The sequence below is a fragment of the Vigna unguiculata genome, chromosome 1 (genome assembly GCF_037176805.1).
Source record: "Vigna unguiculata cultivar grain cowpea cultivar isolate G323 ecotype 2 chromosome 1, ASM3717680v1, whole genome shotgun sequence".
In the NCBI taxonomy this organism is placed as follows: domain Eukaryota; kingdom Viridiplantae; phylum Streptophyta; class Magnoliopsida; order Fabales; family Fabaceae; genus Vigna; species Vigna unguiculata.
The window spans coordinates 35,146,371-35,288,178 of record NC_140792.1 but is presented as its reverse complement, the minus strand read 5'-3'; the positions used below and the strand labels follow the sequence as shown (position 1 = coordinate 35,288,178).

At 32.9% G+C, this 141,808-nt stretch overlaps 15 protein-coding genes, 1 long non-coding RNA gene, 1 other non-coding gene and 2 pseudogenes across 22 annotated transcripts; 11 read left to right on the top strand and 8 right to left on the bottom strand.

Moving 5' to 3' along the window:
- Window positions 1-802: 802 nt before the first annotated feature.
- LOC146888904 (RNA demethylase ALKBH10B-like) lies at window positions 803-8,732 on the top strand. Its single transcript, XM_085672181.1, has 5 exons — window positions 803-1,425; window positions 4,647-4,777; window positions 4,920-5,037; window positions 5,454-5,555; window positions 5,717-8,732. Exons 1-4 carry the CDS (start codon window positions 975-977, stop codon window positions 5,510-5,512), a joined length of 759 nt encoding a protein of 252 aa, XP_085528307.1. The 5' UTR covers window positions 803-974; the 3' UTR covers window positions 5,513-5,555; window positions 5,717-8,732.
- Window positions 8,733-12,898: 4,166 nt separating this feature from the next.
- Window positions 12,899-18,165, top strand: LOC146888903 (uncharacterized). Its single transcript, XM_085672183.1, has 6 exons — window positions 12,899-13,053; window positions 13,174-13,374; window positions 13,892-14,072; window positions 14,779-15,193; window positions 16,676-16,753; window positions 17,342-18,165. Exons 2-6 carry the CDS (start codon window positions 13,282-13,284, stop codon window positions 17,832-17,834), a joined length of 1,260 nt encoding a protein of 419 aa, XP_085528309.1. The 5' UTR covers window positions 12,899-13,053; window positions 13,174-13,281; the 3' UTR covers window positions 17,835-18,165.
- A 1,714-nt stretch (window positions 18,166-19,879) lies between these two features.
- On the bottom strand, window positions 19,880-20,896 carry LOC146888902 (elongation factor Tu, mitochondrial pseudogene; annotated as a pseudogene). The gene is made up of 3 exons (XR_014984614.1): window positions 20,834-20,896; window positions 20,424-20,664; window positions 19,880-20,289 (listed from the first exon to the last, which is right to left on the bottom strand). The product of XR_014984614.1 is annotated as an elongation factor Tu, mitochondrial pseudogene (transcript).
- Window positions 20,897-22,071: 1,175 nt separating this feature from the next.
- On the bottom strand, window positions 22,072-23,877 carry LOC146888901 (elongation factor Tu, mitochondrial-like). Its single transcript, XM_085666675.1, has 7 exons — window positions 23,696-23,877; window positions 23,507-23,582; window positions 23,338-23,430; window positions 23,178-23,252; window positions 22,625-22,729; window positions 22,431-22,521; window positions 22,072-22,310 (listed from the first exon to the last, which is right to left on the bottom strand). The coding sequence occupies exons 1-7, from the start codon at window positions 23,875-23,877 to the stop codon at window positions 22,072-22,074; spliced, it is 861 nt and encodes a 286-aa protein (XP_085522801.1).
- Window positions 23,878-28,615: 4,738 nt separating this feature from the next.
- On the top strand, window positions 28,616-29,062 carry LOC146888900 (uncharacterized). The gene is made up of 3 exons (XR_014993271.1): window positions 28,616-28,691; window positions 28,768-28,860; window positions 28,946-29,062. It is a non-coding gene; the product is annotated as an uncharacterized LOC146888900 (long non-coding RNA).
- Window positions 29,063-29,408: 346 nt separating this feature from the next.
- On the top strand, window positions 29,409-30,185 carry LOC146888899 (uncharacterized). The gene has a single exon (XM_085666670.1). The coding sequence runs from the start codon at window positions 29,409-29,411 to the stop codon at window positions 30,183-30,185; it is 777 nt and encodes a 258-aa protein (XP_085522796.1).
- Window positions 30,186-50,541: 20,356 nt separating this feature from the next.
- On the top strand, window positions 50,542-51,707 carry LOC146888898 (uncharacterized). Its single transcript, XM_085675415.1, has one exon. It carries the CDS (start codon window positions 50,964-50,966, stop codon window positions 51,498-51,500), a length of 537 nt encoding a protein of 178 aa, XP_085531541.1. The 5' UTR covers window positions 50,542-50,963; the 3' UTR covers window positions 51,501-51,707.
- Window positions 51,708-63,178: 11,471 nt separating this feature from the next.
- Window positions 63,179-70,415, top strand: LOC114164621 (RNA demethylase ALKBH10B-like). 2 transcript variants are annotated; one of them, XM_085672171.1, is made up of 8 exons: window positions 63,179-63,800; window positions 67,018-67,148; window positions 67,291-67,408; window positions 67,821-67,922; window positions 68,078-68,193; window positions 68,296-68,450; window positions 69,130-69,591; window positions 70,219-70,415. In XM_085672171.1, exons 1-8 carry the CDS (start codon window positions 63,350-63,352, stop codon window positions 70,250-70,252), a joined length of 1,569 nt encoding a protein of 522 aa, XP_085528297.1. In that variant the 5' UTR covers window positions 63,179-63,349; the 3' UTR covers window positions 70,253-70,415. The 2 variants fall into 2 exon arrangements, with proteins under 2 accessions (XP_085528297.1, XP_027905158.2); XM_028049357.2 differs by lacking the exon at window positions 70,219-70,415 and having other exon boundaries at window positions 69,130-69,874.
- Window positions 70,416-70,566: 151 nt separating this feature from the next.
- On the bottom strand, window positions 70,567-72,096 carry LOC114173270 (uncharacterized). Its single transcript, XM_028057549.2, has one exon. It carries the CDS (start codon window positions 72,094-72,096, stop codon window positions 70,810-70,812), a length of 1,287 nt encoding a protein of 428 aa, XP_027913350.2. The 3' UTR covers window positions 70,567-70,809.
- A 6,341-nt stretch (window positions 72,097-78,437) lies between these two features.
- On the top strand, window positions 78,438-80,525 carry RRP4 (ribosomal RNA processing 4). Its single transcript, XM_028058114.2, has 6 exons — window positions 78,438-78,770; window positions 78,846-78,891; window positions 78,978-79,067; window positions 79,277-79,342; window positions 79,437-79,502; window positions 79,845-80,525. Exons 1-6 carry the CDS (start codon window positions 78,514-78,516, stop codon window positions 80,295-80,297), a joined length of 978 nt encoding a protein of 325 aa, XP_027913915.1. The 5' UTR covers window positions 78,438-78,513; the 3' UTR covers window positions 80,298-80,525.
- Window positions 80,526-81,267: 742 nt separating this feature from the next.
- RPH1 (resistance to phytophthora 1) lies at window positions 81,268-82,765 on the bottom strand. Its single transcript, XM_028066873.2, has 4 exons — window positions 82,333-82,765; window positions 81,956-82,166; window positions 81,687-81,856; window positions 81,268-81,591 (listed from the first exon to the last, which is right to left on the bottom strand). Exons 1-4 carry the CDS (start codon window positions 82,633-82,635, stop codon window positions 81,565-81,567), a joined length of 711 nt encoding a protein of 236 aa, XP_027922674.2. The 5' UTR covers window positions 82,636-82,765; the 3' UTR covers window positions 81,268-81,564.
- A 726-nt stretch (window positions 82,766-83,491) lies between these two features.
- Window positions 83,492-83,573, top strand: TRNAS-UGA (transfer RNA serine (anticodon UGA)). The gene has a single exon. It is a non-coding gene; the product is annotated as a tRNA-Ser (tRNA).
- Window positions 83,574-84,721: 1,148 nt separating this feature from the next.
- LOC146888897 (uncharacterized) lies at window positions 84,722-85,477 on the top strand. Its single transcript, XM_085666666.1, has one exon. The coding sequence runs from the start codon at window positions 84,722-84,724 to the stop codon at window positions 85,475-85,477; it is 756 nt and encodes a 251-aa protein (XP_085522792.1).
- A 5,955-nt stretch (window positions 85,478-91,432) lies between these two features.
- Window positions 91,433-94,082, top strand: LOC114178411 (uncharacterized). Its single transcript, XM_028064289.2, has 4 exons — window positions 91,433-92,282; window positions 93,134-93,341; window positions 93,432-93,561; window positions 93,661-94,082. The coding sequence occupies exons 1-4, from the start codon at window positions 91,624-91,626 to the stop codon at window positions 93,930-93,932; spliced, it is 1,269 nt and encodes a 422-aa protein (XP_027920090.2). The 5' UTR covers window positions 91,433-91,623; the 3' UTR covers window positions 93,933-94,082.
- Window positions 94,083-99,493: 5,411 nt separating this feature from the next.
- Window positions 99,494-102,320, top strand: LOC114195687 (putative indole-3-acetic acid-amido synthetase GH3.6). 2 transcript variants are annotated; one of them, XM_028086235.2, is made up of 3 exons: window positions 99,495-99,915; window positions 100,672-100,785; window positions 100,870-102,320. In XM_028086235.2, exons 1-3 carry the CDS (start codon window positions 99,635-99,637, stop codon window positions 102,200-102,202), a joined length of 1,728 nt encoding a protein of 575 aa, XP_027942036.2. In that variant the 5' UTR covers window positions 99,495-99,634; the 3' UTR covers window positions 102,203-102,320. The 2 variants fall into 2 exon arrangements, with proteins under 2 accessions (XP_027942043.2, XP_027942036.2); XM_028086242.2 differs by lacking the exon at window positions 100,672-100,785 and having other exon boundaries at window positions 99,494-99,915.
- An 84-nt stretch (window positions 102,321-102,404) lies between these two features.
- LOC114195701 (sugar transporter ERD6-like 7) lies at window positions 102,405-106,529 on the bottom strand. The gene is made up of 18 exons (XM_028086246.2): window positions 106,250-106,529; window positions 105,971-106,033; window positions 105,666-105,755; window positions 105,525-105,584; window positions 105,373-105,438; window positions 105,195-105,260; window positions 104,936-105,011; window positions 104,741-104,805; window positions 104,554-104,646; window positions 104,380-104,460; window positions 104,131-104,215; window positions 103,873-103,916; window positions 103,691-103,753; window positions 103,528-103,587; window positions 103,394-103,447; window positions 103,247-103,306; window positions 102,864-102,978; window positions 102,405-102,704 (listed from the first exon to the last, which is right to left on the bottom strand). The coding sequence occupies exons 1-18, from the start codon at window positions 106,412-106,414 to the stop codon at window positions 102,589-102,591; spliced, it is 1,422 nt and encodes a 473-aa protein (XP_027942047.2). The 5' UTR covers window positions 106,415-106,529; the 3' UTR covers window positions 102,405-102,588.
- Window positions 106,530-116,663: 10,134 nt separating this feature from the next.
- LOC146888896 (sugar transporter ERD6-like 7) lies at window positions 116,664-127,422 on the bottom strand. Of its 3 annotated transcripts, none has more exons than XM_085672163.1 (18): window positions 127,215-127,422; window positions 126,940-127,002; window positions 126,634-126,723; window positions 126,493-126,552; window positions 126,343-126,408; window positions 126,158-126,223; window positions 125,908-125,983; window positions 125,716-125,732; window positions 125,524-125,616; window positions 125,338-125,418; window positions 125,112-125,196; window positions 120,966-121,009; window positions 120,786-120,848; window positions 117,850-117,909; window positions 117,722-117,775; window positions 117,575-117,634; window positions 117,194-117,308; window positions 116,664-117,035 (listed from the first exon to the last, which is right to left on the bottom strand). In XM_085672163.1, the coding sequence occupies exons 1-18, from the start codon at window positions 127,362-127,364 to the stop codon at window positions 116,920-116,922; spliced, it is 1,359 nt and encodes a 452-aa protein (XP_085528289.1). In that variant the 5' UTR covers window positions 127,365-127,422; the 3' UTR covers window positions 116,664-116,919. The 3 variants fall into 3 exon arrangements, 2 of the variants coding, with proteins under 2 accessions (XP_085528289.1, XP_027942050.2); XM_028086249.2 differs by having other exon boundaries at window positions 125,716-125,780; window positions 127,215-127,420; XR_014994287.1 differs by having other exon boundaries at window positions 116,915-117,035; window positions 120,836-120,848; window positions 125,716-125,780.
- Window positions 127,423-129,769: 2,347 nt separating this feature from the next.
- On the bottom strand, window positions 129,770-133,683 carry LOC114178891 (sugar transporter ERD6-like 7). Its single transcript, XM_028065037.2, has 18 exons — window positions 133,447-133,683; window positions 133,230-133,292; window positions 132,743-132,832; window positions 132,583-132,642; window positions 132,419-132,484; window positions 132,252-132,317; window positions 132,025-132,100; window positions 131,736-131,800; window positions 131,562-131,654; window positions 131,375-131,455; window positions 131,123-131,207; window positions 130,970-131,013; window positions 130,825-130,887; window positions 130,662-130,721; window positions 130,543-130,596; window positions 130,390-130,449; window positions 130,173-130,287; window positions 129,770-130,057 (listed from the first exon to the last, which is right to left on the bottom strand). Exons 1-18 carry the CDS (start codon window positions 133,585-133,587, stop codon window positions 129,942-129,944), a joined length of 1,398 nt encoding a protein of 465 aa, XP_027920838.1. The 5' UTR covers window positions 133,588-133,683; the 3' UTR covers window positions 129,770-129,941.
- A 2,649-nt stretch (window positions 133,684-136,332) lies between these two features.
- LOC114194863 (putative LRR receptor-like serine/threonine-protein kinase RKF3 pseudogene) lies at window positions 136,333-138,440 on the bottom strand (annotated as a pseudogene).
- Between the last annotated feature and the right edge of the window lie 3,368 nt (window positions 138,441-141,808).

Sequence of the window (141,808 nt, the reverse complement as noted above, 5' to 3'; positions counted from 1 at the left end):
GGAGTGAAAGTTATGTATTGAAATCACATTCTCTTTATTTAAAACTAACACATGCATAACACTAGGCTGATTATTTTAACATTTTTTTCACAGATAAAATTTTAATCCAATATTTTCCTGTAAGAGAACCTAGTCAGTTTAGTATTATTCAAAGCAATAATGCATGTTAATCTATTTATATATTATTTTTCAATACATGTAATTAAATAAAAATATATTAAGAACAGTACCTATTAAATATTATTATATGTACTAATGATATATGTTGATAATTAATATTACATTAAGTAAAAACAGTTAATGACAATAATTTAACACGCTATGTATTTAATTTTCATTAAAAAATTCCTATTTTTATCCTACGTTGACCTATTTCCTCTCTCTTTATATATATATAATTAATATTTAATTAATTCATAATCGTGAAAATCAGTCTCAAAATACATTAAAAAGGTATAACATTGAAATAAAATGTAGGAAGTAGGAAAATAAGATTAAATAAAGTGAAAGTAAAGATAAGTAAATAATGAATTAATTTTGGAGGCATTAAAAATTGTATGGTATTTTAAGGAAGGAGAATGAGGGAAAATATAGAATTAAAAGTAAAGAGGGTTAAGTATAGGATAAAATGAATGTTGTGATAGATTTGAGGTTTACGTAAGATTTTTTTGGACATACATGAAGAGTGGTGATGGTGCCACGTTACATGGAAGGGGGGTGTAGATTGTACGGAGCAAGCACACTTAGAAAAAAAGAATGAGAGGGACAATAAATCAGACTCCTCTTTATAGCTAAACCCCTTCTCCTCCCCTACACTGCATCACATTTCATGTGACTCACTCCATTCGCTCTAACTAAAACCCTTTTCCATTATTCTCTCTTCTCTCTCTTTCTCTCTCTCTCTCTCCCTCTCTCTCTTTCTCTTATTTGTCTCTGGTTTGTTTCATTTCACATTGAACCATACCCCTCTGCCTATGGCGGCTGTCCCAGTATCGCGGACCGATCCACCGGCAATGGTGCCGCCGCCGCTCCTCGTTTCCGATGCCTTCGCCAAGGATGCCATTCTCGCCTGGTTTCGCGGCGAGTTTGCGGCAGCCAACGCGATCATCGACGCACTCTGCGGCCATCTTGCGAGCATCGCTGCTGCCTCCTCCGACTACGAAGCCACCTTCGCAGCCATCCACCACCGCCGAATCAACTGGATCCCTATCATCCAGATGCAGAAGTACCACTCCATCGCTGACGTCGCTCTCGAGCTGCGGAAAGTCGCGGACAGGAAAACGGAGGCGGAAGGCGCCAGGAAGAGCGAGAGTAACTCCGGTGGGGAACAGAAATTGGAGAAGGAAATCGTGGAGACGGGTGGAAATGAAGGTGACGAAGCAGCGCCAGAGTATGATTCGCCGGACAGTGAGATAACTGATTCAGGTAATAGTAATCAATTCCACAGTGTTCTTATAATTTCTTTTTTAACTTTTCTTTTGCAATATTTGAATGATTCACTATTCATTCACCTTCAATCTTGATAATCTTGATTTTTTACGACTCACCTTCCTCTTTCTGTCGGAGAATTGAATCGTCATTTTTTTCTGATTATTCAGTGATTACTTTAATTAATTTTATTTTTACCGGTGTTTTTATATATTAGAGATATTTTTTTGTGATTGACAAGGGTGAAAATTTGTAGTGTCTCTTCATGCCAGCAAACCTTTGTGTTTCTGCTTTAATATTTTTTTCCATTACTTTTATAAAACAATTAATTATATATATAGGAAAGAGTTATTTTCATTCCCTTCTGTGTGGCGAAGAAATAGAAGCACAGGAAAGTTAGTTTTCCACATCTTTAGTGCGTTGAAGTCAATTTTCGGTTGCGCAACGGTAGGGTAGACCGCAGACGTCGTTCAACATTTTGATCACTAATTTACAATTAAATTTTTTTTAGGGGAAGCATAATTGTGGCCAACAGGGTTGTTTTTTTTTTTTTTTTGATAAAAGTTGTTTTGTAAATTTTGATTTTGTATAAAAGCGTGCTATTAAACTAATGACATGCATGGAATATGTTTGATAATTTATTTTCATTAAATTGTATTTTTATTTGGAATTCTTATGATTTCATAAAGTCTTTATTAAGTTTTTTTATCATTTAATTAAAATAGCTTGAGAATATAATTTTTTTTTTGTCTTTTGAAACTGCTAGTCTTTATTAAGTTTTTTTCATTTAATTAAAATAGTTTGGCAATATAATTTTTTTTTCTTTTGAAACTGTTAGTCTTTATTAAGTTTTTTTTTTATTTAATTAAAATAGTTTGGCAATATAATTTTTTTTTTTCTTTTGAAACTGTAACTTATAGATAAATACGATACTCTTTAATATTAAAGAATTATAATACGTTTATATCTTAATTTACAATTAACATACAAAGCGCTTTTAAATACTTTTCATCAAATAATTTTCCAATAACTCCATCTATGAAAAGAGTGATATATATGATTTTCCAGCAAAAATAATGAATAGTTTTACGGGTGAACAAATATATTAAATGATCTTTATTTTATATTTTATGTCTCATCTCAAGTTTGAGTCTGCTACTTTATTTCTTTATCTTGGAAAAACTGAAATAAATTATTTAATACATTGTTGGAATATAAATCTTCATCCAATATAAAAATTAATAATTAAATTAACATTATTTTTTTATTGTTAGATTTTTGCTATTATCTTTCTCTTATTTTGTTTGACATGCTGACAAAAGAAATTCTCATTTTGATTGCTATTTAACAATATTAATAGTTAAATAATAAATATTTTTCTTATTATATTCTTCATCATTTATTTTAATTTTATTATAATGAGTGAAAATGAAAAAAATAAAAATAAATTTAAATCTCTATAATTTGTTTTATCCGATTTCAAAGCTTAATTACATTTTTTTCCTATATGAAAACCTTATAATCTTTTAATTTTCTTAAATAAAAACATTATCCTTATTTCTGAATCTTGAATAAGGTTTGTACGTAGCTTTGGTGTTACGGTACCTCGGGGGCAGTGGCGAACACCACAATGTTAGTTGGGGAGAATTCTAAAGATGTGTGCAATGATGCTAATTACAGTCGGCTGAAAAATCAGCCGGTTGCATTATGGTTATGCTTGTTGACGTCACGTGCGTGGTTCCATCTTGTGGTACCGTACCACGTGCAGGTTCGGGTTTGAATAGTTGGGTAGTTGAGCTTTGACATATGGGGCGTTATTTTCTATGAAACAACCTGCTCAGTGTTGAGTTTTCTTAATGGGTCCAAGTAGCGGGTCAACTCCATTCTTCGGAATGAAGGATCCCATAAATGAACTTTAATTACGGGTAGAAAAATACAGAGTATAGATAATTTATAAATGTTAGAACTAGAAAAAGGAAAAAGAAACACATTCTGTCTAGTACTACCTCTGTAATAGTTCCAAGTGCATCATTGTTTATGGACCTGGATCCCTGCAGTCAAAGTTTCCTTTTAATATTTAGCTCTAAGGTTAATCATAATACAATAATTTTTAATGGTCCTATTTTTGTTGTTCAGAAAGATTGATTGAAGAGACTAACGAGGGGGTCCATATAGTTTGGTAGCATGTGCACTAAAAACACATTTTCAGGTTCAAATATAAACAAATGCATTATACTATAAGTTTATTTTATTGCTTCTGCTGAAACCATACAAGTAAGAACGCACATTGGTGTGCAAATAGTTGGATGAAAAAAGAGGAAGAGAATTAAGAAAAAAATGTACTAATTATGTGTTTTAAGAAAAGAAAAGAAAAAGATGAAAAAACGTCTCAAGTACTGTGAAATGGGAGAGAATTGATTAACACCTTTTTTAATAAATAAATAAATAATTTAATAAGAAATAAATTCATGCGAAGAAATAAATAGTTCTTTTCAATGTTATTTCCATTTCTTGTATTTTGTTTTTTTTGTTCTTTTCACAGTCTCATTCTTCATTCAAAGAAAGTAGAGGAGTAAAAAAAAAGTGAAATCAAAAGAGTGAAGTGATAGATAGATAGATAGATGACAAAAAATATATATAAAAAAAGTGTAAGAATTTGTTTTTAATGTGTATTGTTATTAATTAATGTTTTGGTTCTAAAAAAACATGTCTGAGCAGCCGGTTGCGTTCCTACCGTTACCCGGACATGTGCTATCATGATACTTTTGTTTGTTTCAAAGGCCCGCCCATTTTGTCACCGTTAACTGTACTCTGTACTTGGAACACTGGCATTCATTGTGCCGGAGGAGGACTAACACAGAGCACTAACTTGCAAGGCGGCAATGTTTCTCAACAATTACTCAGCAAAAGCAATTGTTAAATGTCGAAATTTCAGTCTAACAATCTTAATCCTCTAATGGTTACTACTTAAAATATCTCGTATTCGATTTCCTTTATTGCTAATCATTCTTGGAATCTCTATGCTTATCTCCGTCAACTATCACTAAATGGGTTAAGATTGCAAATGCGTGTAATAAATCATGGGTATCAACTATACAAGTGAATGCAATGTTTTGGAAAAAAATTTGTTGCACGACGTTAATGCGATAAGTCAATCCGTTCCTCCTCTTTTGTTGTGTGCTAAATGTTGTTTGGGTTTTCTCTGGTCTGGTGTGCAGGATCTCAGGAAATGCAACCCAGTGCACTGAACAATAATATATGTTCCAATCATGAAGAATGTGAAGGACGTTCTTCAAAGATAAAGCTGACAAAAGGTTTCTCAGCAAAGGAGTCGGTGAAGGGGCATATGGCAAGTTCTTTTGTTTACAACCTCAATTGCCAATATATTCTTTTCAATAATGAAACACAGATTCATAGAACTGGTATAACTAGTTTTAGTATTAAGAAGCAACTTGATATTGCTGAATGACAAATAATGTTGCAATCTGCAGGTGAATGTTGTGAAAGGATTGAAGTTGTACGAGGACGTGTTTTCTGAATCAGAAATTTGCAAACTGACTGATTTTGTGAATGATATTCATGCTGCTGGTCAGAACGGGGAACTCTCAGGTAAATCACCATTAACCTGTTATTTCCTAATTTTGTAAAAGGATTATTAAAGATGTACTTCATATAGCCAATTTTTAAAGTTTTTAATCGTATTGGTCATCTTCAATCACCAATAGCATCTGTTCGTAGATTTAATTTTGGGACTAGGGACTTTTACAATGTACAACATTTTCTTCCTTCAAATCACTTAATAAATCAATATAGTACATGCAATATAATCAATATCAGGATCTATGTAATAATAGGCCAAGTGTTTTTGCACTTTCAGTCAGAGATTGTATGCCTTCATTGTATTTTTTTTTCAATTTTTTCACCAATCACGAGACAGGTTTAGGCACAGGTAAATGATTTAAGGCAAGTTGTCCTGTTGTCTATAGTATTGTACGTTCTAACCTAATATTCTTGAATAAATGTAGGCGAAACGTTTATACTATTCAACAAACAGATGAAGGGAAACAAGAGAGAGCTGATTTAGTTGGGTGTTCCGATATTTGGACAGATAAAGGATGATACCAAAAGTAAGAAGGAAATCATAAAAGGAAATCTGATGATTTGATCTTTGTCCACTTTAACAAAATTGTAATTTGGTTGTTCTAATCCGATTCCATATAAAATATCTATATTATAAGGATAGGATGAATTATGAAGTTCAACTTGTTTTTTCCTATTTTGTTTACAGGCAATATAGAGCCGATTCCAGCTCTTATCCATGATGTCATCGATCACCTTATTCAATGGAAATTAATTCCAGAGTACAAAAGGCCAAATGGCTGTACCACAGCTGCTCTTTGCAGAAAAGGTATCACCTACAAGGCTACCAAAAACAGTGAGTGCAAGCTATATGAACCAAGAACAAATGAGTAGTCAACCACGTTTGAGAGTAAAAGCAGAAAACAATAAAAGTTCAAATTTGAGATAAGGACAACATCAAGTGATGGATATAATAGACAAACTCAAGGATAGCCAATAAAGACAAGCAAGAAAACAAGCTAACCAATAAAAAAGGTACACAAAAGGAACCTAAAGAATGTATCTAGAACAAGATGAACAAAACGAAAATCAAACAAATACTCAAAACAAGTTGAATCAAGAACATATGCACTTGAAATTGAAGAGGAAAGTAGCAAATAGGTGATGGAATTGTACGCTGTTCACTCAAATCAGTGGATCAAAATTGCACATTGCAGATCAGAATTGCTTTGTATGTACTTTTTTTTTTTTTATATATATATCAGATTTCATTGTCATTGGACTGCTTTCTTCCTTTTAACTCTCAAAGATATTAACAACAGCTCACAACAGATTGAATATGCTACTTCCAATTCAGTGATCAAACGCATATAACAATTCAAAGTTGATTCAACTTTAAAAGACATACACGAAATGAATCAATCGGCCAATGAAAAATAGCCCAGCAGTATGGAGCAGTATTGACACAGATTGAATCAGACAAGATACATCACCACTAGACAACACACTAGACAGGAAGAAACTCTCGGACAATGCAGAATAATGATCAGTATGCAGCAGATGTAAAGCAAGGAACTAGAAATTGTCCAACAACTAGACTATGCAGCAGACTACAGCAGAAAAGTGAGTCAAACAAAAGCAATGAGCTGCACTAAAACTGGGTCATAGCAGCAATTTTCAAGCAAAACAGAATGCACAATTTTATCGCTGCATAAAAGTATATAACCACAAGAACAGGCAAGACAGAAGGCATCATCTGCAACAACTTTTAATGGCCATAATCTGTGGAAACACAAACTGCACATCTATGGAGCAAAACAACACAAGAAGAAACCCAGTTTATTGACTGTAATCTGATAAAACAGAGACTGCTATGCCAAGTCAGGCTAGACAAATGACTGCACTCAAGATACACAATGAATCTCAAAACACCAGACACTAGGCTAATCACAGATACAAAAATAGTGATAGAGCAAATACACAAGTAAAGCAATTGCAATTTCCATTCAGATTCCAACGACCAAGCAATATGTCCAAAATATGGATATGATTCAATCATATAAAAGCAATCAGATTAGGAACACAACCAGATTACTTTCAACCAGAGCATCAAACTCAAACAGATAGACTAGTCCAGCAGCAACAATTTAAGACAAAACCAAAATTGAATCATCTATGAAGGAGTACAGATGTAGCCAAAAGCAACTGCAGTGAACAATGGCTGGAAATGATACATTAAAACCAGAATGTGCTGGATTCATTGTTGCACAACATGATACAACCAAAGTAGTACACAACAGCAGTATACAACTCAATAAGCTCCAACAAGCACAAGAATTGGAACAAAGAAATGTAAGCGTTGGAAATCAGTTGTTGTATACTAGCTGAGAGAATGATACTACAAGAGTTCAAGACAATCAACACAGCACACATGAATCAATGCTGGAAAGGACGTGAAAACCAGTAATGATGCAATTACACAAGCTGAACCAGAACACAAATATGGACATAAACGTTTGAACAAAACAGGATACACCAAATCAACAAGCATACAGCCTATGCATGGACCAACACCAATTAGACTTCCACTTAAACAATCTGAACAGAGTTAGATGTATCAGCAAAGTAGTGGAAACATTATAGTGTGGTCAGCACAATCATTGGCGAGCACTTAGTTCAATATCAGACAAACATCAAATTGAATCAAGAGACAGCTTAGAAACAAATAAATTGGCAGCAGAAAACACATAGAAACAGGATTTGCAGATTGTTTGTTCATGATCTAAGAACAAATCAGAATTCAACAAAACATACACTAACAGAAACTAATGATTTAAACACAAAAAAGGAACTGAAAGAGATACGAATCAGTGAACAAAAACACATTGTAGGGACAACAACTATGGAATCAGTGACATAAAAGAACTAAACAATTCCTAAGACAAAACACAGATTCTAAAATTGTAAAGCTAGGTAATCAAAATTGAAATTAAAACCTAACAAACATGCATTAAACGACAGATTGAGAGAGCTAAGCATGAAATCATCACAGTATTGATTCAGAAAAATGAGAACAAATATTTTGAATCAATTTCAACGAGAAAAACACAACAGTAGCACGAAATCATCAAAGAGAAAAAAACGCAATCAATGAGAAACAGTACGGAAGCAAACATTGAAGAAGAAAATAGTAGAAATTAGGAGCGAATACTTATCTTGCAACACTCCGAGAACCGATTGGCTCTGATACCACTTGATGAAGCTCCTCCGTCGCGGTAGTCGCCGGAAACCTCTCCCAATCGGTGTTCTACCGATTGAATCTCGCAGAAAGCGAGGGAAAACGCAGCGGAATGGTTCGTGTATGGAATTTAGGCTTGAATCTCACTGGTTTCGGAAACCCTAAGAGGTAAAAACCTAATCTAGGGTTTGGGTGAGCTGATGAACGGTGGGAGTGATCTCTACCGGAATTCTCATTCATCAAAGCTGGCTTTTACATCAGAGGGCTTGCCATTTTATAGAACGAATGGCAACCAAAAAGAAAACGGAAGAGAAGTAAAATAGATGCCGTCTAACACATATCCTAACGGCCATGGAAAGGGAAAACAAGAACCTACATGAAGCAAGTGAACCCTAGCCCTAACGCGTGAAGGGAAAGTTCGCGTGACCCTAACCCTAACAGCGGCGTGATCAAGGCTTCAAGAAAGATTGGGCTGCAGTTCTGAAAAGAGAGGCCGCGTGAAGAACGCTTGTAGATCAAGGATGGGTAACGCGTGATGAAACCCTAGCTGCACTGCCTCACACCATGGATTTCGTTTTGAACCGCAATGGCCTCACATACAAGCCCAAATGATGTTGTTACTGTTGGAGAAAGAAAAATTGTGGAAAACGCGTGTTGGCTGCAGCAAGACTTAGGGGGGGGGGTGCTGGAAGCATGGGTAGACAGCGTGATTCAGAGATAAATGGGCTGCACAAAGTGATGTTTCCCTTCTGTTTGGGCACGCGGAGGTCATGAAGAATTGGGCTCGGGCCCAATGAAGTCAAGATGTTTCCTGCGGCAGAAATGAGGTTACGCGTGAAGAATCCCATATTCAATTCACGTCTCCATGCCACATGGGCTCACGATGGGTTGGTTGGAAGGGAATTGGGCCGCAGGCCCAATATTAATTGGTAGCTTGAAAAGTGGGCTGCATTTAGTAAACAAACCTAATTAGAACACATTTATTTAATTAAAATAAAAGAAATTAAAAGAAATTAAAATGAATAGGCCTAGGCGTTGGCCCAATGCTATAAGCCTTATTGGGATCACATCATTGTGGAAGGGCTACCTTCTGTGCTTCTAACTTTTTCAACACTGGGTTTGGATTGGGGTTGGTTTGTCTTTCTGGGGCAGTAAATAAGCTCAGGGTCACAATTTTGAGCATCAGCAAGAACACTGGAAAGTTGGGTTTGAAAGAAGAGAAAATGATGCAGAAGCTGGATGAGAGCATTAGAGATATTTACTATACTGCTGCAGCATTGCTAGCAGTGGTGATGCTGAGATTTGCTTGAGTGGCATCTCCCAAGACTAGTTTGATGAAGTGAATAAATGGCTAATTGGATGTCTACAGTGATGGCATTGGTGAAGCAAACCAGACTGTTAAAGAACAAATGTTGCAGTTACTTTTACAATGAGATCTTCAAGGTACAATGCTGATCAACAATCTGTTGTTATTTTCCTACTTGCAATTAACCCAAGAAGTATTCCTTAGTATTTTGCAGCTTGTAATATAGAATTTTGCAATGGAATTAAATAAAATGACTGCTCTATTTTCACCGTTAAAATTAGCATGATGTTGAACTGAATACTTTGGTTAAAAATAAAATTTAATAATTGTTCTTATTTTATTTATCATGTGAATAGAAAAGGAGCAGATAAAAGTTAAAAAGAAAAATAGAACGGAAAGAATTTGTTCTCTGGGGGCATAATATTCAGTTTGTTGTCACCATCCAACACATTTTACAAGTTTTAGCATGCAAAGGATTAAGGGTGGCCATGCATCGGATTTTTAACGATCCAATCCACATCCATTTTAAATTCAAATAATTAGATTAGATTTTCAACTCAAATTCATTTTTTTAACAAAAACTAGTTTGGATTTTTTTTTAAATCCAGATCCAAATTTTTGGATCAAGATTTAAATCCATTCCAAATATTTGGATAAAATCTAGAATCTATTTTTCATAAATGAAATTTAAATTGAATTTTCTAAAACTTGTGTCCTTAAGACTAACACGACTCAGCCTATCCAGTTCGTCGAGCTCGCTCGGTACATCAGGGTCTTGGGCCTATTCAGTCCGTACAGTTCGTTGGGTAAGATTCGTCCGAATTGTCGGGCCGACCTGATCTAACCGGGTCTTTGAACCCTCTTGGCCTATTTGGACATCGGACATGCTCGGTTCGTACAGATTGTGTGGTATGGTCCATCTGAGTCGCCGGGTCAATTCAGCCTGTTCGGGTCGTGCATGGATATAAGGTTAAAGAGCTTTAAGGGGACAAAAAAACTTACTAAATCTCTCTTTAATTACCATAATTTGTTCATTTTTTACAAATAGTTTCAATAGTTATTTTATTTACTTTACAAAGTAACTTTTTTTTAAAATAGATATATATTAGGAAAACAGTTGAATTATGTTTACATCTTTACGTATACTCAAACTATCCAAACAATTTTTTATCCGCAAAAGTTTTTTATAAAACAAATATAAATTTTCTAATTGCATTTTTGTGAATAAAATTAGTGACATTTTTTTTTCATTTTCAATTAAAAACTCGTGAAATACATCAAGACACTCCTATAAGTAGAAATAGCTTTAGTTTAGCTATGCTTTGCCTAAAATTTTAAATAGACCAACAGATTTTTCTATAACGAGGATCACAAGCTTTCGCGTTAATAGATCTTTTCACAGAAAAGACTAAAATTTGATTTAAACAAGACCCCCACTGAGCTTGAAAGGATTAAAACCATATATATATATATATATATATATATATATATATATATATATATATTACGTTTTAACACATTAAAAAAGTAAAAAAATAGAAGTTTACTGTCTGACCCTAGAGAAAAAGCATTTTAAAAAGCTTATTATAAAGTATGAGTATTTGATCAACTTTAAAAAGAGAAAGGAGAATACGCCAAGCGAAGGTGGTTCTAACTTCTTTTCTCAATAGTTTAGTGAACACATCAGCAAGTTAAGGTACATATTTTGTTTCAACTGAAACATTTGAATCTTATCATGAATGAAGTGACAATTTGTCTCTATGTGTCTAGTTCTTTCATGAAATAATGGGTTAGTTGTAATGTGTAAGACAACTTTATCGACACAATACAACAATGCCGGTTTAGGATGCAATATCCGTTGTTCGCCAAGAGATGAGGGAGGATTCCAATCTGAATCACAGAAAACGCACAAAGATAAATAGTTTTGTGAAGAAAAAATAGACCTTGACCTGGATTATTCTTCAAATATCGTAGCTCGCGCATTGCAGGTTTCATACGAGGCTTGCATGTACCATGCATGACTCTGCTTAGTATGTGTAAGTGATATCAGGACGAGTAATTGTCAAATAAATTAAGCGACAAACAACTTGCCTATATACTGACGGGTCCTTTAATAATTCCCCTTCATCGAAAAGCTTTGTATTTTGTTCCATGGAAAAATCCACGGGCTTAACTCCAATATACCCATCATCTTTGATAATTTCCAAAGTGTATTTCCTTTGTGATATGAAAGTACCTTTTTTAAAACGAGAGACCTCAATACCTAGGTAAAACTTAAGAGCACTCAACTCTTTAATCCGAAAATGATTGTGTAGGAATTATTTAAGACTAGATATTGCAATAGGGTCATTACCAGTTATGAGAATATCATCGACATAAATCAACAAAGTTGTAAATGAATTGTCTTTGAACAACCTAAATATTTGTAGAGAATTTGGAAAACTATTTACGAGAAACTTGTTTTAATCCATATAATAAGGACTTGTTGAGGCGACACACAAGATTCTCTCCCGGACACTGAAAACCTGGAAGAAGGGACACAGATTTTTTCAGAAAGATCACCATGAAAAAAAGCGTTATGGACATCAAACTGATGAAGAGACCAATATTGAGCAGCAGCCAAAGCTAATAAAAAGCATCCCATTTTAGCCGTAAGTAAAAGAAGTGTCATGATAATCAATACCTTCTAGTTGTATATATACCATATAAAGAAAACAAATAAAAGAAATTTTGTATTATATTTTATTTATAATTAATATATACGATATGTACTTTTATAATAATATAAAATTATTTATATAATAAAATAATTTTAATAATTAAAATATTTTATCATGATTTAATTTTTAACAAATTTCAATATAAAAAAATTACGTCGCTTTAGGACTATTTATGAGCTGAAAAACTTAAATGTTAGCCTTCATTCGTAGTACACTATAAAAATTAAAAAATGTCATTGTCATACACGAAGGGCTTTTTTCAATCGAAACATTTTGATATTGAATTCATTATTAATGTATTAAAATATTTTACACTATTAATTAAAAAGTAAAAATATTTTACACACAACTTTACAAGTAACATTATAAAAAAAAAAAATCTGACTTTTGAATCGGTCATAATTAGATTCAAAATGCTAAAACAGCTATTGTTAGCACATTATAATTAAGCTATATACTATTTTCTTATACTCTTAAACTCTAATGTATTTATTATAACTTTTAACCACAGATTCTGTCAAAAGCTTATGTATTTATTATGTTTTGACAATGATATTGATATCTTCTTAGCCAAATATGTCGCGTCCACTTCAACACATAAAATGTGAGTATTTTATTTTATAAAATAAAGTATTTATTTAATATATTTTCTTGGTCCCAACACATGCTATGCATTAATAAAGTAATAAACTTAGTATTAATGTACTTATACAGTATGAAGCCGACCACAAACTAATTTCTTTCTGTCTTTAATGGAAATTCGAACGTTGACTATCAAGCCGGTGAGTACCATTAGTTTTTCCATTTTGGAAGTTTCTGGATCCAGCAATTTTTTTTTTTGTTGAGCTGATGGATCGCAATAAAAACCTAATTATTTTTTGAGGTTTGTGGAAAATACTCAGGATTTGAGGTGCGGGAAGAGATAAGAGCATGAGTGCATGAGTGAGGGCACGAAAGGAGGGAGCTTTTGGCTACAGAAAATCGTTTATTAAGCCGGGTTTCTTTCAAAAATGGTGCAGAGTCTCTGTTTGATGGCATCTCATGGTTACCCAACTGGCCTTGTCTTACACCCACAACTGGGTTTGCCGGGCACCAACATGAAGGTAACATTAACAAGTTGTGGTTTTTATGTTTTTTCGCAGTGTTAATGAATGGAATGGTGTTTTACTGTAAAATGGGTATGTTGATTAAAGTTTTCAGTGAGGGATTGTGCGTATGTGACATTGGCAATGGGGATTAGTTTTTCGTTTTAGGTAATTTATAAAGGGTATAGATTATTCTGCAATTTATATATACCTTATGATGAAAGGAATAGAATAAGAGATCATCCTACCTTTTAATCATTCGTATTCGTAACTCATTAGGGCTATCTGTGGAGGAGGGAGGGTTCATTTTTCATTTCTAAATTTAAGTATAAGCTATTTTAGTAAATGAATTATGATGATTTGAAGGTTACACGATAATCTCGCATTTCATCTGTCTGATTTTGTAGATTTCTTAACTGTGAATTGTTCCCCTATGATAACAAAGTTTCCCCACAACCAAAACTGATATTATTTTGACAGTGTTGTGCATGCTTAATTTAGTTTCTTATATTTTTTAGTTTGTTTTTCAAGACAGGGCTACCAAATATCCTTTCCTTCTCCAGTAGCAAAAGTAGACCTGGTTAGATATGAGTCTCCTTTTCTCAAGCAAAGCCCATGTGAGGAGTCAAGGAAATTCCAAAATGAATGGGTTGATTACAATGAGGTTATTAATGTTGACTTCTCAGTTCAAAGTCCCGTGCTTATTGATGAAAAAGGTCCATTTTGTGGTTAACTTTACCTATGACGTTAGATTACTGTTTGATAGTTCCCATCATGCATGTTGGTAGTAGTGTTGAATATTTGAAAACTTCAAGTAACAGATACACCCCTACTGACTTTGTACTGCATGTTCATTAGTGATTCTATCTCCTCTGAAACTAATTATGTGTAAATGTCACATTTAGCTAGTTACTCTACTTAAATTCTATTTTATGTAAATACCTTTTGAATTTCAATGTTCTCTGATTGCTTTGTGTCTTCATGCAAAATTCCATCGAAAGTCTCATTGTAGAAATGAGGATGGCTCCTTTTTTGTCTTTGTTTATTGATTATGCATCTTTCTTTGCCATGTTAATTTAGTGGTGATAAGAACCTTGGAAGAACCACACCAAAAGAAGCTAGCTATGGTTGTTGTAGAACAGAAAGCCCTATAAATCCCCCATTGGAATCCCATACTTCTAATGTGGGACTCAAGTCCCTTATTGGATCCTTAAAGGTGGCAAGATATTAAATCCTATGACCAATGATTTAGAGTAACCATTGAAGGTTGGCCTGCTCTAAGATGTTATTTATTACGAACTTGCCTAAGATATTTGGTTGCATCTTTTCTTATTTTTGAGATGAATGGCTGAGATGATTTATGGTAGTAAATTTTTGTGCTTATTCTGACTTCTGAATATCGTTATTTGTCTTTGGTTGCAGCAAACTGCTCAAACGCAGTCCTTTTTGGCTTTGGAATTGTTGAACAATGCACTAAGCGTGATAAAATTATAAATTTGCTAATGTCTGAGACTGCTGAAGCAGGGATAGATGGAGCAAATCTATCTTTGTTATCGAAGTTGATGAAATTGCAGTTGCCAGGCACTAGTGAATCTCAGCAACCATTGTCATCCCTTATCTATCCAACTAATAAATTCATCATTCAGAAGCCTTTACTGCATTTTGTTCAAGCTTCAGCCCTTTCTTCTAAGATCACGGTTCATCCAGATGGTCAAATCACATTTATGGGTACTGCAATTGAGTTGAAAGATCTTGTCTCTGTAGTTGCTGAGTCATACTTATCAAAAAACACACAAAAGGGTGAAAAGCAATTTATGCTTGTTCCACACTTCAATTGGTATAAATATTTTGACCATATTGACTTGTTTAAACAGATTCTGATTGTCCAGTCATCTGAAGGACTATTTTATATGCTTACGAATTCACTTATCTTTTATAAAAGTGATAATATAAATTTCTTTATAAATTATGTTGATCTTTGGATGAGCATCAACCACTCTGCATTAGTCAGAATTCAACATCTAAATAACAGTTTTACCAAAGCATGTTTGCAAATGATCTGTCTCTTTTCTATCCTTTTAGGTTTTATGTACCCACCAGACCAGAGTCTTTGCAAATCTCATCCATGTGGCTCAATTGTATTATTATTATATTTATCACAAGAAGTTAAAAATTGAGTTCATGATTGAGCAAATTTTACATGTAAAATTGCCCATAATCACTACTATTTAGATTAAACTTAAGTGTACACTTGTCTCGTCATACATGTATTTTTCTTTTTAATTTGATCCCTCTATGTGAGTTTTCTATTTAGTTCCTATGTGTACAATTTTATTTTTTTTAATTTGTTCTTTGCAGGCTATTGCTATTATAGTGCTGTTAGTTTAAGTAATAACATTTTGAAGTATAGGTATCAAATTATAAGTGTCGTATGTAGGAACCAAAAAATATTCTATCACTGGTTATGTGACAATTATTTCTAATCTGATTCTTGCAGTCTATTGCTATTATAATACTGTTGATCAAAGTTTCATTATGTACCGGATTATGGTCGTCAAATTAAAAATATGTCAAAAGGGACTGGGAATATTATATCTTTGACCCTCATGTGACAACCATTTTGAATTTGGTCTCTCTATACAGTGTTGCTCATGTCAATCTCACACTATTACAAATAACAGACAACAGGCACGATATTGAAAATAATTGTCCGTATAGATATTAAATTGAAAACCTTTTTGCATGGTGACCAAGTTGACAAGAAGTATTATGTAACCAACATATACCTTTACCCTTTTTCTTTGTGATATCTAGAAAGTTGATTATTGTGTCAATAAACCTCCATTTATCACTCCAAATATGGTGACTTTATTTCTTTATATGTGTTATACATTGCAATAAATTTATGAAGTGTCATATAAATGTAATTGGGAGGGTCAAAGTTCTAATCTTGAAGAAAGCATTTGTTTGTAGGCCATCTTAGATTTGTTGGGGAGGAACTCTATGAACATATCGTAGCACTTTAAAATAAAATAAACTAGCGTGTACTTGAATTTGCTGTGAGTTGTGGACACTGACAATTCCTCGCACTTCAATCTCAGCAATGGATGGAGGGGATTCCCTGTCTTTGGCCATGGAAAATATGAATACTTGAATGGGAGTTAACCTAATTTAGTTTAAATCAACTGTTTAACATGTATTTCCTTGCTTCAATTGATTTTTCAATTATGGTGTTATCAGTTCTTCTGTAATAGAAAGGACGTATATATTTCAAGACACAAAATTTAACGGTCTATTTGATGATATTCCATATGGACAGGGTGAATATCAATGAATTAGAGAGAAGTCATCCCTCCACATTGAAGAATCAATCCACTTTGACTGCTCCATTAAAGAGGTATGCAGCATATACTTTTCTTGATCTTGTTGACCTGTTTTCTGGCCGGGATATGCTCCAACGTTGAATTGTAAAAATAGCCTGTATTCATCTTCCAGCACCCTTGTTTATCTTTTAAATCGCTGAGCATTAGACTGTTTCTATATTGTGAATTATGTACCCTAATTTGATTAATCAAACTTGTATGTGCCTAAGTAGGATTGAGAGAAAAAAATCAAGAAGAACGTGGTTGCAGTAGTAAATCTTAGGTGGTACTTGAAACCATTGAGACATTACTATCCTGCTCTGTTGTCAACATTTAAGACTGCTTTTTGTAATGGCTCTAAACATATGCATCACTGCTTTCTCTATTTATTTTTCAACTTCTAAGAACATCAGAACAATCCATCTGATCATTTTTTTTTAAAAATTGCCTGATGAGAAAAGGTTATCATCTTCTATAGTTTCTTTTAATATTGACTTTATACATGGTTGTGGATAAATTTGATCATGTTCAATTGTTGGGCTGCATACTAAATAATACAATACCTCTATTGTAGTTTCTTGCTGAAGAAGTATTTAACATTAATGCTTCTCTCTTGTCTGCAGCCCTGAGAAAGTGAAAGTGAAGCCATCTCCAATAAAGAAGAAGAAAGTAGGCAGGGACAGGGATCAGTACAAAAACTATTCATATGCATGTGAGACCCTTCTGTCCCTGATGGTGGACAAGAAGCAGCGTGGCAGGACAGCAATTCTCTCCCTGAAGAAATCTAGCTCTGAGCTTTTTGATCTTCTGACACAGTTTGCTGCCGGTATTGCTGGAACTGGCCTTGCTTTTCTGCTATCTGTAATGGGTAACATAGCTTGTGGAAGGGCTACCTTCTGTGCTTCTAACTTTTTCAACACTGGGTTTGGATTGGGGTTGGTTTGTCTTTCTGGGGCAGTAAATAAGCTCAGGGTCACAATTTTGAGCATCAGCAAGAACACTGGAAAGTTGGGTTTGAAAGAAGAGAAAATGATGCAGAAGCTGGATGAGAGCATTAGAGATATTTACTATACTGCTGCAGCATTGCTAGCAGTGGTGATGCTGAGATTTGCTTGAGTGGCATCTCCCAAGACTAGTTTGATGAAGTGAATAAATGGCTAATTGGATGTCTACAGTGATGGCATTGGTGAAGCAAACCAGACTGTTAAAGAACAAATGTTGCAGTTACTTTTACAATGAGATCTTCAAGGTACTATGCTGATCAACAATCTGTTGTTATTTTCCTACTTGCAATTAACCCAAGAAGTATTCCTTAGTATTTTGCAGCTTGTAATATAGAATTTTGCAATGGAATTAAATAAAATGACTGCTCTATTTTCACCGTTAAAATTAGCATGATGTTGAACTGAATACTTTGGTTAAAAATAAAATTTAATAATTGTTCTTATTTTATTTATCATGTGAATAGAAAAGGAGCAGATAAAAGTTAAAAAGAAAAATAGAACGGAAAGAATTTGTTCTCTGGGGGCATAATATTCAGTTTGTTGTCACCATCCAACACATTTTACAAGTTTTAGCATGCAAAGGATTAAGGGTGGGCATGGATCGGATTTTTAACGATCCAATCCACATCTATTTTAAATTCAAATAATTATTTTAAATTTAAATAATTGGATTAGATTTTCAACTCAAATTCATTTCTTCAACAAAACTAGTTTGGATTTTTTTTTTAAATTCAGATCTAAATTTTTGGATCAAGATTTAAATCCATTTCAAATATTTAGATCAAAATCTAGAATCTATTTTTCATAAATGAAATTTAAATTGAATTTTCTAAAACTTGTGTCTTTAAGACTAACACGACTCAGTCTGTCCAGTTCGTCGAGTTGGTTCGGCACATCAGGATCTCGGGCCTGTTCAGTCCGTACAGTTCGTTGGGTAAGATTCGTCCGAATTGTTGGGCCGACCTGATCTAACTGGGTCTTTGAACCCTCCTGGTCTGTTTGGACATTGGACCTGCTCGATTCGTACGGATTGTGTGGTACGGTCCATCTGAGTCACCAGGTCAATTCAGCCTGTCCGGGTCGTGCATGGATATAAGGTTGAAGAGCTTTGTCTGGGTCGTGCATGGATATAAGGTTGAAGAGCTTTAAGGGGACAAAAAACTTACTAAATCTCTCTTTAACTACCATAATTTGTTCATTTTTTACAAATAGTTTCAATAGTTATTTTATTTACTTTACAAAGTAACTTTTTTTTTAAATAGATATATATTAGGAAAACAGTTGAATTATGTTTACATCTTTGCGTATAGTCAAACTATCCAAACAGTTTTTTATCCGCAAAAGTTTTTTATAAAACAAATATAAATTTTCTAATTGCATTTTTGTGAATAAAATTAGTGACATTTTTTTTTCATTTTCAATTAAAAACTCGTGTGAAATACATCAAGACACTCCTATAAGTAGAAATAGCTTTAGTTTAGCTATGCTTTGCCTAAGTCCGAGTTAACTTGTCTTATTAATAGTATGTCATAGTTTCTTTATTAGACATAATATGTTAATTTGTTTAAAGACCTTTTTATATTAAAATTTTAAATAGACCAACAAATTTTTCTATAACGAGGGTCACAAGCTTTCGCATTAATAGATCTTTTCACAGAAAAGACTAAAATTTGATTTAAACAAGACCCCCACCGAGCATATCAGGCTTGAAAGGATTAAAACCATATATATATATATTACGTTTTAACACATTAAAAAAGTAAAAAAATAGAAGTTTACTGTCTGACCCTAGAGAAAAAGCATTTTAAAAAGCTTATTATAAAGTATGAGTAGACTATTTGATCAACTTTAAAAAGAGAAAGGAGAATACGCCAAGCGAAGGTGGTTCTAAATAGAATAATTTGACCTTAATCATTAAAAATTAATTTGTTATATATGAGTACCATTGTTTAAACTGGTGGTGTTTATTATTCAATTATTACGTTTCAGCCACTCAGTTACTTTTACAACAAAAGCAAATAGAAGATTAATAGTATGATAGATAAACATATTCCTAATTCCCAATTAGAGATATACAAGCCATCATTACAGCTAACAAATGATATTTCAACCTATTCATTCATCTCAAATCAATATATATGCCATCAACAATAGAGGTTCAAAACCAATATGAGCATCGTTGATAAAAACAAAAGATTTGTAAAAACCAAAATCAATGGCTCGGACTGTTGGTACACAAGATACACATTATTTTTCATAAAGCAGAAAAAGTCTGCAGTGATCAAGGCATATTGAAAATTATGCACTACAAAAATGAACATTGAAGATTAACTTCTCTAAATTTTACTCAATTTACTGAATTTCATCCAACACAACCGCTAAATAATAATTGTTTGGCACATGGTTTGTATTTTTCAGGATAGATAGTCAGGTCTCAGGGCTTGCAACCCCTTTTTGCAGATGTGTAGACTAAAACTTGAGTCACAGAGAACGGTACTAGCTCAGTACTTTTGACACCACACCTGCACCAACTGTTCTGCCGCCTTCTCTCAAGGCAAATCTTTGTCCTGTAAAATCAATTGCAAGCAGTAAAGCAAAGTTTCCACTTTCCAGCATGAAGTGTACAAGAATATTCAACATACGGATAAATACAAATCGGTTATGATGGTTCAATTTAGTTCACTAACGAAGTAGTACTTACCTGCTTCAAGTGGAACTGCTGAAATCAATTCAAACACAGCAGTAACGTTGTCTCCGGGCATAACCATCTTAACATTTTCAGGCAACTCTACTTTTCCAGTGATATCAGCTGTCCTCAAGTAAAACTGGGGTCTGTAGTTAGAGAAGAAAGCGGTGTGTCGGCCACCCTCATCCTTTGTGAGTACATATATCTCTGCCTCAAATTTCTTGTATGTTTTTACAGAACCTGGCTTTGCAATCACCTTCCAATAGAAGGCAGCAGCACAAGGAAAGTGGCAGCTCAAATTTAGTAATTTGAATTCAAAACTCAACAATTTTACTAGAACAGACACAGATTATATATGTCGTTCTCTTGCATGCGACGGCTACAATGTCTAACAAAAAAGGAAAAACTTGATCTCTGCAACCCACCTGACCACGTTGAATATCTTCACGCTTCAGACCACGGAGAAGAAGACCAACATTGTCACCAGCCTAACAATACGTGTACAATCCATATTAGTTTAACATATGCTCTATGAAAATATAGCTATAGCCCTTTTGCATGAAGATAACAGTCACTTACTTGTCCTTGATCCAAAATCTTCTTGAACATCTCAACTCCAGTTACTGTTGTTTTCAGAGGACCACCCTACCAAGGAAAACTCGGTTTTAGGACCACCATTATAAAGGAATTTACCAAAAGCTCTGATAGAGAAATCAACTAATGCTCATCAAGAACAAACCCCTAATCATCAGTCAGTGGCAAATGAAAATTATATAGAAGCAAAAGAAAACAACAACTGCAGATTAACAGAAAGGATCAGAGGGCAGCTATATATAGGAAATGACTCAATGAACATACATACCTGCATTAGACCCAACACCTCTACTTCTTCACCGACTTTAATGACGCCTTGTTCAACACGGCCAGTGGCAACTGTTCCACGTCCCTTCATCACAAATGAAAAATATAAAGCAGCTGAAATGATGGAAACCATTGCCCCCATATTTATTTATGTCCATACAATCCAATATATGTAATGAAACAAATGCAGATTTTGAGAGAACTAAGTGTTGAAAATAGAAATTTTGATATTCTCTTTAAGGGAAAAAAAAACAATTATATGAGACAACAGTTTTTAAAGCACTATGTTAAGATTTAAATTACCACTGCGTCATATCATTACAAAGAGCAAGGCCGTAACAAATGCTACCTCCTTTCCTTTTTTATTCTTCAAAAACCCTAGACCGAATTAAGAATTTGAAATTTAAGATTTTGAAATTTTATCCTTCACCTAACTAGATTTAGAAGAACAAGAAAGAATTTGTTAAAGTGACCACAGTTACAAAGATGACCAGTATTATAAACATCTATTCCACATATGCTCCAGTGTTCATAATCCCATCTGCTTATGATGTTAAGCACATCAATAATTGCTGTAGTTTGAGTGAACTGAAGGAGCATATAAGGAATTTAAAGCAATTTTAACATAAACAGAATAGTAATAAATATTACTTCTTAAACAGTGCCGTTACCTAAACGGTGTTTATACTGGAGCAGATGGAAAGTGATAGAACATGATAAAAACACAAGACTTACATTACAAATTGTAACAATTTTATAACTGAGACCATCTTTACTTCAATGAATCTGCTTTCTTCAAAAATTAACCCAAAAAATAAAGTTCAGGTCCTTTTACCTGAATTGAGAACACATCTTCAATTGGCATTAGGAAGGGCTTGTCAAGTTGGCGAACAGGGTCAGGAATGTATGCATCTACAGCATCCATTAATTTTAGAATGGCCTGTCTTTCAATCTCGTCATTTGTACCCTGTAAAGCAGACAACGCTGAACCTCTAATGATCGGGATTTCATCCCCAGGGAACTTGTAGAAGCTCAGTAGCTCTGCAAAAAAATTATCATAAAAACACATTTTAGCAAACACAAAGACTACAGAAACTTAAGCAGGTTTATTCATTTTCTGAGCATGGACAGGAGAAGAGAAGCCTTAGAGAAACACCCTACCACGTAACTCCATTTCTACAAGCTCTAACAACTCTGGATCATCAACAGCATCAACTTTATTTAGAAAGCAAACAAGAGATGGCACACCAACCTGCATAATACATTTAAAGATAAAATATGTCAATCTAGAAGTAAGGAGAAAGGTGTAGACGTTCTAGGTATATATATACAAACCACATCAGTAGAATACCTACTTGGCGAGCAAGAAGAATGTGCTCCTTGGTTTGAGGCATTGGTCCATCAGGTGCAGATACAACAAGTATACCACCATCCATCTGGGCAGCTCCCGTAATCATATTCTGAAAAAAAAAAGACAATTATAAAGCATACAGTGAACAAGAATTAATTTATTATTTAAACTAAATAAAACCATTAGATAAACCATCTAGTAAGTACATCAAGGCAAGCTGGAATGCTAAACCCACCAGCATTCATGGAAAATAGGAATCTGACAAATGCAGTTGTTGCCAATATACAGTGTAATCAATACCTATAAAATATATTTTGTTACAAACTAACCTACTTCCAAATTCCTAGTATAAATTTTCCATCTCATTTTGAAAAGAAGGTCAGGCTACACAAGCACCAAAATATGCTAAATTCCACAATTAACTATTATACAAGGTAAAATTGCTTAAATTTGTTCGCCACAACTTAGCCACCCAGCTTTCGTTAGGCAATTGATAACTCCAATAAAATAAAAAAAAAAACATTCTTAGAGAAACTAAACCAAATTCGAAAGCTTACTTTAACATAATCCGCGTGTCCAGGGCAGTCCACATGCGCATAATGTCGTTTTGCAGTCTCATACTCCACATGAGCCTGAAAACCGAAATATAGAGCAAGCATACATATCAACAGAAAACAACACAATCGATTGCAAGACCAAAAGAGTGCGATTCCATACCGTTGCAATGGTGATTCCTCTCTTCTTCTCTTCAGGAGCCTTGTCAATTTCATCAAAGGCCACAGCCTTAGCCTTCCCTTCATCCGCAAGCACCTGATCAAACCTAATTGAGTAATAAACACCAAAACATCCACCTCAACACACATTTAAACAAAGAGTGAATCAAGACCTTGGTGATTGCCGCAGTTAGCGTGGTCTTCCCATGATCCACGTGTCCAATAGTTCCGACATTAACGTGAGGCTTCCTGCAAAGTCAAACAATAAGATGAACAAAACAAGTAAAAGACATACTAATAACGATTACTGTTACTTGTATATTTTAAATTTTGCGACGAAAAAGAGAAAGCGAGAGTGTTACGTTCTGGTGAAAGTTGCCATGGATCTCCACCATGGATTGGAATTGAAAGAATAGAAGGAGGTGGAGGTGGAGTCACTGGGAGTAGAGAGAGAAGAACGAGATACGGAAGAGTGGATTTGAGAGGCTAAGGGGAAGAGGCGGCGAGAAGTGGAAGAGGAGTGTCTGAGAAGAAGAGTGGCCATTGAAGAAGTGATGAGGAGAATGAAAAGCCCTAACTATGGAGTGCAGAGGCGAGGGTTTTAGGAGAAGGAAGACAAAAGTGAAGAGCAGTGAGTACGAAGAGCGAGGGTTTTAGAATGGGCGCCCGACACCGACCCGTCATATTCGTGCGGCCCAATTCGAGCACTCTCATAATGTTTCGGAGCACATACATACTTCTTTTTTTCTGTTACAAATGTTTTTTTCTTCTTGCTCCGACAGAAAATATTTGAAGTGATTTTTATCTTATTGACTTAATTTAAAGTTTTAGATAAATGAATTAATTCGTGTCTGGTTTAACTTATTTAGTTAAATGGTATCTTTTGGTAAATTTTAGGTATATTTTATGAGAAATAATTCTGTTCGAGGTAGAAAAAATTATATATTAGGACAGGGTTATTCTGGTTCAAAAACTGACCATTTTTCTCTTTATTTTATTTTTTTTATGAAAATGCATTAACTTGTGATAAGTATAAATAAAATGAATAAATAAATTAAAAGATAATTTATGTAATATAGGTTTTACTTGTTTGTTTAGTATAGATGCTTTATATTCAACTTTTTTCATTTTGAGTCAACTCTAATTTTCTTTTCTTATTTTTTAAACGAATGTATAGATAGGAGTTTTATACTTTTAGTCGGTATTTCCTCTTTTGAATTTTTAAACGAATGTATATAATTGTTTCTTTGCTTAAAATCATTTGCTTTTGTCGATGAAATCATATAAAATAGTTACGTATTGTTGCTCTTTTGTAAGCAATAAAATATTTTCGATTTTAATGTTGTGATACTTTTCAATTAAATTTGTTTTTTAAGAAACTTTTAAAGGACAATGTTCTCTTTGCATCTTTTACTCCTTATCAATCTTTATTAGTATACTTTGACTTCAATTGAAGGGAGCCTAATGGTTGATTGGATGATTCAATTTCTATTTTAAACTCTCCATTGGTTGATGGAAATATCATGGTGAAAGAAAAAAGAAAAATTTAATGATGGGAAGTTGCTTGATGATGGACAATCTCTATCTTGTACTTCTAAGATTTAGTTTTAGACATGTTCCTACAAAACTTAAGTGCTCATATTTTTGCACTATTATTTTGGTAGACTTCAAGATTTAATAATTTATAATATTTTTGTTGATGTTAATTTTTATTGTATATTTTCTTATCATACATATTAATATGTATGATACAAAAAATATGTAATAAATATCAATATCAACAAAAATATTATAATTTATTAAATTACAAATTAAAACTTGATATAATGTATCAACTTATATTGAACTATGGATTATTTATAATATTATATATTAGAAAAAATGGTTAAAATTGAATTCGGATATATATATATATATATATATATATATATTAATAGATAAATAAAGGTTAAAGCTTCTAACTAGAACCTTGATCATGCAAAAAATTGTGTTAGGTGTACAAACATATTTAATATTTATTTTATATAACTTAAATCTATATTTACCTGTATTTTTCTATTATATTTTCTTTTTTCCTTTTAATTTACAAAATTATTATCTCGTTTTAATATGATTTTTATTTTATATGATGGTGAAAATAACTATTCTTGTTTTTGTTTTTTGTGTATAGCTTTTTGTTCTCGATTCATTTGAACATATACTTTGCTGGTTGGATTTGTTATTTTGAGCCAATTCCTTCGAGAAATTGACTTTCATACGAATCTTTGAAAACATGAAACAAATTAAAAGTAGAAAACAATTTATAAAATGTAATAGTTTTGCTTCGTATTGTTAATCACTTTGACTATACAATTAAATTTAGCACGACAGTGAATTGAAATTAATATTATCATTTTTAAAAACACTTTATGAACAATATTGATATAGTACAATTCGGTTAAAATAGTATAGTCCAAATTAAAATTAATATAGTTTGATTCAAAAGTGTAATTAGAAAAAATGTTTGGTTCATAACAGTTGGTTCATATCGTTGTTCGGTTCACTAAATTCAGTTTAGTTTGTTAGAATAAAAGACAATTCAATTCAATTTGTTTGAATAAAATTAACGAAAATTTGTATGAATTAAATATAAATGTGACAATAATACTGACTTTGTATGTGGTAATGACACTTGCTTGACATATGACACTGTCATGTGTCATAATGTTGACTTGGATGTGAACAATTTTTTAAAATTTTTTAAAAAATTAAAAAAATAAAAAAATAACGAAATGACATATGATTGTCGTTGTTCACTTTTGATTAACAATTTAAATGTCGTCACAAAAAATAATCAAATTGATCATAATTTATACAAATTAATATTTTTTTAACTTAAAAAAATAAAATGATATTTTAACACATAAAAAAAGTCACATCAGATTATAAGAGAAAATTGTCAAAATATCATTGTCCTTCATAAAAATATGACCAAATCGAAGAAAGAGAAACGAAACTTGGGACAAATGATGTCTTTAAGAATAAAAAAAATAATATTCTCTTCCCCCGACCTCTTCACCTTTTATCTACAACTTCCATCTTTTCTTCAGAATTTGCTCATTCCTCGTGCTCATTGGAAGGTGTTGCGCTTTCCTATCACACAAAGGTGTTGTCTTCTTCCGGTGAAGTGTGGGTTGGCTTACGTTTGTGTGATGTCCGAAATTACCCATATCCTCGATTAATCCGGTTGGGCTGAATCCAGCCAAACCCGAATGTTGCTTAACTCTAGGTGCAGGGCTGAACTTAGGGTTTTGTTGTTTCTTCCTTGGTCTTCTATCAATCCAACACATTTGATCCTTGCATAAACTTGGAAAGCTTAATAATTTAGGAGACAAACATGCTAGTTTATGAAAGCATAAATACAATGTAGGCATACACAAACTTAAACATAAAACATAAACCACAAAAGTGACTAACTCCTAATAAAGCAAATATTATTAAAAAAGTAAAACACCATGTCACATCATAAAAATAAATAATTATAAATATATTTAAATAATGGTTTAACACATCTCAAAACATCTAATGCATCATCAATATTCTTTGGACAACAATATAAATAATATTAACTACTAAGAATATTTTGTTGTAACGACTAAACATTAATAATAAAGTATGTCAAACAACAAACCCATCTTATTCATTTTTGGATTGATTTATCATCAACCAAAACAAAACCTTCTAATTATCACATTTTACCATCACATGTATGTAATCTGACCAAATATTAATTTTCTTTTGGAACAACCAATATTCGCATGATATACATAAACACTGATGTTTAACATTTTTCACTAACTATGATCATTAACTGCAAAAAGTATTAAACTTGAATATTTTGTTAACTTCTTGATTTAATTTACTCACAAAAAATATTAAACTACCAAAACATTGAATATTTTATTTATACTGAAACTAAATATTTATAGGTATTTATTTTAATACAAAAATTTTATCAGGTTTTTATCTTCTCCCACGCGCATGAACTAACCCCTAAACGGAATCTCTGTCGGCACACTTTAGAGCAAACCACAGCCATTGACGGCCAAAAAAAGGGCCTGGAAAATCAAATTGCCGCTTGCGAAGCCGCCGTCCCGAACCAGATCGCCGCCGTCGCGAGCCACCTACGCGAACACAACCAGGTCGATGTTGCGAGCCACCTCCGCTGCGACGAAACCAGAGCCAGCAGATGTCTCGCGAAACCAGGCTGCCACGACGAACCACCACACGTTGACGAAGCCACGCGTTGCAGAACCACTGCGAATTAGATCGACGACGAGGGCACTTTCTGACGCGAAATCCCCATCACTGCGGCGCCGGCCACCACGCAGCCACCTGCGACGAAAAAAGCTGCCCGGAGAAGACGCGAAACCAGACGCGAACACACCTACATTGCGAGAATCCTCCACCTCCGTTCCAAACAGAATCGCAGGCCACCGTGACAGAAATCGATGTCGATTGCGCCAATGCGACAGCCACCACGGTACCTGCAAAAAACCAGACCAGACAGAACCCCGCGAAGCAACCCACCGTCGACGAGAACGCAACTTCAAGAAAGGGTTCAGTCTTCTTCATCGTGATTTGGCCGTGCTCAATGAAGAAGAAGGGTTTGAAATCCAAGCGAGAGACGAAAGGTTAAAGAAATTGGGGATTTAGGGTTCTTCGAAACCCTTGAGAATCAGATTTGGGGATTATCTTGATTAGGGCTGCCAACGTTTGGTGACTTCAAATTCGAAATAGACAACGTAAAAAGAAGTATGTATGTGCTCCGAAACATTATGAGAGTGCTCGAATTGGGCCGCACGAATATGACGGGTCGGTGTCGGGCGCCCATTCTAAAACCCTCGCTCTTCGTACTCACTGCTCTTCGCTTTTGTCTTCCTTCTCCTAAAACCCTCGCCTCTGCACTCCATAGTTAGGGCTTTTCATTCTCCTCATCACTTCTTCAATGGCCACTCTTCTTCTCAGACACTCCTCTTCCACTTCTCGCCGCCTCTTCCCCTTAGCCTCTCAAATCCACTCTTCCGTATCTCGTTCTTCTCTCTCTACTCCCAGTGACTCCACCTCCACCTCCTTCTATTCTTTCAATTCCAATCCATGGTGGAGATCCATGGCAACTTTCACCAGAACGTAACACTCTCGCTTTCTCTTTTTCGTCGCAAAATTTAAAATATACAAGTAACAGTAATCGTTATTAGTATGTCTTTTACTTGTTTTGTTCATCTTATTGTTTGACTTTGCAGGAAGCCTCACGTTAATGTCGGAACTATTGGACACGTGGATCATGGGAAGACCACGCTAACTGCGGCAATCACCAAGGTCTTGATTCACTCTTTGTTTAAATGTGTGTTGAGGTGGATGTTTTGGTGTTTATTACTCAATTAGGTTTGATCAGGTGCTTGCGGATGAAGGGAAGGCTAAGGCTGTGGCCTTTGATGAAATTGACAAGGCTCCTGAAGAGAAGAAGAGAGGAATCACCATTGCAACGGTATGGAATCGCACTCTTTTGGTCTTGCAATCGATTGTGTTGTTTTCTGTTGATATGTATGCTTGCTCTATATTTCGGTTTTCAGGCTCATGTGGAGTATGAGACTGCAAAACGACATTATGCGCATGTGGACTGCCCTGGACACGCGGATTATGTTAAAGTAAGCTTTCGAATTTGGTTTAGTTTCTCTAAGAATGTTTTTTTTTTTTATTGGAGTTATCAATTGCCTAACGAAAGCTGGGTGGCTAAGTTGTGGCGAACAAATTTAAGCAATTTTCTCAACCAAAAGCCGTTGCCTACACTTCAACGAAACCACTTCAATAATTGATTACCTGAATTCCGACTTGCAGTTCTCCAGAACCCAATCCCTTTATGTCTCCAAACGTGTTTCAGGGTGCAGATTCCCTCAAAACCCCTTATCAGTGCTCACTTTCTTCAAACAAATAGGCTTTTCCCAAAGCCAGATTCTCTCCCTGATTCGTCAAAGACCCCAGATACTGTTTACAAACGTTGAGAAAATCTTGAGACCCAAAATTCAGCTCTTTCAGATGTCTGGATTCCAGGGTTACGAGTTATGCAGCTTCATTTCAAAGAATCCCTCCATTTTGACTCATAGCTTGAAGAAAACATTGGTCCCCTCAGTTGAAGCTATTAGGAAAATTGTCTACGACCAGAAAGATTTTATTCTTGTTTTGCACAGATGTGGCTGGATACTCCCAAAGTACAAAAGAATTATGGAGAATGTCGTCTTCTTGGAGAGTTGTGGCATTCTTGGGACTCATCTTTCATTGCTACTCAAACTTCATCCAAGGCTTTTCGTTGCACAGCGGTCTACTATTGAAAACAATGTTTCTCGAGCTGTAGACTTGGGTTTCCGTGAAAATTCAAGAATGCTTGTCCATGCAATTCATACATTAAGTTGTTTGAGCGATAAAACATTTGAGAGAAAGTTGAAACTAATTAATTGTTTTGGTTTTTCGAAGGATGAGGGCCTGCAAATGTTCAAGAGAACCCCGACTTTGTTTAGAACATCAGAGAAGAAGTTGAAAGTTGGAATGAAATTCTTCTTGCATACAGTTATGCTGCCCAAGTCAGTCCTTATTCACCAGCCTAAGATTTTAATGTACAACATGGAGGATCGCGTGCTTCCTCGATATAAAGTCTTCCAACTGTTGAAATCAAAAAATATCTGCAAGAAAGTCCCCAGTTATATTCATGTGTTGTGCTTGTCTGAGGAGATGTTCTTGGACAAGTATATATCACAGTTCAGAGAAAATGCAGAGGAGTTATTAGTAGCATACAAGGGTCATTATCTGGAGGCATAACCATACCTTCAATTCTGTTTTTTCACTCTTCCACAGGTTTCTAATACTGAAATTATTTAGATAGTGTTGTGCATAACCATGGAATGTCTCATTGTAGTAATGAAGATGGCTCGTTTATTGTATCTGTTTATTGATTATGCATCTTTCTTTCCCATGGTAATTTGGTGGTCATAAGAACCTTGGAAGATCCACACGATGTAAACACCCAATTTCGTCCGGCAACAAAAAAAAATTTAATTAATATACTATTAATTTAAGAGTAAATATATTTATATATTTTATTTTATTTCGTTTTTACCTTTTTTTTATTATTCTTTGATTTTATTTTCACTTTATTCCACCGTATCCTTTTATTTTTACCTTTACTTTGTTTTATTTTATTTTTATTTCTCTTTTCCGTTTTTTTATTTATTTTTATTTTCCTTTTCTTTCTTTTTTTTCTTTTTTTCTTTTTTTTCTTCTTTTTTTCTCTCATTCTCAAACAGTTTTTTTTAAAAAAAAAAAGGGAAAGAAAAAAGAAAACAAAACAAAAAGGAGAAATAAAGGTGGTAGAGTTTAAAGTGATTGGGCTTGAACAAAATAGCTTGTCCTTATTTGAATATGGTCTCTGTACCAATTTTAAGAGCTGTTGATGGTTACACAAAAATGGAAAAAAAGTGTCTGTTTGGGGTGATTGAAAAAGGATGAAGTGACCCAACATTACAGTAAAAAGAAATGGTAAGAAGCAACCCAATTGCAGCGGAAAAAAAGATAAGAAGCAACCAGTGGTAAGAAACAACCGCCATTTCTCCAGGATGTCTTAAAAGGTGGTTTGTTTTGAATCATTTGGGGGGAGAAGATTCATGTCCAACCCCACAGAGATACACCAAAAAGGACCAAAATCCATGGGTTTGAGAGGGGACCTCTTTTCTCTCCAATTCTTCCAACACTGCTTTTTTTGGCCAAATCATACTATCGTATTCCGGGGACTCTCCATAGATAGTTCATCTTCATCATTCCATTCCCCATCATCAAGAACCTCCACCGCATTCCTCCATCTAAAAAAACCAATTCCCAGCCACCAAAGATGACCTGATAACCCACCATTCTTATTGATCATCATCACGAATCCTCACTTTCATTACCATTAACACATTTTTCATTACCCAAAACAAGCTCCATAGCACCCGAGAAACATCATAACACTCTTCCATCACCAAGCTTTCACTACCGTCACACCCTTCCAACTCACGCTTATCTCCATTACCGATCACCACAACAAACACACAATACTCCATTCTCCTCCCTAGAACAGAAAAACACACTTCATTCACACCCTCATTCCACATTCATCATCAACACCCCCAACTCACGCAACCCAACTCTTTACCACGAACCAACCAATCTCACACAGTACGCCAAACTCTCGCGTTTTCCCGGTCGCATACCTCCAATCAGAAACAGAGAAACCACGGGAGGAAGGGAATTCAAGTAATTCAAAAAAATACAAAAAAATATATAAAATTTTCAAAATATAAAAACATCAACATTTTCAAACAAAAGTCTTTTTAAGAACTACGTGATCCTTGATTCTCCACCGTGAGATACGTAGGAGCAAGGCTAGTCCTTGTCAGGTTCACCTCCAAAAAATCAAATCATTTTCTCAATTGTTTTCCAAATCGTTTCTCTAAAGAAATACGTAACTTTGATTTCTCATTTTTAATGAGAATACGTAGGACCAAGGTCAATCCTTGTCGGGCCCAAAAAAACTAAAAAATATATTTTGTTTCTTTTTAGCATTTTTGTCTTATTATTTTGGGGGAAAAATAACATTTTGAAAATCACATCAACTTTGCATATTTAATTAAAGGTACCGCCTTCGGGCGGACGTTGTAGGGTGGTAATACCTTCCCTACACGTAACCGACTCCCGGATCCAAAAATCTAATTTTTCGCAGACTTGTCTTATCTTTATGGTTTTCCATAGTTTTCCAGAATAATTATGGTGGCGACTCCAAATCTTTTTCAAACCCGTTTTCTTTTTTCGGTTCGTCGTCCCGTCGCGATTCCGGTTGCGACAGATGGCGACTCCACTGGGGAAGTTAGAGAGTCAAGCCATTTAATTAAATATGCGAACTTGATATGGTTTTCCTTGATGTTTTCTTTCCCCATTATTTTTGTTTGTATATTCTTGTCTCTATCCGCATTTGTATATGTCTATCTCTTGGAATATTTTGGTGTGAATTGTTTTCCTTATTTTGTTATATATCTGCCTGGGAAATTTTCTGATTGTTTTGCAGGTGGGTTTGGGCATGCATTTTCTCCCTTTACACACACACATTGTGCATATCATGAGTGGGGCCCTATACCCGGGTCTGTCTAACTTAGAATTAGAGGGGATTGTGTAGCAGTGCCACAGTGGATGAACTTCCCAAGTGGTCATTGTGAGAACCCCAGCTAGAGTTTGCTTGTTTCCTTAGTACTCTCACTCCTTGTTGTATACCAACTGTTGTGGGAAATATCATGAAGTGGGCCATAACTCTAGTGACCTTGATCCTTAAGTTTAGGGAACCATCCCGGTGAGCGCATGTACTTTACTTTAAATCTATTAGGCGCTAAACCTCTGTTAAGGCACAAAGGAAGATTGCTTGCTTTAATCCTTACCTTTTGGGTGCATGTGAATAAGTGCCTATTGAGGCACAATCACGCATAGCATTTTTATATCATACATCACATCTATGAAAATAAGCGCCTCTTGAGGCATAAACATACATTTTATTATGCCACTCCGCATTCATGCATTTCATTATATCACTCTGCACATCATACATGATGTTTCTAAATAATTGTATCACGTTTCGTCATCATATCATGGGAATAAATGCCTCTTGAGACGCATGCATTACATCTCATGTAGGTTTTCTTCAATTAGTTGCATATCATGCATGGTACTCTTTAATCGCATCGACATACAAGTGAGTAAGTGCCTCTTGGGCACAAACTTGCGTTGCAATTGTTGTTTTTAGTCATAGTGGCATGTACATACTTTTTTTTAATCCATATCATGCATCTCACCTCATATGAATAAACAGGCTCTGCAAAAGATAGGAAGGAAATAAAAAAGGTTGTTACATTTTGAGTCACTTGTTTTTCTCGCAAATCATCAAATTCACTTCTTGAAAAAAATAATGGGGTGTCATGCTTTTCTGGAGTCAAATGTTTAATCAAGAATAACGACTTGACTTTTTCTTTTGAGACGTTCGTGTGCACATGGTTTGAAACAGTCCATCCTTCGGCTTCCCTACAATGAAGGATTTGCCCTATCAACATTGACATTACCCAAGTTGATAAACATAAACCCTTAGAGTTGGTAGATTTTCTAAGTTTATCCTTGTCTACACTTGTTGGGTGGTTCTTGAATCCATTGAGACAAAAAAAAAAGGAAAATGAGAGAAGAAGAAATAAAGTTCGCTAGACTGAAAACCAAAAAAGGCATTTTTGGCAAAAAAAAAAAACAAAAAAGGGACAAAACATGCTTTGGTCAAATCAGTAGGTTGAATGAATAGATGAAGTTTGATATCATATCTTTTGAAGCGTTTGTCTAATCTGCATAACATGAGATTTTCAAACTCATCCTTTTTTTTCATTACATTTCCACCATAAAGCCTACATTTTGAATTTCATGGAGGATCAGCATAAAAGGGGAACACCAGCCTGGGTAGACTGCGAGCAAATCTCTTAGCATGAAAATAAAAAAAAAAATGTCTGCTAGACTGAAAACCTGAAAGGGTGGTTTAGGCAAAAAAAAAACAAGAATAAAAGCAAGGGACAAACTGTAACATGAACCAAAGTTTTTTCCTGAGTTGAAACTTCTTGAAGGAGAAAATAATCGTGTTTTGGAAATGATGTGTGGCCATGTTTCTTTATCATAAAACGCAAAATGTGATTTTTTGTTACCCCTTTGAGACTTAAAAGAGCAATTTTTTTTTTCTTTCAAATTACCTTGAACAAGGGTCACCTCACATTGATGGTTTGCACTTTTGTTTGACAGACGGTTCACCAATAAAAAAAAAATCCATCAGAATCAAAAATTTTGAGAAAGAAAAAAAAAATGATGATGATGATGATGATTTGGTTACATCAAGAAGAAACAAAAATAAGAGAATCTATGTTTAGAAAAAAAAGGAGAAATGGTGAACACATAAAAGGCAAATGAATTTATGATGCAGCATTATTCAAAGATCATTGTTCCAAAATACCATCACATCTTTTGAGTTTTTACTATCCACATTTGCTTTCATACCTTTAGCCTTGACCACGATACAAGCATAATAAAGCCCACACAGATCCAAGACTGGTCGTCGGTACCTTTCAAAAAGTTTGATTCATGGAAATCATTTTGACGTGCTGAAAGGTTTGTCCAGAATCCAAAAAAATTGGAGAAAAAATAAAAATTGAAAAATATGTTTTGAGATTTGCTTTCAGTGATTCAAACAGTTTTTTATTCACATATGCCAAAATCTCCTTAAAATAAGCCTGGTTAATCAATTAGATAAGGGGCATCCTCCTTCGTTGTTTCATTCTCAGCCCAAACCTTGTCCAACCTTTTCATACAATTGTCCAACCTTTTTCTCTAAAATCCAAACTAGACAGTTGCTTCATATCACCATTCATATGACCAGTCATAGGACAATCTCACCTTGATTATCATGGTCACGTTAGGAAAGCTTTTGAAGTCCCTATCGTTTTTCAACCTCTTCATAAATGGGGCAGTGTGTCAATCCAAATCCTCAAATAAGGGAAACTTTTTAAATCCCCATCTTTTTTCAACCTCTTCATAAATGTGGCAGTGTGTCGATCCAAATTCTCAAATAAGGGAAACTTTTTAAGTCTCTATCTTTTTTCAACCTCTTCATTCCTTCTTGACTAGGGCAGTATGTCAATCCAAATCCTCAAATCAGAGAAACCTTTGAAGTTCCCTCCTTTTTTCTAATCCTTTCATTGGGGCAAGTCAAACAAATTTTGTACCCTAAGGCCAATCTATTCTCTCACACTGGGTCAACTTTTGAAGTCCATATCATTTTTCTTCATGTCATCAATAGTTGGGGCAAGCCCAAACATTCTTGGTGCCCTAAGACCAAATCAAACTGGGTCAGCTCCCTAGTCGGTCCTCGTCATCTCATCCAACCCCTTCCAAGCCATCGGAAATTTCATGCATGTTGTTTAGATAATGCTTCAAAAGAAATAAAAAAAGTTTTTCAATAAATTGATCAGACCAAAGAGAGGATTTCAAAAGTGAAAAAAATGAAAGAAAAATAATGTCTCATGAAGAAGGGAACACCCTATTATCTGACCGAAGGCAAGTGAAAGAAAAATAAATCAACTGGGGCAATCCTTTTCACCCAATCCTTTCCATTTCCACTATCTCTTTTGAAACAACATCCCTTGTTCATTCAAATTCTTCTCCAAACACCAAAACTGGGGCAGTTTTGTGAGTCTCACTTGAATTTCTCACCTCAAATGCTCATAAATCCCCATCTTCTGAAATAAAACCCATTGTTTGATCAAAATTTTTTGTGTATACCAAAACTAGGGCAGTTTCGTGGGTTTCACATGAATATCCCACCCTAACATTCATTGATCAATATCCTTGTACCTTTTTCTCATAGACCATAACTAGGGCAATTTTTGGGATTCTTGTGTTTTTCAACCTGATATTCACATGTGGCTTCTCCTTTGAAGGGTGTGTGGAGACAACGTGCCTGCACGACTATCTCAGTCTCCTTCAAACTCTTCCTAAATATTTCTAGCTTTCACTCACTTGTGAATTCAAACATGCGTGCACTAATATCATAAAAGAGAAAGTCAAAGATATACTCATTTCAGATGTTAGACATCGATAAATGTGACATTCCTCACTTTCATGAAACATTGAAAATAAATATGAGTTTGATGATTGCAAATAAAACAGTTGGCTCATACTTGCATAGAATAATCAAAGGACAAAACACAACCAACATTGTCTTCATCAGGCATTCATCCTTTCATGCATATCTGGGCTTCGACACCCTCATCCTTGCATCAAGGTTTTGACACATTGTTTCTCATGCATATCAGGGTTACGACACCCTGATCCCTGCACCAAGGTATTGACACCTTGTTTCTCTTGCATATCAGGGTTACGACCCCCTGATCCCTGCACCAAGGTTACGACACCTTGTTTCTCTTGCATATCGGGGTTACGACACCCTAATCCCTGCACCAAGGTTACGACACCTTGTTTCTCATGTATCTCTGGGTTTCGACACCCTGATCCCTGCACCAAGGTTTTGACACCTTGTTTTCTCCTGCATGTCGAGGTTACGACACCTTGATCCCTGCACCAATGTTTTGACACCTTGTGTCTCTTACATATCGGGGTTACAACACCCTGATCCCTACACTAAGGTTTCGACATCTGGTCTCTCTTGTTTAAGTTAGGGTTCCTACGCTTTGCCAAGGTTCTACATCTTGTTTTTCTCCTTATTAAGTTGGGGTTTCGACACCTTATCAAAGTTTCAACAACTTGTTTCTTCTCTTTGAAAACATGGCTACCAATGTTTGAACGCCTTGTCAACTATCTCTTGCAATCATTACTCCATTTCAAAATAGGTCGATTTTCATCCTACATATCTCCACAACAATGAGTTTGATGATTGAAAAGAGAACAATTGACTCTAGCAAAAATTTTCAAAATGCATAACATAACAAGTTTTTCATCATGCATTCATGCATTTCATGATCTTGATCTCTACAATAATGTTTTGATCCCTTGTGCTTAAAAATAAGAAAACATGTTTTCTATCATGCATAACCATTTGCATGTCATATCATCATGTCGTGTTTTGACACCAGATACAAAAAGCAAAAATCTTGACATCATAATACAAGTGAGCATTGTCATGCATCATACTTCTTCAAACCATTGTTTCTTATGACGAAATCAATTTACAAAAATCTTCTTCTTGACATTTCTTGATTTAGTGGTCCTCTTCATTCATATGAATGACCTATATATATCCCAAGCCCAGCTCTGTACTGGCCCACCAAGCCCAGTTTTGTCTGGCCTAAGCCCAGCTTTGGCTGGCCCCCCAAGCCCAGTTCTGTACTGGCCCACAAAGCCCAGTTCCGTACTGGCCCACCAAGCCCAGTTCCGTACTTGCCCGCCAAGCCCAATTCTGTATTGGCCCAACAAGCCCAGTCTCGTACTGGCCCACCAAGCCCAATTTCGTGCTAGCCCACCAAGCCCAGTTTCGTACTGGCCCACCAAGCCCAGTTTCGTACTGGCCCACCAAGCCCAATTTCATATTGGCCCACCAAGCCCAGTCCGTACTGGCCCACCAAGCTCAGTCTTGTACTGGCCCACCAAGCCCAATTTTGTTTGGCCCACCAAGCCCAATTCCGTATTGGGCCACCAAGCCGAGTTCCATAGTGGCACACCAAGCCCAGCTTTGCCTGGCCCACCAAGCCTAGTTTTGTCTGGCCCACCAAGCCCAGTTTCGTACTTGCCCACTGAGCCCAGTTATGTACTGGCCCACAAAGCCCATCTCATTTGGCCCGCTAAGCCTATCTCGCATGACCCTCAAAGCCTAGCTAGCCTGGTCTCCTAAGTCTCGTTTTTTAGCAAGACAAATAATGAATAATAAATAAATAATGAAAGAAATAAAAAATGTAAAAAATTCTTTCCATCATGTTTCACCTCTATCATACAGTCTCATCATATCACATCATCCATCATACATCATACTTCATAAGAATCAATGAAAGTCGATGGAAAAAGAAAATCGCTCAAAAGAGAACATTTGGCGAAAAATCAATCAGTACAATTATTTTGCGCAAGCTTCACCAATGTTAAGCATTCATGCGTTGTTTGCTGATACATCAAAATCAAACCTCAGGTTCTCCTTTCAGACAACGACCCTCTCCTTAGGATTGGTCAAGTCCAAATCTTCCTTTCCTCACGACCCTCTCCTTAGGATTGGTCAACTACAGATCCTTAGATCCTCACTACCCTCTCCTTAGGAATGGTCAGGTCCTTGTGTTCTACTTTCGGACAATGACCCTCTCCTTGGGAATGGTCAAGTTCAGGTCATGACCCTTTCCTTGGGAATGGTCGAATCCAATTTGTCGTATCGAGACCCTCTCCAGGAGAATGGTCATTGATTCCTATGCTTTCTCCTTAGGATTGGCTAAATCGTTTGACAGATTAGGACCTTCTACTTTGTAATGGTCACTGAATCCTTCCAGGTATAGACCCCCTCCCTTGGAATGGTCAAATCAACATTGCATCGAGACCCTCTCCTTGGGAATGGTCATTGATTCTCTTTGTTGCATCGAGGCCCTCTGCGAGGCATTGGTCATCGATTTTTTTTACATCAAGGCCCTCTCCTTGGGAATGGTCATTGATTCTCTTTGTTGCATCGAGACCCTCTTCGTGGGACTGGTCATCGATTCCTTTACATCAAGGCCCTCTGCAAAGCAATGGTCATTGATTTCTTGGTTGCATCGAGGCCCTTTGCGAGGCAATGGTCATCGATTTCTTTACATCAAGACCCTCTCCTTTGGAATGGTCATTGATTCTCTTTGTCACATTGAGACCCTCTTCGTGGGACTGGTCATCGATTCCTTTACATCAAGGCCCTCTGCAAAGCAACGGCCATTGATTTCTTGTTTACATCGAGACCCTCTACAAGGCAATGGTTATCGATTTCTTTATATAGAGACCCTCTCCCTAGGAATGGTCGAATCCATAGATAAAAATTCAAAAAAAAAAAAATCAAAATAAAAATCAAAACATGAAAGCACATAGAAAAAATCTATAAAAAAAACAAAAAAAAGCAAAAAAAAAAATTCAAAAAAAAATTCAAATTTTCAAAAACAAAATAAAAGAAAGAACACATAATTTCAAAAAAATGGAAAACAAAAAGATAAAATTTCAACGTCTGTTTGACATCACGACCCTCTCTGATAGAATGGTCAGTGATTTCTTTCTTCTTTCCTTTTTGAATAAGACCTGTTTGAATCCATCTTCACTTTTCGGATCCTAGCCCTCTTCATAGAATTGGTCATCACATCCCTTTAATTCAGTTTTTATTCACCGTATTCCTTGCCAAAACCCGAACGAAATTAGTGTTTCTATCTTTACTTATCTTTTACTATGATATTACGAAAACTTAATATCAGTAAAATCTAAGTAAAGAGCACCCAATTTCGTCCGACAACAAAAAAAAATTTAATTAATATACTATTAATTTAAGAGTAAATATATTTATATATTTTATTTTATTTCGTTTTTACCTTTTTTTTTTATTATTCTTTTTTATTTTCTTTGATTTTATTTTTACCTTTACTTTGTTTTATTTTATTTTTATTTCTCTTTTCCGTTTTTTTATTTATTTTTATTTTCCTTTTCTTTCTTTCTTTTTTTTCTTTTTTTCTTTTTTTTCTTCTTTTTTTCTCTCATTCTCAAACAGTTTCTTTTTAAAAAAAAAAGGAAAGAAAAAAGAAAACAAAACAAAAAGGAGAAATAAAGGTGGTAGAGTTTAAAGTGATTGGGCTTGAACAAAATAGCTTGTCCTTATTTGAATATGGTCTCTGTACCAATTTTAAGAGCTGTTGATGGTTACACAAAAATGGAAAAAAAGTGTCTGTTTGGGGTGATTGAAAAAGGATGAAGTGACCCAACATTACAGTAAAAAGAAATGGTAAGAAGCAACCCAATTGCAGCGGAAAAAAAGGATAAGAAGCAACCAGTGGTAAGAAGCAACCGCCATTTCTCCAGGATGCCTTAAAAGGTGGTTTGTTTTGAATCATTTGGGGGGGGGGGGGAGGATTCATGTCCAACCCCACAGAGATACACCAAAAAGGACCAACATCCATGGGTTTGAGAGGGGACCTCTTTTCTCTCCAATTCTTCCAATACTACTTTTTTTGGCCGAATCATACTATCCTATTCCGGGGACTCTCCATAGATAGTTCATCTTCATCATTCCATTCCCCATCATCAAGAACCTCCACCGCATTCCTCCATCTAAAAAAACCAATTCCCAGCCACTAAAGATGACCTGATAACCCACCATTCTTATTGATCATCATCACGAATCCTCACTTTCATTACCATTAACACATTTTTCATTACCCAAAACAAGCTCCATAGCACCCGAGAAACATCATAACACTCTTCCATCACCAAGCTCTCACTACCGTCACACCCTTCCAACTCACGCTTATCTCCATTACCGATCACCACAACAAACACACAATACTCCATTCTCCTCCCTAGAACAGAAAAACACACTTCATTCACACCCTCATTCCACATTCATCATCAACACCCCCAACTCACGCAACCCAACTCTTTACCACGAACCAACCAATCTCACACAGTACGCCAAACTCTCGCGTTTTCCCGGTCGCATACCTCCAATCAGAAACAGAGAAACCACGGGAGGAAGGGAATTCAAGTAATTCAAAAAAATACAAAAAAATATATAAAATTTTCAAAATATAAAAACATCAACATTTTCAAACAAAAGTCTTTTTAAGAACTACGTGATCCTTGATTCTCCACCGTGAGATACGTAGGAGCAAGGCTAGTCCTTGTCAGGTTCACCTCCAAAAAATCAAATCATTTTCTCAATTGTTTTCCAAATCGTTTCTCTAAAGAATTACGTAACCTTGATTTCTCATTTTTAATGAGAATACGTAGGACCAAGGTCAATCCTTGTCGGGCCCAAAAAAACTAAAAAATATATTTTGTTTCTTTTTAGCATTTTTGTCTTATTATTTTGGGAGAAAAATAACATTTTGAAAATCACATCAACTTTGCATATTTAATTAAAGGTACCGCCTTCGGGCGGGCGTTGTAGGGTGGTAATACCTTCCCTACACGTAACCGACTCTCGGATCCAAAAATCTAGTTTTTCGCAGACTTGTCTTATCTTTATGGTTTTCCATAGTTTTCCAGAATAATTATGGTGACGATTCCAAATCTTTTTCAAACCCGTTTTCTTTTTTCGGTTCGTCGTCCCGTCGCGATTTCGGTTGCGACACACGAAAATAAGCAATCCACTTTGACTGCTCCTTTAAAGAGGTATGCAGAGTATACTTTTCTTGATCTTGTTGACTTGTTCCCCAGCTGGGATATGCTCCAACGTTGAATTGTAAAATTAGCCTTTATTCATCTTCCAGCACCCTTGTTTAGCTTTTAAATCGATGAGCATTAATTAGACTGTTTCTATGTTGTGAATTATGTAAGTTAATTTGATTAGTCAAATTTGTATGTGCCTAAGTAGGATTGATATCGAGTTTCCTTTTACTCCCTTCCACCTTCTACTATTAAGAGAGAAAAAATCAAGAAGAACGTGGGTTGCATTAGTAAATCTTAGGTGGTACTTGAAAAATATAATCCCTTCAACTGCAGCTGCAACAAATCTTCTTACAATCTCTTTCCCTTACAAGATGGACCATTCTTTGCTGTGACTGTTTCATCTTATCACCTTGCAGTGGCCCTCCAGCCCCTTCTTATGATTTCCTGACTCAACAGCTGAACCTGAAAACAATCAAAGAAGAGTTCATATTTTGTATATTAATTCTGATACATTATCTTTTGAAGGTCCGTCTCATGATATTTAGTTTCACTCTTCCGCAGGGTTCTTATATTATAATAGATAGATATTACAATAGACAACATATGTGTATAAGGACATACATTAAAAGAAATAATTATCTATTTATTTAAAAATAAACTAATTTTTAAAATAATCTTTAGAAATGCATACCGTGAATTAAATCGATTAAATATAGAATTCGAACATTTTAAAGATTTGTATGAAGATTTTAAATTTAAAAAACTAATAATACTATTTAAGAACTAAAATAATAATTTATTAGATTTTAAAGGTTATAGTTGAAATATACTTTTACTTTTACGGTAAATCAGTTTAATAATAAATCAAATGAATAAAATAATAAAATAATTATTTAGAGAAGTAATACTTTAAACATAATATATTCTTTAATAATTTATTAAATGACCAACTAATTATAAATTCTAAAATGATAAATTTAATATAATAATAAAACAAAAAATATAGGGACCGTTAGTAAAAAAATATTACTTCTCTAAATATAGGGAGCCCATTAACTATAATACAGTAACATTCGCAAGATTTTTTTTTCTTCTGGTCTCTAAAATACGCCATTTCAAAGTATATTTTATTGTCAACTCTACTTTGTTACATAGTGAACTAATTTTCAAGTCTTTTATTAATGGTGGTAAATTCAAAACCCCGTTACCATTATGAAAAAGCAGATAAGTTCTTGCATGTGATTGTTAGGTGTAATAAAGTAGTTTCGAACCTTAGTGTAGTCAAAGTTCTCTCTAATAACAACCGTCCCACCTTAAAAAAAACACTTACGGGAATCATAAAAGCTGGTTCAGTATTTTGAATTTGAGTCAAAATAACTGGTTCTAGAAGTGTCAAGGTTGGTACATAATGGTTTGTTTTCTAAAAGATGGTGGTAGTGACATAAATCAGCGGTGGAACCGGGAAGAGTAAATGGTATAAGAAAGAAGAAATCTTTGGCGTGAGTTGAAAATTAGAACTTTGTTTCTTTCGAGCTGCATGACTTGGACTCGCTTTCCCCCTCTCTCTTTCTGTCTTTTGTGAAAGAACATGACAACGTTAACTATATCTATTAACTGAGATAAATGTGGAAACAATACTCAACCAGCAACGTTAGATTGAGATAAATTTAACTACGGTTGATACACTACACCATGAACATGCAAAAATAAAATTCCAGAAACATATTCGTTTTAATGTTTGGTATGGTAGGAACCACTTACATTCTGGCTCTCTGATTGTAATTTAAAATTCAACAAGTGCGATGAGTTGTTTAATTTCCACATAAAGACACACGAATAATAATTACCCATAACCACATAAGCATCTTATATATATGGGAATGACGTGATTCTTGCAAGCTGCAACTGAACTTTTGTTTATTTCGCCAATTCTGAAGAAGGGTCCTCTTGGAATCTGATTCCATCTAGCTGCTCCATGGAAAACTCTCACGTTTGTGAGGGTGGGAGAGGAAGATACTGATTTTTGATGAAAGAGATAAATGTTTATGTTTATTTTCTTTTTGCTTTTTATTATGATAATAACAGATAATTAAAACAGCAGTATACAATACTAACCATAGAATTATTAAGTACTTAAGAAAATCTCTTCCTTTTATTTTATTTCCTTGAGAAGATTAAGACTAAGCCGTCAACTTTGGCCATGGTTCAATGTTACTGTATATACATCAGTACTTGGTTGTTTTGGAGTTTGACACCATTATATTCCGTGGAAAATTAGAAAAAGCTCTTCTTAATCGCTGTTCAGAATCTTAACTGGATAGCTCCTACGAAAAACAATTAGTCCTCATACACATACCTATTCAAAACGTGTCACCATTTCTTTCTTATTTTAGTTCATAATCTTCCATTTACACCCTCATAACACACTATAAAACAAGTTACACCAACTCAACTTGTAATCATTTGAGCTTAACCAAGTTTGTCGAGAAACCACATACCTTGCATCGAACACTTTTCAAACCAACCTGCATCATGGGGAATAGGAACTCATCAAGTTCAAAGGTTCATGGAAAGGCAACAAGAGTTGCTTCAAGTGAAGCTGGATATGATCCAAGGATGAGGTGGCGTGCTGCTAATCCAGCAGTAGAGACCACACGCGCTTGGAAGGGACAACATGGTCGTGCGGCGAACTCAGATAACACCTCACTTGATAACGATGAAACTTTCAACAGTTTCATTCGACGTGCCAAGGGTAAACTTAGAACCGTGTCCCACATCGGTCGGGAGCAGAGCAACGTTACACCTGTACCACTACGAGATGATGACGAGGCTAATGCTAGGGATAACCTAAACGACCAGTTTTCGAATTTTATCAAGAGTTCGAAGAAGAAGTTGAGAAGTACATCAAGCATGAGGAAGCATGGTTCCTTCAACAGACGGTGACCATTGATAAACCAGGGAACCTCAAAGAGAGTGATTTGACATGTGGGTCCATCCAATATTCTGTTATATACTGCATGAAAATAAGGTCCTAAGCCATGCAAGCATTATTATACTTTACATTTTTTTCTATTTCAAGCACAGTAAATGTGAAATGTTTATTTGGGGGGAATAATTTCGACTGGTTTATTGTTTGTTTGTAAGAAATTAATATACATTGATGTTTTGTCTTTAATGAAAGGTTTCTGATTAATCTGTAGTGTTTTTATTGAAAGAATAATTAATATCAGTTTAATTTAGAACATCACAACAAAACAAGGTTGTCCTAAACTAATTCGGTATACATCTCTGAGGCCAAGTGTCACAAAAATCTCATTATTACAATCGAAAAATTAAACCCTCGTACGTTGTGTCCTCTTTGTGGGCGACATATAGAGCAGGTAGAACATTCCATCATTAAGCATTAAGCAGGCATGGAATCTTGAATCTTACCTTAACCCAACTCTTTCAATGATGATATATATGATTTGAATGTTATACCGAACTCCCTCGTTTCTTGTTTTCATTGGCTTGTCTTTACGAGCATTTCTTTAAAAGAAACATGATTCATGTGCGTGTTACTATACCTATTGATGCATTTGGCATCTCAAGTAGTAATTATTTAATATTACAAAGTTTTCATTTTCCTAAAGCATGTTGTTTTAAATCTGTACATTGATAACTGTCGCTGTCCAGATTATAATATTGAATCCATGCAGTTTTTTCTGTGAAACTACAGTAAAAGCACTCAATTGTCATGTGCATGTTGTTCTTAGCATACAATGGGTTTAATTGAAATCACTACGTAGGGAACATATCTTTCTCAGGAAAAAAAATATAGTTTTAAGGGAGGGTTCATTCTCCTTGAATTGTCTTCATTTAATTGACTTTGGGAGGTTGTGTTTTGCACTAAAATCTTCTGTAATTAAATTTGTGCTAAATTTCCTTGGTTGACAGACACAAACCATGATATGTGAGTTCTGGTGCGTGATTATTAATGTTGTCTGTAACTCCAAATTTGTCCAATCTTACGACGATGTTTGGATGTTCAGACTAAGAAGTTGTCTTATGCTTAGTCTGATGCAACAATTTGTTTCATTAGTCTGATTCATATAGTTTACAATCAGGAATTCCGATGATTTAAGGTAGTTAATTAAGCCAGTAGTTTACAAAAGTTCATCTGAAAAATGTATTATTATGCAAGTAAAACTCAACCACTAGCATTACATTGAAACAATTAACAAGATTTAAGATTAAACTTATTTGCATTATTAGATTAAGGATGGTTGGTATGAGAAATCATCGACAATCACTAGAGACAAATAAGTACTGAATTTTTGGGGACTCCACGTCCTTTTTAACACACAGATTAATTAAGAATCAGGATTCGGCTTGAGATTTTTGCACTGCAATATTCTGCGGTCAAAAATGAAACTCTAGAAATATTACAAAGCAGATTCTTTTTGTTTTCTGGTATTGTAGTTCAATAAGTGCGATGAGTTGTTTAATTTGCACTAGAAAGACACGAATATTAACTCCATTAGGGTAATGGAACCACATACGCATCCTACGTGGAACACTCGCATGATGTGATTCTTGCAAGCTGCAACCGCACTTTGTTTATTTCGCCAATTCTGAACTATTGCTGTAGGAATCTGATACCATCTACCAGTTCCTTCGGAAACTTCCATGTCACTCACGCCTAACATAACTATACCGAGGGAGTTTTTTTATGGTCATTTCATTAAGTAAACAAGCCATTCACATCCAATGTATGAATGTTAAGGGTAACTACACGACATACAATGTTACAAGCTATGATGCTATAGCATTAGTACTTTGTTTACTTTTGAGTTTAGCACCATTATATTCCGTGGAAAATTAGAAAATGCTGTTCCTAATTGCTGTTGGGAATCTTAACTAGGCAACAATTGGTTCCCACAAAAGGTTACAGTTAAAAACGTGTTTCTTCTATGTTTCTTTCCTTCTTTCTAGATTCCTAATTTACACAGTAAAACAATTTTATATATATATATATATATATATATATATATATATATGGCCATGCCCTTCTTTCAAGTTACACTCAACTAAAATCTTCTGAGCTTAACCAGGAGTTTGAGAACCATATACAGCATCAAACACTTCCCAAAACTAAACCTGCACCATATCCATGGGGAATAAGACCTCATCAAATTCAAAGGTTCATGACCAGGTAATAACAAGGGTTGTTTCTACCGAACCTGGCTATGGAATGGGGAGGTCTTCTGCTAAACCCAAGGCAGACACCCTAGGCACTTGGAAGGGACAACATGGTAGTAGGGTTTACTCAGATGACACCCCACTCGATAACGATGAAGCTTTCAACACTTTCATTCGACATGCCAAGTATAAAATCAGGACCTTGTCCCACATCGGTCGGGAGCAGAGCAACGTTGCACCTGCACCATCGTCTGATGATGACGAAGCCAATGGTAGGGATAACCAAAACAACGAGTTTTCAGATTTCATTCAGAGTGCAAAGAAGAAGTTGAGAAGCACATCAAGCAAGAGAAGGAATGGTTCCTTCAAGAGAGGCTAATTAATGTTTTCATGCTGCTAACTTAACGTGGTGATTCCAATATTTGTTATTGAGTATTAAGTGCTATATGCATTCAAAACAGTTACATGGTTTTTTTTTGTTATTCGATATGTTTTGTTGAAAGTGTGAGGGAATAATTTTATTGGATGATTATTGCAGATTTGTGTTACAAAGATTGAAGTTTTAACATTGATTTATATTTACCATGTGTAAGTTAATCAGCAGCACAGTGTACTCCCTTACATGGAATCTTGAATCTGACCTTGTGATGATTTGTGTTCTACCTCGTCATTCGATTTCACTTGCTTTGTCTACAGTTCTTAAGGAAGGTTTTAAAACATGCTTTAGAAAGGACACAGTAAGAATTACCTTTTTTTTTTCTTCAATTTATCGACAAAACATTTTTTTAAAAAGGAAAAGATCCTTCTCATGATGAATGGAAAAGGATATACCAGATTCTTTTTCCCTTGAATCTCTTTCTAATTGACATTTTCAAAATTGTTGGCGTTTTTGCTATTTTGACTATTAAGAAAGGAAAAAGATAAAGAGAGCAGTACTAGCTTCAACTGAAAAGCGAATTCACCTTAATGAAGGAAACAATCAACAACATAAACATCACGACTGATTTTTTAATACTTCGTTTCTCAATATTTTGTTCTATGCATATGTCATTAATGAATATGATTGCGAGGATGTTTGATGGTCTAGGAATTCTGATATTAAATGAAATCTGAATTAATAATTATTAATATTATTTTATTTTATTTAAAAGATAAAAATATTCATAAATATTATACAATATATTTTATTTAATATTCATCAATAAAAATTAAAAATAATTAAATAATTATACTTTATATTGTTATAAATTAAAATATAATCAGACATAAAAAATTATTAACAGAAAAATCAACAAAAAGTTAATATTAAACGTAAAAAAATAATTAAGATATTAATTTAAGATTTAATTAAATTTTTAAAATGTTTATTTTTATTATTTAGATATTTCAAAAGATACTTTTATTTTTATAAAATATATTATATATATTTATATTATTTTAATTAATAAAATTAATTATTTCAGTTTTCAATTAAAAAATAATAGAATCAATAATAATTATTTTTTAACTAATATCCTTATAGTACGTGTTATTATTCTCCGTAATTTTTTATTCGAAAACTTTCCTTTTCCGTTGGTGTATTACTATTTTCTTCGAGAATCAAGCCTAAAATCTCAAAGTTAGAGTACCTTCATGACTAGTGGTGAGAAAGGACAATCACCTGCATAAATTTTTTATTTAGAAATCTACAATTCCAATTTTATTTTATTTTTATTGTGGATACATTTTGGAATATACAAAATAAAAAATACATTTTAATCTGCATAATCGAAAATATAGATGTATTTCAGGTGACATAATTAATAAAAGATACAAATATATTATACATTGTCCAATCACAATATAAAGATTTGTGTTCCTGCAGAAAACAAACAAGATAAGTTAGGCACGAGAGTTATTTACCCATGTAGTCCGCTATCTCCTCAGTTGGCCTCTTCCCGGTCGATACATGTCGGATTGGATTCAGAAAGGGTTACCTGCAGAAGGGACTCCGAAGCTCAAGTGAGTCAAAACTCTCAAAAAGGTCAAATATGTGATTAATGAATGCGTACCCTTAATTCGTGGGGTCCATGCGTATTTATAGAGCATTAATGATGTCTGGTTATCCCGTGGGCCAGACCTTGACTTTGGGCTATAGCTTGGGCAGTGAGTGGGCCTGGGCCTTAATCCAGGCCCTTAAGGCCTATTGAACGCGGGGGCTTCCATTTTACTAAGTCTTCAATGGCGGTATGATCCGTTTACTTCCAGACTTGTCGGATGTCGTCCTTGGCCGCACACTGTCCTGGATTGGCCATTTTGTTGTTACTTTAGCTTTTATTCAGTTATAAGTCTGAGTCCATACCAACCCGAGTCGTGTACTTAGGTTGTTTCTGGCATGTATATGAGGATTGTCATGTATATGGTTAAGTTGACCGGGTCCGGTACAATCTGTATTCTAAATTCTATATTTTAGAATATAAAATATAATTCCCAATACAAAATTTATGAGGTGTAGAAAGAAATGTATGGTGATGCATGAACCATATAAAAAAAACAATATGTTTTATGGATGCACGGTTGATAAAGAATTTGCACTACAATAAATTTTTTATTAATAATTAATTTTAGTGGCAAAAATAATTAGTCATTTAGATATTAATTTATAAATTAAAAATTATTGGTAACTAAAATAATTTCAAATAAATTATAATTAGTTTCTAAATTGATAACTAAAATAGTTTTTATTATGAATTGATGTCTAAATTGGTCACTAACATTAACTATCAAGATTTTGACTACCAAAAAAATTGATTTTTAAATTGCTCACTAATATTAGCTAACAATTTTGGCTACCAAAAAAATCGATCTCTAAACATATTTTTTGTCACTAAAATTAATTATTATTTGAGAGTTTTCTTATACAGTTGAATCTTGAATTTTTGTTTTATTAATAAACCATAAAAAATTATATAAAACTTAAAACATCATATTTTCGATCCAAGCTCCAAGAAAAAAATGTTTATATATTATCTTTCTTATTTATTTCTAATTAATGAGATTCTAACTCGCATTTCGGCCCTTAACAATATGATCCTTACTTTAACATTTCACTCCAATGTATTATTTGACATTTTTAGGGGGGTGTTTGTTCTCTGGGATGAAAGAAACATTACTGGATGTAGAATAATATGATCCAGCTCTCGTATAAGAAAGAAGGTTAACTTTAAAAAAAAAAGCACAATTGAAAAACAAAAGATCACGTTAAGTTTATGTCAATAATTTTATTTTAAAATCTCATTAAGTTAACAAAGAATATATAGTAAAAGGGTAATAAATTTAAATCATATTGATTAATGATGGTGCATTTCTTTTTTAGGGTCATAGACAAATGATTTTTAAATACGACGAATTGATATTCGTTTTCTTTAAGCAATTCCCTGATGACCCACCCCAATGGTATATGATCATATTAGAGCTACAGCATATTCCATTTGCTGGCACAAATCTTTTTTTTTTTTCTCCAATACCTATCCATAAAAGAACTTAAATATCTCTTAATTTAAAACTTCGAACACTTTTATTGATATGCATTTATACAGAACTGCATATGAAATTTGAAAATGTACCCGTACTGTGTAGTTAGGAATTTATACAAAAGCTTATTTCGTGTTGTATAATGCATGCATGCATAACCGCAGAACTTATATGTTGTCGTATCAATAAAAGATGCTCACTTCATAAAGTTGTTACTCTTGTCACCATTTCTTTTAGTAATGTCCCACCAAACCATTGAAGGATACATAGCTTAAATAAATTACACGTTTCATGAAGTTGATGTAAAGTAAATTATATGCATACAAACATAGGACTTGCGTTGGCTTTTATGCACAACAATTGTTCAAGAGCAAAAGAAAAATGAAGCAATATATATAATATTAAAGATTCCTTGTCTCGATATTTTGTTGTGCGGGACAGTATCATTCTCTGGTACTAATTTCAACAATTGTGAGTTGTTTTCCACGACAAAACCAATATTATTTTTCCTCTCAAAAACAGTGCATAAATGTGATTCTTGCATTGCTATTGCAATTGCTACTGCGCTTTTGTTTATTTATATCCAATTCTACAAGTCTCTCTTGAATCTGATACCAAGTGCCACTTTCTGAACCCTCCTGCTTCTTTTTCTCTTTTCTTCCTAATCAGTAAAATGTAGCAGCAATTCCATAACGTGACTCTCTAGTTTTGAGTGTAGTAAGGAACTACACAAGGAATTGGTCCCTGCCATCACATCTCGTTGAAAACTCTATCGATCATAGCTGTTACGAATCTACCCAGGTGGCTTCTTCAAAGGATCTTTTTATCTCTTTTTTGGTTATCCAAATCATGTTCACACCACTGTCATACACACACATCTCTAAGCAGTATTATATAACAAGCCTTCAGAAGGTATTGCATGATGCACTATAACCTTCTTAGTTTAGATTTGAAGCTATTTTGAACTTGGCACTTTCCATGGAAAACAACACCAACTCACGCTCCTCTATATGCTGGAAAATCCGTCGAGCACTTGCAACCAATCCTGCTTTCAAAGCCATTCATCGCATCAAACACTTTTACCCCACTCATGCAAATTCTCCATCTTTACCACTCTCTACTCATTTCCCTCAGAATAGAAAGGCCAAGAATACGCAAGGAGAAGGAACAATCCCCATAAAGTTTGATAACTCAACCCCCACATCACAAGTTTCTGCCAAGGTTGAACCTGTTCGAGGATCAAAAGTTGGCCATTTGAAGGAACAGCAACAAGGTAAGAAAACCCTAGATATCAATGACACTTTCTCTGAGTACATTGAACGTGCTAAGTACAGAATCAGAAGCGTCTCAAACGTGGGTAGGGGGCAGAGTAAATCTTCACCGGTTGAGGATAATAACAGGTTAGAAAACCATAAAGACCATCTTTCAGATTTTATTCAGCATGCTAAGAAGATGAGAACTACGTCAAGCGTTGGAAACGCTGGTTCATTGAAAAGAGGGTATACTAAGAGTTAAGATGGTGAACATATATATATATAGGGATATCCATCATTAAGAAATAATGCTTTGTTACTTTATGTTGTTCAATGTGTTCGTTGGGTGGAGTGGATTAGGGTTTGCAAAAACATATTTAATTTCTTTATACCGTATATCTTATTGAAATTGGAGAGTGTGTAGTACCTATCTTAAGGAGAATCATTTTTTATTTAATCATTTCTACCATGATTACTTATGTTAAGTTCCTGACATTTAGCTTGATCCTCCATAATATATATGGAAAATATATTTAATTATGTAAATACTTTTTATGTTTTAAATTAATTAGTATCTTTAATTAATTAAATAAATATTAAATTAATTAAAGATACTCCCAATTTAATAAATATCACTCGATTAAGAAAGTCATAGTAAAAGATTTTCTCAAAAACATTCTAAAACTTTTTGCGAGAGAGGCTTGTCGGTTTCTTTTCCTTTTTGGGCCTTTGGCCCTTTTGACACTACAACAACCAAAAAAAAATAGCAAACTCTCATAGAGAACAAAATTTTGCTTAAGCAATTTATAGACACTATTCAAATTTTAAAATAATGAGTTTGTGAAATTATATATATATATATATATATATATATATTATATTACTCAAATTTTGTATTCCTATTTTAATATGAAACTTAGATTTGTACATAGATTCCCAGTATTATTCCAATAAAATATAAGAGGAAAAATATCATCTAAAAAAATATCAATTGCACTTTTTCGAATAAAAAGGGTCATCTTATAACCCATGTCTCCATATCTTGGTTTGAGGGAAAAACGTACATAATTTAAATAAGAGAAATGATAGGTTGACATCCACATTTGACCACTTTTTTTACCACCTTAAAATTAATTTGTAACTCAAGATAAATTAACTTGTAACCTATGAAGATGGTAAAAAAAGTGGTCAAATGTGGATGTCAACCTATCATTTCTCTTTAAATAAATCACAATTGACGAGACTTACTTAAAAGTAAACTTGTCTTTAAATTAAACAGGCAAGATGCATTTATTTCTAAATTTATAATTTTTTAAAGATATATTATATCTTCAGTGTATGAATGTTTCAAAACTACTTTACTAAGTTCAATTTTATTTTTCTATGAAGTGGTTATTGTTTTTATCAAAACTATAATTACTATCAATTTTTCTACTTTTATTGTGGACATTGGTTTGAGTTCACATCATTTTGGTCCTAATTCAATAGAAAATAGGCAAGAACAAACTCTCATACTTATATAGGGTGAAGAAGACGACTTCAGATTCTCTGTTAGGTTATCTTTGGAGTTTTTCTCTGCTGAATATTAAAAATATAAGATTTTATAATTTTTTTTAATATTTTTGAAATATTAAAATAAGTATTGTCTTAAAGGCACGATATAAAAAAAATAAGAGAAAAATTCAATAAAAAATTCAAATTTGATTTTTTTAAAAGCTAAATTATTTGGTTTACATTCACTTTTGTTTCTCATCAAAAGATTTTATTTATTTAATTTGTTTCATGCATATAAAAGCCTACAGTGGAGAGAAAAGACTGAAATTTCAAACAATATAAAAAGGTATCACTATACTTTTTAGATCAATTATGAGTTATAAGTAGTCAAAAAAACCTAAGATTTGAAAGCTATATATCATTTTACACTGTCCTCCTTTTTGTGTGGATGCAGATATGCTTCAATGTCATGTTTGAAGTTCTGACATATAGGGCTTTGACATATGTAATATACCTTATGTAGTAGTTAGCATTAATAAGTTAGGTACTCCAAATAATACTTTTTCAAAAAAATAAAAATACAACTATATATCTCTACAATAAAAACTATAAAAGAAGGAATAACATGTTTATCTAAAAAATAACAAGTCGTTATCTTACTTTATTTTACACCTTTTCATTATTTTTACTTAAAAAGGGAATATAATATTTATTTAAAAATTATTAAGATAAATATATTTTTCCCTTTTTCTTTTATCTAACTATTAAACCATTTTATCACTCTTTTTTGTATGTGTGTATCCACATTACAAAATTAAAATTAAAATCTTGCTTAGAAGCTATTAAGTTATTTATTTTATTCTATAGTTTGAAATGTCAATATCAAAATATAAGAAATTCATCTGAATTCAATTAAACTTTGTCTAGATATTTCTTTCACAATAAATGTGAAGGGTTACTGGATGACCCCCGTGAAGGATTTGGAAAAGGAGTTCTTACATCAAAATGTAGAAAATTTCTAGAAAGGAGACTCAACTATACTTTACTGTTTATTGAATAATTTATATATTTTAAGAACTATAATTATAAAGTAAGTAATTAAAGAGGTATATATTAGTATAAAAGATAATTTTTGGTAACAATTAGTATCTTGACTAGCTAGAAAAAGGGAAAGTAAAAGAAATGGTGAAATATTATTAGAAAGAGATAAACAATGATTGGGTTATGAAATTAGTTGTTACCTTTTGGTGCGTGTAAAGCTTTTATGATTTCTTTTTCTCATGAGAAGCATGTTGTTAGGAGTGAAAGTATGGTTGAAAGTATAGATAGGACTTTATGCATGAATGGTTGTGACTAACTCAGAAGGCATCTTTTGTGGCACTTGCAATGCTCATCCCATAAAAGCTTAATGGTGCCTTTCTTTCCACCTAACTTGGATGGTCCATATGGGATTTTTATCAAACATCTTCTATTCATTTCTCCACTTTATTCTCTCTGTCTGTAATGGCAACTTCCCAAATTAGTTCCCACAAAACACATGCATATTCAAGTTAATGCCTCTATGATTACTAGATCACTTTCTTCACAAACATAGGAAATTTAAAATAAAATTTTAAATTAAATATGTTCTAACCCGACCCAAGTCGTCTGATAATATTCTTAGGAAACACCACTGCGTTTCCAGGGTATTGTCCACTTTAAAGTGTGGAATTCCGTCACGATTTTGTCTTTAAAGAGCGTTTCGAAAAATGAAGGAATATTTAAACTGCGTTTGACCTCGACTCATAGACTATGTAAAATTTATTGGGTGTATCGGAACAAAATATATTTTTCATCTACAAATTATATTAAAAAATATATCTTTTATTCTTAAATTAAACATGTATTCTATTTCGTTCTTACGTTTTATGAAAATTATTTAAAATATCTTTTTTAATAAACGATAGTGTGAAATGGTAGATTTTATCATTTGTTAAAAAAAATGTTTTACATGAATTTTGTAAAATATATACATATTTAATTTGAGAACATGATATAATTCTTAAAAGGAATTTTGGGACGAAAAATATATTTGATCTAAAAATGTTTGTCCGAATCTATCTATGAGAGAATGTTGAAAACTAAAGGTTATAAAATTAGAAAAGGTTTTCTAGATTCCTTCTCTGGTTTGATTTCAAAACAGAATAGAGGTTCTTTTTACAATATTATCATTGGGAAATGGAACTCATGTTCGTTTGGTATATGTATAAGGAAAAGTTCAAGTATACTTTTTTGTTTTGGTAAAGTTGTCATTGAAAAAAATGGCAACTCATTATTTGGGCGTTTCAAAGTATAATATCGTTTTCTCGGGGAGTTACATTTCTGTGAAAGTTATGTTCAGAAATATTATTTTTCGTCCACATATTCGTTAGGTTGTAGTAATTTTAGAAAAAAAAAATGAAGCTGAGATAATAAAATTTAAAAAAATGGGAAACAATAAAGTGATAGTTAATCTAAACTCCCATTCGTATTGGAATATAAGATACCACTATTTCAAAGTTTTATGTAAAATAAAGGTTTTGCATTACTAGTTATGTTTATTATAAATATGTACTCATCATGAAAATATGATATATCCAAATTAAATTTTCTAGATATATTTTTGCGATCAAGTTAAATCAAGGTTTAACTATATTTTAATTGTTATACTTTAATGCAAAATTAAAATTGGTATATGTTTTAAACTATGATACAATTTGATTTCTAAAATTTAAAAATAATTAATAGTGTGTTTGGTTTGGTGTTGATCTGATTTATAAATTGTTTTAAATAAAAAATTTACCTTAGTTATACAATGAAGGTGTTTAAAAAATTCTATATGAATAAGTTATATCATTTTTTCACTTCAATCATGAGATTGTTAGATGCTAATAAATGTCCTTTTAAACCTCATAATGGTCAAAAACTTTTTGGTCAAGAAATACCATATTTCATATTTTAATGTTATAAGAGTACTAATATATTTTTCTTATTAACCATACACATTCTTTGATCAGTGGACACCAAGAGAAGTGTTATGAAATTTATGGTTATGAAATTTATGGATTGTCTATTGAGTTGGTGTTGATGATATTTATATTAAGTTTGTAATCCTTGAGTTGTACTCTTTGGGATGTCTTCTGTACTTATAAATAGAGACTTTTCTCCCTTGATAATATACAGAAAAAAATAATAATTGAAATTTCAATAATAAATGATTATTCCAATTTAGGAAAGATCACTCTAAAATTGCTTGGTGGTTGACATTTGAACCTTCGACATATATCTGCACTCTTCATTTTCCATTTTTGTTCTTTTTCATATTCTTTATATCTTAATTTTTCAAATTACCATTATTACCATGAGAAGCTAAACTACCTAATTTTATGATGTAATTATTTGGAATTATCTTCATTATCTAATTAATATCATTTTAGTGTTTTAGAATTTTAAAAACAATGACATACCAGAGACCAATTCAATAATTATTGAAAGAATTGAGGTTGTTACAAAATTTACATCAGATGAGATGATGAGATTAGGTCAAATTACAATATACAAAAAGGTAAATTTTATCGTATAAGTTAGATTGTAGGGTTAAATTAAATTTAAATTCTTTTTAAGATAATAAAAAAATCATCCATAACTTATCCTAACAATTTATTCAAATTTGTATTACTTGTCAAGTTACCTCTTAATCTTATGCTCATCGCATTCTTAACACAAGGAATGTGTTGAAAAAATCTTATCAACTATCTATTCAGTCGATTTTATAAGATTATGCTAAATTTAAATTTTACGTTCTTAAAGAAAATAATAACTCATAAAACAAATAGTTTTAGTCATCCAAAATAAAAACTTGCTTTTGTCCATGTCATTTCTTCAATATATTTTCATATTTTGTTTACAATGTCAAAAGTTTTTCCATTTTTGTCCTGGAAAAATTATTTTTGTGTTGATTATTACTATTTATTATCATTTTTAAGTGATTATGTTAATAATTTAATAGGATTAACATACATATTTCCAATTTTTTACTTTTAAAAATAATTATCAATAAAATGGAAACAACGTTATCTATCTTTAAGTACACTTTGTATCTATTATTTCTTTAAATTTTTAATATGAGAAGGCGAAACTCAAATATAATGAATATTAATTAGCATAGAGTTTTTCCTTGTTAGAATTCTCATCCTCTTAATGGTTTATCATTAATTAGAGATGTAGACTCTAACTCAAGTGGAAAAGAAAGACTTTGCATCACATTAATTGCTTCCAATCTAAATAAAATAACTTTTAAGAATTTCATTTTTTTTTTGTGAAAAAAATTAAAGGAAATTAAATACAAAAGCAAAATCTACAATTTGATTGGATCAAAAAACTTATTTTAACAACGAAATATATACGTGTAATAAAGGGGTACTTAACTACATATTACTCAACCAATAATCCATCACTTAATGTTTAACCAATAATTCATCATTTAAAGAATGAGAGTAAACTACATGAATTAAAAATACAGACACAAACCATTATGAAGAAATAAAATAAAATATTAAAAATGATAAAGATTTGTAATCAAAATGTTATTTATGTCCAAATAATGTTACTGAATTTCAATACATACGTCAATAGCATCACGGATCCGTTAAAGTATATGCTTTACTTTGACGCAGACTTATGTCACGAATGTTTATTATGATGTGAACGTACAAAAAGAGAAATTGCCCTTCGGAACGTACAAATCTTTATTTTTTATGTTATTTTAATAATATCACATTTTTATTTATTATTTTTATGACGTTTTTCGTTGCGGTTATACGATGATACATATTTTAGCCGCAAAATATGTCTTAAATTTAGCTTCATTTTATATTTCCTTATATTTTTTCAAAAATTGGAAATTATTACTTTCAATTTTCAGTATTATAAACTAATTACATTTGTATTAACGGAACAAAAGATTAAATAGTTTTAAGATATATCATTTCTTAAGACCCTTAAAATAAATATTATTAATCTATTTTAAAATGGATATTATAATTTAAAGTTAATTAATATTTTTTTTGAGAAAGAAAAAAAAAATTGAGATTAAAACAAAAACTCACATGTTTTCTACTTTTTATAGTGTAAATCCTAGACAATGATATTTTAGGGATTAATCTTTTGTGTGGTTGGATGATAAACTACGTAAAGTTTAGCAACCATTACATATGCACATCTCTTGTGTATCTTTTATCAAAGACATGTATATGAAATAATTAAGTTTACTGTCAACTACTTGTGTGATTATAGACATGGATATATTTTATACCATGTTTTGTAGTTTTTTTATATAATTTAAATATATGTATAAATAATTCTTTTGTAGACTCGTTTACCCTGTTGTATATTTTGTATATTTTTATGTTGTTCGTCACTTATTTTGCAGTTATTACATATTTGGTGGAAGTATATGAAATTGAAGATTTAAAGGCACATTTATAGGATGAAGAACTATTAGTTATAGTAATAAATGTTTCGAAGAGCTCTTGCAGTGATTAGTTTATGTCTAAAGCTTTTTGGTTTAGTTGGTTTGTGAAAATGATATATTTTTTATAGTCTTATCTTTTATAAAATTATATTATTATACTTTGTACACTGGACTAATTATTCTAAATATTATAATCAAACATTTTATTTATTAGTTCTAAAATATTAAAATGGAAGGTCACATATACAAGTAATTTTAAACTTTATTAAACCAAAACAAAAATTGTGGTCAAAACTAAAATAATTTTGTTTACGAAAGATTAAAAATGTAATTAAATCTTAATTTTACTATCAGTTAAACAATATTTCTTTTGTACAGCAAGTATTATATATATATATATATATATATATATATATATATTAACTATTATTGAACTTGACATGAAATTATTCTGTTATAATAATAAGAATAAATATGTTTTTTTTTAAATCACCTTTAACAGTATCTTTGTGTGTCCTCTTTAGCTTTTGGGTTAGTGGAAAATAGGATTGAAGCTCTGCACATCGGTTCCACTTCTTAATTTATGTCTTATTTGATCAGCTTAGCTTAGCTGCCATCTCAAAATCGCATTGTAGTGTTTTTTTTTTTTTTTTTCTTTCGTTGCTACATGACTATTTTATTCCAAATATTGAATTATTTAATTATAAGAAATTCATCTATACTGTATGGTTTCGTTTCGTAATTTTATTTTTTTAATATTTATGTTCTTTCTAGTTGTTATCCAAGAATCTAATAATTTCTCAAAAAGGAAAGAATCTAATAAAGTTCTACTTCAAATTGCCGATAGAAAGCAATATATTTTGGGTATTTTTCCTTGCAAATATAGAAAACGTTTTTAAATATTTAAATTACAGTATAAATAATAGTTTTTTTTTTTTAAACTCAATTCAATTTTTTTGTCTTCTTTTATCTTTACAATTAGAATAGAATGTGCAATCAAATTTATAATTAAGGAGTGTAGATATTTTTAACCAAATTTATGCTTGACTCTCTACATCTTTAAATTTTACTTTTTGTTCATATAAATTGTGTTTTAAAGTTTAAAAATATAAATACTAATCAATAATATTTTTAATTATAAAAGCGCCGACTTAAATATGAATTTATTTGCACAATTTGAGAGAACTTTATTTTTAATTCTTAAATATTTGACTTTAAATGTTATAAATATTGACATATATACTTTTATTACAAATGTAAATAGCATAAACTATGATGCTTCTAATCTAGTTACAGAGGACATGAAATCATTAGTGGGTGTAAACTTTAGACTAAGTATTTTCTTTTAAATAAACGTTAAATTTAGGAAACTAAAAAAAAAAAAGTTTGTTTAAATTTAATAAAAGTATAGTTAAATTATGTTATGACAGCGGAAAATTCGATAAGAAGATAAACTATGCAAACAACTTTCTGTCGTGATCGCATAACATCATAGCAATACGAAGAGAATAACCTTTTCCCACAAAACAATACCTCAGAATCTGAGCCGGTTCGAGCCGAGCCGAGCCGAGCCGACTAAAAAAGTATGGGTGATTCAGAGCGACGTCGTTTGTACGAGGAGCATAACAGAATTCAACTACTAAATTGCAGGGGTGGCAGAGAAACGTTAATAGTGGTTTGTTTGGGAGAGTCATTGGAACAATAATTGAAAGCGTTTCCTTGTGAGTGACGACCCGAAGGTTGTGGGGCCCAAGCGAGGGTCTGCGAAGTTCCAACCAACAATAGAGGCTCTGTGTGGACCCCACTAACAGTACCTACCATTGCTCTTCCTTCTTCCCTGGTGGTGGAGTTCAATGGTCCTAATTCCTAAGGGAAGGATCCCACAACATTGCCTTTAAGCCCTTTTACTTATTCCATTTATTTATATAATTTTTTATAAATACATCAAAAACATTTATGCGACTATACGACCCATTAAATTATTCCAAATAAAATAATGAATAAAACATCTTAATCGAAATTAAAGCTCTATCTCTTTGCCTAAGTTTTGGGGACCAAAACTAGTAACAAACCACCGTGTTTGACGATGAAAAATCTAATTCAACGGTTCCAATTGCTTCTCACTCTCTCATCATTAACAAATGTTTGGACCCCAACGATGTTCTGTTGATCACGGAGAATAAAGTGATCGTAGAATCATCAACACTTTTATTCTAGAACAAAACACACTAAATAAGACATATATTATCACAATGTATTTCAATTTTATTAACTTTTATAATAGTTAGATTACAAATCATACAATTCTTTTATTAGCTATGTATGCCTACTAAATTAATTATTTAATTCTTACTATATTTATGTTTTAAAATACAATTTTAATGCATTTAATAATTGTAATTAACATACGAAACAAAAACTAGATATTTATAACTAAAACTTAACTAACTAATATTTACTATTCAACGAAAACAAAAAAATTGGGTCAATATCTTACTTATTGCTCGTGCCAAAAAAAGAGAAAGACGTCACAGAAATCGGAATTCAAGGATTGGAGCAAAAACGGTGACTCACATAATAATTTACACTGAAAATTATGATGAATGAGAAACATTATTACTACTACAGAAACTTTGATTAAATGTAAACTATTATAAAGGTGTATAAATTTAAATAAGATTTTATTAAGAATGTTAAAAAAAAAATACTTCTATTAAATATTTAAAATATTTGTTATTTTCATCTAATTATCTTGTTTCCAGTTTTGGCTGTGAATTATTAGTCAGGTGAATTGTATGAAATTAAAGATAAAAAAGCGAGTTAACCCACCAAATTGAAAATGAAAAAAAAAATGGAAATAACAACTATATTATCTATAAAATTAAATAATTAAATGCTTGCATAAGAATTAAAGATATTTTTTTAAAATATTAAGAGTTTTTTTAATAAATATTCAATAAAAATATTAATTTTATTACATAACTAAAACTTAATTAAGTTTCCTGGCATATAATTTCTAAAATATACATTTCAAAATTCTACCACGTCCAATACTCTCACATTGTTTAAAAGTCCAATACTCTCACATCTTTTAGAAGTTCAGACTAAAATAATTTTAAATATTCATTTCTCCTCTCATCTTTCGATGTGTCTTTTAAAAATAAAACCGTGACGGAACTTCAAATAAACAATATCTCCCATACATGGTGATCGATCCTAACGATGACACCTGACAGACGAATTTTTTACAATATCTCGGATATATGGTGATCGATCCTAACGATGATACTTGACAGATCAATCTCCCGTCTGGAAACTCATGTTCCTATTACACTCAATAATCCACGTAGCTTAGGATCAAAGTGATCTTAATTACCTCAATTGTTTTTTATCATTATTCTCAATTCAAAGTGTTACCTCATCGAAAATTAATAACTTTTAAAATCTAACAAACAATTTTAAAAATAATCCTATTTTTTATTTACAAAATTAAGGTTCAAAATAATTCTGCCACTTTACCAGTAGAAAGTCTATATAATTAATTGAAAACGTACTCAGGTCTTTCTAAACAATTAAATGAGAGCTGATTTTCAATAATAAATTATTAAACTAATATATTTAATTAAATTATGTAATAAAATTCAATAAAAACAGTAAGGAACAATGAGTTGTCAATTTATTATAACTCCAATGTATTATATATTTATTAATTATGTCACGTTATTGTGGATTTTATGCTTTTTTTTTTCAAGTTACGTTTAACAATTTTTCTGTTAGTTATGTTTAATATTAGTATTTTTTTTTCCTCTAATAAGTTTTTTTAATAGGTTTACGTTTTCCTAATATGATCATTTTCAACTTATTAATAGTATTAGTTTTTTTTTAAATATGAACATGATTATCTAACAAGTTTTTTTCTCAATAAATAACAAATATAACTTCTTAGACTTTCTGTTTTTCTTGAGGGCAAGAAAGTTTGAGTTTTTAATTATAGTAAATATTGGATAAAAGCAAGTACTTAACACATCACCATTGTGCCCACCCTATCACAAAAATGACGACAAATATTGTACCTCGTCAACTATTTTCCAGTCACCATAATCTTTTATAATCTCTTCTAGTGTTTGTTTTGTAATAATTAAATTAAAAGGGAGTGAAAGTTATGTATTGAAATCACATTCTCTTTATTTAAAACTAACACATGCATAACACTAGGCTGATTATTTTAACATTTTTTTCACAGATAAAATTTTAATCCAATATTTTCCTGTAAGAGAACCTAGTCAGTTTAGTATTATTCAAAGCAATAATGCATGTTAATCTATTTATATATTATTTTTCAATACATGTAATTAAATAAAAATATATTAAGAACAGTACCTATTAAATATTATTATATGTACTAATGATATATGTTGATAATTAATATTACATTAAGTAAAAACAGTTAATGACAATAATTTAACACGCTATGTATTTAATTTTCATTAAAAAATTCCTATTTTTATCCTACGTTGACCTATTTCCTCTCTCTTTATATATATATAATTAATATTTAATTAATTCATAATCGTGAAAATCAGTCTCAAAATACATTAAAAAGGTATAACATTGAAATAAAATGTAGGAAGTAGGAAAATAAGATTAAATAAAGTGAAAGTAAAGATAAGTAAATAATGAATTAATTTTGGAGGCATTAAAAATTGTATGGTATTTTAAGGAAGGAGAATGAGGGAAAATATAGAATTAAAAGTAAAGAGGGTTAAGTATAGCATAAAATGAATGTTGTGATAGATTTGAGGTTTACGTAAGATTTTTTTGGACATACATGAAGAGTGGTGATGGTGCCACGTTACATGGAAGGGGGGGTGTAGATTGTACGGAGCAAGCACACTTAGAAAAAAAGAATGAGAGGGACAATAAATCAGACTCCTCTTTATAGCTAAACCCCTTCTCCTCCCCTACACTGCATCACATCTCATGTGACTCACTCCATTCGCTCTAACTAAAACCCTTTTCCATTATTCTCTCTTTCTCTCTCTTTCTCTCTCTCTCTCTCCCTCTCTCTCTTTCTCTTATTTGTCTCTGGTTTGTTTCATTTCACATTGAACCATACCCCTCTGCCTATGGCGGCTGTCCCAGTATCGCGGACCGATCCACCGGCAATGGTGCCGCCGCCGCTCCTCGTTTCCGATGCCTTCGCCAAGGATGCCATTCTCGCCTGGTTTCGCGGCGAGTTTGCGGCAGCCAACGCCATCATCGACGCACTGTGCGGCCATCTTGCGAGCATCGCTGCTGCCTCCTCCGACTACGAAGCCACCTTCGCAGCCATCCACCACCGCCGAATCAACTGGATCCCTATCATCCAGATGCAGAAGTACCACTCCATCGCTGACGTCGCTCTCGAGCTGCGGAAAGTCGCGGACAGGAAAACGGAGGCGGAAGGCGCCAGGAAGAGCGAGAGTAACTCCGGTGGGGAACAGAAATTGGAGAAGGAAATCGTGGAGACGGGTGGAAATGAAGGTGACGAAGCAGCGCCAGAGTATGATTCGCCGGACAGTGAAATAACTGATTCAGGTAATAGTAATCAATTCCACAGTGTTCTTATAATTTCTTTTTTAACTTTTCTTTTGCAATATTTGAATGATTCACTATTCATTCACCTTCAATCTTGATAATCTTGATTTTTTACGACTCACCTTCCTCTTTCTGTCGGAGAATTGAATCGTCATTTTTTTCTGATTATTCAGTGATTACTTTAATTAATTTTATTTTTACCGGTGTTTTTATATATTAGAGATATTTTTTTGTGATTGACAAGGGTGAAAATTTGTAGTGTCTCTTCATGCCAGCAAACCTTTGTGTTTCTGCTTTAATATTTTTTCCCATCACTTTTATAAAACAATTAATTATATATATAGGAAAGAGTTATTTTCATTCCCTTCTGTGTGGCGAAGAAATAGAAGCACAGGAAAGTTAGTTTTCCACATCTTTAGTGCGTTGAAGTCAATTTTCGGTTGCGCAACGGTAGGGTAGACCGCAGACGTCGTTCAACATTTTGATCACTAATTTACAATTAAATTTTTTTAGGGGAAGCATAATTGTGGCCAACAGGGTTGTTTTTTTTTTTTTTTTTTGATAAAAGTTGTTTTGTAAATTTTGATTTTGTATAAAAGCGTGCTATTAAACTAATGACATGCATGGAATATGTTTGATAATTTATTTTCATTAAATTGTATTTTTATTTGGAATTCTTATGATTTCATAAAGTCTTTATTAAGTTTTTTTATCATTTAATTAAAATAGCTTGAGAATATAATTTTTTTTTGTCTTTTGAAACTGCTAGTCTTTATTAAGTTTTTTTCATTTAATTAAAATAGTTTGGCAATATAATTTTTTTTTTCTTTTGAAACTGTTAGTCTTTATTAAGTTTTTTTTTTATTTAATTAAAATAGTTTGGCAATATAATTTTTTTTTCTTTTGAAACTGTAACTTATAGATAAATACAATACTCTTTAATATTAAAGAATTATAATACGTTTATATCTTAATTTACAATTAACATACAAAGCGCTTTTAAATACTTTTCATCAAATAATTTTCCAATAACTCCATCTATGAAAAGAGTGATATATATGATTTTCCAGCGAAAATAATGAATAGTTTTACGGGTGAACAAATACATTAAATGATCTTTATTTTATATTTTATATCTCATCTCTGCTACTTTATTTCTTTATCTTGGAAAAACTAAAATAAATTATTTAATACATTGTTGGAATATAAATCTTCATCCAATATAAAAATTAATAATTAAATTAACATTATTTTTTTATTGTTAGATTTTTGCTATTATCTTTCTCTTATTTTGTTTGACATGCGGACAAAAGAAATTCTCATTTTGATTGCTATTTAACAATATTAATAGTTAAATAATAAATATTTTTCTTATTATATTCTTCATCATTTATTTTAATTTTATTATAATGAGTGAAAATGAAAAAAATAAAAATAAATTTAAATCTCTATAATTTGTTTTATCCGATTTCAAAGCTTAATTACATTTTTTTCCTATATGAAAACCTTATAATCTTTTAATTTTCTTAAATAAAAACATTATCCTTATTTCTGAATCTTGAATAAGGTTTGTACGTAGCTTTGGTGTTACGGTTAGTTGGTGCCTCGGGGGCAGTGGCGAACACCACAATGTTTGTTGGGGAGAATTCTAAAGATGTGTGCAATGATGCTAATTACAGTCGGCTGAAAAATCAGCCGGTTGCATTATGGCTATGCTTGTTGACGTCACGTGAGTGGTTCCATCTTGTGGTACCGTACCACGTGCAGGTTCGGGTTTGAATAGTTGGGTACTTGAGCTTTGACATATGGGGCGCTATTTTCTATGAAACAACCTGCTCAGTGTTGAGTTTTCTTAATGGGTCCAAGTAGCGGGTCAACTCCATTCTTTGGAATGAAGGATCCCATAAATGAACTTTAATTACGGGTAGAAAAATACAGAGTATAGATAATTTATAAATGTTAGAACTAGAAAAAGGAAAAAGAAACACATTCTGTCTAGTACTACCTCTGCAATAGTTCCAAGTGCATCATTGTTTATGGACCTGGATCCCTGCAGTCAAAGTTTCCTTTTAATATTTAGCTCTAAGTTTAATCATAATACAATAATTTTTAATGGTCCTATTTTTGTTGTTCAGAAAGATTGATTGAAGAGACTAACGAGGGGGTCCATATAGTTTGGTAGCATGTGCACTAAAAACACATTTTCAGGTTCAAATATAAACAAATGCATTATACTATAAGTTTATTTTATTGCTTCTGCTGAAACCATACAAGTAAGAACGCACATTGGTGTGCAAATAGTTGGATGAAAAAAGAGGAAGAGAATTAAGATAAAAATGTACTAATTATGTGTTTTAAGAAAAGAAAAGAAAAAGATGAAAAAACGTCTCAAGTACTGTGAAATGGGAGAGAATTGATTAACACTTTTTTTAATAAATAAATAAATAATTTAATAAGAAATAAATTCATGCGAAGAAATAAATAGTTCTTTTCAATGTTATTTCCATTTCTTGTATTTTGTTTTTTTTGTTCTTTTCACAGTCTCATTCTTCATTCAAAGAAAGTAGAGGAGTAAAAAAAAAGTGAAATCAAAAGAGTGAAGTGATAGATAGATAGATAGATGACAAAAAATATATATAAAAAAAGTGTAAGAATTTGTTTTTAATGTGTATTGTTATTAATTAATGTTTTGGTTCTAAAAAAACATGTCTGAGCAGCCGGTTGCGTTCCTACCCTTACCCGGACATGTGCTATCATGATACTTTTGTTTGTTTCAAAGGCCCGCCCATTTTGTCACCGTTAACTGTACTCTGTACTTGGAACACTGGCATTCATTGTGCCGGAGGAGGACTAACACAGAGCACTAACTTGCAAGGCGGCAATGTTTCTCAACAATTACTCAGCAAAAGCAATTGTTAAATGTCGAAATTTCAGTCTAACAATCTTAATCCTCTAATGGTTACTACTTAAAATATCTCGTATTCGATTTCCTTTATTGCTAATCATTCTTGGAATCTCTATGCTTATCTCCGTCAACTATCACTAAATGGGTTAAGATTGCAAATGCGTGTAATAAATCATGGGTATCAACTATACAAGTGAATGCAATGTTTTGGAAAAAAATTTGTTGCACGACGTTAATGCGATAAGTCAATCCGTTCCTCCTCTTTTGTTGTGTGCTAAATGTTGTTTGGGTTTTCTCTGGTCTGGTGTGCAGGATCTCAGGAAATGCAACCCAGTGCACTGAACAATAATATATGTTCCAATCATGAAGAATGTGAAGGACGTTCTTCAAAGATAAAGCTGACAAAAGGTTTCTCAGCAAAGGAGTCGGTGAAGGGGCATATGGCAAGTTCTTTTGTTTACAACCTCAATTGCCAATATATTCTTTTCAATAATGAAACACAGATTCATAGAACTGGTATAACTAGTTTTAGTATTAAGAAGCAACTTGATATTGCTGAATGACAGATAATATTGCAATCTGCAGGTGAATGTTGTGAAAGGATTGAAGTTGTACGAGGACGTGTTTTCTGAATCAGAAATTTGCAAACTGACTGATTTTGTGAATGATATTCATGCTGCTGGTCAGAACGGGGAACTCTCAGGTAAATCACCATTAACCTGTTATTTCCTAATTTTGTAAAAGGATTATTAAAGCTGTACTTCATATAGCCAATTTTTAAAGTTTTTAATCGTATTGGTCATCTTCAATCACCAATAGCATCTGTTCGTAGATTTAATTTTGGGACTAGGGACTTTTACAATGTACAACATTTTCTTCCTTCAAATCACTTAATAAATCAATATAGTACATGCAATATAATCAATATCAGGATCTATGTAATAATAGGCCAAGTGTTTTTGCACTTTCAGTCAGAGATTGTATGCATTGTATTTTTTTTTCAATTTTTTCACCAATCACGAGACAGGTTTAGGCACAGGTAAATGATTTAAGGCAAGTTGTCCTGTTGTCTATAGTATTGTACGTTCTAACCTAATATTCTTGAATAAATGTAGGCGAAACGTTTATACTATTCAACAAACAGATGAAGGGAAACAAGAGAGAGCTGATTCAGTTGGGTGTTCCGATATTTGGACAGATAAAGGATGATACCAAAAGTAAGAAGGAAATCATAAAAGGAAATCTGATGATTTGATCTTTGTCCACTTTAACAAAATTGTAATTTGGTTGTTCTAATCCAATTCCATATAAAATATTATAAGGATAGGATGAATTATGAAGTTCAACTTGTTTTTTCCTATTTTGTTTACAGGCAATATAGAGCCGATTCCAGCTCTCATCCATGATGTCATCGATCACCTTATTCAATGGAAATTAATTCCAGAGTACAAAAGGCCAAATGGCTGTATCATCAACTTTTTTGAAGAGGTAAACATTTTGAGTTTTCCCTATCACTTTTTGGTCCCGGAAAGGTCCTATAAACATTCATTTCTGCAGGCGAGTAACCAACTAGCAATGTTTGTATTGTAGGGAGAATTTTCTCAACCATTCCTGAAACCACCGCATTTGGACCAGCCTCTATCCACACTTCTTCTCTCTGAATCAACAATGGCATTTGGACGTATCCTTGTCAGTGAAAATGATGGGAACTACAAGGGACCACTCATGCTCTCATTGAAGGAGGGGTATAAATTAAACAAATTACATTCTTGGGGGTTCTAACTTCCATTTATTTTAATATTCTATTCATTTCTTGATACAGAGGTAGAATACAGCCAAGATTTTATTGGACTGCATGTAAATGAATAATAGGCCACGCAACTAAATTACCTTTTAGAGGATGACAATAACTTCAAATTATTCTTTGGTTAGATTGCTCCCTTTCCGTCTTTTTTGTTGAGTAATAGGTACTTTGGGGGATAGTTTATTTTTCTTTTTGGGTCTGGAAATATCAATTGCCAGATTGCAGAAGTGGTTCCTAGTCTCTAATTTTCAGCATTTGCACAAGGTCCTTTATCGGTTTTCATTCTGATAGCCGGAGAAGGACATTTTTCCACGTATATCATTTTATGTTTGAACTTAAAGTGGTTAAGTTCTCCTAGTTGAATAAGCATTAACTTCTACATTAAAGATCTGAAAGCTTTTGAGATGCTCTTAAAGACATGGATACAGTGACTAGGCAAGTGACTTCTGCTATTTCAGGGGCTGTAGACGTTATGCCTTAGAAAATAGATGTTAGTTTCTCATTTCTAGCGTTTGTCTAACAATAATAATAATAATTATTTATTATTGTTATTATAAATATGTTGAATGGTTTCCTTTTGATCCATAAGATTGCATGATGAGATGATAAACATAATGCAGGTCTCTTATAGTGATGAGGGGAAACAGTGCAGACATGGCAAGGCACGTAATGTGTCCATCCCCGAACAGAAGGGTGAGCATGAGCTTCTTTAGAGTGAGGCCAGATTCCAATCAATGTCTATCACCAACTCCTGCCATGACAACTGCGATGACTCTTTGGCAATCTGGCATTGCTAACCCATATACTTTGTCAAATGGCTATGAAGCAATGGATATGATGCCTAACTGGGGAATATTTGGTGCTCCAATTGTTATGCTACCACCTATGCGTCCTGTGGCAATGAACTCTCGCAAACTTCCTCGCGGTGGGACTGGGGTTTTCTTGCCTTGGAAGGGAACATCCAGAAAACACACAAGGCATCTACCACCTCGTGCCCAAAAGGGACGACTAATGGAATTACCCTCGCCAGTTGAATCACACTTGGGAGAATCTACCTCTGAACCCACCATAGCTGTTGAAGGGTAGGTATGAGTTGAGTCTTGAAGCTGCCTTTGGGTTTTAATGAGATGTGAATGGATTTCGTGCTTAGGTTATTTAATCTGGACTGTGGAGTATTAATTTTGTTGTACAAACGAGCCCAGGGGTGCTACAAGAGTTTCTTTAATTCATTTTTTTCTCACATTTTCCCTTTTACTTGTTCTAGATAGATAACATAGAATCTAGTATTCACAATAGTTCAAGGGATTTCGACAAGTATAGCTTCCAAATTTGAAGAATGTGAGTTATACTACCGTGCCGATAGAATTTCTTTTAAGAATGCTCATTTATATTTTCATTTAAAAGATTTAGAGTCTCACTGTATACTGGTTGCCTCAGGACACGTGAGTATTAAAAGTGGTTCAGGACATCGAAAGCATTATTAACAGACAATGGGAGGGGAAAGTAGTACACATTCCTCCCTTTTGTCTGTGCACGATTTCCACTCATGGATTCTGTTTTACTTTCGTCCTTGTAATTCTTTTTCCTGAACTTGTATAGAAGATTAATGTATTAACGTTAATTTTAATAAGAAGCAATATTTTTAGCCAAGTTCAACTGTAGCCATATGTCTAAAATTTTTCTTCCCACCGGGAAATTTGTACTTGCAGGATAAGATTGAAGCGTTCATCGCGAAGCAATTGACGTTTCTTAGGGAAGGGTCTTCTGCCATTGTTGTTCAGAATCCGTCATAGATTTTCAAATTGGTTGAATAATGAAAATGTGTTAAAAAAAGAAAAGAAAGAGATAATATATGACAGTGGCACTATACCCATTTTCCTTGTGATCTAATTAACTGTAGTGTCGAGTGTGGATATTTTGCACTCGCATAACATAACCTCATCTCGACAATTAAATGGTTCCCAACATTAATAGAACGTTGGTGTGAACAGGACGTATACATAAAACCAGTGTCAATGGAATGCTACTCTAAAACAAATTAGGTACTACAAGCAAGAAACAGAGAGAATTTCAAACTATTATTGATTTGCTGGTTATCAAATAAATGAACAAGTACAGAGGAGACACTCACCCAATATGTGTATATAACATATGATGAAAATTAACAAGCGCCGACATATCAATACAAATTGCTGTTTTTCATACATCTATAATGTGAAAGTGATAATCCTAAGAAATCTATGCAAATATAAAAGTAAGAAAAGAGTGCTACTTCGTGTTATTAAAACCACACTTATTTCTCAAACCTTAGCATTAGGAGGCTTATCATCATCATCATCTTCAATATCCCAACTTAAGTCTTCTTGTTGTTGTTGTTGTTGTGCAGTACTGAGGCGCTTCCGCAAATCAACTTTGGTTGGGCTCCCTGTTTGTGTTGCCTTCTCTTCATCAATTCCACTAAGATCCTCAATCTCATCCCACTCAAGGTACTCCTCCTTCTCAACCGATGAATCTTTTCCATTATCAATCGTCTGTTCCATGACCATTTTCTTATCAGAATCTACAGCACAATCATTCATGTTAACAGTGTCATCCACTGCATCCTCTTTTTTCTTGCTTCCATCACCCATTTCCTTGCTACTCTTGTCAACCTTTGATTCTCCAACAGGCTCATCCTTCTTATCACCACTTCCCCTTCTATGCAATAAATCACCTCTCTTTCCTTCCTTAGACCCATCCTCAAAAGATTTATACATTTGTTCCACAGTCGATTTCTCTGTTCCACTAGAATTTTCTTCTTTCCGCTTATTATTTTCGTCACTGTGCTCATCATCATCATCATCTTCAACATCCCAACTCAACTCCTCCTCCTCCCTCGACATTCTCCTCACGAGCCTAGCCCTCATATCCTCAGCTTTCTTAAACCTATAAACTCTATAATAATACCTAAACCAAAACGTATCACGGTCAACGACATTAGGCACAACCCTCTTGTAAACACTCTCCATACCCTCATTCTCTCTCAGCAACCCTTCCATTTCTTCACTCTTCCCCTCCAACGAAAACCCCGATTTCCACTTCTCATACCCCTCTAAATCCTCAGCCACTTCGCTGTAAGTACTAACGTCACCTTGAATGGCCCGAACTTGAGCCTCGAACCTACTATAGCGCCTCGAATTGAAGCCCTCTTTTTCTGTACAGTGCTTGTTTTTGGTATTAACATTATTTTCGGACCCGGAATTGACGGGGATGGCGTCCTTGCCGTGAGATATAAAGCGAGCGGTGCCTTTCGCAACGCTGTTCCCGAACTGGTCGACGACGTGGCCCACCGTCTCGAGAGAACCCTGAGCCACCTCAATCTCTTTCTTCAAGCCGGTGCCGAATTCTTGCAGGTCGCGACGGTAGGTCTCAATGATCAATTCTGATTTCGCGCTCAGCCTTTTCCACAGACCGCCGATTTCCCACGCACCGGCGCCGGTGGAATCAGATCGGCGCTCCAGCAGTGAGGAATCGCGATTCGCTTCCTCTTGGGATTCGTTTTGGTGTGCATTGTCGGAGTCGGAGAAAACGGATGCGAAGAAATTCATGAGGAACGCAGACACAGATGAAGAATTGGATTAGGTTACGTAACACAGTGTGGAAGATTTGAACGTTTGTGAATGTGTATATATATGAAATGGGAATGAGGTAGAGTTCGTGTGGGGTAACCAGTAACTAACACACCGTAATCGAAGGTTAAGGATAAGGCCCAATAGCACCAAACTGTTAAACTGATTTTTAAGTGTGCTTAATAAATATATTTATAACTAATGCAAACACTAAAAAGATTAAATTTTGTTTGTTAATATTGTGATTTTGGTTGCATGCATGTATAATTTTTCTTAACCAAGGAGAGAAATTCTAAACTAATCGAAGTAGAAACGGTTAAGATGATGGGAAGTTATCTCCTTTTATCACAAACGAGGATTGAAAACCAATAGAGAAATAACGGCACACGACAAGGATATTAACGATATTAACGGTATGTATTGTTTAGTCACGAAGATAGACATGTGCAGTTAGTTTCTGTTTTTATTGGTTGACTTCTAAAAAAACAACCAACGACTTCTATTTTTGTTTGTTCTCTTCGAATTGTACTTGGTGTGCACAAAACTTTCTTTTCGTAATTTCACATTATCGTTGTCATTTCACGTTATTTTAAACTGCAAATTAAATAAATTGATTTATATAGACTTTCATTTAAATGTAATATTGTTCTGAGTACAAATATAAGCACCCAGAATCGATTATATAAATGCTGTAATTTAATAATATATGCAAAGTTGGACCAATATTGAAAATAAAATAGCATTACTATAACCGAACTTGAGGTAATGTTGTATTAAATAATTGTCAATTTTAATATTTCTTGCATCTTATACGTGCATCACAAAATCTAATATTAAAATATTTGAATATTTTATAATATAATAATAATTGCCTAGTGTTACAAGCCCCATAATTTTTTTTTATCTCGTTACCCACTGGAAAAATATATATATTTTTTCTTTATATTGACAGATATTTATGATACTTGTAGATATACTTGTTTCCTATCCACACTAATGTTCATGTGTAAGAAGTGTGTTTCTGATTATTATCAAATTAATGCCACACCACACCTTAGAAAAATTAGAATCGTGTTAGATACTTGCATATAAAATTATTTAAAACAATTTAATGAAAAATACATCTAAAATGATTTTAAATAACTAAGTCAAAACTACATCTAAATGTTTTATTCTAATAGTTTATATTTTACAAATGTTAACACCTTGATTTTTGAATAAAATCATATTTATATAAAAATCAAGAATTTCCAACTAGTTTTATTTTTTAATGTGTATAACATCTAGGAAAGAAATTGATTGATACAAACACATTACAAGAAAATGTCTCGTAATAACCAATTTTAGTGATCAATTATAATTTTGTATTCAAAGTAGTGACTATTTTATTTGACTAATAACTTTTGATTACTAAAATTGATTGTTAATGAAACATTTTCTTAAAGTGAAAAAAACATCATTACAAGTTTTATGATTAGCTATATTTCATATTTCACTATAGTATTATTTTAAGCTTAAATACTCTTTTGGTTTCTATTTTCATAAGGTTTGTTCAATTTGATTCTCATTTATTTCGGTATTCAATTAGATCCTAATTTTCGTATTTTTTTTTGTAAATTTAGTCCTTTTTTTATTGACGTTTAAATATTGACATTTGTGAACGCTGCATGTCACATGTCACTTCCCAACTTTTAATTTTTTTTTTAAATTGTTCACATGTTAAGTCAACATCGCGTCATGTGTCATTGTAAGTGGCACATGTCAGTTCGTAATTATATTATTTGTTCTTGTTCAATTCAGTCCATATATTTATTATTTTTATTCAATTCGGTGCCAAATTTTGTTAAAATGGAAAAAAAATTGTTCTTTCTAGATTGAGACAAAATTTATTTATTTTTATAAATGTTATAATTATATTTTTATTAAAATTGAAATTTTTATTAATTAATTTTGAAATTCAATTATAAATTGTTAGATTCAATTATAAATTTAATATAATTCATATATTCCATTATTAAATAGAATATACTTGTTATATTAAAATATAATTATTAAATATTTATTCTAATAATTATAATCTAAATATACTAATATTTATAAAATTAACATTTAAAAATACTAGAAATATATAAATATTTTTAGAAATATTAAATTTATGTTTTACTTAACATTTAAAAATATTAAAATATTTAAAAAATATTAAATATTTAATTTACTTGGCATTTAAAAATATTAGAAACATTAGAAATATTGTAGAAATATTAAATTTATGTTTTACTAATAATTTTGTTCTGGAATCTAAAAATTATATTTAATTTATAATTAAATCTAAAATTTTATAATTGAATTTTAGAAATAAATAATTAAAATTTCAATTTGGTAGGAGAATATACATACTGATAAAAATTTGGATTGAATTGAATAAAAATAATAAATATAGAAACTAAATAAAAAAAAAACATAATCACAAATATTATTATATGACACTATTTTGATTTGACATATAAATAATATCTTTTTAAATTTAAAAAAAATTAAAAAGTCACAAAGTTGACATGTAATATGCATTGTTTATAAGTCTTAATTTTATTGTATTTTTACTTGAGTGATTTAAATTATTATAAGCTTTAGCTCCGAAATTGCAACATAACCGGTTGTTAATGTCCGTGGAAAATAACCATACTTCTAGTATCATGATTAATGGGAAGAAATCAATTTTATTGAACTCATTTTAGAATGAGAAGAAAAGTTTTGTGGTAGTGAAAAAACCAACACGGCAAGTGCACCGGTCGCACATAGCAAGTAATAAGTATTTTATCGTTCTCTCCCAAGGGACTTGTGCAACGCATGACAACTCTCACAATTCACGATTCAATTAGACACAAAGTTCACAAAAATACTAAGAAACTATTTTTGTATTTTATGAAACAGTTGGTGTGCAACAAGAAATTAACATAGTGTATTTACAATTTATCAAGATTAGACTTCAACCATTTCATTCTCATGCATTCTAAATTATCTCAATTCCATATTCATGTTAAAATCAATTCACAAGAATACTCAAATCCTATTCCTAGAGCCTTTGAGCCTATGATTACTCATCAAGTTTCAATTCCTTGAATCCTCAACAAGTGAAATCATGCATTAGTTTCAAGAATCTAAGATTACTAATGAACCAAGTTCTATTCCTAGATACAAGCATCTATTAGGTATTTAATTTCAAATATAGATTCTAAAGATGTTTCCCAACACCTTAAGAATCACAAATCAAGCATGAGAACAATCCACATCAAGCATTAAGCAAGGAAATCAAATACTAACATGAATTGGAAAAGCATATAAATTAACAACACAATTTTACACAAGAATTCAATGGTTTACATCTAATCTCAACAAATAGAAATTGCTCTCCATGGTGGAGAACCTAGGGTTTTACAAAATTGAAGAATAGGGAAGAAATTGGAACCATAAAGTAGAAACAATCCCTCTCCCAAGGTTCTTGAATATTGCTCCATGGTTCAATTGCGCCTCCCATTCGCATATCCGCCTTCAATTTCGTAGCCCATCATCCTCTCCAACCCAAAAGGGGTAAAACCTCCATGGATGAAGAAGGAAACCCAAGAAGGAGAAGGGAGAGTTTCCCAACACCCCTAATAGCCTCCAAGAGTCTCTCCCAAGCACCCAAGGTGTTTCTATTCGTGAAAAATGAGGAATCCCCTAATACTCTCGTAGAAACATGATTAAATAACCATATTCGCGAATTGGGATCGATATTCTCGCCCAGCGGCTTCATTCTCGCCCAGCGAGGTCTAAAATCGACGTTTTCAGAAATGTGCCTCGCTGGGCGAGCCACATTTTCGCCCAGCGACTCGAATACTGCAGTTCTGATCTGCCATTTTCGCCCAGCGAGCCACCAGCTCGCCCAGCGAGTGACCCTGGCGCCTAATGATCGTTTTTTGGCCTTCCAAGGGTTGTCCAAGGCAGTATATACATATAGGTGAGTCCTTTCTCCATGTTTGCAGTGCTGGACTTGATCTCGGTGCCCCTCGACATGATTATTTGTGTAAAAGTCAATCTTTTATGTCCAATCATGCTTCCTTGAGCTTTAGCTTGTTTTCTTCCACCAGAATTGCTTCCTATTGTTTTATTTCACACACTCATAATAGAGATTAGAAGTAAAAAAGCATAAAACAACTAAAATACAAAACAATGTAAAAACAACATAAACTAGAGGATTAAACAAGATAAAAGTTATGTAGGAGTTGATTTTATTCACAAAACTTAACATCAATAAGAGGTAGAAAACAACGTTATCATTTTGAAAGAAAAAAAAAAAAAACTGGTGCCAATAATTTAGTGTACACTAATATACTCACTTTTTAATTTCCTTTTAGAAGAGACATAAACAAATTGAAATCATGAGATTTTTGAAAAATCACATGAATGTGAATCCTGTAGATGCTTCCAATAACGTTATTATAACACATTTAATTAAAATTATTTTTAATTTTTCTTTTAAATAGTTTGTTTAAATAATAGAGTTCAAATTTATTAAATTTGTTTTTTTTATAAAGTACTGTTTACCATCAAACATAAAAGCACATATTAACATTTAATAATATTTAATAATAAGAGATATAAGTGATATATGAATGTTTTGTATCTTAAGTAATTCTCTTGTATTCTTTTGATTAGTTGTATTTTATGGTGTATTAGGATTTTGACATGCGTAAAGTACAATTTATTCAAAATTAAAATTTATTAAAAACTTATAAGAATTATTTTACAAAAAATAATAATAAAATGTACGTAAGATATTCAATGAGTGGCACTCTCTTACGCTCATCTTCATATTGTATAAAAACCAAGACAAAAGTATATGAAGATATTAAATGTACCACTCTATAGTAACAAAACCAATAAAATAAGATAACATACGAAGATAACATCTAAAACATATGAAGCTAAGAAAAAAACCTTCTTCCAAAACGAAGATTATGAAAAACCTACCTTGATTGAGGTTAACACAAAAGAAGGAAAAAAGCATTAAAGAATCACTAATCAGTGCAGGAAATTTTCATAACAGGGTCTTGAAGTTATATCTCTGCGGACCTAGAAGAAACTTAACTCAAACTTCAAATCAATAGGATTGAAAGCTAATGCTTGTTTTAGACTATCATACAAAACAAACAAATAATTCATCAACAAAATCCATAACAAACACAAACCAAAGCTTTTTACAACAAAATTTAACAAACCCCTAAGTATAGAACAAAAACATAAAATTATACCCAACTAACCCGACAATAACACTAGAAAAAAAATACCCAACAAACCTCCGCAAACCCAAAAGAAAGTCGACTTAAGATCTAAGAACAGCAAGGATGTCTGGATATATTTCACCGAATAAAAAGTAAAAAAATACCCGTTGATGAAGGAAACCTGCAGAGACGAAATAGAAACAAAGTTCAGTTAAAAAGAATAAGAAGAAGAACCTCTAATGAAGAAGGAGAACTCAAGCTATTAAACAATACCTAATGTTCAATCGGATGTTAACTGATTAAGAAGCAGAAAAAAAAAACTTAGAGTAAGATAAAGAAGGATAGGTTATGAGAAGAAGTAAAAAATACCCTTTATGAAGATCGAGAAGGAGAACTCGAAAACAAAGTTAAGTTATTATAACTTACCTTCAACTGGATATGACGGCAGAAGCAGGAGGCGAAGAAGAAGAAGAAGACAACATTGAGGGTTTTCTTCTGGTTCTGTAAATTTTTGTGGAAGAAGAAGAATGAGAATAGTTTTTTCTGGGAGAAGAAAAAGAATAGTAATTATTTGTCACACGTCAATCAATATTTTAATCAAGCATTGAAAGTGGGTCATTCAAAAATTTGATAAACTATCAAGGGGGAAGAAGTAGAAAATCTTAAAGAAAAGAGAAAAAACGAAAAAAACTCTTCATTTATGACATGTGTCAATAAATTAGAATGACTAGTTCAATAACTTTATTATACTAACATTTTCTTATATATAAAGATATGCAACTTTTAGGGATAATTGTTAAACTTGTCTATCTAAAATTAATTTTCAAAAGTACTTTCTAGAATATATTAAATAAAATGGTTCGAGGAAATCTTCTGGAGAAGAGATATTTTTAATAAAAAATGATAAAAGAGAAGCATCTTAGTAATAGTGAGAGGTGTTAATAATAATTACCCTAAATTTGTAATACTGGAAAACCAAAATTGAAAGCCTGTTTAAAGAAGGCCCATTGAATGGATGGGCTCAGAAGCCCAAATTTCAAAGTTTGAAAGAGGGAATGGTGGTGGAAGAGTCAGTGAGGTTCAGGCTTAGGGTTTCTTCTTCCATTGCTCAGTGTTTGCAGAGAGAGATATCGTAATGAGAGGAATACAGTTACCGTTAAGCCAAACTCAGAAGGTTCGTCTTCAGAAGACTCTAGAACAGTTAGAATCTCTCTCATCCAAGGTCAACTCCGATGCTTCCGTTATCATCGCTGATTCCATTCCCGTCAACCACGAAGACGGCGTACTCAAGGGACACGGAACCGCCGATCTCAACGGCGAAGTCGTCGCCACCGTCTGCGGCGTTGTCGAGCGCGTCAACAAACTTGTCTACGTCCGCTCGTTACGCTCCAGGTATAATATTTCTTCTTAACTTCTCCAACTTTTTCTGTTGATACCTTTGTTAACGGAGTGAGTGATAACTCGTAGGTATAAACCTGAGGTTGGTGACATCGTTATTGGACGTGTTGCTGAGGTAAATATCAATAATTTCTCTTGGAAATTTGTTTTTGTACTTGTTGCGCTTCTCTCACTATTTTTAATTTAATCGCTGTTATGTAGGTTGCTCAGAAGCGCTGGAGACTGGATATAAATTTCAATCAGGATGCAGTTTTGATGCTTTCTTCTATGAATATGCCTGATGGCGTCCAGGTATTTCATAACACTTTTTTTTGGGGATATATCTTGTTATGGTTTATCTGAAAAGCATCTGTAATTTGTATAGCTCGTATAACTCTCTTCACAAAATTTAACTTGTTCCTTTTTAAAAGGAAATGATGTTTTTAGTTAAGCGAAATGTGTTTAGTTATATGAATGAAGCTGGAAACTCTCTCATTTAGAATTATTCTTATCCGTGCTAGAGGCGGAGGACAGCGCTGGATGAGCTAAACATGCGTTGCATTTTTGAGGAGAATGATGTTGTTTGTGTAAGTTGTTGTGTTGTTTTTACTGAAAATTAATTTCATTGGTTGAAGCAAATGATGGTTGATTAGTGTTCCTATACTATGTTTGTGACCTCAGGCTGAAGTTCGGGGTTTCCAGCATGACGGCTTACACCTTCAAGCAAGGAGTCGGAAATATGGAAAGGTGTGCTGTCTGGAAAATCCTAATAAATCACTTCGTTTTTTTTCGCTTCTGTTTTCATCTCGAAATGTAGTAGGCTTCTAGCACGTTGTATAAAGTAGGAGACAGTAGAAAATGAAATTTTTCTATGAAATGGGCATTGTTGCTAACAGATGTAGAAGTACATAGTTAGTCTGCTTCCATGTTCCGACTATGCTTTTCTGTTTGTGATACGAGGACAAGATTTTGAACTGAGGGTAAATAGTTTTCTGGGTTCTTAGAAGGTGTTTATAGATGACTTGAAATAGATTGTAGTTGTTCTTCAGTCTTTTACTGTTACTAACGTCTCTCGGTTGTGCAACACAGCTTTATAGAGGTCAGCTGCTTACAGTCCCACCTTATCTTGTGAAGAGACAGAAACAACATTTCCATCATCTGGAGGAGTTTGGTATTGATTTGATACTTGGCTGTAATGGATTCATATGGGTTGGGGAACATATTGAAGCCAAAGATGACATGGTAGAAGATCAGGTGAGCCAATCCGATCCGCAAGTTTTACTGCATAACAGCGCAAGTCTTGAAGAACAAGAAAGAAATTATACGATATTGGAGACCAGAAAATACATTTGCAGAGCAGCTAATGCTGTTAGAGTTCTATCAATCTTAGGCTTCAATATTACATTGGAAATCATCAAGGGAATTATTGATCTAAGCCTATCTATGAATCTTGATATACATGAGATGCTTGGTTCTGAATTCTGTGTTCTGGTTGCTGAAAAAGAAGCAGAAAGGAGAAGCTCAAATAAAAAGAAGCGGTAGATTGTGAAATGGCGGCTTTTTGACCGGGAACTATTTGTAATTTGGTTTTTGCTCGGGGAGAATTAATGTTCAATTTACAAAATTGGTTTAATTATAAAAGAAAAATTCTCCCACATAGTGTAATGCGCGTTTGAGATTAGCATAGTGTAAAAGGAATTTCATATGTATGAATTATGAAGTGAATGTTTAAAATGAATTGTCCATGGTTGTGGCTTTTCTTTTCTGAAACATTTGTTAAGAGATAGCTAGCTAACTTTTAATAATAAAAAGGACGAAAGGCAGTTGTAATCTACCAAATACAGTTTTCATATATTTTGAATTGAAGATTAAGTATGATTTGGAAAACAGGACTTGATATTTTTATCGTAGAATGTATAAAATTCGACCCTTTGGAGTTTCAAAGCTGGATCATGTGCTCTGTTTACATGGCCTTGCAAAATTAGGTATTGGTATATCTCTGATATGAGCTTGTGAAATCGAGCCCACTTTTTTAGTTGAAATGCATTTGCTAGGGAAGTCAATCATGTAGCATTTCCCTGTTGAACTTGCTGTTTGTCATTTTGGTGCTTGGTCATTGTAGTGTTTGTTTGGCTGTACAATTTTTCTTATTTGTATGATGAGTTTGTCTAATTCTATACCGATTGTACGTGGGGAATAATACCGTGACATTGAGATTGAGAACTGAAGGAAATGGCTTGATTACATTGATCAAAGGGACCTAGTTTCATGAATTTCCTTTATATCAGCCAATGCATTGATCGGAGATCTATCTGAAATTGTGTAGTTATCTGAATGCAGTATTTACCAATACATAAGGTGTATTCTAAAGACAATTTTTCTGTTTAATTATTAAAACATAATAAATTAATGTTAAGAACATATAATTTCGCCCTTACACTTTATTCAGCAGATGCAGACCAGAATACAACTGGTTTCTAAATTTTGATTTTCGTGCAGTTAAGAAAATAAGTTAAAGCCATAGAAAATCTCTGATATAAAATCCGTGTATAATGTGGCTACATTGTATTTCATCTTTGGGAGATTACTGCTATGACATGGGAATTTCAGTTCTCTGAAATGTGAGACGCGCAACACATACAAAATGCAAAACTTTTTAAAGAACGTATAACATCCTCTTCATTTGATAAAAAAGAAGAATGCATCTGTGACAATTAATTGTTGTGTGGCATATAGAATGAAGATCCATCATGTCAAGATGCAACAAGCCTTGAAGGTATACTTTTGATGATAACCAAGTTTGAGTTCCCTAATCCGTTCTCTGAAACCATCCAAACTGCAAGAGACACGCTTTAGATAACAAGTTACAAGAAACTAAAGCTAAACAGGTAACAACAAATATGGATAACTAGAAAGTAGATGTAGGTTTACCTTCCATGCATACATTCCAAGGAAGGCAACTACATCAGCCGACCAAACAACAGCAAAGGACTTCCAAAAGAAAGGGATTACAACATTGATCAATGGTATGAGGAGAAAAAGATAGTTGAGAGCTTCTTTCTCATTCTTTGAGCAATCTCGAGCTCGTAATGAAGGAATTGCTGCACATAAAACCATGGTCGTGAAAAACAATGAAGCAGCAAGTAAGCACTAGCTCTTTCATACAACAATAAATTCAAAATTGGGAGGTAGAAACTTACTGAACATCCAAATGGACCACATTCCCATTAATCTCCAAATGTCAGGTTCATCAGAAGGAAATATGAGATTAAAAGACAAAGCTCCACCCAACAACACTGAAACATACCCTTGAACCTCAAAAACAGTGTACAATACAGTACCGGGCACTGCAGGGTTTTTGGTGGCGGTGGAAGCCCTTGGCGCAAAGGTAGCAGCAGTTTTCTGAGCAACCTGTCACATAACAAAACAAACATCAAAATCCCCATCCACTTGCCAACATGGAAACTTGAAATTTTCCAAGAAAGCATAGGTTTTAACGAAATGGGCACCCTTAAAATTTGTCTTAAATTGAAATTCTTGAACGACCAGAAGTGGGAACTTAGAACTCAGAACCAACCTTTTTAAGCTCTTTGTCAATTGGAGCAGAAAAAGTGGACGTGTTCTCCTGGTTGCTTTTCTCTTCCACGTTCGTCTCCTCTGCAAGTTCCTCGGCCACTATTTGCGTGTCTACTTCATCGGAGGTGGCACGTGCGGAGAGCTTGGCATGAACGAGAGAGTGTGAGAACAAGTTGGTAGTAACTGTGGAATGCAATCTTGTAACGTTAACCACGTTTGTGTTGTTGTTTCGAACCGGAGAGACGGAAGAGTAGGGAACCCCCCAAAGGTAACGGTTCATAGAAGGTGAGATTAACGTGTTCATGTTTTTGTTTTTGAGGGGTCTGAAATTAAGTTTTCATCGGAAACCGAAACTCCACGACGATGAGAAGGAGGAAGATAAGGAATGTGAGGTGGAATTGGAACCAAGTACAGCAATGACGGTGAGACGACAACGTTTAGAAACCCGCTTAAACTCTAACGGTCTGAATTTATTTCTTTCATTTATTTTTCGTCAAGTAATTGCTATTTGGGTATATATTTAATTTTTTTTATCTTTTACATTAATATTTAAACATAAAAGTAAAACAAACTACTAAATTGACTATGTAATTATTTATGAAAATAATAAACTATAAGTAAAAATAAAATAAATACACATCTCAAAATTAAACAACCTTTTTATAACTTTCTTTTGTAATAAAAAATATTACCAAAAAGGAAGTTAACAAGTTTACTTAAAATAAAGGGTTTTGGGCTTAGTAATAAGAAAAAAATATACTAGTTTTAGGTAAAGGAAATTATAATTATATAATGAGAAGAAACGTGACAAAATATTTCTTTAACTTTGAAAGTGAAAAAAGAAATGAATTAATTAATAATGTAAATTCATATTGATATATGAAAAATTAACAATATGATAATCATCCCAGTTTTGTTTTTCTATTTAAAAAATGGTCCCATAAGTATTTTTTGTAGAACAAATTATAGATTTCAAATGAAGATATCACAATCCAAGGCTAAATCTCACTGCTAAAGATTCTAACTCCATAGTAGGATTATGTGAAAAGGAATAATACAAAGTGTGACTTGATGCTATATAAAATATTGAGCTACCAGATCTTATTATTGGATTAGACAATCCACAAGTTTAATGAATAAATTAGCATTATATATTAAAAGTCGATATGTCCGAGTGGTTAAGGAGACAGACTTGAAATCTGTTGGGCTACGCCCGCGCAGGTTCGAACCCTGCTGTCGACGAATAAAGTTTTGTTTTTCGTTTTTATTTTTTATGTATTTTTTGTTTTTGGTTTTTATTTTTTATTATACATAATTTTGGTTTTTGTTTTTTATTTTATATCATACATAATTTTGGTTTTGTTTTTTATTTTTTATCATACATAATTTTGGTTTTTGTTTTTTATTTTTTATCATAAATAATTTTGGTTTTCTTGCAGTAATGATTGTTTAGTAAAATATTTTTCATTCTTGGATTACGTTTGAATTTCTTTGGCGTCTAATTTCATTTTCTTGTTTTTTAGATCCTTTTATTTTAATTTTATTCTAATAACATTGTCAATTTAATACATCACGTAGAATGGACAAACATGTGAACAAAAATATTTTTGACATAATTGATATAACCAACTGTTTTTTTTTTGGAAAAAAATAATCAATCATTTTTCGAAAACAAAATAAAAAATATTTGATTTTCAGAAGCCAAAAGTTATCTTTTTTTCACAAAACTTATTTTAGAAAAAGAAAAAAAATATTTAAACCACGATAACAACATACAAAGCTGAAGCTCTGCCACGGGACCCATCTAGTAAGTGTTGTCTACTAAGAAGGAAACTTGTATTAAATTTTTGGAATTCTTAACACTAGTATAATAGTACAGTTTTGGTGCCTGAGGAATTAAATTTGTCTTATTTATTAAAGTATAATGCAAATTCTAGAAGAATCTAAAAAAGTATAAGATAGAGTTATTGAAATGTAAAGAAACTTCTAGAGTATTGGAGAAAAGCCTAGGATAGAAAGAAAAATCAAGAACATTCAACTATGTAGAAAAATCTAGAAGTATTTGCATTAGTTCTAGCTAGGAGTTTCTAAAATAATCTATGGGACTATAAATACCCATGCATCCTACCATTTTGTAACATTAAGAACAACTAACACAACATCCAATACAACTACTCTCAACTACAAATACACTTCTCCAACTACTACTTTCATACTCTACTATCTACACATTTTCTCTATCCCTTCAACTATCCCTTTCACAACCTTGAATTACTATCAGTGGTATCAGAGCTACGTTCGGTCATCTACTGGGCGTAGATAAACTTTTCAACTACTTCAAAAAAATTAGAACTTCATTCTATACTACTTCCAAAATATTTTCTCAACCTATGGCCACTACCAATCAAACATCATCAATTCCAGTACCTATTTTCACAGGAGAAAATTATGAATTTTGGAGTGTCAAAATGAAGACATTCTTTCGCTCCCAAGATTTATGGGACATTATAGAAGAGGGATTCACTATTCCAGAATACACTTCCGCTCTTACTGCAGCTCAGAAGAAGGAGTTGAAGGAAAACAAACAGAAGGATTCAAGGGCTTTACTTGCTCTTCAACAAGCAGTTGATGACACAATCTTTCTGAGAATAATAGGTGCCACAAACGCAAAGCAAGCTTGGAACACAATACAAGAAGAGTTTCAAGGAAGTGATGAGGTACGCAATGTTAAACTTCATTCTCTAAGACGAGAGTTTGAATTAATAAGAATGAAAGAATCTGAGACCATTAAAGATTATTATTCTAGAATAAAGGAAATAGTTAGTCAGATGAGAGCCTATGGGGAAACTATTCTTGACAAAAAAATCGTTGAGAAAATTTTAATTTCTATTCCCCAAAAATATGATGCAATCGCAACTGCGATTGAACAAACAAAAGATTTGGCCACATTGTCAGTAACACAACTAATGGGCTCTCTTGAAGCTTATGAACAAAGATTGAAAAGGCATGAAGAAGACTCAGTCGAAAATGCCTTTCAATCAAAACTAAAATTACGGTCTCAGAATAAAGAATATGAAGGAAATAAAAGTAGAGGAGAAATTTCTAGAAATAAAGAAAATTCTAGAAGCTTCCCTATGACTCATTAAGGAAAATATCCCCCATGTGGCATATGTAAAAAGACAAGTCACATGGAAAAAGATTGTTGGCATCATAGAAAACCTCAATGTCAATACTGCAAGAAATTTGGCCACGTAGAGAAGTATTGTCGTAATAAAAATAAGCATCAAGCAAACTTTGCTGAAGAACATAATCAGGAGCAACGCTTATTTTATGCCAATCAAGAATCTCCTAACGGAGGAGAAAGTTGGTACTTGGATAGTGGATGCAGCAATCACATGGCCAAAGATCAAAGCATCTTCAAAGACATTGATAAATCTGTCAATGTCAAAGTTCGACTAGGAAACGGTACCACAGTGGAGTCTCAAGGCAAAGAAACTGTCATGGTGGAGACAAAGAAAGGTACGAAATTCATCAAGGATGTTTTATTGGTTCCCAATCTTAAAGAAAATCTTTTAAGTATTGGTCAAATGATGGAGAATGGATATTCTCTCCACTTTGAGAAAGATACATGCAAAATTTATGACAGTAGAAAGACAGAAATTGGCCAAGTAAAAATGGAGAAGAGAAATAGAAGCTTTCCCATAAGCTTCAAACCTGGAACTAATATTGCCATGAAGGCAGAAGTTGATGACTCGTGGCTTTGGCATAGGAGATTTGGTCACTTCAACACATATGCCTTAAAGCTTCTATATAAGAAAAACATGATGAGAGATCTTCCATGCTTAAAAGAGAATAATGAATCATGCGAAGGATGTCTCCTTGGTAAACAACATCGATTACCATTCTCGACTGACAAAGCATGGAGAGCAAAAGACTTACTAGAGTTGATCCATACTGATGTTTGTGGACCAATGAGGACGCCTTCACATCACAACAACAGGTACTTCATTCTCTTCATTGATGACTTCTCTAGAATGACATGGGTTTATTTCTTAAAGGCAAAGTCAGAAGTCTTTGGAATATTCAAGAAATTCAAGGCCCTTGTTGAGAAGCAAAGTGGAAAACAAATAAAAGTACTTAGAAGTGATCGTGGAAAGGAGTATACATCTCGCGAGTTTGACAAATTCTGCGAAGATGAAGGCATAGAGAGACAACTCACAGTCGCATATACTCCACAACAAAACGGTGTATCAGAAAGAAAAAATCGCACAGTCATGGAGATGGCAAGATCAATGCTAAAAGAGAAAGGTATGCCTAACACTTTTTGGGCTGAAGCAGTCTACACTGCAGTTTACATTTTAAACAGATGTTCAACTAAGGCGGTCAAAGACAAGACTCCTATTGAAGCTTGGAGTGGAAGAAAGCCATCAGCCAAACACCTACGAGTATTTGGATCTATCTGCTACATACATGTTCCTGATCAAAGGAGGCACAAGCTTGAAGACAAGACTATACGAGGAATATTCTTGGGATATAGCACACAATCAAAAGGCTATCGAGTTTACAACCTACAAACAAAAAAGCTCGTCATTAGTCGAGATGTTGAAATTGATGAAAATGCTTCTTGGAATTGGGAAGAAGAAAAAGTTGTTAAAAGCACCACTTTAGTTCCAGTGCAACAATATCAAGAAGAAATTCAAGAAGAGGCAGAAGCTTCAAGTACGCCTTCTCCACCTCCATTAGAAGATTCTTCACTAGAGTCCACTCCAAGACGAGAAAGATCTTTGGTAGACATATACGAAACCTGCAATATGGCCATGATTGAGCCTAACTGCTGTGAGGAAGCATCAAAGCAAGAAATATGGGTCAAGGCTATGGAAGAAGAGGTTAAAATGATTGAGAAGAATAACACTTGGGAGCTCGTAAACTGTCCTCAAGGAAAAGACATCATTGGAGTGAAATGGGTATATAAAACAAAGCTCAATCCTGATGGAACTATACAAAAGCATAAGGCCAGATTGGTCGCAAAAGGATACTCACAACAACCAGGAATCGACTACAATGAGACATTTGCTCCAGTCGCACGACTAGATACAATAAGAGCTCTAATAGCCCTAGCAGCACAAAAAGGATGGAACATCTATCAACTAGATGTCAAATCAACCTTCCTAAATGGAGTGCTCGAAGAAGAGATTTATGTTGAACAACCTCAAGGCTTCATCAATAAAGGCAATGAAGGCAAAGTACTAAGACTAAAAAAAGCCTTATACGGCTTGAAGCAAGCTCCTCGAGCATGGTATAGCAAGATTGATCAATACTTCATCGATCAAGGATTCAGGAGGAGCAAAAGTGAGCCAACACTATATATTAAAGCACAAGGTCAGTATCACCTCATTGTCTCCTTATATGTCGATGATCTTATCTATACAGGAAACAATTTGGAGATGATGAAAGAATTTAAAGAAGACATGATGAAGACATTTGAGATGACCGACCTTGGGTTGATGAACTATTTCCTCGGTATAGAGGTGAAACAACAAGAAGACGGCATATTTATCTCTCAAAAGAAATATATTGAAGCCCTATTGAAGAAGTTCAAGATGTATGATTGTAAACCTGTCGCTACTCCATTGGTGGTAAATGAGAAACTACAAAAAGATGATGGAGCACAAGAAACAAATGCATCACGCTACAGAAGTTTGATTGGAAGTCTCTTATATCTCACAGCCACAAGACCAGACATTATGTATGCCACAAGTCTTCTATCAAGATTCATGCAAAAGCCAAGTCAGATTCATTATGGAGTAGGGAAAAGAATTTTAAGATATCTACAAGGCACAAAGGAGTTTGGAATATGGTACAAAACCATGACTAACTCAAGGATCATTGGCTACACCGATAGTGATTGGGCAGGATCAAAAGATGACATGAAGAGCACCTCAGGCTATGCTTTCTCGCTTGGATCGGGAATATTCTCTTGGGCATCAAAGAAGCAAGCAACTGTTGCACAATCAACAGCTGAAGCAGAATATGTGGCTGCTGCTGAAGCAACAAGTCAAGCTATATGGCTTCGAAAGATATTCAAAGATATAGGAGAGAAACAAAGTGGACCTACTACAATCAACTGTGATAATAAATCAGCTATCGCAATGACGAAGAACCCAATACATCACAGTAGAACAAAACACATAGCAATTAAATACCACTTCATCAGAGAAGCGGAAACAAATATGAAGATACGACTTGAGTACTGCCCGACAGAAGATCAAATTGCAGATATCTTCACAAAGGCCTTACCAAGACCAAGATTTGAACTACTACGCGCTATGCTTGGAGTTACCAAATTTGCATCAAGGAGGAGTATTAAAGTATAATGCAAATTCTAGAAGAATCTAAAAAAATATAAGATAGAGTTATTGAAATGTAAAGAAACTTCTAGAGTATTGGAGAAAAGCCTAGGATAGAAAGAAAAATCAAGAACATTCAACTATGTAGAAAAATCTAGAAGTATTTGCATTAGTTCTAGCTAGAAGTTTCTAGAATAATCTATGGGACTATAAATACCCATGTATCCTACCATTTTGTAACATTAAGAACAACTAACACAACATCCAATACAACTACTCTCAACTACAAATACACTTCTCCAACTACTACTTTCATACTCTACTATCTACACATTTTCTCTATCCCTTCAACTATCCCTTTCACAACCTTGAATTACTATCATTATTCATTAATTATCCTCTTTAACAACTGTGCATTATCATTGTTTTGAGGGCACTCAACAATTAACGTACTTAGGTGTAGCTGACCCTGATTCGGACACAGTTAGTTTATACCATGAATGATGTCAATTTAGGTATCGTTGTTGTAGTTTTAGCCCCCACTTAAGAATAATTTAAGCTAATACTAATCTTAATATTCCCGAATGATGAGAAAAAAGAAGACTACTAAATAGTGTTTCTTTTCAGAAGAATCAATGATAGAGATCCTGAGTTGATGTAATGAATGAGTTCTATCTGTCCAATTCACGAAATATCAAAGAATGTTTTGTCTCTGATTCATGTCTCGTTAAACTGGGATCATAACAATTATCGCCAACTTTCACCGTGGAGCTGATGAAGTGTCTGCTATAGAAATGTGAAATTGCAGTATTAAAATTCCTTAGCATTAAATTGAAAAACATAGTTAATTAGGTGAGGATATTAATTAATATAGCTTGGACATTCTAGCATTATGGAGATATAAAATGATCTGCTATAAATAGTTACAGTGAAAGGAACTTCCACATATAAAATGTTCTCCTATGAATAGTAACAGTGAAAGGAACTTCCAGCGGCCAGACCCAGAACTTGGTTTCAAGAACAAAAAGTTTGTGAATATGCCAACAACTTTGTGAGCTTGGAAAACCAGATTTATTCATTTGGTATTTGACAGGTCAAAAACAAGCAGACCCACATATTAGTTCATAACAATAAATATATATACATTACTTTTCCAAATCTTCTTTTTGCAAACAATGATTTAAGTGGGTACCACATTTGTCGATATTTTGGTGTATTTAAAATCATTTATACTACGTTATTCTAGCTGATAAGTATTTGTACCCTAGAACTCCAGAAACCTTGTTCCTTTCGATCTTAATCCCAAGCTTCATTTTCTTAAGAAATTGACACCACGTGATTTGCATTAATTACATTTTACATGTTAGATGTTGCTGATGTTTACCTTGTCACTATTACCTTGTACCATATGTGGAACTCATGTTTACCATGTCACTACGTACATATACAAAATCAAGAAGCTTATCTTGCATACATCATCTTCTTTAAGGAAAGGTTAGTTGTCTTTTTCTTATAAGAAGCTTCTACTTATAACTTAATGTGTTACTTGTTATCTTCTAATGAAACCAAACAAGAAAGGAAAAAAAAAAAGATCCAAGGTTAATGTAAAATACTGAAGAACGCCAAGAAGGGAAAGGTGATGTGCTGAGGCTGGGTCCCCGCTATATACAGCTAACATGACATGATGGGTTTTATGTCATAGATAATCTCACTTATATATGTTTTTGATTGTTAAGAAAATTGTGTTAAAAAAATTGTTGGAAGTCTCACATCGATTAGAGATAAGGTCAATTCATAATATATAAATAGGTGCAATCCTCACCTTACAAACCGATTTTGTAGGATTGAGTTAGGCTTAAAGTCCATTTCTAACAAAAATCGGAAGGGTACGGGTGAAAAAATTATTAATTGTTATTATTTTCAACTATTTCCGACATTCTTTTTAAATAAGATCACCAAGAAAATAAACACCAATAAAATATGAATTCAATATATATATAAGAGATTTATACCGATTCTAATCCAAAACTTTATTAAAATACAAAATTTATGAATATTCGTCTTTATAATATTCAATTTTTCTCGACGTCAGATTTCAACTCATATATGTAATTTAACATTACTTTCATCGATATAAAAAGTTAATATATATTCTCTCACGTATGTTATAAAATTTAAATATTGTTGAAGATTATAATAACTTTGAACCGTATGATAATTGATGATAGAGGGTTTCCACAGGTTTCTGTTGACCTTACGTTCTAAATAAGAATGTGATTCTATGGCAATGAGCACAGTTGTTGGCTGAGTAAAGTTATTCCTATTAGACTTTGTTTTTCCCTCATTGGTTTGTTGCATCCTTTCAACCAAAGTAGGAAAACTAGGAAATAATATATAAGAGTTGTTTTAGCTAAAAGGCAACATATTAAAAACAATTGAAGGAAGCCAATTATCTTTTTGTGGAGCAGTTGGGGCTCACACTCTAAATATTGCATGTTTCAGTCACACTATAAAAATTATCAAAAATTAGTTATTAAAATATTATTGTAATTTTATTTTTTTTGTAATGAAGATGGTAGCTTTTTGCATGTTAGACATGTAGCGGGCATGCAGAAAACCTGTGACCAAGAGGCATGTGTCCTAAAGATAAGTGACATTATTAGGTTTCTTGTTTTCACCAATGCATGGAGCAATTTTTGTCCATTTCTATGTTTTCTCATTAGATAGAGCCCACGTACAATGTCACTGCAAACTCATCTCTCATCGTCACTAGCCACTCACGTCCAACTCAAAAATAAATTAATGCATCATTAAATTCATTCACTCACATAATTAACCTACTTAATAAGATTTAAGATTGTCGTGTTCTATTTTATTCAATCAACCCCTTCTATACCAATCATACAACAAAACTCTGGAACCACAAAATTAAAAATTTCTCCATCATGCTTAAACTTCTCAACAAGAACCTCCGTCGCCTCAGCTCCCTCCTCAAGTCCTCACTACGGCGTCGTTCCAAGTCCAAGCCTAGCTTCGACAACCCCTCTCCCAAACCTCCCCCTCCTCCTTCCAAACCAATACGAATCGCTACGTTCAACGCCGCATTCTTCTCTATGGCACCGGTGCTTCCCGAACCAGACAGAAGCACCGCCTCGGACGACGACAACGTGGAGCGACCAAAGTCAACGTACGACCGACCACCACGGAGCATTTTGAAACAGTCGCAGTCTCCGCCGTTGGGGAAGTCAAAGCTGCGAGTGTCGATCAACTTACCCGACAACGAGATTTCGCTGCGGCAGACGAGTTTTTCGGAGCACGAGAGAGCAAAAGGGTCGTGGAGTTTCAGCGAGGAAGTGGAGGGAGAGAGGCAGAGGAAAACGGTGCTTGAAGTTCTGAGAGAAGTAAACGCCGACGTTTTGGGGTTGCAAGACGTGAAGGCGGAGGAAGAGAACGGGATGAAGCCTTTGTCTGATTTGGCTCGAGCTTTGGGAATGAACTACGTCTTCGCCGAAAGCTGGGCCCCTCAATACGGCAACGCCGTTCTCTCCAAGTGGCCCATTAAACGATGGAAGCTGCAGAAAATCTTCGACCACACCGATTTCAGGTCATTTTTCAATTAATTAATAACTCTAATTACAATTTACTTCATTCGATTATGCAACTGGCACTCATCAGAAACACGGAAAACCAACTGTAATGAGAGCTTTTTGAAGGAATGTATGAACTGTTTACAGCGATGCAGAATGTCCCCACCTAAGCTTTTGTGTTGTCTGTCACCTATATGCAAATTCATCTATGTTCATTTCAGATTTTACATTTTCCATCAACATTCTTGTGAACACATTTATGGATTATTCATTGCTCAATTTATTTACATTTACACATGCATTTAATACTTAACTTCTTCCTTTACATTAAAATTATATAGCATATACATTTTCTTCAAACGTTACATGCGTAGTTTAAAACAGTATAATTAACAAAAATACAAAATTAAAAGTGTAGAACGTTATGTACAATTTCTTTAAACGTTTTCTTTATGTTTGGAGTGAAGCAAACTATGTTATGTACGTATGAAATCATGATCACTTTGTAATATTGCAAAAACTTAGTAATGTTGCCGTTTCAAGAAATAGCTTGACGCCCAATCTGTATGATATTGAAGGAGAGTAAGAATATTACATCACTGTTGTTTCTCAATTTCGTGATGATTGAAAGCAAGAAATTTGTCTTACTTTAATCCGAAGGTACTGGTTGTCCATGCCCTTATGTCACAGAATGATTATGTTATGGTAATAATATTAGTGGAAATCCAGCCTGTGAAAGGTTGGAACATGAAAACAATTTAGCTAATTGCAGTTAAAGGAAATGTGTGTTAAATTTGGTGTGTTGGAATGAGTTAGTAACAAGTGTGAATGAATGTGACAGACAAGAAATTGCAATTTTATGCAACAGGAATGTTCTGAAGGCCACTATCGATGTACCAGAAGAAGGTGAACTACACTTTTACTGCACCCACCTTGATCATCTTGATGAGAGTTTGAGAATGAAGCAGATAAATGCAATACTTCAATCTAATGATGAGCCACACATTTTAGCCGGTGGACTTAATTCTCTTGATGAATCGGATTATTCCCAAGAAAGATGGACAGATATTGTAAAGGTATATATATATATATATATATATACATCACAACCTCAATTTTCTCAAAATGCAAAAATGAAAACTGTGAATTGGTTCATTTGTGTGTAGTACTATGAGGAGATGGGAAAGCCAACACCCAAGGTTGAAGTCATGAAATATCTGAAGAACAGACACTACAGAGATGCAAAGGACTTTTCAGGGGAATGTGAATCTGTTGTCATGATTGCCAAAGGACAAAGTACAACAACAACAACAACAACCTCTTTTATTCTTTGTCTTTATGAAGGTTCAAGTTTATTCTCGTACTAAGTTTGTCAAAATTAAAAATTTGATGCAGGTGTCCAAGGAACGTGCAAGTATGGGACTCGGGTAGATTACATATTATCTTCCTCAGATTCCACATATGAATTTGTTTCAGGGTCTTACTTAGTCCTTTCTTCCAAAGGGACTTCAGATCATCACATAGTGAAAGCTGATGTGGTAAAAGTGAATAGAAATCCTCAAGAAAATCTGACAAAGAAGCAGGAACAATCAGGACACAATGTTCAGAGAATAAAATCAACTCCATCCAAATGTATATGGAAAACACAAACTCATGATATAGATTGAAATCTTTTCATTCCTCTTTTTTTTTTTCACTAATTTTGAAGATGGAGCAGTACTTAGTTCTGTTCCTGCTTACAGCTTCCTAATTGTGTTCTGTATACTATTCAAAGAATTAGACGTATGAAATAAAGGTGATACATGATGAGTTGAACATTTTTTTTTTAAAATTCCTTGAATTTGCCTGGCCTTTGATTAGCACATCATACTCACTCAATTACTCTTGCAAGAAATAATGTCGACCAGGAAATTGGGACAACTTTTTCACCTACACCGAAGTTGTTCGTTTTTTGTAAAATTCTGGTGTAATTTCATTTTGAAATTATCAAATGGGGCAAGTTTTGCAAAAAATATTTAATTTAGAAAAGTCATGTCTCAGATGATTTTACTTTAACTAAAATAAAGTCATGTCAAGACAATTTTCATGAAAAAAGTTGAAATTGTTACAACTCAAGACAACTTCACTATTATACAAAATGTTGTAATGCTGCCACGACTTCAAAGTCAAATGTATTGAAGTCATATAATGTTGACGCCTTCGGTTTTTTTTGTGAAATGTCTTGAAGTTAAATGTATTGAAATTGTATGATATTGTCACGACTTCAATTTTTTTATCAACTTGTGACACAACTTATCCGAATTCAATTTTTTTCTTTTTAAAGTTATTTCATTTTTGTAATTTTATAATGAAATTAAACCGTAATGATAAAAAAAAACAAAGTTGTTAGCACTCTACTTTTACATTCAGAGTTATGCATTATAAATTGATGTTTTTGATGTAACCATTATAAATTGAAGTTTTATTGAATAAATTAAATCTGTTAACTTTTTAAAAAATTTTAAGATCATTTAATAGCGTATTAAACAAATTTAATTAACATGTAATGTGTTTTTAAAAATTAAAATAAGTAAATGTTGGCTGTAAAATATACCCATTTTGTCCAAAACTTTATGATCATTGAATTAATATACAAATATTTAATAATTAAATTAATAGAATTTAATTTTTCAAATGCTATTGATAAAAATAGGCTTAAGTTTTAAGTGATTCCTAAATTTAGATATTTTTAATTGATTTTTGTTGAATTTTGCTTTTTTGTTGAGTACTTAAATATTTTTAATTTTTGACTTGAGTTTTAGAGTTTACGTTGTCAACTAACATGATGAGTTCGAGTTAGCTTTCTTTATCACTTTATTTAGTTATCTTCGTGTGTTCTTTTTGTATTAATATTAAACGATTTAATTTTTATCATTTTATTTATTTATTTTTAAAAATTATATTTAATATTTATTATTTGTATAAATGTTATACTGATATATTTTATTAAAAATAATTTTTTAACATTATTAGATATTATTAATCATGTTTTGTTAATTACCCAATTTGTTTTTAAAATATAGTAATATCGCCTCACTCGAAGACCAAATTTATTATTTGTATAAATTATATATTAATATTTTTTATCAAAAATGATTTTTTAACGTATTATATTATTATTGTATATTATTAACCCATTTTTTGTTAATCATTTCTTTTAGTACTAAATTTTAATATAGATATTCGTATTTAATTTTGTAAAAATAATTATACTTAATTAGTTTTAATCTTTTAACAAAACATGAATTAAAAAAAACATATTTTCATTATTTTAAAAAATTAGGACATAATTGAATAAAAAAGACATAAGTAGGGATTAAATTGAATTATAGAGATATAAGTAGAGACTTAATTGAATAAGACAATGACATCTGACAGTGACAATGTCACATGGCATCTGACAAGGCCACATTTCACACCACGTACCTGAAATGTTGCAAAAAAAATTTTGAAAAAAAATTATTAAAAAATTATAAAATAATGAAAGAAAATTTACAACAAAATTTTAAAAAATTACATATTGACACGTGGTATACCGTTAACAATGTTGGTAATTTTTGTCTGAAAAAGGCCTAATTGAGACATTTTTTCAAATGTTAGAATTGAATTAAAACTTTTTTAAAAGCGGAGATCAAATTGACCCAATCCTAAAAATGTGAAAATCATTCGAATAATTAAGCCTATCTATTATCTATTATAATGTAAAAAATAAGATATTAAAAAATTTACTCTATTACCTATTTTATTTTGCTGACAAGTATTTTAAAAGTTAGTTTTTTAGTCATTTGATATTTTTTTTTATATTGATTTTGTTACCACAAGTGTATATGAGTTATTTTACCTTTTTATCCATTTATTTTATTTTTTAGTTTTATTTATTTTGTTGTCGTGCATATAATTTATTTTGTTTTATTTATCTATTTATTTTATTTTAAACTAATTTGCTTATACTATTTTTTTATTCTTAACTTTATCCTTTTATAGCTTCTAATTAATTTTTCATTTAATAAATTATAAAAGAATAGCTTATATTTCAATTATAAACTTTTATACTATTTTTTTTATTTTTAAATTTATCTTTTTAGGATTTGCAGTGCTATATAAAAAATTCTCTCTTTAAAAAGTTATTTTAATCTTTTATCCATTTGATTCGATTTTAGACTGATCTATTGTAAAAATAAGAATATGTTTCAACTCTATCATTCAATATCTAATAAATTATTATTTTAGCTCTTAAACAGATTATTACTTTCCGAAATATTATAATTTTGTTTTACATTATTTTGATTCATTTTTTACTATTTTTAACTTAAAAAAATGTAACAACTAATTGTCTTAAAATATATCATTCATGTATTTACATTGCCAATAAATGAGTTTTTAAAAATATACATTAAAGATACATCAAAATGTGAGTCTATAAAAACACACCATATGAGTATAAAAAACTTATGCTAATTTAATTGGATAATTTTGTCCATGCACTTGTTAAATGAGTATAAAAAAATTTAGATAAGTCTACTTCTATATATATACTAATTAGATTATCATAACAAAAATATTAGATGAGCCATTATGTTCATTAATTAGACAAATCTAACAATACATATTATACAAGTTTTTTCATATACTAATTAAATGAGTATAAAAAAAAATTAAACGAGTCATTTGATTCACTGTGATCAAACAAATATAACAAAAAAAATTAAACAAATTTGTCAATGCACCGACTAAATAAGTCTAACAATACACATTAAATAAGTTTATCCATACAATCAATAGACAAATATAACAAAAAACATTAAACGAAACATTCCATATTAATTACACGAGTTTAAAAATACTCATTGGAGGAGTTTGTCCAAATACTACTTAAAAAAGTATACCAATAACATACATTAAAAAAATTACCTTATCTGACATGTATCAAAACAAAAGACCACCTAAATCATTTCATTTAATATATTATTTAATTCAATTATTTTTTAATCATTTACACATTAGTAGTCAATTATTTAGCTAAATCATTTCTACGTTACTAGTAAGTTATTTTGTAATTTTATAATTTAGCACAAATAAATTCAAATACTATGTTATTTTTCTAATCTTGATATTTATCAGTGAAAAAATATATATCCATAATTCCATATACTAATTAATATATATATATATATATATATATTTATATATTTATATATTTGAAAGTGCTTTTATTTATAACTTTTAACATTAATTTCATGTTACATTTATTTTGGACGGATCATATATTATAATATTCATGCATTTTACTTTAACATGAATCCATACATATACATTTCATTTTAATATAATATATAATTAAAAAGTTTAATTATAAAATTTAATCATATATTATTTGACTATAATTTCCTAATAAATTATTTCATCAATTTTATAATTTAACATAAATAAATTCATATCCAACTATTATTTTATAATCTTATTATTATTAATAGATTAATTATTATTTTTATTATTATTGATATTATTATTATTATTATTATTATTATAACTTTTAACAGACATTATATTATTATTAACATAAACATAGATATTATCAATTTATGTATATTATTTTTAAATGAATATTATTATATTAATAGGTGACAGTATTAAAATGTTATTAAATTAATATATAAAATAAATTAATATTTATTAAAAATAAAGTAATATGAATGAAAAAAGATAAGTAAATAATTGTTGACAAATAAAAAAGACAAATAAAGAAAAGGAACAGTATATAAACAATTTTAAGAAGAACTTGAATAAAAATATTCAAATTTGTTTTATATCTAAATTAACGTTCAAATATTTCAACTTAAATTTGAAAATTTAAATTTTAATAAACCAAGTCACGGTGAAGTACTTTTTTAAGATAAACTTAAATTTAATAAATATTAATTTTAATTTTAAATATTAACATGCCATATTTAATATTTGCTCAGACTTTAGTTGAATTAACCTTTCAAATAAAATTATCATTTTAGTCTCCTCCAAAAAGTATGTAAAACTGTTACGATAATTTATTAAATTAAAACATTAATTATGAAATTAAGAAATCTGAATTAATTATTTGACATTTAATTGTTTTATTGAAGTTTCTGACTTCAACTTTTTCATTCTTAAAAAAAAAAAACACACACACACAAACGCTCATTATATCAATGTTTATCTATACAAATTATTACAACAACTAAATGTTTATCTAATAAATAAATAAATTAACACAATAAAAATTGGAGTCTCCTCCAAAAGTATGTAAAACTGTTAGGATAATTTATTAAATTAAAACATTAATTATGAAATTAAGAAATCTGAATTAATTATTTGACATTTAATTATTTTATTGAAGTTTCTGACTTCAACTTTTTCATTCTTAAAAAAAAAAACACACACACAAACGCACACATTATATCAATGTTTATCTATACAAATTATTACAACAACTAAATGTTAATATAATAAATAAATAAAATAACACAATAAAAATTGGAGTGTTTTCAAATATAAATTTTATACTTAATTAAATTTGAAGTTTTTGATAAACTTTTTTAATTAAATTCCGTCAACTTCTTTTATCTACTAGATATTTAAATTTTTATATTTTTTAATTAAATGTTTATGAGTAAAGAAATCATAAATGATGATAATAATTTCTTATCGAGTATGTTTTCTATAAAAAAATTACTTATTATTTTTCATTAATATATTACACGATTTTATAATTCTTAACCCATAAAACTAAATAAATAATTAAAACGATAAATCAAGACAACATTAATAAAAAAAATTAAATGATATAAATAAAATATTTAATATTTAATAAATTAACAAAATCTAATATAAATTAATTACAAACATTTAAATTCATAGTGTAGTTGAAATTTAATCACGTCGTAATTGTATGGGAAACGCAAGTAGTTTTATAATCTAATATCAAACCATCATAGAATAATATGGTTGCTTTCCTAGTATATTAAATTTATTTATTTATTTTTAAAAAAATTTACCCTATAATATGATTGGACTGATAAAGTTGCCAGCAAATTACACCTTGGGTCTGTCTCTATCATCGTTTGCGTAACAGCACAAAAGCTCACAGACAATTAAATAAATAAATAAAACCTTTTAAAAAACCGTGTCACAATTGCCCAAAGTCAAAACTCGACGACGACGACGAAGCTATACCCCAACCCAACCAAAGAAACGGTTCAAGAACTCAAGAACCCTATAAATGGTTGATTCTTGAAGTGTTGTAATCTCCAACCTTAACCCATCAAACATCATAGCAGAAACCAAACCAAAGCAAAACATGATGACAGACGAAGAACTGATGCAGAAACTTGAAGACTTAACCATCAACGCCCAACATCACCAGTTGGAGACTCTCCGTTCGATCCTTCTTCACAATGCCACCGTGCGATATCTTCAACCCTTCTTCAACAACGCTCCTCTTCCTCTTGATCACTCCACTTTCACACGTCTCGTGCCTCTCTCTTCCCATGGAGATTACGTTAACTACATTAACCTTATGGCAGACGGAAAAGATGACCCCTTTCTCTCCGTCGACCCTCTCCGCTGCTTCTTTTACAGGTTTCTTTCTTTCTTCCTTCAGATCTCATCATCAATCATCTTCTGTCACTCTTCCATTTTCGTTCTTTGTTTTCGCATTCTTGGAAATGGAGATGTCTCTTTATATTAATCATTGGCAGTATCACATATGGATAAAAACGTTGTGCATCCAAGACGAGTGAAGGTTTTTTATTCCTCGGTTTTACTGATGATAACAGATTTTCTTTGAAATATTCACCGATTTAATTAAACTTTTTTCTATTCACGAGATTAAAGTCTGTCACCTTCCACTTACATCAATCAAATATATATTAGGATATGTTGGTATTGATGTTTGTTTTTATAAGATGTTTCAGTTTGTATTCTTAATTTTAAGAGGGAGAACTTTCTGACATTTAGTATCTTTTTATAAATTTTTATTTTTATTTAAATTGAACTTTATTTACTGAAAGAGAGTTGGATAAAATGTTTTCAATTTTGTGTGTGGAATGTCATATGTTGGTACCACTCTTCTCTCAAAAAATGTCAAATTTTCATGATTTGAATAACACATTATTTTTCATTTTCTCTTAAAGATGATATTTTTGTAATTAAAAATAAAAACAAACCTAAAAACGTTTGCTTTTAACTACTCAGAATTTTCTCATACTGAACAAACAAACTTAGGATTCACCCTTGAGCATTCCTTACACCAACTTTTGTGTGGTTCTTGTACTTTTTAATGCTTTTGGGGCACTTAAATTTGTTGGTCTTCGTGGTCTTAATTTTCTTCCTCAGTTCGGGAACAAGTTCGAGCACCATGAGACCGAAATTGATCCCTTACTTCGATTCAAGCCTTTGTAAAGCTGCCTCCTTTATCGGTCACCGAGGCAGTATTGCTGTTCTACAAAGGTGAATCGATCAAATAATTTTAATTTCTGCCAAAATTCGAAGAATATAAGTTTGTTCGACACTGAGTTTCAAAATTCCTTGCAGGGTATTCCCTCCTAGACCTGAAGTGAACAAGATCCTATTCTTTCTCTATGCTGACAATACAACTACTACTAAATGTGGCTTGAAAGTCATGCCTGCTTCCACATACCCTTTGCAAAGTGGTAATGCTACCCCTCAGCAACTTGCTACTTTTTCCAGTCCCCTAGAAGTGATTCTTGGATCTCATGTTGAGCATCAAATGTACTGCCACCTTCTATGTGGCCTTAGGAATCTTGATGTTATAGATGGAATCGCAACCCCTTATGCCATAGGTTTGATCAAAGCATTTGGTCTACTGGAGTCCAAGTGGGGGCAACTGTGTGATGATCTTGACCATGGATTTCCGTGTAATGAAATTTCTGAGGGGGCAATGAGGGAAGCTGTGACTAAGACACTTGGTGGACCTCAGCCAGATTTGGCAGATAGAATAAGATTAATCTGTGAAGGTAACAACTGGGGTGGAATTGTGTGTAGATTGTGGCCAAACACTCGTTATATCAGGTGTGTTACCACTGGAAGCATGAAGCAATACTACCAAAAGCTCAAATACTATGCAGGGGAGGTACCTATTTTAGGAGGAGATTACTTAGCTTCTGAATGCTGTATTGGTTTAAATTTGGACATGATGCAGCCCCCTGAGACAACACGGTTTGTGATACTTCCAACTTTTGCCTACTTCGAGTTTCTTCCATTTGACATGAATGAGGACAATGTTAGCAAAGAAACAGTGGAACTTTGCAGTGTGGAGGTTGGGAAGATGTATGAAGTGGTTGTCACTACTTACAGAGGACTTTATCGCTACCGTTTGGGTGATATAGTGAGAGTTGTTGGTTTCCATAACTCATCTCCAGAAGTTGATTATGTGATGAGAGCACCTAAAAATCCTGCTGAGATTGTGACTGAGAAGGACTTGATTTCAGCTGTAGAGGATTTTCAACTTGCACTTAGAGATGCTATGAAAATTGAGATTGTTGAGTATGCAAGTTTCTTGGACCAGGGATCACTGCAGAAACAGTTGAAGGTATTTGTGGAAGTTCAAGATGAATCTAATTTTCTGGAGGATAAGCTAGAGGAATCAGTTAAAGTGTTTAGAAGTTGTATGTCCACTCTCGAGAGTGGTTTGGGAGCTATATACAAGGTGCAGAGGGATAAAGGTCAACTAAGAAACTTACTGTTGTTCATAGTAAGGCCTGGAGCTTTTGATCAATTATCAGACATAGCCATTCAGAATGGAACATCAGCTAGTCAATATAAACCACCCAAGATTATAAGGAATCATGAAGTTGTCAAACTCTTGGAAAATTTAGCCATTGTGATAGTGTCGTTTGATGGTTAATAATACTTAGTGAATGGAATGAATTTCTACCAATACCTAGTTGATTTCAATCTGATTACGTACAGATTGGTGTAATTGAAAGATTAGTTAATGCATCTTTTCAAGAGGTTAACAGTAATAGATTTGAGTTCTTAGTTTTGAATGCAATACTAAAATCGTTTAGTTTTCCTCCTTTTGGAGCTAAACTGCAACTGCCTTTGGATACATTTCATGAATTAATGACATTAAGATAAACAATAAGAATTATACATCATGAGAACGAACTCAATCAGCAATACAGAAGCAAACCAACGACAAATTATATGACTAGTGATTATTCAATCATCAAATTATCGATCTTCTTCGTTCTTTACCGTACACTGTTCAGCAAATCACAAAACTGCTTCTTATGAGTTAATGGCTGCTTGTAGTTGTTCCAAGCTTTTCCCCTTGGTTTCTGGCACCGCCAAAATTATAAATAATATAGCCAATGCATTAATAGCTGCATAAAGAATGAAGGTACCTGCAAATCGTACACAAGTGAATTTACTAGTTATACCAGTTACCTGATCTTCAATCTTCCCCGATTATTCCCAAGTGGTAAACCAATTATCATATAATAATAGTGATCATCACGCCTTTGAATGAAATAAAACTAAAATTAGTGACTTGTATTTATTACCATAGGAACTCCAGCTCATGAGAAAGTTGAAAGTATAAGAACATAACCATGCACCAAACCAGTTCGTTAATGTGGCCAAACTTCCAGCTTGCCCTTTAATATTGACAGGAAATATCTGTAACCAAAAGGTGATATCATAGTAACAGAGATAATGTTTTATAAGGGGAGGATTTATAAGTAGATTTTGGCTATTAACAGGCACAACTAGCTTCTCCCCAAATCAGGAAAATACATGCAACTAGAGCAGGATATCAACCATTTCTTGCTCTTAAGTACCACAGTTATTATTGAAATTCCACAGTGTATCTTTAATTAATTTGCATCTCTTTTGTAGTAGGCTTAGTGCCATTAAAACTTGAAAGAAGAGAGAGGGAGGCAAGTACCTCGGACATCACAACCCATGGAATTGCTCCCATTCCTATTGAGAATGATCCTATGTAGACCTAATATCACCAAAGGAAAGATTAATGTGAAATGGAGAATGAGTTCATATTTATGAGACATTGAGAATGGAATACTAATGGCCATACCAGTATGCCTATTACTGCAAGTGCTGGGACAGCTGCAACACCCACCTCGTAGACCTGTTTCAACAAGGATATCACTTTCACATTATTATCAAAACCAAAACTAAAAGCTATAGGGTTCTTAGTTTGGAATATACCTTGAGATAGAATGCAACTGCTAAAAATGTACATCCTGCGACCAGTCCCGTTCCGGATAACTAAAATGAAACAGGAACGAACAATAAGAAAATGATACACAAAAGGGATCTTTACAAACAAAGGAAAGTTTAATGATAAACTGTTTTTGTGCTTTGAATTTACTAGAAGTAGGGGCTTCCTCCCAGTTTTATCGATTAAGACAGCTCCAAGACCTGTTACAACAACCTGCAAGAAAAAAAAAATGAAAAACCATAAATCGGTTTGGGACTACGAAGTTAGATATCAATCCTTTGGCATAAACAAATACCAGATTTTCAAAGAGCAACTAGGTTAAAACTAAGAACCTGAAGGCAGGCATATGATATAGTTCCGATGGCGGGAGAAAATCCTGACATAGAATGCACAAAATAAAATTGCAATGTCTATTGAAATTTATTCAATTTTTTAAATATAGTTTCAATGGGAATTGTGATAATGAGTTATGGATCAGATGGAAATTGTGATGTGCAAGAACGGATGATGGTGTGATGAACTGGAATGCTGATACTGAACAAAGTGTACTACTGTGATGATTACAGCAATTCCAGTAAGTGCGTACTTACCTGCTAGTTCAAAAATACTGCTGGTATAAAAGCAAATTGCATTGATTCCTCCAAACTGCTGGCAGACCATTAGGCCTATTCCTATCTGGTCAATGATGTATAAAACATAGTTATGAAAAATAATTTTTTACTTCATTTATTTTTCACCCCTAGACCTCGTCTATCAAAAGTTAAATTATAGTGACATTGGCCAAAAGAGAAAAAGAAGAAACTTCAATCAAAAGTTAGAATGATAAAAGGTATAGTTACAGTGACTGAGCGCAAATATCTTCTGTGAAACAATTCCAGTAGCCTAGATTTTGGGAGCTGCTCCAAAGTAGTTATATAGTCCTGTGTGCCAATGACAGACACACCCACTTAAACACGGTATCTTAAGAATGCTTTGTCTCAAAGTTGAAACAAAGGGACAGAGTTATATCTAACCTGAACTTCCTCTGCCTCCTCAGATATATCAGCTTCTTTGCCACGAAGTATTTGCAGTGCTGCCTCAAAATCTTTTTGACGTCCTCTCTTTGCCTGCAACAATTGTTTGGTTATAACTCATGATGTTGTGAAAACCACCACGCGTTTTCCTCTTACAAAAGCATGAATTTGTATGTTGGTTTCTTACTAGCCATCTCGGAGACTCTGGAATTAAAAACAAACCCAGTAGCAATACAGAAGTGGGAATGAGGCCTACAATTTCAAACACTCACATAGTTAGTTTTCCAGCAAAGTATATCAGTTCATTTCTAATTTTATTATTTTTTTCTCTTCTGCCCATACCCATATCATTAAAAATATATTTAAATAGGGAAAAACTCACCAGTTAAAGCCAAAGCCCTCCACGAAAGTACATTTCCAATGGTGAATGCCACTGACACAGCAGCAGTGATCATGAACTGCAAGGCCAAATGAAAAACAAAATTAGGTTCCTTGTTAACTTTATTGCATACTGTTTAGTACAGATTCAATCAGTTCACTGTGAAGATACAGGAGTACACAGAAACATGCGCACAAAAAAACACAAACATGTATATAAATCGAATGTTTCCAAATTTACAAAAGTTGTTGCTGAGATCTACCTGATTTAAGGTAGTCAGTGTCCCTCGGAGTTCTTTTGGTGCTATTTCTGCTATAAAGACAGGAACCTTGTACAATCCATCCCATATATGGTAAAATTTTAATATTTTGAACATGCAAGTGTATGAAACGAAATCTTATACATGAAGTTGTTTTTTGGAGAGTAGAACTATAACCAACCACATATGAAAAAACTCCCATTCCATATCCTGTTGCTAGCCTCCCAATGTCCAGAGGCACGGGACCCTGTAAAGCAAAAAAAAGTTCTGGTGGGTTATAATTCTTGGACAATAGTTATGGCAAAACATGGTACTAAGTTTTGTGGTAAGCACCTTAGAAAAGTAAATAGCAAGCCACCCCCCAACACAGAAAGCACTTGACACTCTCATTGCCTGCAGATGTTCCAAAATCAACCTTTTCGCACCTGAACTGGTTAATCCCAAGCAAAAGCATCATAATTTCCCTCAACTTACCCCTTTTCGTCCAAGAAAATCAGCAATAGGCCCACTTGTTATTGCGCCAACCATCGCACCAAAAGTCAAGATTGAGCCAAACAAGGAGTACTGCATATAAAATATTGATAAGGTTCTTGTACAAACTAAAAAAATTACTGAACTTTTTCTTTGAAGCCAATCAAAGATTTTAACATATTAATTTTAGTTCTAGTTAGATGAGTTCATGCTCTCAGAAAGTTGTACATATTTCGCTATTGAACATTTTCAAAATTTGTTCCCATGATTCCACTAATCCTAGAAAAGGGTGAATGAAGCAGGCTTACCTCTGCCAAAGACAGATTGAATTCCTTCCTGATAGCATCTTGAGTGGGAGATGAATATCCAGCCTGAAAACACACACATAATCATTCCACATGGAAACATAGCAGTCAATCAAACTATAACTTTTCAGTTCTCAGATTTTTTTTTTTAATTTTTTCCTTGTAGAGAAAGCCACAAAAGTGCTTCCATTTTGGATTTCAACTTTACAACATCCTCTTTAATGGGAATGACAAGTGTTATTTGTGTTACATAGAGTTTTCAACTACAAACTAAACACTTACACAAGTGCCAAATTCATAAGAACCACACACTGCAACGAATGTACAAAAATAAAGCATCCATGGATGCCCTTTGCCTGCTGCATGGACCAATTGGTGGTCCGGTTTCTCCACCAGTGGCTCTCTGATTCCTTTCTCCACGCCTTCCTCCACATTTTTGATCTCCATGCTCACTTCTATACATAATCAATCACTAATTCCCCAGTATATATATTGAAGGAGTATGTATAGCAGAAAAAGTATGTTTTTAGTCTTATCTCATTGATATAATTGTGTCATGTCATGTGACCTTCATTTTATTTTTATGAATAAATGACCAAAAGATATGGACAAGGATGATTTCATTTTCACGAATGAGACTAAAACATAATTTTTTTTTTTGGACTAGAATCCAAAGGGTATCTTAAAATATATCCCAAAGTTGAAATACAGAAGGAAGATGAAGTAGTATACCACACTAGGCTGGCACTTAAATGGCATTAATATTCAAACTACTGAATCTAGATCTCATGTTTTTGGATGGACGTGGGAGCTTCACTTACCCATCTAACTTGTGGACACAACAATGTACAAAGTTCATAATAAAATATCTTCAAAATTGATTGCTTTAAGATGTCTTTGTCTTGGGACATGATTGCGTAGGCGTCTTCAACTTGTCTAAGGTTTGGTGACTGCGAAAGAGGCTATGATATGATTTACCCAATTAACTTCATCTGTTCATGAGTTAAAAACGAGATGTCTCAGTATCAATGATAAGTGTTGATGACACTTAAAAATATTTTTAATATATTTTTCATCAATGTATTTCAAAGACATAATAGAGGATCAACACAGGAAAAATACATTAGAGAATAATCTAAATTTAGTGAGTTATGGTTCATCATGTGATAATTTAGGCTATTTTTTGATAAAAGTTCAGAAAATATTTGTGTGAATAACCTCATTTGTGAATTCCAGTACACAAAACAGAGAGAAAAAATGTTTTGAAAGTAGAAATAGTTTTCAATAATTTTGTAGTAAAACCAGTCTCCTGAAACTGTAATCTGTTATTACTTTAGTTTCTAGAAATTGGTTTTTGTAAAAAGTCCATAAGACTATGATCGAATACGTGAAAGAGAATAGTAAAAACAACGACATGATGTCTAAAAACAACGACATTGCAACATACCATTTTTCATGTAAGATTTTTTCTCAAAATAAAAATAATAAGTGAGGTAAATTAGTAGCATTTGGTATTATAAAAATAATCAGAATCACTAGTGGTCCTTGCTAGTTGTCCACATGCATGAAGCTTGTTTCATTGACTTCCTTCCCAGAGGCTTAAGTAGTGAGAAGAAAAAGCTGGGATAGAAACTTACATTACTTTTGTTGGCAATTTTTTACCCGAAAAGATTGTTGGATTTATCACTTTTGAATATGAGTTATTTGGTACAAGAAATTTTACACCACTTTCCACTTGAGATATTTTTTTTTATAATAATATTTTAACCTGCTTTTTTACTAACTTTAATTCATTGTTCTAATCACCTTTAAATTATCACATTATATCATAAAAAATCAAAATAAATAATTAAAAAATAATTAAAATAATAATTTATAAGTAAATAAAAAAATAAATTAAAATATTATTAATTTTTTTATATGTGACTCAACTTTTTATATTTTAACTTAAAGTTTTCAACTCATATTTAAATTTCTAATTCATCTAATATTTATCTAATATTGAAATAAAAAATAAAATATGCAAAGTTACGTCAACACTTCACCACTGTCGAGTTCTAAACATTTTTCTCACACCTTGTATATCATGGCTAAAAATAATTTAAGAGATATATTATTGGGATAACTTTGCGAATTATTATTTACAATGTAATATAATATCAAATATTAATAATATCTCGACTTTAACTTCTTTTTTAATCTAAATAATAATTAACTATATTTTTATATATTTATAAAAAATTAAAAAAAGTAAAATAATTTTTTAAATTAATTTTTTAAAAAAATTGCCGCAAATATTCTTAACATTTATCTTTACTTTCTTAATATATGTTTATTGGAATTTCAAATTTAATTATGATTTCCTCTTCCTTTATTGTAACTTTCATTTTTCTTTTAATAACATCTTTATTTAATTTAGTATTTTTCTTTATATTTTCTTTATCATTTTTGTCAACCATGATTCTATGATTTTAACATTGAATTATGTTAGAATGTAGTTATTTATCTATTTTATCCTTTTATGCATCTTCCTTTTTTTGTCATTCTTTTATATCCTTTATTTTTCAAATCCTTTCTCTTGAAATTTTATGGTCAACGCCTTTCTCTTCAAATTTAAAGCACAAACTTTATTTTTTTTATGTAAACTTTGAGTACTAGGTTATTTGCATTTTAAATTACATACATTTTTTAAGACAACTTATAACCTTTTTCTATTCAACAATTGAACGACACTTAACCAATTTTCACCAATCTTAATAATATAAAAGACATGAAAATTTAATTTGACACCTAATGAATTTTAGTAATAATAATAGGTCTTCTTCTAATAGTCTTCTACAATGGAATGTTGGGATTTACATATCTTTTACATATATTTCTGTCGTTCATGTTTGTGATATTTTATATGTGGTATCTACCAACACTTGTTGTCTTGATAATTATTTTCATTGCAATAAGGATAAGATATAAAGATACATAAATTGTTTTTTTGGTTATATTGAATATTTTATAATTTTTGACTTTGAAAGTACCTCCGACGATATAAAACAAAGTACTTTTAACAATATGATCTTCTTTCGTTATGATCTTCTTTCATTAATTGTTGTTTTTGTGCCAACAAGACATATATCCCTTTTATCAAAGTAATTGTAGATCGATTTTGTATTTTTCAACAAAGGAATAAAAAATTTGTATCTCTTTGACATGTTACTAGAACTTTCTTAACTATTTTGGAATCACAAAACTCCTTACCTTGTACTTTTCTTTGTCATATTCTGCTTTCAAATAATCTTACTTTTCTCTAAATGATTTGAGTTATGATTAAGATAATTTGTGAAATACTAACAAATAAACATGACTTTGACTTTATTTTTTTTTTTTTTTGCATTTTTTTGTACTTGGAAATTTTTATTTGAATCATCTATAGCTTATCATAAATCTATCTCTTAGATAAGTTTTCATTATTATAATCTATAAATCACAACTTTCACATCTAAGAATGAAATAGTCTTGTAAGAAAAGCACCATCCATTCAAACAAGAGACATGTAAGAAAAATCTAAGAGCATGTTTAGTTATGCGTTTGCATAATTGATTTTAAATGACGTAAACAAATTGATTTTGTTGATGGAGAATATGTAATTGATAGCTCCTCTCATGACTGTGAATTTTTCTTCTTCAAAATTAAGTTTGAAAAACAACCAAATATGATTTGAATAATTTTATATGCTTTAAAATCGATTTTGGATGGTTGGGACGTGAAACCAAAAACACTAATACTACTTTTGCATCTTAGATTTTGAAAATATATTTTAGAAATATAAATAATAAATTCTATGGAGTAACCTATGATTTATTTTTATATATAAAGAAAAATATAAAAAATATTAAATATTAACATTATCTCAAATTTAATTTTCTAAATTTAAACCGTAATTAAATATGTTTTGATCTTTAAATAAAAAGTTAATTTTTTTCTAAAAAGTAATATAAAAGAAAGATATTGAGTAAATATTTTCTTCACTTCTGTCAAATTGGTGTAAAGAAAAAAAAAAGGTATACATTTTTTTTAGGGGATTAACTTTATCTTGTAAAATAATAACCATTGAGTCATTTCTTTTTAATAAATTTTACTTTTCTTTGATGTTTCACCGTTTCACTAACTCACACTAAAGAAAATCGTAGTTAATGGGTTATTTATGAAGGGTTAATATAACCTTTGTAATATTAATGGCGACTTTTGTAACCTTCGTTGAGTTCCAAAGGTTTATTGTTGAATCCCAGGGAAATACTCTAGGTTTGTTTCAAATCCTGGTTAACAAATAACTTTAATAAATTTTATTTACTTTTTCCTTCTTATTCTTTTAATGTTTTTTCCTACCTTCTATTTCTTTTTTATTCTAAACAAGTCCTCTTTTCTGGTTAACAAACCTTAATACTGTGTTTACTTGAACGTATTTTTTGTTCACAGAAAAGTGAGAAAAATGATTTAAAGGTTGATATAATTGTTCATTTATGCGGATTTGAGGGAGAGGGAAAGGAAGGATGAGCAAGATTACTCTATTTTTCAATCCTCTCTCCTATGTGATGATTTGAAAGGGATATCAGTCATATTACATTTATGCTCTCAGTTTATTTTTTGCTTTCTTAATTGAAAAGATCATTCACGTGAAATTTTTCATGCCAGCAACAACACTTGTATCCGGTTCCAATGGGCGATTATCCGGATCTATGCGTGCGAGAGAGGGAAATGTATCTAGATCCTTCTGTATCCGTATCTATTTATAAGTAATTTTTAATTTTTTTATTAAAATGCTTTTTATAAGTATTTGTTTATTAAAATATGTTATTTTAATTTATTCATTTTAATATTTTTTATAAAATAAATCTAACTCATCTAATTATAATTTTAAATTACTTTTAATATTAAGGGCAATTTGGTAATTTTATTTTCTTTCCATTAAACTTAATTTTTAATCTATCACATCAATCAAATCACTCACCTACTTTTACAAATTTACTTTTAAATCTACTCACTTTCATCTCTAAATCTCTTAAAGTGAAAATATAAACTTCACCATTTAATCCACTCAAATTCATCCTCTCCCACTCTCTTAAACCAATTTTCACAAGTGAACACACCCTATAGGTGTTGGTGTGTTATTTTGGGAGGAATGATTTGAGGGAAAAGAATTTTGGTGGATTTGAGGATGAAGTTTATGTTGTTCTTTATAAGAAATTTGGAAGTGATAGTAAAGTTGATTTGAGAGTAAATTTTATGAAAGTTTGTGAAATATTTTACAAATGTGACTAATAAAAAATAAAATTTAATAAATGAAAAACTAAGATTATCAAATTGTCCTTGATGTTAAAAGTAATAAAAATTAATATTTACATAAGTTGTAATTAATTTTGAATATTTTTATGATGAATAAAATTTTAAAATTTTGAAAAAGTAAAATTACCAAATTGTGCTTTATTTTTCTTTAATAAATTTAATATCATAAGAGATATTCACTCATTTGAAGTCATATTTTCTAAGCTTCCTAAGAAGTTTCTTATATATTGTTTTGGTATAGTAATATTCTATCTCCCTTATGATTCTAACTTCTAAAATCACACTGACTTCACTTAAAAACAACTTATATTTCAAAATTAGATCCTAAAAACAACTTAATTTTAGAAACTATCTCATTGCATATATCAATCATCAGCATGCACATATAAATATATAATATAAATATATAATGACATATTCTTATTCTCAAATTTAGAGTACTATCAATATCATCATGTGAAAAGTCATCACAAATCATTATTTTCTTTTTCTTTAAAAATGAAGGTTAGATTCACTCAAAAAAAATATATAATTTTTTTCCGAGTAATTGAGTAAAACTACCTACATCCCTATAATCTTAAATACTCCTACAATTTTAAATATTTAATATTGGTAAATGGACAAATACCTGATCGTGATCCTCTCAGTTAAGCTCCACTTTATCATTCGCCAATGTCAACTTCATCCTTGAAGATCAGCTATGGTCTATTCCCACTCTATTTCTCGTTCCTCCAAATAAGGAGCAATTTATTCAAAGCCCAAGAGAGTTTTTTTTTTTTTTTTTTTTTAATTTGGATAAAGAGGTGTTGAAATTAAATGAAGGGGTGAATGAAGTAAGTGAGGCCCAAACATTCGGCCCATATTATTACTTTCTCAAAATAAAGAAACCCAAAAAGCGTTTCCTCCTTAATCATCTCATGCAATGCAAGGGGTTATGGAAGCCTACTCCTAACTCATCCTATGCCATGCCAGGACAGCCACCGCCAGCCGGAGTGGGTCCTCTTCAAAGGGAGATACCCCGCAGCCTCCGCGCTAGTCGCCGCAGCCATCTCGTGGTTCCACACCATTGCACACAACCCCTGCATCACTGGTCTCATCGTCGGACTCCATGCGCAGCCTCCAAGATCGCCCCTGGAAACCTCTGTCGTAGTCGCCTCACACGCGACTCACATCTCCTGGACGCTGATTAAGATCCGGCGGCCTTCTTCCAGCAGCTACGTCAAGACGCTCACGCACGTCAGGCCTTCGATCCTGCCCTCTCACCGCCGGGGAACACCGCATCGTCGCATGGAAGGAGAAAGAAGTTGATCGGAAGCAGCCTCCTTGAAGGTGATAAGAAGCGTGTACTCCACGCCCATGAAGAAAAGGAGCCCCAAGGCGAAAAAACACGGCATCCAACGGTGTATCGCCACGTGGACAGCATCGACCGCCGACCATTTCATGAACGAGGAGGCGTTGGAGAAGTGCTTAAAAACGGTTTTGGCCATGGCGTCATTTGCCACTCTAAAGCCGTTGGCCGGACCCATATCGTCATGTACGTGTAAATCTCCAATATACAACAAATTTCTCCAAAGATACAAAACTGACAAGAATATCTCTTTTAATAGTGTATAAAATAAACCGGGGATATAAAAAAAATGTAGCAAGTAAATGTGTAACTCTACGTTTTATTTTGAGTATTTTGATATATATAAACCTAACACAAATCTAACACAAGATTATGTACTTAATAGCGTACTAAAGTCAACATAAAAATTTGAAAATTCGTATCTTTAGGCTATTATATATCTTGACGATAATCGAGTGAGCACTTTAACTTGATGTTATGTTTAATTTTCTTGTTGAAAGAGACAGTGACTTGGGAACTAAACTCTTTCATTCGTGAGAAAAGAAATGTCATGGCTTCATGTGAATTCATGACGACAACTGTCGACGCGATGTCACTGTCAATTTCGGTTCGCCAGCAATCATTTAAGTTCTTTGGATATTGCTTTTGGCATTGAAGAAAAAGTTACAGGAACACAACCTCGTGAAAAGGAATAACAAATAGACTAAAAATATAAATTATGAAAGAAAAATATATCTTTCCAGTTTATTAGATTTTTTGTCACAAATTTATAACTTTAATTGATTGAATATACATTTCTATCTATAAAAATTTTTATTTTTACTCTCTCATATTCAAAATATATCTTTATAAATAATGGTTGAAATTCATTCCCCCAAAGGTTGCTCGGTATTTTACATCAATGTAAAATACGGTTAATATTGATTATATTTATTATTACTTGTGTGTTTGATTTTTTAATTTTTTTTAAAAAATTGAGTTGATATTAATAAAAATAAATAAATAATGTTGTTAAATATAAAATTAGAAAAATAAAATATATATACAAAAGAAAGTTTTAAAATAAAAGTTAAAGATAAAAGGGGTTTTTAAAATAACAGTTAAGAATAAATTTTTAAAATAAAGTTTATAAGTAAATTATTTATAAAATAATTCATTTTTAAAATAATAATTAAAGATAAAAATGAAAAAAACAAAATGTGAACATAAAAAATTGTATTTTTTTATATATGGTTATAGATTAAATATTAATAATAAATAGAAAAATAATATTAATTACTCAAAAATAAACATTACCGATTAATTATTACCATTAATAAAAAATATAAATTGTGACTTAATTGTACTAAATTGTTAATTGAAATTAGGTTTGAATTGTATTGAACTATTGAATATATTTTTTCAAATATACATTTAAGAAAAAAAAAACCTGTTTCGGGTACAGGGATTGAGCGCCTATCTAAAACACTCGCTTGACTCCTTCTGTTCCTCTTCTCCTCTTCAACTTTCTTTCTCATGTTCGGTTGTCTAGACGATCGAGATACCTATCAATTAGGCTCTGATGCTTAAGTTAGTTCAAGTTCCTTCGAGAGTAGTAATTAATGTTGTAATAAATGCGAAGTAAAAGTCTTTATCAACTTACCTTGGGTCATTTTTATAGTTTTTTATATGGTATGTGATTAAAGTTTATTTAATTAAAGCCCAATTGCTTTTTAAATTTGATTACTGACCTGTTTTATTTTAACTACAGATCTTATCTTCTAGCTCTGCTCGACTGACGCTGACCGAATGTGCGTGCTCTGACGGTCGTGTCTTTGCACCCCGATAGTCGGATGAGAATGGCAAATCATAGCCGGTGTTGTAGACGCTCACGTTAAAAAGGATCTTAATATGATTTTCAATTAGTTGTTGATAAAGCAAATGTGGTGTTAGGCCGACCGACAGTTGCGACGGCCTTTGACTGCTTATCCTTGGGTCATCCGACCGACGCGCTCTTTTAATAACTCTAGATAAATTATCACATCAACATGTCACGACTTCAAATCCCAACTGTCAGATTGTCCGGTCATGTTAATCGGTCCTACGGAACAAAATCCTGTATAAACATAACCACACTTTATTTATTTACCTTAGTAGACATTCATTAACCATGATCAGAATTCAGATCCAGATCTAGATCCAAATGCAGTACACAGAACCTGATGTGATGTGATATGATAGAATAAGATTAATCTGTGAAGGTAATAACTGGGGTGGAATTGTTTGTAGATTGTGGCCATACACTCGTTATATTAGGTGTGTTAATTTGCTTTTGAATCAGTGGTAGAACTTGCTCGATATTTATGAGGGTGTCAAAATATACTTAAAATTTATATATTTAATTTATATATTTAATTAGGGATCAGTAAGATTATTTAACTTATAATAATTGAATCAATACTAAAATTTTTAGTTATATTTTGTTTTTAATGTAAATAATCATATCGTCAGCAAAAAAAGTTCATCTTCCGTTTTATTTTGTAGTCTTATTTTGATAATTTTTATTGTAGAAAATTATCTTTTTGATATAGTTGTAGAAACAAGAAGAGTTAAAATAAGATGAGACGGATTAAAAAATCAATCAAGTAGATGTAATTGACTTTCTATTTTTGTCAAAGATTGATTTTTTCTATTTTCTTCCTCACAGTAGCTTCCATTTTATCACTTTTAAATAATTAATTTATTCTTTTATTTCTTCATCAATATACTTATGTTTTAAAAAAAATACTAAAAGATAATTTATCATAATCTAAATAAAAATTGTGATATGTAATTAATAAAAGAAAAATATATGATAATCAAGTCATAATTAAAAATCAGTTATTAAAAAACACTTAGTGCATTATTTTTTCTTCGATATCTATAACTATATATAAAGGGGATTCCCTCTTTTGTGTCCACATTTCATAATTCCAACTTTACCCTTTATAATTTAATTATTTATTAAATTTTTAAAAATTAACGGTTACTTTTACAAGTTTTTATAAAATTATTTACTTATCTCCTTTTTCTTTTTCTCTCTTACTATTCATCAACAGTTATTTTTCTCTTATTTTCTCCATACATTTTATTTTATTTTTTATAAATATACTTTTATTTTGTTTATTAAATTAATAACATTACAATATCATCAATTATTAATATAATTCAAAAAATGCGTACACACAGGCGCGATAGCGCCTGTGTTTACACTAGTTTATAAAAATGAATATACCAAATGCTCGTGAGATAAAAAATAATATTAATTATTAAACTAATATTTTACTATCAATTGAGAAAAAAAAAGAATTACTTTTCTCTTCAATAATAGAAGAAAGCATACAAAAATGAGAGTACAAAATAATGAATTTGTGTTCAACTTTTTTTTTTCTTCATAAACAAAAGAAAACAAAACAAGTAAAAGTCTAAAGTGGATACAATATGTGAGAAACTCAAAAAACAGTGAGAGAGAAAATAAAAAATATCTTAATAAATTTATTTATTTTTTATTAAATTTAATTTTAATCTTTATTATTTATTAACATTAAATGTTATATTTTATAAAATAAATAAAAAGATACCTATTTTAATTCTTATCAATTCCCAATATATACTTTTATTATTTAAAAAATTCAAAAACATTAAATTTCTTATACATAATTTAAAAAATTAAAAACAAAAAAAAATTCATATAACATAAATAAATTAAAAAATCAAAAACGTTGGGGGCCACGGCTACCCTATCCCTTCCTTGGTCCGCCTCTGTTCTGAATGCTTTGTTGGTTTAAATTTGGACATGATGCAACCCCGAGACAACACAGTTTGCGATTCTTCCAACTTTTGCCTGCTTTGACATTCTTCCCTTTGCATGAATGAGGACAATGTTAGCAAAGAAACAGTGGATCTTCGCGTACAGATAGGTGTAATTGAAAGATTAGTGAATGCATCTTTTCAAGAGGTTAACAGTAATAGATTGGAGTTCTTAGCTTTGAATGCCATAATAAAATCGTTTTTTTTCCTCCTTTTGGAGCTAAAGTGCAACTGCAAATTTTACATTACTACCTTTGGATACATTTCATGAATTAATGACATTAAGACAAACAATGTACACCATGAGAACGAATTCAAACAGCAATACAGAAGCAAACCAACGACAAATTATATGACTAATGATTATTCAATCATCAAATTATCGATCTTCTTTGTTCTCTACCATACACTGTTCTGCAAATCAGAAAACTCAAGCTTCTTATGAGTTAATGGCTGCTTGTAATTGTTCCAAGCTTTTCCCCTTGGTTTCTGGCACCGCAAAAATTATAAATAATATAGCCAATGCATTAATTGCTGCATAAAGAACGAAGGTACCTGCAAATCATACACAAATGAATTTACTAGTTATACCGGTTACCTGAACTTAATCTTGTACAATTATTCCCAAGTGGTAAACCAATTATCACATAACAATAGTGATCATCAGGCCTTTGAATGAAATAAAACTTAGACTAATGACTTATATTTATTACCATAGGAACTCCAGCTCATGAGAAAGTTGAAAGTATAGGTACATAACCATGCACAAAACCAGTTCGTAAATGTGGCCAAACTTCCAGCTTGCCCTTTAATATTGTCAGGAAATACCTGTAACAAAAAGGTGATATCACAGTAACAGAGATCATGTCTTATAAGGGGAGAATTTATAAGTTGATTTTGGCTATTAACAGGCACAACTAGCTTCTCCCAAAATCAGGAAAAATACATCAGAGCAGGGTATCAACAATTTCTTGTTCTTAAGTGCCACAGTTATCATATAAATTCCATTCAGTGTATCTATAATTAATTTGCATCTCTTTTGGGATAGGCTTAGTGCCATTAAAATTTGAAAGAAGAGAGAGGGAGACAAGTACCTCGGACATCACAACCCATGGAATTGCTCCCATTCCTATTGAAAATGATGCTACGTAGAGCTAATATCACCAAAGGACAGATTAATGTGAAATGGAGAATGAGTTCATATTTATGAGACATTGAGAATGGAATACTAATGGCCATACCAGTATGCCTATTACGGCAAGTGCTGGGACAGCTGCAACACCCACCTCGTAGACCTGTTTCAACAAGGATACCACTTTCACATTATTATCAAAACCAAAAGCTATAGGGTTCTTGATTTGGAATATACCTTGAGAAAGAATGCAACTGCTAAAAATGTACACGCTGCGACCAATCCCGTTCCAGATAACTAAAGTGAAACAAAAATGAACAATAAGAATATGATATGTATTGCTCATTGTAAAATACAACGAGTTTTTATACACAGAGTATTTATCTAAAAAGACTTATTTGACAACAAATTGACATCAAAGCTTGAGTGTCTAAGTGCTTAAGAAAGAGTGTTTGAGAGTTAGAGAGTTTAATTGAGATGGATAACTTAGCAAATAACATGCCGTGTTGAAGTTATAAAAAGGCATCAACTGTAACAATTAGAGTCTGCAGATGAAAGCCCTCCTTGGTTTCCAAGAAGTATGGGAAGTAGTTGAAAATGGACACCAAAGAACATACGATTGCCCAACTTGCTGCATTGACAACGCGAGTAAAGGACAAAACAACTTTGTATGTGCTACACCGAGCTGTCAATGAGTTTGACTTTGAGAAGATAGCTAATGCTAAATCTTCAAAATAAGTGTTGGGATATATTGGGGAAGACATATAAAGAGGATAATTGTGTGAAGCAAAACAAGCTTCAAACTCTCAGAGGTGAGCTTGAACGCATGAGGACGAAAGAGGCTGAAAGGGTTGTTGAGTACGTCTCTCATGTTAAGACCCTAATGAATCAACTCAGAAGGAATGGAGAAAAGCTACTCACTTGCTGAGTGGTGGAGCAAACCTTACGGTCGTTGACTAGCAACTTTGAGAAAATTGTTTGTGCAATTGAGGAGTTCAAGGACTTGTCAATGGTCTCGATGGAAGAGCTTGTCAAGTCGCTTGAGGCACATGATCAATGGAGAAGGAAGAAGAAAGAAGATTCTCTTGATCAAACATTTCAAGTAAAGGCAACCATCAAGGAGAAGAAAACTCCTTATACTCAGAACACTCAAGGTCGTGTGATAGAGTCATAAAGGGTAGAGGTTGAGGAGGTCAGACAAGCAACTCAAGAGTTGAGTGCTTCAAATGTGGAAAGTATAGTCACTTTGCCAAGGACTGCAACTCAGGAGTCAAATGTTATAATTGTGGGAAGGTTAGTCATTTCGCGAAGGATTGCTGATCTAAGAGCAAGAAGGAAACAAACTTTCTCTCTGAAGATGCTGAGGAAGAAAAATTATTGATGATGTCAAGAATTTCGGGTGCCGAGCTAAGTCTGAGCTATTCTGATAACTTGGTTTGGTACATTGATACAAGAACAAGTAATCACATATGTGGGGACGAGAACCTTTTTAAAGGAGCTCACTAAAGTTGAGGTCGGGCACATGTCGTTTGGAGATGCATCCAAAGTAGCGGTTAAGGGTTGAGGAACAATATGGTACCTGCAGAAGAATAGCCGAATATGAGAAATTAGAGACATGTACTATGTACCCGATCTCAAAAGCAACATATTGAGCATGGACCAACTAATGGAGAAAGGTTATTCAATTATGATGAAAGATCGAGTACTACACTTGAGAGATAAATTTGTCGCTTGATTGCTCGAGTAGAAATGAATAAGAACAAGATGTACATGTTGGACTTGAAGATAGTCCATGAGAGGTGCTTGAAACTTAACGTGAAGGATGAAGCTATGATGTGACACTTTCAATTTGACCATTTGAATTTTGGTAAGCTAACTAAGTTGGTAAAGAAAGATATGGTGCAAGGACTACCGAGTATGGAGTTTTAAAAGAAGTTTTATGAATAGTGTGTGCTCAGGAAGCATCCAAGGACCTCGTTTGTAAGGATTATCGAGTATGATGCAAAGGAACAACTCGGATTGATTCATATAGATCCATGTGGATCAATTACCCTTGAGTCTTTTAGTGGAAAAAGGTAATTTTATTTCCTTCATCGATGATTTTTAAGGGAAAACCTGTGTGTATTTTTTAAATGAGAAATTTGAGGTGTTTGAGGTATTCAAAAGATTTAAAGCGATGGTTGAGAAAGAGATGAGCATGCCAATCAACTCTGTTAGGTCTGAATGAGGAAGCAAGTTCATTTCAGCTGATATAGATCGGAAACAAAGGTTGTAGATCACAAAAACAGTAAAGTATCCTATTATGATTTATGTATGTTAAATTTATGATTCTCTTATTACGATGTTTCTCCCAATTTTAATTTTTTCCAAATTTTTATGAATCCTAATTATGATATTTGGGATTCTTTTATAAAATTGGTATGAAGCCTAATTATATTTTTATTTCTAAATTAGTATAATCCTAAATTATGAAATTTAAGAATTTTTTGTTTTCCGCTGTGTATGGTTAATTTTTTAAGTTTTGAATTTATATAGTGTTGCTTATTTAATTAAAGTAGTAAGATTTTTGTTATGTTTTGCAATGAGATAATCGTAATTTGTGAAGATAAATTTTATTTTTTTTTTCTAAATAGGCAAGAGGTCATAAATCTATACTAGAAAAATTATGATAGAGTAAATGATATTCTGTTTTTAAGAAGAAGGCTTGTAATAAAGATGAAAAAAAAATGTATCTACATCAACTAAACTTGAGAAATTTCACGAGAATCAAATAATTGAAGAAAATGAAAAATAAATCTATAAAGTTCTTAAAGTTACATATACTGAACTTGAAAATTGAACATGATCCAAGAAAGTGTCCTCAAATTTGACATCAACCCACCATATGAAATTGATGAGGTACGAAGGGTTTATCTAAAATGAGTCCATAACGAATGCATTTAGAAAATTATTCTTGGTATTATGATATGAGAGTGAAAGATAATCATCCTTTTTTTTATTCTACTATCATGTGTGCTTGTTTTGAGTAGAGAAAATGAAGAGTTTTTTTTTTTATCAAAAAAAAAATATTATATATAAAAAATCCAATTTGATATCTCTAAATTTTTTTGTTTAAGCAATAATTTATAAGCAAAGGAAAATTTAATGAAAAATTGTTTGTGCTTTGAATTTACTAGAAGTAGGGGCTTCCTCCCAGTATTATCGATTAAGACAGCTCCAAGACCTGTTACAACAATCTGCAAAAGAAATAACAACAACCATGAATTGGTTTAGGACTACGGAGTTAGTACATTAATCCTTTCGCAAAAACAAATATCATATTTTCAAATAGCAACTAGGTTAAAACTAAGAACCTGAAGGCATGCATCTGATATAGTTCCAATGCTGGTAGGAAATCCTGACAAAATCCACAAATAAAATTAAATTGCCTTTTGAAATTTATTCAAAATTTATAAATATACTTTCAATGGGAATTATGATAATGAGTCATGGATCAAATGGAAATTGTGATATACAAGAATTGATGATGGTGTCATCAACTGGTAGAGTCGTCAATTTGGCCCAGTCCACAAGGTTTGGCCCTGACCAATGTGGGTTATGGCCAAAAAATCGCACAAGGCGAAAAAGTCCCCAATTAAAAAAGCCCACATGGCCAAAAAGCTCACAAAAGCGTTGTGGGTCAGGGTCAGCCCATGGGTTTCCTTTTTAAACATGAAAAATATATTATTATTTTTTAAATATATCATTAAACTTTCGATTTAGATAAGTTAGACACGATAATCAACCTTCGACCATCCATCTCGTTAATTGGCCCAACCCGACAAATATGGTCGTCAGGTAAGCCTGTCTTAGTCGTCGGCCTAGCCCGGCCCGTCAAGGTCGTGGGCACGACTCATCACAATAGTGGGCCTAGGCTGACCCATCTTGAACGTGGGCTTAGGCCGACCAGTCTCGAATATCAACCTAGGATGAACCATCTTAATGGTGGGCCCTGGATGGCCCGCCTTTACTGTCAACTCGGGCTATCCTGTCATGGGAGTCGGGCTCGGGTAGGGCCTTCTAGGTTTGGGCACAAGCCGAACTGTCTCTAGCATCGACACAGGCCAACCGTCTCAGCCATTGGCACAAGCCGGGTTGTCGACCAGAGTCGGCCTGTCTTAACCGTGCAAATGGCTGGCTCGTCTCGGTTATGGGCTCAGTCTTACCCGTCTCAACCATCGACCCGGTCCGACTGTCTCGTCAGTATGCCCGTGTTGGCCTGTCTCGGTTGTGGGCCCAAGTTAGCATGTCTTGGTCATGGGCTCGTGTTGGCCCGTCTTAGTCGTCGGGCTAGGTCGTGCCATTTTAGTTGTCGGCCCATGCCAACCTATCTCGGTCATCAACCCTTGCTAGAACGTCTCGATCGTTGGCCCCTCCCGACCGTCAGCCTGAGCTAGACCGTCTAGACTGTTAGCCCGTGTCGACCATTGGCTAGGGTGAGCCTGTCTTGATCTTTGGTCCGACCTGATCCGGTCGTCCAATCTTAACCTTTGATCTGAGTTGGCCTGAGACTACTTGACTCCATCTTTAATTAAAACTCAAAATATTGTTTTAAAGAATTAGTTAAAGTATTTTAATTGATCAAACCCACTTTAATCCCGACCTTAACCCACTTGAATGGGGGACTTCTGGAGCTACAACTTTATTTTTTGTCCCCTCATTTAAAGACCCCATCAATGAGAACTTAACAAGAAGTAGGTTAGGATAGGCCCATAGACCATTGGCCAAATGAATGCCTATATCAACCAAATTGGCGATACTGAACAAAGTGTACTACTCTGATGTTGGGATTTTTGGGGCTTTTGAAAATATGAGAGATATGAAATATATGAGAGATATATGTGATATGTTATACGGAGGAACATGTTTTTGTATTTTACTGATATACTCTATATATAGAGCAAAATATAACAAATATCAAGTATAAAATATTTAGAATATCTCACTCCTAATCTAAAATAATAACAAATTTCTAAAACTGACACATATCTCTAAAACTGAAATATTTTCTAAAAACTAATTTAAATAAAAAAGATATTAAGTAATATTCTCAACATTCCTCCTTGCTTAATATCTGTTTATTTTATATCTTCAGATTTGATTCTCGATCTTTTGATGCTTGATTTTCTCCTCTTTTTGTGTTTGCAATATTTGTTTTTCTCCTTCTTCCATGGCATCACATCTTTCTTCAATTTGGCATCATCCTTCATATTTCTTCTTATATCAGCATCATCTTCTTTTTCTTTGTTCGGTGTGGATTTCATTGGAGTGGCATTGGACCTTTTGTGAATATTAAAATGTGAACCTCCATCTACTTTCTTCACTTGGACATCTACTTTCTTCCAAAGATATTTATCTTCTAATTTTGATCCTTCTTTCATGTTCACTTTCTTTGTATCAAATTCCTCCTTCATAAAATCCAGCGCAAATCTTTTGTCTTTCATGTGGACTTTAAATACCTCTATGTTGTTTGCATTTTTGATCACACATACTTTATTTTCAAAGGAGACCTTATAACCTTTCTCTAACAATTGAGCAACACTTAACAAATTCTGGGTAATCTCAGGAACATATAAAACATCAAAAATTAATTTGATACCTGAATGAGTTTTAATTGAAACTGTTCCTGTACCTTTCACAGCAAGTTGTTCTCCATTCCCAATTCTTACCTTGGAAATATTTGATTTATTCAGCTCCTTGAAAATTTTTCTATCATGAGTCATATGGTTTGTGCAACCACTATCTATAATCCAATCTTTTGAAGAATCGTTGGTTGTGACACATGATGTTGCAACAAGTAGATCCTCCTCTGATTTATCCTCATCTGATTTATTCTCCACAATTTGAACATCTTCTTGAGAATCTTTAGATTTGCATACCTTTTCCACATGTCCCAATTGACCGCATTTGTGACATTTGACATCTGGCCTCCACCAACACCAATTGGGTTGATGACCTTTTCTCTTGCAATGGGGACAAGATGGAAAAACCTGTGTGTTGTTGTATTTGCTCCTTCTATTTTTCTTGACTATGAGAGCATTATCTTCCGTGTAATTTAAATTACCTTCAACCGCCTCATGATCTTCTCTCATCAATCTTCGTTGTTCTTGTGCTTGCAAGGCATGTATCACCTCTGTAAAGGTAATTATAGACAAATCTTTTGTATTTTCTAAGGAAGCAATAGATGCCTCATATCTTTCCGGCACCGTCACCAGAATTTTCTCAACGAGTCTAGAATCTGAAAACTCCTTTCCCAACAATTTTATCTTGTTGGCAATACCCAACAATTTGTTTGAGTATTCTTTAATCGTCTCTGACTCTTTCATTCTTTGCATCTCGAACTCCCTTATAAAGTTCAAAACTTTCATGCCTCGAATCTTCTCGTTCCCTTCATATTCTGCTTTCAAGTATTCCCAGATTTCTTTGGGAGACTTTAGAGTCATGATCCTGGTCATAATCATTTGTGAAACACCTGCGAACAAGCATGATTTTGCCTTTGCCTTTCTCGTTTTCTTGTCTTTATACGCTTTCATTTGAGCCGCGGTGGGATTTTCAGATAAGGGAACATCATCTTCCTCCACAACTTCCCATAGATCTAGCCCCTCTAGATATGTTTGCATCCTTACCGCCCATAGATCATAGCTTTCACCATCCCACAACTTCCCATAGATCTAGCCCCTCTAGATATGTTTGCATCCTTACCGCCCATAGATCATAGCTTTCACCATCAAAGAGTGGAATAGCGACGTGTGACATATTTCCTTCCATTCTATCGGCAGTAAGAACAATGGCTCTTGATACCAGTGATAAGTTATATATATTTCTCATATACGGTTATGGGCATGGTTATGGCATATGGTTATTGGGAGATTATGGTTCTATATGGTTATATGACATTAGTCTTACACATATAAGACCTTAGACACCACTTTAACCCCAAAACCTTAAGGCAATGTTGTTATGGGTCTTTATTCTTATATAGTGTTTAACTTTGTCTTTTCTATCCAATGTGGGACTTTTTGACTCACACTTGGACTATTCCCAACATCTCCCCTCAAGGGTGAGTCCCTTGTTTTTTTCTTTTTTTCATATGGTATATTTCCCTTCAGGTGTGTATGAGTGACCCCTTTGGTTATGGTTATGCGGTCAGTCACTCCGAACCATCGGCTCTGATACCACTGATAAGTTATATATATTTCTCATATACGGTTATGGGCATGGTTATGGCATATGGTTATTGGGAGATTATGGTTCTATATGGTTATATGACATTAGTCTTACACATATAAGACCTTAGACACCACTTTAACCCCAAAACCTTAAGGCAATGTTGTTATGGGTCTTTATTCTTATATAGTGTTTAACTTTGTCTTTTCTATCCAATGTGGGACTTTTTGACTCACACTTGGACTATTCCCAACATCTGATAATTACAACAATTCTAGTAAGTGCATACTTACCTGCTAGTTCAAAAATACTGTTGGTATAAAAGACAATTCCATTGACTCCTCCAAGCTGCTGGCAGACCATTAGGCCTATTCCAATCTGGTCAATGATGTATACAAAATAGTTATAAAAAATAATTTTTTACTTCATTTATCAAAAGTTAAATTTTAGTGACACTGTCCAAAAAGGAAAAAGAAAGAAAATTTCAATGAAAAGTTAGAATGATAAAGGTATAGTTACAGTGAGTGAGCGCAAATATCTTCTGTGAAACAATTCCAGTAGCCCAGATTTTGGGAGCTGTTCCAAAGTAGTTATGTAGTCCTGTGTGCCAATGACAGATACAACCATGTAAACACGGTATCTTAAGAATGCTTTGTTTTCAACATTGAAACAAAGGCACAGAGTTATATCTAAAAGTATATGAACCTGAACTTCCTCTGCCTCCTCAGATATATCAGCATCTTTGCCACGAAGTATTTGCAGTGCTGCCTCAAAATCTCTTTGACGTCCTCTCTTTGCCTGCAACAATTGTTTGGTTATAACTCATGATGTTGTGAAATCCACCACTCCTCGCGTTTTCCTCTTACAAAAGCATGAATTCGTAAATTTGTTTCTTACTAGCCATCTCGGAGACTCTGGAATTAAAAACAGACCCAGTAGTATTACAGAAGTGGGAATGAGACCTACAATTGCAAACACTAACATTTTAGTTTTCCAGCAAAGTACATCAGTTAATTTCTAATTTTATAATTTTTTCTGTTCTGCCCATACCCATATCATTAGAAGTGTATTTAAATAGGGAAAACTCACCGGTTAGAGCTAAAGCCCTCCACGAAAGTACATTTCCAATGGTGAATGCCACTGACACAGCAGCAGCGATCATGAACTGCAAGGCCAAATGAAAAACAAAACTTAGGTTCCTTGTTAACCTTATTGCATACTGTTTAGTACAGAGTCAATAAGTTCACTCTGAAGATACACGAGTACAAAGAGACATGCGTGCACTAAAACACACACGTGCAAACGCGCACACACATATATCCGATGTTTCCAAATTTACCTGATTTAAGGTAGTCAGTGTCCCTCGGAGTTCTTTTGGTGCTATTTCTGCTACAAAGACAGGAACCTTGTACAAAGTACAATCCACCCCAGATATGGTAAAATTTAAATATTTTGAGCATGCAAGTATCTGAAACAAAATCTTATGCATTAAGTTGTGTTTTGGAGAGTAGAACTATAACCAACCACATATGAAAAAACTCCCATTCCATATCCTGTTGCTAGCCTTCCAATGTCCAGAGGCACGGGACCCTGTAAAGAAAAAAAAAAGTTCTTGTGGGTTATTTTTGGACAATAGTTATGGAAAAACATGGTACTAAGTTCTGTGGTAAGAACCTTGGAAAAGTAAATAGCAAGCCACCCGCCGACACAGAAAGCACTCGACACTCTCATTGCCTGCAGATGTTCCAAAATCAACCTTTTTGCATCTGAACTGGGTAATCCCAAACAAAAGCATAATAATTTCCCTGAACTTACCCCTTTTCGTCCAAGAAAATCAGCAATAGGCCCACTTGTTATTGCGCCTAACATCGCACCAAAAGTCAAGATTGAGCCAAACAAGGAGTACTGCATATAAAATATCGATAAGTTTCTTGTACAAACTAAAAAAACTGCTGAACTTTTTCTTTGAAGCCAATCAAAAATTTTAACATATTAATTTTAGTTCTAGTTAGATGAGTTCGATGCTCTCAGAAAGTTGTACATATTTGGCTATTGAAAATTTTCAAAATTTGTTCCCATGATTCCACTTATCCTAAAAAATGGTGAATAAAGCAGGCTTACCTCTGCCAAAGACAGATTGAATTCCTTCCTGATAGCATCTTGAGTGGGAGATGAATATCCAGCCTGAAAACACACACATAACCATTCCACATGGAAACATAGCAGTCCATCAAACTATAATTTTTCTGTTCTCAGATTTTTTTCATTTTTGCCTTGTACAGAAAGCCATAAAAGTGCTTCCGTTTTGGATTTCAACTTTACAACATCCTCTTTACTGGGAATGAGGAGTGTTATTTGTGTTACATAGAGTTTTCAACTACAAACTAAACACTTACACAAGCGCCAAATTCATAAGAACCACACACTGCAACGAATGTAGAAAAATAAAGCATCCATGGATGCCCTTTGCCTGCATGGACCAACTGGTGGTCCGGTTTCTCCACCAGTGGCTCTCTCATTCCTTCCTCCACATCTTTCATCTCCATGCTCACTTCTATGCGTAATCAATTACTGATGCACAAGTATATATATTGAAGGAGTATTTATAGCAGAAAAAAGCTTTTTAAAAGTAGTATACCACACTAGGCTGGCACTTAAATGGCATTAATATTCAAATTACTTAATCTCGGTCTCATGTTTTTTATGGATATACGTAATACCCATATAACTTGTGGACACAACAATGTACAAAGTTCTTAATAAAATATCTTCAAAATTTATTGCTTTAAGATATCTTTCTTGGAACAGTGATTCTGTAGGCGTCTTCGACTCTTCTAAGGTTTGGTGACCTGCGAAAAAGGCTATGACATACCTGATGAACTTCATCTGTTCATGGGTTACAAACAAGATGTCTCAGTATCGTGATAAGTGTTGATGAGACACTTTAAGAGTGAATTATGGTTCATCATGTGACAATTTTCACTTGTGAATAAACTGATTTGCGAATTCCAGTACACAAAACAGAGAAAAAAAATTGTTTTGAAAGTAGGAGTAGTTTTCAATTCTCTGAAATTCAAAGATATACTTCAATTTAAAGATTTTGCGTTTACATGTTGGTATGGCTTTTGAATGCCTCGATAATTTTGTTGTAAAACCATTTTCATGAAATTGGTTTTTCTGAAAAGTCGATAAGACTATGATCGAAATACGTGACAGAAAACTACGTGGAAGAGAAAACGAACACAGTAACTACACATGATGTCTAAAAACAACGACATTGCAACATACGATTTTTCATTTAAGATTTTTTCTCAAAATAGATTAGTAAAACTGAGGTAAATCAGTAGCATTTAGTATTATAAAAATAATCAGAATCACTAGTGGTCCGTGCTAGTTGTCTTCCACGTGCATAAGCTTGTTTCATTGACTTTCTTCCCAGAGGCTTAAGTAGCGAGAGAAAAAAGCTGGGATAGAAACTTAAATTTAATGTCGGCAATCTCTTACATATTGTGATAAATTTTTTTGTTGACAAAGTTTGATAAAATATCTTTTTCAACCCACACTAAACTTTTTTTTTTCTAAGTCGCATCAAATTTTTTTTTATCTATCAAGGTGTTATGTGTGCAATGTTAAAAATTTATCAACTAAACTTTGCAATATTAAAAATTTATCGGATTAAACTTTGTTAAAAAATAATTAACTTTATCCAATAATATTGGAAATATTTATCATATTTGAGACATAAGTTATCCATATAAAAAATTTTGATACCACTTTTTACTAAATATATTTTTTTTGTCACCCAACTTTTTTATTTTAACTTTCAACTCATATTTAAATTTTTAAACAATCTAAATCTAATGTTAAAATAAAATATGCAAGTTACGTCGACACTTCATAACCATATCGAGGTTTAAAAGCATTTTTCTCACACCTTGTGACACTATATATCATACAATGGCTAAAAATAATTTAAGAGATATATTATTTGGATAACTTTGTGAATTATTATTTATAATGTAATATAATATTAAATATTAATAATATCTTAATTTTAATTTTTTAAATCTAATAATGATTAAATATATTTTTATATTTATATAAAATATATTAAAAAAGTTAAAAAAGAATCTTAAAATTAATTTTAAGAAAATATTATGCAACTATTCTCGACATTTCTCTTTACTTTCTATATATATATATATATATATATATATATATATATATATATATATATATATATATATATATATATATATATATATATATATATATATATATATATTTGAAATTTCAAATTTGATTATCTTTTAATATTTGATTTTTTATTCCTTTATTGTATGTAACTCTCATTTTTCTTTTTTAATTACGTCTTTATTTAATTTAATATTTTTTCTTTTATCAACCTTAACATTTTTGTCAACGGGGATTCCATGATTCTAACATTGAACTGTTTCTTTACTTTGAAATTTTTATTTGGGTCAAGATTTTCCTTCAGCGTATTTATCATACTTATTATAAGTCTATCTCTTAAATAACTTTGCATTATTGTTATCCATATCATAACTTTCACATCTAAGAATGAAATAGTGTTGTACGAAATTTCCTTCACCTTCCACTCAATATATATGTAAGAAAAGTCAGATACTACTTTTGGATCTTGGATTTTGAAAATATATTTTATATAAAAAAATAAATTATATGAAGGACCTTGGGATTTATTTTTTAACTTTATAAATCTAAATGTTAAATGTGTTTTGATCTTCATATAAAAACTTCAAAAAATCTAAAAAAGGTAATTTATACGAGAAAGATATTGAGTAAATATTTTCTTAACTTTATCTTGTAAATTAATTATTACTGACCCAAGTCTTTAAAATAAATTTGACATGTTATTTTTAATGCTAGATTTTGCTGTGTTCCTTGCGGAGCTAAAATGCAACGGGAAAACTTTAACTAATGTCTGGAATTTATTTTCTGAATCACTGGCATTAAGAACCAATAATGAGAACAAATTCAATCGTCATTACAGAATGAAACATACCCATAAATAATATATGCCTAGTGATGATTCAATCGTTAAACTTTTCACACTGTTTTGCAAATCACCAAACTCCTGCTTCCTATGAATTAATGGCTGCTTGTAATTGTTCCAAGCTCTTGCCCTTCGTTTCCGGCACCACAACAATAATAAATAATATAGCCAATACATTAATTGCTGCAAAAAGAATGAATGTACCTGCAAATCGTACACAGAAGGGAATTCTTCAAATTCATTGGTTCTATAATTCTCATGAACTTCAATATTTGAACTAAATCTGAAAAAAAGAAAAAAAGGACTTGTATTTATTTACCATAGGAGCTCCAGCTGATGAGGAAGTTGAAAGTGTAGGAGCATAACCATGAACCAAACCAGTTCGTCAATGTGGCCACGCTTCCTGCCACCCCTTTAATATTCACCGGAAATATCTGTAACCGAAGGTAACATTTGAGTAAGTTTTTGCTAAAAATTAAGTCTTGCTGATTCCAGAAACAAAAATGAATTTTTATAAGTAGAGAATAGGTAAGCACCTCAGACATCAAAACCCATGGAATTGCTCCCATTCCTATGGAAAATGATCCTATGTAGACCTAATATCAACAAAAGAAAGAATAATGTGAAATGGAGAAGAATATTATAGCAGCATTATTCTGTGACTGCAAGTGAAATGGTAATGCTCATACCAGTACGCCTGTGACTGCAAGTGCTGGAACTGCTGCAACACCCACCTCGTGAACCTATAATTTACATAATTATCAGATTAAAAACCAGAAGTTTTAGGGTTCCATGTTGAAAGGTATACCTTGAGATAGAATGCAACTGCTGCAAATATGCATCCTGCCACCAATCCTGATCCGGATAACTAAAATGTGACCAAGAAAAAACAATAAGAATGTTATGCACAAAAGAACCTTAAAAAGAAAAAGTTTGAAGATAAATTAAATTGTTTGGTCGTTGAATTTAACCAGAAGTAGGGGCTTCCTTCCAGCTTTATCTATGAAGGCTGCTCCAAGACCTGTGACCACAACCTACAAGAGGAAAAATTGAGTTGATTTTCGCAAAACAATATCTGATTTTACATGAGCTAGTGATTGAGTTGAAATTACGAACCTGAAGGCAGGCATATGATATTGTCCCAATGGCAGGAGAAAATCCTGACATAAAATCCAGAAATACTCATTGCCAAAATATTATAAAGTTGAATGTTTCATGGGAAATGTGGAAGTGAGTTATAGGTTAATGGAAATGGTGATTAGCACGTACCTGCTTGCTCAAAAATACTGCTGACATAAAAGCTAACACCATTGATGCCGCCAAGCTGCTGGCAGATCATAAGGCCTATTCCAATCTGTGTTGCATAGGTTCATAAAAATGAGAAGATGAAAATTTTGAATGAGCTCATTTTCAAACACATCCTTAAAGAAAGTGAAGTGACATTTTAGAGGAGTTATCCAAAACGAAAAAGAAATCAATCATGTTTCATTCAAAAGTTAGAATGATGAGAGTTATACTTACAGTTAAAGAACGCAAATATCTTCTATGAAACAATTCTAGCAGATTGGATTTTGGAAGCTGCTCCAATGTAGTTATATAGTCCTGTGTGGCAATGACCAATGCATTACGAATGCTTTGTCTTTAAGATCTCACTTTGAAGCAAAGTCACAGAATCATTTATATCTAAAACCAGCAACAGTAAAGGAACCTGAATTTCCTCTGCCTCCTCAGATATATCAGTATCTTTTCCACGAAGAACTTGCAGTGCTGACATAAAATCTTTTTGACGTCCTCTCTTGGCCTGCAATAATTGTTTGGCTTTTACTCTTGATGTTATGCAAACCACTCTTAAAGAACATGCATAGTTAAAATAATTTCTTACCAGCCATCTCGGAGACTCCGGAATAAAAAACAGACCCAAAAGCAATATAGCAGCGGGAACGATGCCTTCAAGTACAAACACTTGATTAGTTATCCAGAAAAGTTTATTTAATTTCTAATTTTATGATTCCTTGAATTTGGATTTGGCATAACTTGATGCCACAAAATTAGCTTGTAAGGAGGGTACTTTCAAAGTCTCATGCACTACTTAAGTCATATAGTGTCATAGTGGCTCCACACTATGATGCTTTACTCAACCTTTTTCTGTTCCTCAAATAGGGAAGACTCACCAGTTAAAGCTAAAATCCTCCATGGAAGTACATTTCCAATTATGAATGACGCTGACACACCAGAAACAATCATGAACTGCAAGGGGCAATTTAAACAGAACTTAGATGTCTTTGTTACTTTTATTTCATAATGTGTAAAACAGATTCAATCAGTTCATTATGTTGTGAAGAGAAATATATGTGGAAGCAATGATTCCAAAGTCACAACTATTGTCTAAGAAATCCACCTGATTTAAGGTAGTCAGAGTCCCACGGAGTTCTTTTGGTGCAATTTCTGCTATAAAGACAGGAACCTTGACAATACATCACGTATATGGTCAGTTTTTAATAATTTGAACATGCAAGTGTCTGAAATGAAATTCTGTGAATTAAGTTTTGGGTGAGTAGAACCAACCACATACGAAAAAACTCCCATTCCATACCCTGTTGCTATCCTCGCAATGTCCAAAGGCACTGGTCCCTGTATAAAAGGAAAAAATCAAAGTTGTGTTAGGGTTATAAATTATAATCCTCGTAGAACAGTTATGGCAAAACATGGTACAAGTTTAGTGTAAGAACCTCGGCGAAGTAAATCATAAGCCACCCTCCAACACAGAAAACACTTGACACTCTCATTGCCTGCATATTCGGAAATCAACCTTTTCACACCTTGGAAACCCGAAATAAAAATAGTTAACAAGTTAATCCCAAACTACTATCACAATTTCTCTGAACTTACCCCTTTACGTCCAATATAATCAGCAATAGGTCCAGAAGTTATTGCACCAACCATTGCCCCAAAAGACAAGATGGAACCAAACAAGGAGTACTGCATACGGTCAATGAACAAAAATCCAAAGAAAACAAGATCAAATCCAGGTTCAGTTTGCTACCATAGACATCAAAATCCATCAAGCAAAGGGAGTATATTTGAGTACATTATAATGATAAGTTTCTTGTTGCAACTACAAAATTTTCCGAACTTTTCGGCCAGTCAAAGATTTTAGATCACTGACATAGCTTGATAGAAAATTGTACATATTTATGAGTACATGAGTACAGATTTTTTTTCTTTGAAACCAGTCATTATATCAGTGACACATTCAAGACATTTGATCATCTACTGTTTTTAAATATTCATTCCTTGGCCATCCTTAAGCATATCATTAGTTTATCACTCTCAATTTATTTCACTAATCCTAAAGTGTGAATAACTACAGATATACCTCTGCCAAAGACAGATTGAGATCCCTTGTGATAGCATTTTGAGTGGGAGATGAATATCCAACCTGAAAAAAGAATAGTAATCATTACACAGAGAAACACAGTGAGTTAAACTTTAAGTGCTTCCTCTCTGTATTTCAACTTTACAACATCCTCGTTACTGGTAATGAGAAATGTTATTTGTGCCACAGAGAGTTCAACTATAAACCAAACACCTACACATGTCCCGAATTCATAAGATCCCCAGACAGCAACAAATGTACTGAAGTAAACCATCCATGGATGCCCTTTGGTTGCTTCAACAAGTGGCTCTCTTATTCCCCTCTGCGTACCATCCTCCACATCTTCTTTAATCGCCATGTTCACTTCTGTCCCTGATCACTTCCTAGTTCAACTCCTTGGTTCATATATAGGGAAAGAAAACACGCATGTGATCATTCTGTTATGGAACTTTTTTCCCCTTATTAACATGAGGGGTAGAAGTTAAATGACAGCAAGCACTGTCCCACACAAAAATGGCACTTAAATCGAAGAACTTGAATTAAGATGTGGTGTCTCTTTTGGAGGTACGTGGGAGTTAAACCTACCGATCAAGCGTACGAAATTCATCATAAAAATTTGGAAAATCGTATCTTTAGGCTGTATACATCTTGACAATAATTGAGTGCCGCTTTAACTTGATGTTTTGTTTAATTTTCTCGTTGAAAGAGACAGTGACTTGGGAAACTAACTTCATTCATTCATGAGAAAAGAAATGTCATGTCTTCATCTGAATTCTTGAGGACAAGTGTGACGCGATGTCACAGTCGATTACGGTTTTCCAGTAATCATTTAAGTTCTTTGGATATTTTTGGCAGTCAAGAAAAAGTTACGGGAGTACATAGCCACGTGAAAAAGAATTACAAATAGGATATTTCCAGTCTATTTGATTTTTCTCACAAATTTATAATTTTATTTTAGACTTTAATTGGTTGAATATACATTTTTATCTTTAAAAAGTTTTACTTTTACTCTCTCAAATTAAAAATATATCTTTATAAGCAATGGGTATTTTACATCAATGTAAAATACGGCTAATATGGATTATATTTATTATTATTAAATATTAATAAAAAATAAAAATATATTAATTACTCAAAATTAAACATTACCAATTACTTATTTATTACCTTTGATAAAAAAAAATAATGTAAAATACGGCTAATATGGATTATATTTATTATTATTAAATATTAATAAAAAATAAAAATATATTAATTACTCAAAATTAAACATTACCAATTACTTATTTATTACCTTTGATAAAAAAAAATATAAATTGCGACTTAATTGTATTAAATTATTCATTATTAATGGAAATTAGGTTTGAATTGTATTAAATGATTGAACCATATCTTTTCTCAAATATACCGTTTTGAAAACAAATCCTAAAAAACCATAACCAAGCTTTATTTATTTACTTAATAGACACACTTATCATCAATCATGATCAGAATTCAGATCCAGATCTAAATGCAGTCACAGAACCGATGCTTACATGATTTCTATTATTCTTTGTAAAATAAAAAAGAAAACAAAAATAGAAGAGCATAAATAAATAATTAATACAAATTGAAAATATATATATATATATATATATATATTAAAATATTTTTATTTTTGATTTTTTTAAATTTAAATAACAAATTAAACTAAAAATATTTTAAACAATAAAATAAAAAATTATCTAAAGGACATTTTCTTTTTGTTTTATATATATAGGGCTTGGCCTTTTGAGTTGTATCCGATGCCCACTTAGTACCCTAAACCCCTTCCACTCATTTTCACTTACCATTTTATTATGTTTTCTTTTTAGCAAGACAATTCCTCTCCTTTACTCTCTCTTTTTCTTCAATAGAGGTTCTGCTAGGATTTGAGCAAGTTCATTCCCCAAGCTAGCAAAACGTCCTTATTTGAGCTGTCTGAGCTCATTTCTTCCACATAAGTTGAACCTCAACCCTTTCTTTGCTCCTTTCCAGCTCTGTTGTCATGGTTCTGTCTAGGGTTCATCTTCGTAACCTTGTTTTCGTTCTGGTGTCAATATTTTTAGCTCACAATTTGTTCCTAGAGTTGTGGTGCTCATTTCTTTGGTGCTTGTTTTTGTTTGCTAGCATCTATCCAAGTAAGGGAAGCTACAGTTTCATGTTTTTAAGATATTTTATTCGTTCTTTTGTATGTTTTATTTTCTTGGTGCTTGAATGATGCTAGAGTGGGTGTGAAAATATCTTGTGGTGTTTCTGGGTTGGTGTTTGAGGCTGCATGCGTGAGCAAGGAGAGGAACCTGTTGTTTTCGTCCAAGCGAGCAAGTCTTGCCTGGGTGAGAATAGCATAAACTCTCCCAAGTTCCTGCTTGAGTTGTCGTTCAGGCGACGGGCTCCAGTTTTGAGTGAGGGGAAGTCTTGCTCAGGAGAGGAGGTCTCACTTAAGCGAACACTCTAGAAACATGCAGTGCTCCCTATTTGCAATCTCGCCCAAAGCGAGAGCTTTTAAAGCTTAAAGTATTTGAGTGAGATTGACAGCAGATTGATTTTGAATTATTTGGTTACTTCCATGATTGATTGATTTACTTTTAAAGCTTAAAGTATAATATTATGCATGTTTTAAAGGATGTAATGAGACTGAAATTGATGTATTGGTATAAAATGATGCATGACTCAATTGGTTGGTTGTGCATTGGCATGAGATAAATTTTAGCTTAAAAAGAATACTATAATTAGAGTATTCGTACCCGCCTCGTTAACATGTGAGTATAAAAAATACCCGTTCCTGTTACATGTAGTATAAAAAATACCCGTTCCTGTTGAAGTGTAAAACAGCTTAAAAAGAATACAACAAATTTTAGCTTACAAGTTTTTCTATAACATTATTTTTTTTCTCATCAATTAGTTCTTCCATGCCTAAATTACAGAAAAGGGAAAGCAGGTGAAATACGACCGTAAAATAAAAGAAAAATAAATTCATCGTTATTTAAACCTTTTTGCATATATCATTTGTCAGTTAATATTTTCTGACAATTCACATCATCACTTAATAATTATTCTTAAGAAAAAAAAGCTAAAATCATAATTAATGAGGCAATAATTGAATTAAGATAGATTTCAAACTTGCTCAGAAGTAAATACCCCACAACTTTAGATCCCAAAGGATCAAGTCCAAAAACATCCTAAGAACTCAAATTTTCTAATCCATCCCCCTTTCATCCAAATTCAGAGGATGAAAAATGTTACTAAACAACAGTATTGAATGATGATGTTCCATCATATTCTATATTCTTTTCTGCATATCTAAATAATAGAACACAGTCCCCTCTATGCTATTACACCATTTACAATAGAAATCAACTCAGATTAACCAGGTCTCAATGGCCACTTCCTTGCTTAAAATAGGAATGTGAAAACTTTACAATGTGCTGCTAAGCTAACTGGTTGAATCAGCTCTGAATCTCCCATTTACTACACAGATTTCTCAGTATGAATCCTCCCAGCAATACAAGACAGTGGCTGTTCAATTAATGAGGACACTGATTCCTCCGTCTCTAACATTTTAACAACCTGGTCCATCGTTGGCCTAGCATATAGTTGTGGATGACAACATAGTACAGCAACAAAAACATACTTCTCAAGAATGTCTACTGGACCAAGTTCTGGCATAGCATCTTCAATAACATCCAAAGCTCTACCATTCCTAACCAATGACCAAGCAAAGTCAGTGACTGCAGAGGGTTTCCCATCAGTGTCAATTTGAAGAGCCCTTTTCCCACTCAAAAGCTCAAGAAGCACAACCCCAAAACTGAACACATCACTTCTCTCAGTTAACTGTCCATACAAAGCATACTCAGGTGCAACATACCCCATGGTTCCAGCCACTCTAGTGCTCATATGCGTCATTCCCTCAGGTTTGAACTTCGCTAACCCAAAATCTGCTACTTTCGCTTCAAATTTGCGGTCCAGAAGTATGTTACTAGCTTTAATATCCCTATGGATGATGGAAGGTTGAGCCCCGTAGTGCAAATAAGCCAACCCCCTAGCAGTGCCTAGAGCAATCTTTTGACGAATTGGCCAACTCAGTTTCTGCTTAGCAGAACCAAATAAATGATCATGAACGCTCCCATTCTCCATCAAATCAGTGACGATAATCCTCTGGTGGCCCTCTAAATTAGTAGTGGCAGTACAATATCCTCTTAAGGCAACAAGGTTCACATGCCTAACGCTCGCAATAACCTCAACTTCATGAGTGAAGCTAGGATCCCCAGCAACAGAACAATTCTTAAACCTTTTCAATGCAACCTGAGTCCCATCAAACAGAACCCCTCTATAAACATTCCCATAAGCCCCCTTCCCAATTATGTTATCGCCGGAGAAATTCCTTGTAGCCTTTTTAATCTCATCAAAACTGAACTTAATCAAAGTAGTACTCTGGTTCATAGAATCCAACCCAGAACCCAAACCCATCTCAGTTTTACAAATATCCTTCTTCTTCTGCTTCAATCTAAAGTAAGCCCAGACAACACCAAAGACCAACAAGAAGAAGGCCAGCGTACAAAAAACCGCAATAAGAATGGTTCGACGACGCTTACCAGAAGGAAAACCAACGTTGAACAGACACTCAGCAGTTCCGGGGTGTTGCAGGTCGGAGAAGGAAGCAGCATAGATAGAAGCAATAGTCTTGCAATCAGTGGTATTGTCCGGGAGGAGGGAATCCAAGTTGGACAAAGCGTTGGTGCAGAGAGTACAAGATGCGGCACTGTTGAGAGATTGGTTACAAGTATTCCGTATGGGTTGAAGAGCTGAGAGAGGAAAATGGTGTTCGAATTGGGATTGGTTGGTGATGTTGTTGCAGGAGAGGGAAAGGGAAGAGGAATGGAGGTTGCAGGAGGAACGAATGTCGTATTGGCGGTGTGATTCTGGAGAGCGATCCAGCAGGAGAAGGAGGCGTTGGAAGGAGGGAAGAAACCGGTGCGGTGGAGGTAATCGGATTGAAGAATACGAAGGGATTTGAAGATGTAACCGCACCACCGTGCCTTGGAGTCCGATGAGGATCTCGAATGGAGGAGGCTGATGTTGAGAGGACAGGAATCGGAGAGGGAAAGCGCAGGGAGAGCGAGGAAGATTGTGACAAGGATCGGGAACAGTGGCATTGAGAACTTGTGTCTGTGTAACAGCAACCTTTGAGTTTTAGAGCATGATACAGTGTTGTTTGTTGCTTCTGTTGTACTATGATATACACGAGTGAAGAGGTTGTTTAGTTCACAAATGGTGAGTTTCTTCCTAATTCCTTTTCTCCAACCAAGAAGAAAAGGAACATTGAAAAACCCCAGTTTCACAACACTTTCCAAGAACTCGAGCTACCTTTTCAGTCAACAATGTATTTCCGAGGTGGGACCATATTTAAACTAGTTCTCTCTTCGTAGCTTCTGTTTTTCTCAAACATATGCTTCTCTTTTCCACGCGTGATAATGTGAACCATGTAACCCATTTCTTTGTTTTGAATTCCACACTACTGAGAAAAGGAAGTGACGTTATTTAATTTAAATAAATCAGAGTAAAAAATTAATAGAGATAGATGAAAATTTTGTGGTATAATTAATTAATATATTATATACATATTGATAGATATAGACAAAATTGTTGTTATTTTTTGTGTGGTTACTAACATCCTTCTTTTATACGAATAATTTAATAAAAATATAGAAAAGTAGTATAATGACAATTTAGTTTTATATAAACTAAACTTGTGATGAAAATGCTGAATATATTACGAGAATAGTAATTTGAATTTTTCAAGATTAAAATATTTTTTACTCAAGTTAATTTTAAAATAAACATGATAGTGACTAACAAATTATCAATGTATTATCTCATTTAAGAAAATATTATATTTGAATATTCAAACTAATAATATATTAAAATAATTGATAGTATTAATATGTACCATTATAGAACATAAATACAATAACTAAAAATTAGTCCTATTCATATTAATATGATGACAATGCTCCTTTACTGGGCCGGTCCTAAGATAGGTAGATTATCTACTCCAACATTGGATGGGCAGTTTAATACCAAGTGTTAATCAATGTCATACTAAAGGCAATGTTTAATCTCTAATTTGAAAAAATAAAAGAAAACTATTTGGTCGACAATTTTTTTTTCTGCTATTTTGTTATTATTTTTGTTGCTGTACAGTTCCAGTTCCGTACCATCATCTTGATTATAAATCATAAATCATACCCAGGATAACAAAAAATTGCGAATTTGGTAATATTACAAATCATTATAAATCATACTTCGGAATAACCCAAAAATGGTAAATTTAGTAATATTACAATACACGAGCAATAATAAACAAAAAGACTTAAGCAGTGTTTCTTTGATGGGATAGCAATTTGTGAAGGGATTTGGAAGCGTGGATTTCGTTGGTTCAATGCGTTCTTTTGGTGTGATTTCAAGTGAAATGAGAAAACAGATATGAGAGATGGATAATTTAATTCATTCCTGCAAAAGTGGAGTGATACTCGTATTATATACGACAGATTACGAAAATATCCTTCTCTTTTCTCGTATCTCGTGCAAAATTTATGCCATGTCGTGGTGGAGAAGAACATGAGGTACTTGGGTGTGGTGGGGGAGGAAGAGGATGGAGGTGGTGGGCTGTGGTGGCCGACTTAGGGGAAGGAGGTGGTGGGGGACTTAGATGAAGGAGGTGGTGGCGTGTGGTGGGGATGAAGTCCTGTAATGCATAGGATATGTGCACCGATTAGCTAACTCGTGCGGTGCAAGTGTGTGTATGCCACCGGTTAAGTAACTGGTGCCTTGGCATAAAGGGGTTTGACACCGGTTACGACACCGGTGTCGTGTGTTTATGTTTTTTTTTAACTTGTTTTAAACTTTATTTGTATAACTTTTGTTTATAATTTGATTGTATAATTTAAAAAAAAAATTGTATAATTTCTTTTTGCATTCATAATTTTTTTTTTATTTTAAAATTTCATATAATTTTAATATTTTTTTATTTGTATTAATTAATTATAATTATTTTTATAACATCAAATTATAAAATCATTCTCTTTTTCCATCAAGTGTATTTTGGTAACTTCCTAATTCTATCTATCTTACAATTTATTTTATATATCACATCAATCAAATCTTTTACTAATTTTCGTCAAACTTATCCAAATGGACTCATTTTACCTTCTAAATCCACTCAAAAAAACACACAAATTCATCTATCTAAATCAACATAAATTCATCTTCACACTCTCTTCCATATTTACCCCCCAAAGGAACACACCCTTGAAATGTACGAGGTTTTTTATATTGTTGAAGGTGCGTGCTATAATTACAATATCGAAGCCAGCTCAAGCATCCACGGTGGCTCTAATATTCATCGCCTGCAGATTTTATGAACATTTTCCCGATCAGTAATTGAAATTAGGGTTTATAGGAAATTGAAACTTCAAAAAATAACAAATTTGAATCGAAAAATGATGTATTAGAAGAAACGTAAATGAAAAAAACACTTTAAAAAAAATTACGAGAGAAGAAGGCATCTTACAAGAATGGCTTCCATTGGAAGAGAGAATAACTTGGAAGATACTTCTCAGCAAAAGAGAAGAAGTGAATAAGCTTTGTAAAACATTCTACGTGTGAAAAAATTATCTAGACATACTATACGGTTTATTATTGTACTGGAATAGGACTAGTTCGGACTCCGACCTAGCTCTGCTGTGTACTAGGATAGGACTAGCTCGAACTCCGACCTAGCTCCGTTGTGTACTAGGATAGGACTAGCTCGGACTCCGACCTAGCTCTGGGTGTAATCATTAGCTCGAAGGACGAAGTTGGATATCTCTCTCTCTCTCAGTCATGGGTTAGAGTAGAGTTTTAGGCCCAACAGGCCCACTATGTCGTGGTCCTGAAAGACAGGAAGTAGTTCCCCAAATCTAGGCTCGAATCCAGAGACTATGCGAAATGCACATACGGTTACTTGGATAGTTCCCTGAATAAACGCCAAAAGATAGGCAGTTCCTTATCAGTCGGGATTGGAAGTTATTAGAAGGGGTATAAAGAGACAGAAAGAGATGACGAAGGAAACGTGAGTGAAGAGAGAAAAAGAGAGTGAGAAGAACTAGAAATTTGTCTGGTAGCGAATTGTATCTGAATTTGCACACCGAAACATTGGCGCCCACCGTGGGACCCGGTAAAACTTGAAACCGGCACCACAAAACAATAACAAAGCGAAAGCAAGTAACAATGGCGATAACGACAACGGAAAGCAACAACAATGATCAGGCCACGTTGGAACAGGTCATGTGGCAAATTGAAACCTTGAGACAAGAGAACGAAATTGTTTGAAAAGAAGCAGAAAGGGAACGAGCTCAATGGCTAGCTGACCATGAGCGGAGACGGTTAGAGATGCAAGTTGAACATTAGAGGTTACAAAAAGAATCAGAAGAAGTCAGGCAACGATTAGAGGAATCTATACGTCAGCAAGAACAGTTGAGAAAGAGTAATGACGAATTGCGGGCTTGGATGAGAGAATG

What these genes read in the sequence shown, in the direction of transcription:
- LOC146888901 (XM_085666675.1), bottom strand. Translation starts at nt 23,877, where the DNA reads ATGGCCACTCTTCTTCTCAGACACTCCTCTTCCACTTCTCGCCGCCTC. An exon ending in ATGGCAACTTTCACCAGAAC is followed by an intron (nt 23,583 to 23,695) that starts GTAACACTCTCG and finishes TTGACTTTGCAG; the next exon opens with GAAGCCTCACGTTAATGTCG. An exon ending in TGTAGAAATGGAGTTACGTG is followed by an intron (nt 22,311 to 22,430) that starts GTAGGGTGTTTC and finishes ATTTTTTTGCAG; the next exon opens with AGCTACTGAGCTTCTACAAG.
- LOC114178411 (XM_028064289.2), top strand. Translation starts at nt 91,624, where the DNA reads ATGCTTAAACTTCTCAACAAGAACCTCCGTCGCCTCAGCTCCCTCCTC. An exon ending in TTCGACCACACCGATTTCAG is followed by an intron (nt 92,283 to 93,133) that starts GTCATTTTTCAA and finishes TTTATGCAACAG; the next exon opens with GAATGTTCTGAAGGCCACTA. An exon ending in CATGATTGCCAAAGGACAAA is followed by an intron (nt 93,562 to 93,660) that starts GTACAACAACAA and finishes AATTTGATGCAG; the next exon opens with GTGTCCAAGGAACGTGCAAG.
- LOC146888903 (XM_085672183.1), top strand. Translation starts at nt 13,282, where the DNA reads ATGGTGCAGAGTCTCTGTTTGATGGCATCTCATGGTTACCCAACTGGC. An exon ending in TGCCGGGCACCAACATGAAG is followed by an intron (nt 13,375 to 13,891) that starts GTAACATTAACA and finishes TTTTCAAGACAG; the next exon opens with GGCTACCAAATATCCTTTCC. An exon ending in TTGACTGCTCCATTAAAGAG is followed by an intron (nt 16,754 to 17,341) that starts GTATGCAGCATA and finishes TCTTGTCTGCAG; the next exon opens with CCCTGAGAAAGTGAAAGTGA.
- LOC146888897 (XM_085666666.1), top strand. Translation starts at nt 84,722, where the DNA reads ATGGCCACTACCAATCAAACATCATCAATTCCAGTACCTATTTTCACA.
- LOC146888896 (XM_028086249.2), bottom strand. Translation starts at nt 127,364, where the DNA reads ATGGAGATGAAAGATGTGGAGGAAGGAATGAGAGAGCCACTGGTGGAG. An exon ending in TTGCTATTTACTTTTCCAAG is followed by an intron (nt 126,409 to 126,492) that starts GTTCTTACCACA and finishes TTTTCTTTACAG; the next exon opens with GGTCCCGTGCCTCTGGACAT. An exon ending in CACTGACTACCTTAAATCAG is followed by an intron (nt 125,984 to 126,157) that starts GTAAATTTGGAA and finishes TTGGCCTTGCAG; the next exon opens with TTCATGATCGCTGCTGCTGT.
- LOC146888904 (XM_085672181.1), top strand. Translation starts at nt 975, where the DNA reads ATGGCGGCTGTCCCAGTATCGCGGACCGATCCACCGGCAATGGTGCCG. An exon ending in CAGTGAGATAACTGATTCAG is followed by an intron (nt 1,426 to 4,646) that starts GTAATAGTAATC and finishes TCTGGTGTGCAG; the next exon opens with GATCTCAGGAAATGCAACCC. An exon ending in AGTCGGTGAAGGGGCATATG is followed by an intron (nt 4,778 to 4,919) that starts GCAAGTTCTTTT and finishes TGCAATCTGCAG; the next exon opens with GTGAATGTTGTGAAAGGATT.
- LOC146888899 (XM_085666670.1), top strand. Translation starts at nt 29,409, where the DNA reads ATGTCTGGATTCCAGGGTTACGAGTTATGCAGCTTCATTTCAAAGAAT.
- RRP4 (XM_028058114.2), top strand. Translation starts at nt 78,514, where the DNA reads ATGAGAGGAATACAGTTACCGTTAAGCCAAACTCAGAAGGTTCGTCTT. An exon ending in ATATGCCTGATGGCGTCCAG is followed by an intron (nt 79,068 to 79,276) that starts GTATTTCATAAC and finishes TATCCGTGCTAG; the next exon opens with AGGCGGAGGACAGCGCTGGA. An exon ending in GGAGTCGGAAATATGGAAAG is followed by an intron (nt 79,503 to 79,844) that starts GTGTGCTGTCTG and finishes TGTGCAACACAG; the next exon opens with CTTTATAGAGGTCAGCTGCT.
- LOC114178891 (XM_028065037.2), bottom strand. Translation starts at nt 133,587, where the DNA reads ATGGCGATTAAAGAAGATGTGGAGGATGGTACGCAGAGGGGAATAAGA. An exon ending in TCAATCTGTCTTTGGCAGAG is followed by an intron (nt 132,833 to 133,229) that starts GTATATCTGTAG and finishes GACCGTATGCAG; the next exon opens with TACTCCTTGTTTGGTTCCAT. An exon ending in CATCAGCTGGAGCTCCTATG is followed by an intron (nt 130,058 to 130,172) that starts GTAAATAAATAC and finishes TACGATTTGCAG; the next exon opens with GTACATTCATTCTTTTTGCA.
- LOC114173270 (XM_028057549.2), bottom strand. Translation starts at nt 72,096, where the DNA reads ATGAATTTCTTCGCATCCGTTTTCTCCGACTCCGACAATGCACACCAA.
- RPH1 (XM_028066873.2), bottom strand. Translation starts at nt 82,635, where the DNA reads ATGAACACGTTAATCTCACCTTCTATGAACCGTTACCTTTGGGGGGTT. An exon ending in GTGGTCCATTTGGATGTTCA is followed by an intron (nt 81,857 to 81,955) that starts GTAAGTTTCTAC and finishes TTTTATGTGCAG; the next exon opens with CAATTCCTTCATTACGAGCT. An exon ending in TTGGAATGTATGCATGGAAG is followed by an intron (nt 81,592 to 81,686) that starts GTAAACCTACAT and finishes TGTCTCTTGCAG; the next exon opens with TTTGGATGGTTTCAGAGAAC.
- LOC114195687 (XM_028086235.2), top strand. Translation starts at nt 99,635, where the DNA reads ATGATGACAGACGAAGAACTGATGCAGAAACTTGAAGACTTAACCATC. An exon ending in CTCCGCTGCTTCTTTTACAG is followed by an intron (nt 99,916 to 100,671) that starts GTTTCTTTCTTT and finishes TTTCTTCCTCAG; the next exon opens with TTCGGGAACAAGTTCGAGCA. An exon ending in AGTATTGCTGTTCTACAAAG is followed by an intron (nt 100,786 to 100,869) that starts GTGAATCGATCA and finishes AATTCCTTGCAG; the next exon opens with GGTATTCCCTCCTAGACCTG.
- LOC114195701 (XM_028086246.2), bottom strand. Translation starts at nt 106,414, where the DNA reads ATGGAGATCAAAAATGTGGAGGAAGGCGTGGAGAAAGGAATCAGAGAG. An exon ending in TCAATCTGTCTTTGGCAGAG is followed by an intron (nt 105,756 to 105,970) that starts GTAAGCCTGCTT and finishes TTTTATATGCAG; the next exon opens with TACTCCTTGTTTGGCTCAAT. An exon ending in CAGTTGCATTCTATCTCAAG is followed by an intron (nt 103,448 to 103,527) that starts GTATATTCCAAA and finishes TTGTTGAAACAG; the next exon opens with GTCTACGAGGTGGGTGTTGC.
- LOC114164621 (XM_085672171.1), top strand. Translation starts at nt 63,350, where the DNA reads ATGGCGGCTGTCCCAGTATCGCGGACCGATCCACCGGCAATGGTGCCG. An exon ending in GATAAAGGATGATACCAAAA is followed by an intron (nt 67,923 to 68,077) that starts GTAAGAAGGAAA and finishes TTTTGTTTACAG; the next exon opens with GCAATATAGAGCCGATTCCA. An exon ending in TCATCAACTTTTTTGAAGAG is followed by an intron (nt 68,194 to 68,295) that starts GTAAACATTTTG and finishes TTTGTATTGTAG; the next exon opens with GGAGAATTTTCTCAACCATT.
- LOC146888898 (XM_085675415.1), top strand. Translation starts at nt 50,964, where the DNA reads ATGGAAAACAACACCAACTCACGCTCCTCTATATGCTGGAAAATCCGT.